Source organism: Siniperca chuatsi, linkage group LG3, assembly GCF_020085105.1.
Source record: "Siniperca chuatsi isolate FFG_IHB_CAS linkage group LG3, ASM2008510v1, whole genome shotgun sequence".
Lineage (NCBI taxonomy): Eukaryota > Metazoa > Chordata > Actinopteri > Centrarchiformes > Sinipercidae > Siniperca > Siniperca chuatsi.
This window is the reverse complement of record NC_058044.1, coordinates 20932565-21076743: the sequence shown is the minus strand read 5'-3', so window position 1 is coordinate 21076743 and position 144179 is coordinate 20932565. Positions and strand designations below refer to the sequence as shown.

At 39.7% G+C, this 144179-nt stretch overlaps 5 protein-coding genes across 9 annotated transcripts in view; 2 read left to right on the top strand and 3 right to left on the bottom strand.

Annotated features, from left to right (window-relative positions):
- LOC122873480 (cytoplasmic phosphatidylinositol transfer protein 1-like) overlaps positions 1 to 35926 on the bottom strand; it is a 73269-nt gene extending 37343 nt beyond the window's left edge. For 2 of the 4 annotated variants that reach the window (XM_044190227.1, XM_044190224.1), the window contains exon 1: positions 35626 to 35924. In XM_044190227.1, coding sequence (XP_044046162.1) covers positions 35626 to 35673 — 48 coding nt within the window. In that variant the 5' untranslated portion in view covers positions 35674 to 35924. Of the gene's footprint in view, positions 1 to 13861; positions 14079 to 35625 lie in introns of those variants that run through there. The other 2 variants (XM_044190225.1, XM_044190226.1) reach the window with 2 other exon arrangements.
- Positions 35927 to 42292: 6366 nt separating this feature from the next.
- psmd12 (proteasome 26S subunit, non-ATPase 12) lies at positions 42293 to 48374 on the top strand. The gene is made up of 11 exons (XM_044190223.1): positions 42293 to 42518; positions 42921 to 42980; positions 43618 to 43746; positions 44156 to 44263; positions 44683 to 44787; positions 44966 to 45115; positions 45318 to 45452; positions 46136 to 46248; positions 46613 to 46787; positions 47434 to 47511; positions 47935 to 48374. Exons 1-11 carry the CDS (start codon positions 42411 to 42413, stop codon positions 48142 to 48144), a joined length of 1371 nt encoding a protein of 456 aa, XP_044046158.1. The 5' UTR covers positions 42293 to 42410; the 3' UTR covers positions 48145 to 48374.
- Positions 48375 to 51028: 2654 nt separating this feature from the next.
- On the top strand, positions 51029 to 107943 carry helz (helicase with zinc finger). The gene is made up of 33 exons (XM_044190220.1): positions 51029 to 51150; positions 58293 to 58538; positions 59167 to 59203; positions 59772 to 59896; positions 61757 to 61813; positions 62133 to 62181; positions 62394 to 62469; positions 62802 to 63000; positions 63458 to 63565; positions 63769 to 63910; positions 64481 to 64636; positions 64829 to 65099; positions 69961 to 70087; positions 70245 to 70457; positions 72064 to 72194; positions 74325 to 74504; positions 76848 to 76949; positions 79013 to 79191; positions 83912 to 84030; positions 85978 to 86123; positions 86808 to 86955; positions 89683 to 89866; positions 90996 to 91224; positions 92611 to 92902; positions 97182 to 97227; positions 98020 to 98207; positions 98885 to 99089; positions 99190 to 99272; positions 99408 to 99921; positions 101041 to 101296; positions 101653 to 102310; positions 103167 to 103461; positions 103613 to 107943. Exons 2-33 carry the CDS (start codon positions 58311 to 58313, stop codon positions 104038 to 104040), a joined length of 6171 nt encoding a protein of 2056 aa, XP_044046155.1. The 5' UTR covers positions 51029 to 51150; positions 58293 to 58310; the 3' UTR covers positions 104041 to 107943.
- A 337-nt stretch (positions 107944 to 108280) lies between these two features.
- On the bottom strand, positions 108281 to 121893 carry cacng1a (calcium channel, voltage-dependent, gamma subunit 1a). Its single transcript, XM_044190229.1, has 4 exons — positions 121265 to 121893; positions 114853 to 114927; positions 111200 to 111346; positions 108281 to 111029 (listed from the first exon to the last, which is right to left on the bottom strand). Exons 1-4 carry the CDS (start codon positions 121500 to 121502, stop codon positions 110797 to 110799), a joined length of 693 nt encoding a protein of 230 aa, XP_044046164.1. The 5' UTR covers positions 121503 to 121893; the 3' UTR covers positions 108281 to 110796.
- Positions 114857 to 143457, bottom strand: LOC122873482 (voltage-dependent calcium channel gamma-4 subunit-like). 2 transcript variants are annotated; one of them, XR_006377460.1, is made up of 6 exons: positions 142822 to 143457; positions 141150 to 142613; positions 133367 to 133450; positions 131572 to 131712; positions 130175 to 130853; positions 114857 to 114927 (listed from the first exon to the last, which is right to left on the bottom strand). XR_006377460.1 is itself a non-coding variant. In XM_044190228.1 (6 exons), the coding sequence occupies exons 2-5, from the start codon at positions 141367 to 141369 to the stop codon at positions 130294 to 130296; spliced, it is 1005 nt and encodes a 334-aa protein (XP_044046163.1). In that variant the 5' UTR covers positions 141370 to 142613; positions 142822 to 143455; the 3' UTR covers positions 114963 to 116131; position 130293. The 2 variants fall into 2 exon arrangements, 1 of the variants encoding a protein (XP_044046163.1); XM_044190228.1 differs by lacking the exon at positions 114857 to 114927 and adding an exon at positions 114963 to 116131 and having other exon boundaries at positions 130293 to 130853; positions 142822 to 143455.
- Positions 143458 to 144179: the final 722 nt, after the last annotated feature.

The following is a 144179-nucleotide window of genomic DNA, read 5'->3' as shown; positions in this document are numbered from 1 at the left end:
TCTACATTAGCAGGAGTGGGAGCAGTGTGTGTGTATGTGTGTGTGTGTGTGTGTGTGTGTGTGTGTGTGTGTGTGTGTGTGTGTGTGTGCGCGCGCATACGTGTGTAAAATAAAGGCACAACTCCTCTCTGAAGTCATGTTTGATAGCTGAATGTGACACTTTGTGATAAATAGCAGTCAGGGCAGTTCAAAGGCGTACCCAAAGTGCACTGCATGTAAGCCGAGTTACAAGCTTCAAGGTCTCCGAACATATACACAGTGGGGCTTGATTTACAGACAGAGTACACACAAATGCACATGTAGCTGGACGCACATACTCACACAGATATTAGGCCTGATAAAACAACAAGATGTTCAATTAAGCCGCATTTCCACTAAGCAATCCAGTTCAGTTCATTACACATTAGAACAGTTATTTTTGAGTTTCCATTGGCAAAAGTTGTGGATGGTACCAATAGAATCACTCCATACTGTCCCGTTTTTTACATTACGCCTCAGTTGAGATTCCAAGCAAGCTGAGCCGATACTAAAACGTGGAGTTAAAAGACCACAGACCACTGATTGGTCAGAGAGAATTTGAGCAACCAGAGTCGTCTAATGTAGGACTTCACACACTCTCCTGTTTTCTTCAGCAGTCTTTTGTCATACTGCCTGCAGCCTTTTCTCACACAAAGCTTGTCTCCTTATTGTAAGCTAATAAACAAACATATATGTGCGTAGAGAGAGAGAGAGAGAGAGAGAGAGAGAGAGAGAGAGAGAGAGAGAGAGAGAGAGAGAGAGGGGCGAGTGTGAGAGAGCGAGCGGCAGAAAAGTGATGGTGAATGGAGCAGAGCAGTACGTTACAGTGTGTCAGTTAATAAACACTGAAGCTTCTCAAGACCAAGAAAAGTCTCGTCTGTTGTTTCCCAACTGCTGGAAAAGTGAAAGGGGGTTAGCCCCGAATCCCTGGTAACAACCCCACGTGGAAACGCAAAACAGATCTAGGGTTTAGGTACATGTAGGTATGAGTTAGGTACGGGTTTCAAGGGTACTATACCAAAAGTGTTTGGTGAAAACGCGGCTTTACAGACACTGTCACCTTCATAACATCTAAATACTGTATAATAAATTATTAATATTATTAAAGTGCTGAAAAAATGGGAATCTACAATTCCATGACAACTTCTCTGTTGTTTCCTTGGCTGCACATCACGCAGTTTGCTGTGTGCTCACACAATGCAATGTATGTCCTTCACTTAATTGCTCAGTTGTTGCACTACACTGCATGTTAAGGAAATTCATGGGAATGTCGCTCATCTAAATTTTCAGCTCCGCTGCGCAACACAGTAAATCATAGGCTACTGGTATAAAGATAGGCGTGGGTGTGATCTGTACTGAATGTGTGTGGGAAATGAAGATGAATAGAAGAGTAACAGAGTCTGTGTGTGTGAATCTAACGGTTCAGTGTAGGAGTGCAGGTGAATGGTTTATATCGCACAGGGAGGTTGTGAATGGCAGAGTGAGAGAGTGAGCAAACATAACTTAAAAGAAACATCAGGATGGGTGAAGGCGGCTTTGATGGGAATCCCCACTGGGGTTGTGTGTGTGTGTGTGTGTGTGTGTGTGTGTGTGTGTGTGTGTGTGTGTGGTAGCAGCAGGGCCACTACTGTGCTATTTTTAGCCGTGCTGGTTGAAGTTTGACTTCATCATCAGGGACTAAGGACAGTCAATTTCCCTGCCTCCTCCTACTCTTTCCTTTCTCTTTGTCTTCCTCTGCTCTCCATGTGTCTTCATGTCCTTGTTCTCCTTTAACAGCCTCTCTTTGTTTCCTTCCCTCCATCTCTTTCTCTTACTTTTGTGGTGACTCAAATGTTTGAAAATCACCCTCATTTGAGGTGTATCAAGACAGGGGGAGTCAGGGTGTTTTAAAACATTCTCTAGAGAAGTCAGCAGGCTGGATAAAAAGTATAGCTTAAGGAGGGGACACACATAATGGCTATTATCTATATCTATGATTTGGAAACCATAACCGATCATATTAAGATGGTGCCAGTTCATTCTACACTGGGCCAGTTGCTACTGACAGTCAGGTGACCACATCATAAGATGTTCCTCCCAATCTAGCCATTACCAACTGAACCTGATAAGATTACTTGTTTGACATTTATGAATGACATCAATCAATAGCTATAATAACAAGAAATAATAATAATCAGAATAGGCCTTTTTCACAGCAGACGTGTTATGTGTCGCAACAGGAAAGACAACGGTGTGATTAATAACATTAATGATGGATTTGTTCCATTTAGTTGTCCCAGTAAGCAATGCCAGTGAGGCAACATACACAATACCAGAGCCCTGAAACTAGTAAACCTAAATGGAATGCAGCCATCATTACTATTGTTAATTATATCTGCTGTTTCTGCTCTTTGCGATTACCTTGTATTTTCAAAGTATTTACACACGCCTTCTACACATGCTCTTCCACACAAGTCTAAACTGTAACAGCAGGGTGAACACAGCTCTAATAAATGTTATTAATGATGGGCAAGATTTAGGTATAGCAAGCACAAACAATAATATTAACCATTGTACTGATTAACACACCCATAATTAATTTTATTAGCGGCAGCTGTGTGTTCCATGCTATGCCAACTCTGTGAAAAGGTCTTGGTGAAAAGCTGTACTGTTATGTTTGTACAGTTTTTGCTTTTACAGTGCAGTTCATCCTTTCATTTTTCATGAGATGTCACAATCGTGCCCCAGGTCTCACCAGTGTCCTAATGTTCATGAACGAAAATCCAAATCTGGGTATAGCAATTAACTGCTTACTACACCAACTGAGGACCAGTTTGAGACACACTCTGTTCAGTGCCTAACTGCTATGCAAACACCTGCAGGACAGGGTTATTTTGAGACTTAGCTGGAGACCACTGCAGTGGCTGACTGTGCTCAGCCCCAGGGAGGTGAAAAACAAGACTGTCCATCCCTTTAGAAACAAACTATTATATTGCATTTACATCCTGTTGGATTGAAGGTTACGATGGAAAGATTCACATTCACAACTTCATTTGCGCCTTCAGACAACTCAAGATGGGGATTTCCACTGTTACTGATATAGTAACAGAATATAGATTACAGGTGTACAGAAAAAACACTAAGGAGTCCCAACAACTAATCTCTATGGACATAAGCATCACTCAGCTGATTATGCATCCTTATCACAGCAAGCAGCAGTTGCAGCTAAGTCTAAATTAATTCAGCTGCTCTCCATCACTGGCGTTTTTCCATAAACAGGACAGCGTTAGGTGGGCGCAGGTGTACTGAAGTTGCTTCACAAATGGTAAGCTGTTAGGTTGTTAAGTTAGGAACGCAAAGAATAGTTGAGCATCAGTCCAGAGTGCAGTTTACCCTCAATTTTATTGTGCTAAGGAACTGCTGGCTGCTGCTCATGATTCAACATTGGTCTTGTAACACCCATAAAACCCTGCGTTTTGGATTGGATTAGGTTTTACTCTAAATGAATTCATTGTGGTTCTTTGGAAGTTGCATTTTGATGTGCTGTGTTGCCATGAAACGCCACCTGAGTTTAAATGACACCCGCTAGCTAGTTTAAAAGCACTTACTGCTCCAGAGTTCAAATAAACTGCTACAAAGATTACTGATGTGAACACAGTCTGTCAGTTTTACTATTGCTGATTTAGCTCTTGGAAACAACTGCTGGAAACTATTCTCTTTGGATATATTCAATCTAATTTTGTGCATCTGCTGTTGTTCAAATGAGCGATGTGTGCTGATCTAAGAGCAGCCATCCATGAATTTTAATGCTTGTGTAACTTTGTCTAAATGTGTCCCTGATGCCACATCTATTGCAGCTATACAGTTGACCGATAAGGGAAAAATGCCACTGCGCACTTGTTAAGGCAAATTCACTCACACATTCGCGCACACACACACACACACACACACACACACAGCCATAAGGACTTTGTGGCGCTACCAAGGCAACCAAAACACAAGAGCTAATTATAGTTCTATCTGTAGACTCTGAGACACAAACTCATACTCAGGCACACTCACATGGACAAACACACTGAGCAGCCGGGCAATTTATCTTCAGTGAGCTGGATTCATGAGCTGTCCACGTCCTTGCGGGTTTTGTCTTAACGGACATCATGCTTAGGTAACAATTAACCCTCTTTTCATTAAGAGCACTGATGAGATGAATCCAGGTAAAAATTGTTCATGCTTAATATGAATTGAATTACCTGTCAAACAGGAGATGTGAATCAGAGTCAGAACGCATTCAGGTGGACTTTAGCCCTGCGTGAAAAAAAAGCAGCCCCCTAATGCAGAAAGAGCCAGTCTGGTGACACAGCAAGGGTCCCAACACAGACGGGTCCGGCAAAAAAAATAGCAACGTCACTGGTTGTGGTGGCCAATCAAATGCATGCAAGCGCACATTCCTGGTAGATTACTTTGTAATGTGAACGCTGCATTTCTACTGTTTTACCAAACCTGTTTTTACTAACGCAGCCCTTTCGTAACGCAGAGCTGTTTTTGGTCTGAACGCCTGCTTGGAGAACATTTTGGACCTATTAGACAACTTAGATGTGGGTTGCCAAACTAAAGTGTTTTTTAATGTTGTGGAACCCACTTTTATACAATACCACCACAAAATACTATCAAGACAGTGCCTTTTCTATTAAAAGGCTGAATAGTGTAAACATACGTTGAGGCTTTCTGCAGATTTCAGTGTGTGAAGATGCTGATGTCAAAATATGCTGGAAGATATACAACGCACATTAAACCCCCTAACTGACAGAACAAACAGTACGCGCAGTATCTTACAACAGGCCAGAAACTATTTCAATAATCAGGCTTCTGCTGCTGAATGAAGTATTCTCTTGGGTCATGCACCAACAATCATACTGTTCTGTACATTGCGGTCTGAAATTCACCACAGAGAGGATGGTAAAGAAGCTGAAAGCGATGATTAAATATATAATCAGCTATTCTGTTGAAAGAAAAAAAAACAATCCTGCATCTTTTATCAGCTGCAAATTCCTGCGTTCTGCCTCAATACAGTTACTTGGTCTTTTAAAAGATTTGCTCACATGTATCTATAAATAAACTGTCTTTATTTTCTGCAACTGCAGCTCTTTCATTATCTCATCTCTCTAAAATCTAAATCCATAGATTGACCTTTTCTAGGTACCTCTATTAACTTGTTCTTTATCCATTTTCATCCCTTTATCTTGAGGAATTCTTCCCTTTTTTTACTTTTTAAACCCTAAGCAGCAACATACACTGTAAAACATCCACCTGACACTAAAGACACAATATGCAACTTTTTTGCCTTAAGGCAGGATGTATACTGTTTGTACTCCTCTACCTCAGTTGGTCAGGTATGCACCCCAGCACTTGTCATTCATCTTGATAAGTTGTCTACCTTGAAACAGTTCCTAGCCTGAGGCTGAGGTAAATGGCATCTATAAATCCACCACAGGCAATGAAGAAGCGGAAAGCAAAACGCTGCCAAACTGTGATTCCCACCTCCAACATTACTAAAAAAATATGTACACTTACATCATTAACAGTCTACAGTGCATCTCTTATTTAAATTAGCATAATATATGCTATGGGTAAACAGGTTTCATCTGGATAAAGCCCAAAACTTCAAAACATATTCATACATATTCTACAGTGGATGCATCAGCTAGGTCATAGGGTCTGTAAGCAAGACGAGTACTGCCAACATATCATAAAGGTCAAGGGTTAAGACTTTACATGGATATGACTGATGTAGATCAGTAGAATTACACTTTTGGTATCCTGCTGTTGGAGAAATCTACAATAACCATTTTAGTGTGATCACATAATGATACAAGTTGTGCATGCTGGTAGATATTGCTGGTTAAAAATACTTTAGGCATATACAATCCTGTATACACACACACACACACACACACAAGCAAACTGCACATTGTCTCTCTCTCCCTCACACACACACACACACACACACACACACGTCAGTGCTTACAGTAATGAGCCGCTGCATCATGTGGCCTGCAGATGCTTTCCACTAAATAGAAAATAAGGGGTAGCAGCAAGGAATGTGAAAGTCTCTCTCACATGTACACACACGCGCGCACAGACACACATGCGCTCACAGACACACACACACACACACACACACACACACACACACACACACACACACACCATTAACCTCTGGCTTCAGTAAGGGGAAAAAAAAATCATCTGGAAGAAAAAAAGGAATGACGTACTTCACATTTGGTTGGCTGGAGGCTCAATGAAACGTAGATGTCAGCATTTCCTACAAGGAAGTAAGTAAGTGTGTGTGCCAGTGCATGTGCGTGCATGCATGGGTGCGTGCGTGCGTGCGTGTGTGTGTGCGCGCGTGTATAACACACTTCAGTACCGTGGACAGCTACAGTTTCCTCACAGGGGGAAAGTGGGTGCAGTCATTAAAAACCTGTGTTGACACTGCATTAACTTCTTCTTACCTGTATATGAACCACTAATCACATAGTCCTCTAACCCAATCCGTTTTGCATGTTTAAATGCTTTGTGTGCTGTGCCAGACTTATAGTAGTAACTACAAAACATGCACATTATCAACAATTACTTATGAGAGGCAAATCTACAGTATTCCAATATGCTTAAATCTCAAAACATTACAGCCTACACTTTCATGTATACACACATGCTGCTGGCAGAATACGCTGCCCACCGTAAATACAACACATTTCTGCATTACAGAGTCAGTTTGATTGCACTGCTATTATCAGATGACCTCTGAGTTGACTGAAAACCAGCAGGTAATTTGCTCTAGATTTGACAGGGCAGATGCATAGTGGATTACTAAGTGTGGATGGATTGATAATAATTAGCATTACAGAGCTTGCCACTGTGAATATAATCCTGTTTAAATTGGACTCAAGCCTGTTAGTCTCCTGATAGGTGCAGAGTGCAGCTAAACAGCTGCTGCAAAAAAATAGAAACGTGAATCCTCTGGCTGCAGAATGATTGCACATGTGCTGGGTGAAGTGCAGTTATGCAGTTTGAGTAACAGATTAAATGAGTAAATTGATTGTAAACTAGAATATGAGCATGCATAAATGGATATCTTATATTCCCCATTAAATGTATTGATTTTCAGAATCCTCAAGAGACCAGGATGCATTGTGGCCATAAGATTAGTGGTGTTCTCACTTATCACTTGTAAAAAGCCTTTCCTCTTGTGATATGCTGCTGTTATTTCTCCTTCCATCTACCTATATTACCCACTGCTGAATGCAACAGGTTCAGACATTTGAACAGGGTGCTATCTAAAAAATGTAAGAGTATCTGTGGGAAATCATACTCGGGTGTCTCTGTGTGATCCCAGCATACACAATTGTAAAAATATGCTTCCATTCTGTGCATCTTTGTGAATGTGGGCACAGAAACTGCTTTGTGTGTAAAGAGCAGGAGGTTGTTTAAAAATAGGTAGGTATGTATGATAACACAGGCCATCTTTCTTTAACTACACGCTCTTACGCTTTGATGTCCGCCGTGGAATTTAACAAGGAAATGTCAGCAGTCATCGGCATTGAGAGAGGGAAAAAGTGTCTTAAAAATATGGGACGGTGGGCTCAGGGAGGCAGTGGGTCAAATGGAGATAAAGTTCACGCAGACAGCAACACTCAGGCATACGGCAGCACAGTATGGACCCACACAGGAATGGCACAATCATGCTCATACATACATACATAAATACAATTTGTTAAACCACAGAAGGCGTTTTAATCAAAACCATTTCTTCCCTAATCCTCACTTATCTGTGAATTTATGATGAATTAATACACGAACAATAACACCCCAGCAGACGTACAGTCTTATCCCAGCACTGCAGTATTAAAATTCTTAAACCATGGTTATTATATTAACAGGTTATTATATTTACCAGGGTAAACAGTTTCTAATTAATTAAAACAATATCCAAAAACAAAATTAGAGCTGTTTCTGCTCTAAATAAAACTATATGTGCCAATGCCAATCCCCAACATTATTAAACTAGATACTGCAGCCATTTGACATGTAAAAGGAAAACAACCAATCCTGGATAAATAAGAAAGCCTCTTCCATTTATAAATCTTCAACCATAAGTTCAGTGCCATTAGTGCCAAAATCAGTCAAATAAAGGAATCTGTTTTGTGTTCAAACTTGAATAAATCTTTACTGCATCATTACTGAGCATATTACAAAATATCATTAGCTGTCCATCGACAACTGAAACAGGACCACTCTGTTTTGTGCCTCTTTCTGTGAGGCCATTGGGCAATGCTGCAAATCATGAGGACTGCTTTATGACAGTACTGATTTTTTTAATATGATTCTTGCATGTATGTGATGAAGTACCTTGGTAATTTGCTGGATTAGTCAAAAACAGACATTCCTGTTTGGTTATTTTATCCATTAACAATTTGTCACCTGATATTGACATATATCAAGATACAAAATTACATATGTGATCCATATCGCACAGCCCAATTATTGATGTGGTGTGCGATATTGGTGATGTATTAATTTGTTCTTATTATGGTAACCCCATATGGGAGAGTGAAGTGGTCATCCAAATGTCTGTAGAATCACTAAAAACAATCCAAACATTAATTCCTAAGACTCAGGAGGGTTATTAATATTCTACACCAGCCATTGATTTCTTTTGTGGCTTGAGTAAACCGCCAAATTGCAAATAAAATGCTTGACAATGTGAAAATGAAAAATGTGAATACATTTTCTAAGCTACTAAAAATGAGAGAGGCAGACCACACAGCAAGAAGCACAGAGAAAAAGGAGCAGAAAATGATCCAACTCAGGAGTTCTTTCTGGAATTTCTCCACACGGACCCATTAGAAACTTTTGAGCTACAGACCCTCTGACCGCTGCCTGGGTAACAGAGCCACAAACATATTAGCCAGCACAAACAAATCAACCAAAGAGTAAGGGGAAAAAAGGCCTGAAGACCCAGGAACAGTGGAAGCATAGAAATGAGCTCAGTTGGCACTGTATCAATATGGGAACCAAAGCGTTTCCAAATCGCCCCTCTTTCTTTCTTTTGGAACACCACAGAGCTTTCTGGGAAGCAAAGAATGGACTTGATTTTCCAGGAACTGGCTAATTGGAGGTTGATGGTGATTGCCATGGTAATGGTGAAGGGTAAAGGTCAGAGGTGAGGAGAGGTGCCGTAAAGCATGTCAGTACAAGTGAGGATGCAGACAAACAGTAACAAACAGTAGCTTTTTTTTTTTTTCATAAACATTTGGACCTTGAACAGTAATCATCAGAAATAAAACACAAAAGTATGCACACTACTGCAGGCACACATACACACAAAGACCTTTCAGCAACTAAATTAATGACAGTCAGCAGGGTTACAGTATTTCAGGAATGTTGAGCAACAAGCTAATTTTGTCACGTTAACACACCCTTCTCTTTCCTGTTTTCCAGATTTCTCAGTTCTGACTGGGCTCATTGTGAGTGGCCTCTACCCTTATAGGCTGCATATAGGTAAGTGTTTTTAGCCTGTATTGTGGTTTGGGTTAAACTACATGAATCCCATGATCCTTATTATTTCCAAATCCTCTAGTCTAAGCGATTTAATCTGGGATTTCCATGAACATTTCCATCAACTGTCACATTATGATACTGTGAAAAACCACAACACAGCAGTGGTCATGACTCCCAGAGTATTCATTCAGTTTCAGATTCCAAGTTAATATTTTAAAGCACTGCACCAAAAATCAGCTGAAAACAGCACTGATCATCCATCATCCATGACCAATCACCTGTCATCCATTAGCAGTAGAGAAACATTTAATGGAACCGAGTGCACGAAGTAAACTACGTCACACAAACTGTGTCTCCGTTAAAACAACTGACATTTGAAATGTCATTGAAAAATAAAAGACTTTGTGAATGTCGAAAGCAACATTAAGAATAAAAACTTTTTGTATTTGGCAAGTTGATACTGATCTCTATTGTGTCAGCTCATTGCAGCCATTTTCACGCCTAGACAATAACACAGACAAAGACTTGGCAATAGTCCTTCCAACCTTGGGTCACATTGACATTATGCAGCAAATTGTCAAAAATATTCTGTGCCAGTCTCTCATCACCTCTGGGTGTGACCTAAAGACAACTGAGCCTTTGGAGAGTTTTAAGCGAGCAAATTTTGCGGAGAAAGAGAAAAAAAAAAACTTGAATTAAACCCCATTAAACTGGCTTGAGGCTTTCTTGGAACGTAGTAACATGCCACGCAGGCCATGTGACAGGACAGGCTGAGGGCTGCAGAGTCCGCATGGCAGGCTGACACAGGGGAAAGTGTGTTATTAAAGCAGTAATGGGCTCTCCTTTACCTCGCCACCTGCAGGTAGATCAATAGAGCTCTCCTTATTGAGTGTCCATTGCAGTGGCTCCCTAAGGGGAGGTGACTGTGTGAACGTGTGTGAGCGAGAATGAGACAGCAAGACTTTGTGTGTGTGTGTGTGTGTGTGTGTGTGCGCCTGTGATTTGGATGTTTTGTACCCATTTCTCTCAGCTGTCTTGGAGTAAAAACTGATGCAACAAGAATCTCAGACATTTCCTTCAAGGCACAGCGAGACATTGCTGAGTACAGAGCCCCTCTGACATACTGCTGAGTAACAAAAAAAAGTAAAAATCACAAGTCTGCTTCTATCCCCTGTTGCCCAGTGTTTCCTCACTGATTCACAGAGGCCCCAGAGCCACTGAAACTGCACTAAGACTGTGTAACTCTGACATTCTCCAAACACAGGTTATTCATGAAAGAAATCTGACTGGAAATGGAATTTCATCCCATCTGTTAATAAAAAATACTATGCTACAACAAAAAGGAAATTATTCACACTGGAGACATATTCACATTTGAGTATAAACCAATGGACAAACTCCTTAAACCTATATATTTTTCATATCAACATCAAATCGACTGTGTAATGTGAAAGATGTCGCTCAAAGTGCCTTAGTCATGGAGAATTATCACACAACTTTCCAGCTTGACAGAACTTTTTTGCCTTTTTTTAGCCTTTTAGTTAATTGTTGTTATTCATCGTATTGTTCAGTTGCTTTAATCAGTCCCTTCACCCAGCAAAAAAGCTTGATACACCAACTGTATGCTATCTCCCAGCAACAACCAGCAGACTGACAAAGTTAAGCTAACACCAAACAAAGATAAACGGCAAACAATGTTGTAAAAGAGGAGTTAAAAGGGGTTAAAAAGGACAGTGAATATTGGACTTACATTCCTCATGAATGAAACACTCAAAATAAATGCTCATGTTCCATTGCTTCTGGATGTAAAAATAGGGAAATGTGTGCTATTAGCATTAGCCATTAAAACTTTATAAAGGCAGTAGGATGGTAGCAGTGTATTGGTCAGCTTGTGTTGATGTTTTGCTGCCCCCTATTGGACAAAAATCAATTACTTCTGACAACTTTGCTCTCACACGCTAAGGGCAGACGTCTGCTGTTGTGTAATCCACCACAAAGAGTGACATTTCATCCACTGAAGGTATGAAGAGCTAACAGTCCTGCTGCGATATGGCCCATATATAGGCTGGCAGACAGCGCAAGAGAGAAAGAAAGAAAAGGGACACTGCCACCAAGCAGACATCTACTGGAATAAATGGATTAAAATGGACTGCAATGGACTTACGCAGCTAAACAGAACTGCATTACAGGTTTGCAGAGGTCGGGGGGGGTTCTGAAGAAGTGTAAGCTGGTGCCTGTGAACCATTTGTCTTTGTGTGTGGAAAGAAAGAGAGGAAAAGAGAGAGCAGCAGAGAGAGATGGAGGCACAAGGTGGTGTGGCCAGAAAGGCCGCCAAGACAAGACATTTCAGTCCTTGTAAATCACTTGAGAGACATTTATTACTTAATGGCTGGCTGTCTTCAAAGCCAGCAGTAGCCTGGGATCACTTCTACAAAAGGAAACGTTGATTTAGCTCATCCCAGGTGGAGACATTTTTTGAAAAACAATATCTTTGGAGACGTGAAGCTCTGTTTATGACCAGTTTAAATAAGTATGAGCCCAGTAAAAAAAACTCAATGAGCGACTGCATTAAGATTGCTAATCTAGCAGTTAGCCTGGATGTTATGCAGCTCCAACACCGGTGGCCAAATGTTGCATTGAAGAAGTAGGAGTTTTTTCCCTCAGAAGCAAGGACAGTGGAGGGCAATAAAAGAATATCTTTCCAGTCTACATTCACAGTAACTAGTAAAAACTGCAGGAACATACCTGCATCAGCCAGTACCTTGGGATTTTCAGCTGTCTCTCTTTTGTTTGGTCAACAGACATAAAGAAGCTGACTCATCAAGCCATTTTGATTCTTCAGCAGCCAAAATGTCAAACAAACAGCAGCTGGTACAGTATGCTGATTGACTAAAAAGGCTTCTTTCTGAATGTCCTTGACCTTCTGTCTGTCTGTGTTTCTGAGGCTAAAGGAAAACGAACCGTGTTTCCATAACAGTGTCGCCAACAGGCACCACTGAGCCAAGGCCAAACACATACAGCAGAAAGAAGGCAGAACATAAGGTGAGTAGACAAAACAGTATTAAAAAGCGAATAGAACAGACTGAGCCCATGGAATATGGACACTCATACACACTTTGCATTAGTGAATTTTGTGTCACAAAGCATAGATAATGTTCAATTTTGAAAATACCTGGTGATGATTTTCACAGCAAGCTCACAGTTTCAAACCAAATGTATGAACTGTGGCCAACAAACTGTATATCTACAAACCCCCTGCAAAATACAGTATAAGCATGGCATGCCGTCTCTGTTTGAGCTAAAACAAAAGGCAGTGATGTGAAAGGAGAAGATTTTTTACCACAAACACAGAGTGCAGTTTCCCTCATTTCGCCTCAAACTTTCCTGGATGGTAAACAACCTAACAGACACCAAGACTCCAGTGTGTATACATAAATGTTTTACAGTGAGATTTCTTGTGGCTTGAGGAAAAAGGTTTGTTGCAGGATGTAGAATGCAAGAATGATGTTTATATGAGGTTTCGAACAAGACTGGTTCAAGCCCAAATTTAGCAATGCATACTACAATATTTAGTGGTGTCATCATGAGGTCTACGATCACACACCATTTTCTTAACTCTGGAGAGAGTTAATTTCATCTGTGCAAATACAAATACAAATTTAGAATTCTATCCCAATCATTCATATCATACATAATAATCTTGGTCTTGATTTAATAAGTCTGTCATTTAGGTCACATTAATAGTTGATATCCTCCAAATGTTGAATAAATAAAAACAAAATGGTGCTCCCTCTCTCTCTCTCTCACACATACACACACACACACACACACACACACACACACAGAAAGACTTTTCACCACTAAAGACAGCTACATGAAAGTGCCCATACCCATGTGTGCACACAAGTGATTTTCCATGACGTTGAACCAATTTGTGGTTTCATAAATCTGATCGTAAATTTAAACAAAGACTCATGGCCACTATTTTAGTTTTACGTTGTACGACTGCAGCCTGATGACCACAAACAAGCCACACGTAAACAATTCCTGCTGGAGGAATGTACCTTATGTCTCCAATGTGAGGAATAATAACTTTTGAGTCAACAGGCATGAAAAAAGAAGCATATCAGAAGGAGAAAACGATGTTGGTCTTGACATACCGACATACCAACTGTCTGGATTTAGTGCTTGGAAAACGGTTAAGACCTTAAAAAGTAGAGGAGTTGGTACTTTTTTCACAAAAAACAACAAAACAATATACTGGATATTTTATCCAACTGCTTTTCTGGCTTTCTGTACATACCAACATCCTAGGGTAGAAACGTACTCCACATGTACTGTGTTATATACTGTATTTGAAGCCAACTTGGCACCACCTCTGCTTTCTACAATTACTTCCACCCAGCTGTCAACGTTGTCAGAACGGCTGTAACTCATTTCTTGCGCCACCCCCCCACCCATCTTTTTTCCTCCTCCCGAATTCCTCTCTTCATCCTCTCTTCCTTCTTTCTTTCCTTCTCCACATGTCTTCACTCGGAGCAGTGAAGCCACCCAGCAAAGGAAGGGGGAAGGTAAACAAACAGAGAAGGGAACTTGACGTTCAGCCTCAGCATACGGTTCAGCCCTCTGGACCGGTTCCCACTTCCCTGACCAGCTGCTTGCGTCATCCATCTGCAAACATGCTGCAAATGTGCTTTTCACACACACATACTCACAAACACACACGATTAGGGTCAATCCCAGAAGCAGATATAGTAAATTTATGCACAATGAGAGCCACAAGGTTAATGCTAATCCATCTAGCTGATACATAATGTTATCTAGGCATGCAAGTTGTTCAGAAAACACCAACTGCTCAATGAGTGCAGCATACACACAAAGCAAAGAAAAAACAATTACCATTATTATATAATGGTATTCAACATCATAATATTTTTATAAATAAATCAATGTAAAATGATCAACTGACATGAAAGTAAACAATAAAAGTTAAGGATTTTTTTTTGAATGTTTTCAACAGATTAAAGAAAGAAAGGTTCACTGCATCACCCCACTGATAACAATGTTTGTAAAAGAAAATGACCTCCGTACACACAAGCGTTTTAGCACCGTTTCAGAAATAATTTCTGTCCATACTAACATGCCTGAAAACGCATATCACATGACCATTCACATATACTGGCCAGTGTAAACAGGAAGCAGATTGTCTACTCTGCAGTTGGTTGCTTAGTTGCACAAAATACTACGAACGAAGACGGCAGTAGTTGCTTGAAAAATGCTGAATTTAACTGCACAACAGCTGCTAGCATAGACAACAAGGTCAGCAACGCCTGTAAGTCGTTATCCATGTTGAATAAACCACTGGTAGTCAAGGTTTTCTTCCGGAAAAGGGTCACGTGATGGGGCGTGGCAAATCAGGGAAGGACACGTCGTGGTAAGACCCAATCAGGAAGCGTACGTGGGTGTCTGTGTCGTCATTTTCAAAAGTCTCTGTTTCCGCCCGTCCAGACTAAAATGCAATTCCGGAGTTTTCAAACTAAAACGGGGTCAGCAACGTTTTCAAAAGTCTCCATTTTAGGAGTTCGAAAACACCGGAGTGGTGTGGACGCTAGGCGTAAATGTAGCAAAAGTTATGCGTTTTAAAACAAAAACGTATTAGTGTAGATGCAGATGGAGGGCCAAGTGTCATCAGCTTCACAGTAACAGCAAAATGAGGGAATGCAAAAGGTCCTCTATTAAGGCCTCTTGAGTGAAGCTTTCAGAAATATGCACCTCAGTCCAGTTTAGCCTCCCACTGACGTCAAAGCCCTATTAAGGCCAAATCAGCCCAGCAGCGACGCCTCTCTTCCCCCTTTTTTTCGAGGAAATCACTCAGCTTTTTCCAAAATATCTGCACTGCTGATTCTTGGCCAGCGTGTGTAAGCTTGTGGACCGGAAAGTATGTGTGTAGCTGTGTGAGATGACATCACTAGGAGTGCAGAGGGGAAGGAAGTTGGGAAGAGAAAATGTTTGGAGTTAGACAGAGACAAGACAGAGCCATATCTTATTAATTACCCAGCAAAACATTCCTGCCTCGGAGAAAGGTTAAATGCTGGCTTGGCTCAGTTTTACTACCGTCGCCTTCTTTCTTTCCATTTCTCTGTCAAACTGATAGAGGCGCTACTGTACATGTATTACTTTAACCTCAACATAACTACATTCAATTCAGAACATCAGTAACATTAGTCTTTACCATAAACAAAAGAATGCTAATCTTCAAATCTAATCAGATGATTAGCAGCCTATAAAGTATGTTGAATTTTACACTGTGGTCCAGGAGGTCAGATTCAGTAGAAAATTGGCTGCATTGCTGTCACCACAGCACAAGGTAAATTGCTTTAAAAAAACAAAAAAACAAACCAGCTGTTCCTCTAGTACAAATACAGCTAAAACAAGCTTCTCACAATTACATACGACAGAGCAAAGGGAAAAGCCTTAGGAAAAATTGCTTCCAACTTGTTCGACATCTTCAGGAAAACTGCAGACACCAGGGAGCCCGAGGCAGTGCGCGTATCAGCAACCTCTTTTAAAACAATAAGGGCACTGACGACAGCTAGACTTCACACTAAATTAAATGCATCTGTATGAAGTCATCACGATCAATGGATTCAGTTCAACTTATTCTGGATCTCAATCCAAATAAAAAAAAGCTGTTTTGACTTTGTTGACCTATAATATGACAGAATGGCTGGTCATATACATACCAGAAGCAGTCCATTTAGCTTGTTAAGTTTATTCTGTGGTAGAATAAAAATTGCAATGCAAGCTAGCTCATTAGCTAGTGAAGTACTGTACTACTAGTTAACAAGATAGCTTGCTAGTTTCTGGTAGTGGAGCTATGAGACTTATGTAACTTTTCCTGAAGAGCAGCCACTCAATTACAGGATAATGTTAAATGGTAACACAACACAAGTAGAGAAAAGTGATAAAGTCAGCAAATAGACTCAGTAATGTCAGTTGCACAGCAACATCTATCTAAAGTTTGTTAACATTAGCTACCATAAGCTACTGGTCTGAGTGTAGTGAGTGTAGTGTGTTTTATTGCTTGAATGAATTCTACTTTTTGTTTGTAGAGAAAGAATGTGTTATTTCCTCTTTCACACGCTCGCTTTAACAACATCAACATGTGCAAGAACCATGCTTTGCCAATTTCAGCTGTGACCAGGCCTAAGCGGCAGGTTTATTGGATGTAGTCTTTTATTTTTTTAAATCATACAGAGTCCTTCAGGCAAATCTTTATCAGACGGAGTCCTTCTTTCTTAAATGGAAAGCATGTGCACACATATGCCCATAAAAACACACACAGAGGAAGGCCTATGCAATTCAGAGGTCAAGATTAGAGGAAAGGCTAATTAATGAACAGGGAGAGGATGTACCTTTTATTTTCTACACTTGTCTGTGTGTATGTGTCTCTGTAAATCAATATTGTACGCATGTAGACATTTATGCCTACTGGTATTTGTGAGTATGTATACAGTAGTTTCGATGCAACACTTTTCATAAAAAGGCACTATACACAATAGAAAAGGATTCAACACCACCTTCCATCCCTCCCCCCAGCGAATTCTGGGATTGTGGAACAGGGCTTTGAAAAGGGTCGTCCTCAGGAGAGAAGGATGTGGGATGAAAGTGATTCATACGCACACAAAAACACACAAGCATGCACACCGAGAAAAGAAATATGTGTGGGAAGTGATCAGCAGTGTCTTAGCACTAAACAAACAGTACATTTTTGGGTCAGAAAGCAACAAGCAAGAGAGTAAAAAATAAGCACAGGGTGATCAATACGGGATGAATCATGTCAGTGACTCCATGCAGCCCGTAGAAGCTACAGAGTTTAAATCACAGATACTTCAATCACCAAGAACAGGGATTTCTGTGTCCACACAAGTAGGGATGTGAACCCTTACCTATAATTCCAATTCTGCTTCAGTACTAGTTTTGTCCGATTCAGCAGCAGTTCTAAAGCAGACAAATAACAGATCTAACAGAAATAAAAGAAGAAATAAAATATAAAATGAAAATAAAACAAACGGAGAATGCATTTCAGTAATTGTAACTGTAATAGTAATTGCGATTTCTGGAATTTCTGAGGGGCTGTGAGGGGCAGCCGGCCTTTAGCTAGAGCTTAGCAGGCTGCTTGTTAAGACTTCTTTAGGTCTATTTAAAGAGACGGCACATCTGCCCCCTGTTTGCCTTTCCAGGGCTGTAAAACCTGAAAAGTGAAAGGAAGGTGGACCGTGATGAAAGAGAGGGGAGATAGTCTTTATGAGATGCACACTTAGATTGTTTGCACCGCAGACTTCAAATGAACAGAATGGGACTTATACATACAAATCAACCTTCTCAAGTGTTTTTTTTTCCCCTTTCCACTAGCTGGTACACTTAAGATGGCTGTCAAGAAACATTACACTGTTGTTATGGAAACTCTATGAAACAGAAGCACACACAGTAAGCACCTTAAAGCTTTGCAGGACTTTGATACCTAGAAATCTTCTAAAACACAACACGAGTCGACTGCACACAGAACACGCATGTTCACTAACCAAGGTACTGGTACTTGAATCTTTATAAAGAAGGATACTAAAGAGAGAAAAAGAACTAATAATTTCTACAAAATATAGAAATATCTACTTTTCAATGAACTTGATACCTACATGTTTCTTTTTAAGAGGCAGATAAAATAAACATTTTTTTATTTTGATTACTCACCTGTCCTGTTCATTATGACATGAGCTCATATGGTCAGGCCCACAATATTTCGACTGAAAATATAGCAATATTCTTTACTGAAAATATATGGACAAAAAAAATCACTCGGCACAGATTCACAACCAGAAACTGGTCTCTAACATGAACTGACACTGCTGAAGTGAAACCACCTCAACATGTGTGTTGTGTATTGCTGCTTACTATATTGATTCTGCTTCTTATCAAATCCTAGTTCCGATTCTTGGCATATTATTTGAGTAAGAGCATGGTATTGCTAGTCAAGGTATTTTGTGATTGTTTCTGGTTAAAAGTTAAAATAGAAATACGATCTATGGCATAAACATGTTGAATATTCACAGTTTCTGGTCTGGGGGGCGCATAGTACTTTTAATGAGTGACAGGCAGGAACTAATAACTCCACCACAAGAATGTAACAAGAATCCCTCTGTAGTTGGCAGTCTGTCATCAACACAGCACTCCACTTTGTAGTGACAATTAAAATTCGTGTTGCCTCATGTCATATCACAGTGTCTGCTGAAGTATTTCATAAGCTCTTCTACTTGTTAACTTTTAATACTTTGGCATCAAATCCCAAGGTCGTGGCTTTGATCACAACTCAAATGCTCTCTTTCTCTAGTAGACTGGCCTCTGCCCTCCAGAGGTCAATGAGTGCCAAGAAGTCAAGAGTTGAACTCTCTCACCAGTGTGTTGTCGTCACAAGTCTGTCCTAAAGCTGCCATAACTTCTTTGCAGGCTCTTGCCCCTGTGAAAAACAACCCCTATTGGAGGACTGTTGTCTGTCCAACACACACACAAATTCTAATTTAACTGGGAGAAGAAATTTTGATAGCAAAGTATCATCCTTAACTGTACAAATAAATAGCGGGAAAAGTGGAACAAACTGTTCAAAATAGTACTTAGTAGTAGTACTTCATTTCTTTTAGCACTTAAATGCATCAAAGCTCATGCCTCAAAATATTAATTATCATTATTGTTGGTATCAATTTCTTATCAACATTTTTTTACAAAACTGCACAGAGAGGCAATGTGCTTATTGTCTGATTAAAAAAACATGGATTTTTCTTTAATCCTTTCACATAAACTGACTGCCTGAAACCTTCAGTGTGATTAACTCTCCTGTTATCTAAGTGAATAGATAAGAACATGTTCTTGTTCCTCTAAACATTCTTCCTCTCGTCACCTCTGTTTCCCTGTACACCATGTACAGCCTGCGCGCGCACACACACGCACACGCACACGCACTCACACACACCCACACACACTCACACTCACACACACACACACACACACACACCCGCCAGTCAATACATCTTAGCAGGCATTTTCGCTCCCTAATCCTCTAAATCACACTACAAATCAGCCATGGTCAGGGCTGACTCAGTTGTAGAGGACACTAAAACAGGGGAAACTATACACACACACGCCACACACACACACACATCCAGGTTACCACACACATGCATCAGTGAGGGGGGGGGGAATCAATCCTCACTCTTATTTTTCAGAGAAAGGTTGAGAACGTGACCTACCTTTACTTTACAATCATGTGAGACAGTAATTCTGTCCTGACATCCTCCATCTCTCTCTCTCACTCTCACACACACACACACGCACACGCACACGCATGCACACACACACGCTCTGCCTCGTCCTATCGCTCTCCCGTCAGCTGCTGAGACTGACTGAACATCAACCTTCAACGTGAAGCCATTAAGATAAGACGTGGAGTTTATTAGCTTCTCATTTTAGCAGGCATTCAGTGACTTGATGATCTCGGTGTTCCTTCATCACAATTCCCTCGTGTAGAAGTGACAGAGGAAATATTGACCTTGCATCTCTCCCAGGCTTGTAGAACACTGCAGTCCCTTGAAAACCTTGTACCTACAAAGAACTCAACCTACTAGGAACTGAGACAAACTGGCTCATTTTCCAGTTGACACCAGCGCAGTTCTGAAATCTGTGCTAGAATGGCCATCATGGGAGTTACTCTGTATTTGTATGGTAGACAGTTCTACCTGAAAAAAAAACAAAAAAACTCCAGCTGCTACTTTTAGCAAACACAGGATGCACAGATGATGCAAAATATCAAACCTGTCATCATGATCACTTGAAGGCCGTGTAGTATTTCATGTCAAAGATCTTAACGTCTGAGTGACAATAGCAGAACAGTGACTAGAAAGCTCATATACTGCAGCTTTTGTGATGGAAAACTTTTCATGCTTACCAGTTTAATAAAGCAACAAATACACCTGGTATAAAACATCAAGGGCTACTGAGGTCAGACTATGAGGTCTATCAGATGAAATATTTCAAATCAAAATAACCTTGTTCAAATATCTTGCGTAAGATGTGTGCAGCACGACCCATGGACGTCTTTGTTCCCCTGACTTAAATCTAATTGCTACACAGTGGGGTGAGGGCCATCAAGGGATTAAAACAACATGATTTTTCCTTGCTTTTCAATAGGAATCTTGGGAGAAAAACATACAGTACTACCTTACATGACTTTTAATGAGGTGGCAATGTCCGTCTGTTCACCGCTTTGGTCCATATCTCAACAACTATTGGATGCATTGGTATGAAATTTTGTATGACTGGTCATACTGACTTTTCCCAGACTTTTCCTTTAGCGTCACCAGCAGGTCATAGTTTTCACTTATCCTGTGAAATATATCAACATCTATTGGATGGATTGGCAAAAAAAAATGGTACAGACATTCATGGTTCCCAGATGATGTATCCTAATGACTTTGGTGAAGCCTGACTTTTCCTCTGGCGCCACGATGAGGTTCATATTTGTGGTTTTGAGTGAAATGTCTCAACAACTATTTTTATGGATTGCCATGAAATGTGGTGCAGACATTCATGTTCCACTCAAGATTAATTGAAATAACTATGGTGATTCCCCATCAACCTGCACTGTACTTTGTGTTTAGTGCTAATTAGAAAATGTTAGCACGCTAACACGCCAAACTAAGTTGTTAAGCATGGTAAACATTATACCTGCTTAACATCAGCATGTTAGCGTCGTTATTGTGTGCATGCTGACGCATTTAGCTCAAAGCACTGCCGTGCCTAAGTACAGCCTCACTGAGCCACTAGTCTAAGTCTTGTGTAGTTAGTTAAAACTACACAAAACATAATCTATAATCTTATATTGCTGAAACACAAAGGGAAGGCTAATTTCTTGCTGCGTTGGGGCGCAATAATTTCCAACATTGTCCATTAAAAGACAATATAGGATTTTAAAAGCTCTGAGAAACATTCAACCACCTGAGAGCAACAGATTAGTAACTTTGTTTACCTGGAATATCAGCACAGCCTATTTACCCTGACATTACTGTGTCTAAGCTGAATAGAAAACACACTGCAAGAAAGTGTTTGGTGCTAAATACCAGGCTTGAGGGAAGGTAAAACTCCATCATCTGCCTCATTTTTGGACAGTTATCCTAGGGATGGTCTTACACTATAATCACTATAATCCACTCCGCTATGGGGGTAATGGTAGGGATGGATGGCACTGGTTACCATAGAAACGAGAGATGATAATGAAGTGTGTCAGCATATAGCTATCTATAGCCTGTCTAATTTGTGTGCATGTGTATATGTGTTTGTGTGTGCAAGTGTGTGCGTGTGTGGGCTGAGCTGATAGTTCTTCCAAAGATGCACTGCACCTGTGCGTGGGCTGGAAGTATAGCAGAACAGCATGATGACCAGTGTGCGCAAGTGTATTCTTATCCTGGGTGTAAAAGTATCCTCCTTAACACACAGTGGAGAGCAAGCCTTTCGAAACTTTCCAACAGCAAGTACAAAATGGATGCACTTATGAATCACAATCACCAACTGCACTGTGTGCACTGACACAGCTAAGGAATTAAGCCTGACCTGCTTCGATTCAAGAGCCTAAGCAATTAAAAGAGCACTGGTATACAAACATGCAAAAACCTACACATGTACATTTATTCTCATAAGATCTATTAAAGCTGTTGGAATTACAGTGGCAACTGGTAAACATCATTTTAATGTGTCTGTAAGCAAGCTACAGTCTTCCTGACACAATATTAAAGAGCTACTCAGAAACCACTGGCTGCATCAGACCACATAGGAATTCCTTCTCAACTCTTCAACCCGACTTCCATGCGAAGTTTCTCTCCACCTCTGTCTACCTCTTTTCTTTCTCTCCCTCTTTCCATTTACATGTATTTTACAGCAAGTGCCTCCGTAGAAAGCATCTGCCGAACCTCCTCTCACCATCTCCATGTGTCTACTCTCATCCTGTCTTGGTAAATCTGTCTCATCTCTCTACAGACTAATCAGAAAGAAAAGAAGCAGGAAAAGATGGGAGAAAAAAAACACAAATGTTCATGTTCTCCATTTCTCTGCTCTGCCTCCTCTTCTGCTGCACATGTACCATCTCTGAGTCTCCCTGTGGGGTTAGAGCAGGGACTAGCAGCTACTGTACAAGTACAGGTTGTAAAAAGACATCAGCTCTGTGCCTGTGAACACGTACACATACACAAATACACACACACTACGCAAGTGAAACTACAGCGGTTGCGAAAGGATCACCAGAACATTAAATTAAATTTGATCAGATGACAACTCACGCTTCATAGCCTGCAGTGGTAAACCCTAGTCAGAAACAGTTAACAATACAGCCAAAGCCCTAATCAGTGTCAGAGTACACAGTACATGGTACATGGCTGGCAGCTGATAGTGTAGCCAAATAAACACAAGGCCACTTTAAAGCCATTTTCACGCTCAAGTGATAGCATTATCAATGCAACATTTGCTGAAGTAATGGAGATATTACAAGCCTAAATCATGCTTTGAGCACCACAATGTGTTTATGTGGACCTTGTGATAATGTTTCTCCTCAGCCTCTTCAAAAGAAGGTCACATTCAGGGCTGACCAGAGGATTACAGTCCAATAGGAAGTGTTTGATAAAAGAGAAAAATGGACTTGTGCATTATTTTCATGGTGTGTTGTATTAAAGCTTTATTTGTTGTCAAATGCCGGTGTCTGCTGTGTTTCACCACTTTTGAACATTGAAGCAACAGGAGAAACAAAAGCACATGTAACTGTCAAGAGCAACCAGCTATCTTTAGTCTAGGTAGGCTTTTTATTCCCCAGGTCAAAGTAAAATTACAAAGCCTATATTTGGGTTGGTGGAATGTGTTTTATATTCAGATGACCTTAAACAAATTAAAAGCCAAAAGTGGAGGCAAAAAGTCCTGGTTAACCTACCCAGTTAGAAAGTCGGCTAACAGCCTAAGGCAAACAGACAAGAACATTGTACCAACAAAATTATGATGGCACATTACTATTTTAAGCAATCAACGAAACTTGACTGAACTATCTTTCATTTCAGAAAGATAGGTATGTGGCTCACTATGTGGCTCTGAAAGATAGTTGCATTGTATTCACTCAGGCAACATTTGTTGTAGGATACAGTAAATTCTCTGTTCTCAGTCTATTGCTAGATCAGCATTCTGATATTGATACAGGGCTTTATGGCACCATGTCAACAGTGTTTAGTGCCATGCAGCGCTAAAAATACGTTCAGTGACTACCTACAGAGGATAACGAAACACCCTACAAATCCTAATAGTGTTCATAATCCCTCTTTCTAAACCATTTCTCTGCATCACAGCCAGAATCCAAATTCACTTACTTGTATGTTGGTTGCAATGTAATCTCCACCACTTTATTCTGACAGCAAAGTGATGTGTTTACTCTGTTTATCCTGTTAAACCCCCCTCTGCTTTTGGATGGGATCTGTTCAATAATTCATAAAACACAAAAGGGGTTGTGGAAATTTGGCAGGACAAATAATAATGTGTGCATGAGCCTGTTAAAGCTAAAACTGGGAAATGCAGGAGTTGTTGTGGAGGGCAGAACCCCACCGATAAGTCATTTGTGAGTAATGTGACTCCAGCAATGTAACACTACTATTAATCAATTTAAATCATTCAATCATTCATTCATTAATTTTGCCTTTAACATGCAGTCACACTGTGAGCAACAGAGTTGAGGGTTGTAGATGGTGCAAGAGGCTCCAATTCATAAACTGTGGAAACACGTGGGTGTAGCATATGAGACGTCACCCACATGCATATACACTGCTTTCTTAAGGGTCTTTTTGAAGTCTGGATTTGGGTTTAGCAAATTCGGGCAAATTGATTAAATGTACTGACATGGCTGACTGTGATAGGCTATGACCCTTGGTGATTAAGCAAACTAAACATTTAAGCCATAATATCTCCTCAGTTTCACACTCAACAAGATACAAGATAAATAACTGTTAATCCTAACCCTAATTTTGTGTACAAACAAAATTTACTGTCTATAATGTCTATCTAACCAAACTAGCCGCTCTTTGAGGTGCTCATGTAACACTATAGCATTACACACTAGAAAACAAAATTGTTGGCTGGATGAAAAATTAAATCAGCTTTATATACTTACCACTACTGGGATAAAATGTACAGTTTGGCCTGATGGTGACACCATAAGAAAACCCATAGTCACTTTGTGTGCTGAACTCTGCAATGTCAAAATTAGATCAACTTATATCAGTCTAAGCTTTATGTTTTCAGCCTCAGCTGCAGCCTACTACTGCAGCTGCACTACGTTACCTATTCCATGTAATTCCTGTCATCTTTCCTGTCAGAGTTGCTCAACCACAGCCTGCGAAATCTCCTCTGGCAAACAACAAAGAAATGTGCGCAAATCCACTTGTAGGTGCTTGGCTGAGTGCAGCAAATGAATGTCTGTAATGTCAAGTACTGTAAAGAGGCTGTGGAGCTTCATCTCTCACATCATTCCATTAACTCACCCTCATCTTCTATCCAGCCTCTCAGCCTTTTACCATATTTGTACATATTTGGTAGCCTGGTATCACCAGACTTAATCGCCAATGCATATTAGTCTGGAACCTCTCTGTTCATTTTCAATTTCCAAGGGGTGTGTGTTATCACGGGGTGCAGACCAAAATGCATCTGGACGCAACTGGATAAACCTATAACCAATCAGAGCAACGAAATGAGTGCTGTAGCGCTGAGCGACACATGCAAGTTGGGGCGGTGCTTGATCCATTTTTTCAACAAGAAAAAAATGGCAGCCTGGTAACAAACTTTCTCAAATTACAACTCAACACCACACTAAAATGTGTTTCTGGAAACATTTGCCAGGAAATAGGCAATGCAGTAACAGAATCTTGATTCATATTTGATCAGCACTGCCTAGTTTGACAGTTTGATCTGAGTTCCGTGAGGCTGGTGCATTGCGCTGGACGGACATGCAGACTGGACGCAGGTCCAGCCCTACAACCAATCAGAGCAGCGAAATGTGTGACATTTCAAATCTGGACCGGTGACGCTCCTCTGAGAGTCATCATATCAAACCCACCACATATTAGATAAATGGTTGTGATTGGCTCGACCATATCTAGGATGGTTGGAAATCTGTCTGAATGGGAGGGGGCCCAGACGTATCTGCCAGAGCAAATGAAACATGAGCTCAGAAGATTCGTCTGCTTCCCAGGCTACATAATTGGGTGGCATACTTTTATACAAAGGTCCATTCACAATTATACTAAAGAGCAAATATACATGTCATGTTGATGCACCACAGTCAAGTGAAAAGTTTACATTTTATTCTATTCTCAGCATGCTGTTTCAGCCATTCCTAAGATACAGTGTAAGCAAGTTAACCCACAGTAGCAACAGTAAGCAGTTTCAGTAAAGATGTCCACATTGAACAGAGCAAGAAGAGTGGCTTTGGTCTAAAGAATCAGCTGCTTTGTCTCTATTTTCAGCCACACGTTACAGATTTAGCAGCCGTCTTCAGACTGTGGCTGCTGGTAGAAAACGTCTTATCCCTCCTGTGATTGAAGAAATCCTCTTTTTCTTCGTTGTGACACAAGGCAGTCTCATACAAAAACTTGAACAAAACAGGCTGCAGCAAACACAGTTTAAATAATATTAACTATGATAATTAACTTGAAGAATGGTGCTATTATCCACAATGGATAAACCTGGGTAAAGTGGTTGTCAAGTTGAGAGATATTTTACAAGTAGGCCAATGCCCCAAAACAATTAGCCTAATGTTGCAGATAAGGTTATACATACTGTAGTTGGCAGAATTCATGTATTATTTTTAAAGTGATAGGCTAAATATGATAAGAAAAACAGTTATAGCAAATCAGTGCAATTCAGGAGAAAACACGCAGAACAGAGCACAGCAATCAAGCAACACTTCCAACGAACTCTGACTGGTTTCCATTTCTTGCCAAGTTATTTTCCAAAAAGCCATCATCAGGCTTTTACTCTCTTTCAGTGTTAGGAAACAGTGTTACACTTCACCAGCACACTGAGCTCATCATTGGCCTCATCTGAGCGTCTTGGGACTTGAGTGGTGGATGCTGCCATCGGGTGCAGGTCGCTGAACAACTTACGAGATGGAGACAATGACAATGTGCCCCTGTGATGTGTGTATGCGTGTGTTACTGTTAAATAATAGAAACAATCACACTTCTACTCAATGTGTGGGTCTGTACAAGAGAGAGAGACAAACAGAATTTGTTCCACAAATAACTAAGACAAGCCTCTCTCCAGAGTGTAACTGTCAGAAAGGCGTGACGATCTCATGTGGCCCTTGTGTTATCAAACAGCCTTTCTGGTGATACAATACACACACACACACACACACACAAAGCCATCTAGGAAATGAGAAGGGGCCTCATCCGTGGATAATGGTCCATCACAACCCATGATGGTTTCCTCTAGAAGAGTAAATGGCAGTAAATGGGATGTTGATTGAATCACAGCATTGTCATGTATACCAGATGGCAAAAGGCCTTACACCTTACCATGACATCAAAAAAAAAAAAAAAAAAAAAAAACAGTGTCTAACAGGCCCCATTTAACAAACAAACCATGAAGTCCTGTAGTGGATTTGGTGTGTGTGTGGGGGGGGGGCTGCAAAATGGTGTAAAAAGTAGGGAGCTAGCTCAAAGTCCAAGGGTGAACTCCTGTGTTGGCAAACATCCACCTAATTGACCATAACCCCTGATCTCCCTCTGTGAACGGGGACAAGGGGGAAGAAAGTCCCTACAGGGATCAATAAAGTCTCACTTTACACAACTTTGTATTACATTTCATTACATCACCCATCCTTAATACAGGAACACCCAGCCCTCCAAGGACACGGTCTTCTTTAATTACCTTGCCTAAAAAATAAAAAAAATAAACAGTTTGATTTGTCTAGAAAGAAGCCTCGCTGTCCTCACTGAGCTATAGCACGTTTGTTCTCACTGCTTTTCTGCTCTGCTCTGTGGATACATGAAATTAACTGCTGGCGTCATGGAAACATGCTCCAGGATTGAACAATGGCAACCAATCTTGTTAAAAAGCCTTTATTAAAAAGGGGGTTTTAACAAACCAGCAATCACTGAGAAGTTTTTTTTTTCCCTCCAACATGAATGAAGTAACCAGGGGAAATAGAAACTATTGCCAACACTGATGAAACCCTCAACGGCGTTCTGTGAAAATTTAACACAAATAAAAAACTGTTTTCATCCACTTACTGCTGCCTCAAGCCAAGGAAGGTAGTGTTGCGTGAAATGGTTCAAATTGTCACTCTCTAACAGGCTTTGCTATTGGTTTACCCCCCACCTTGGCACCCTGAAAAAAAAAAAAAAAAAGAAGATCTTTCCACCACCTACTACCCCACCAATTGGCCTGTTTGCCTTGGCTGTGAGGAGGATGGCGATCCCCTTGCCACCCCAATCTTCCCGCTCCTCCTGGGCCCCAGACAAGGATTTCACTACGGGCCTCCGCGCCCAACTCCATGGGAAGCCCCGCTCGCACACTGTGTGCCCAAAAATGGCACCAACTTTTGCTTTTGCCCAACGTGAGTGGGCCAAGCCGCTAGCTGCCAAACCTCCAGCAGTGGCTTACGCCGCCTACTCCGTGATCAGTCCTCAACACCCCCCTCTCCACCGAGTCGCTGTTCGGTCTGAACATCAGGGCCATGTAGTGGTATTGTGTTGTAGTGCACCCATGAAGTACTGTAACAGGATTAGAAATAGCAGTTACCTGGATGTAACTCCAGTTCTATGAGTACGTGCATGGAGCCTTCTAACTACAAGCCCAGTTCCTGGTGGCTGTGTCCAAAGGGAGACAAGCTGTGCGGGAGCAGGGGGTTATATAGGGGCAGGGCACCCTTGGGTGCCTACTACCCCTCAATTGGGCAATGAGTGGAAAAATCTTTTTTCAGGGCGCCGAGACGGTGCCTTGGGGGGTAAACCAATAGCAAAGCCCGTTAGAGGGCTCCGCACGTACTCATAGAACTGGAGTTACATCCAGGAAACTGCTATTTCTAATCCTATTACAGTACTTCATGGTTGCACTACAACACAATACCACAACATGAGGTGTTGACTGCACTTCTGTGCCAGCTGCTTTTAGACAAATGGTTTTCTGTGGTGTGTGTATGTGTGTTTTCATATCTCAACACCGCCAGCTGTGCAGATGCAGGTGTGCAACTTGCACCACACAGTGTGAGCCCAAATGAGGCTTTAGTAAGGTGAATAAACTGTATGGGGTTTTTGGCAAATGTGGGGTGCACCACATTATAAGATATTTATTCTCTTAATGAATTCTGGCGAGATTGTTACTTGAGCTGCTTATTGCTTGAAAAATGCCAGCGTGAGCCAGCAACCCAGATGTCCTCCCAGCCATTCATTCAAGCAGCCGGCCCCACATCCTCCCATTTATACAGTCATCCATCCTTGAGTCAAACCATCTATTTTCTCAGCCTGCCAGCAGCACCAAAACAAGCAACTTCCCTCTGCAAAAGTCATTACAGGATCTCAAAGGCGATTTAACACACCCACATGATACCTGTTTAGCATTCATTCAAAAACTACACACACACACACACACTCATAAATATGCAAAGTGGAAACAGAGGAGCTATGTTTAAATCTAGAACCAACAGTTCTGAGGTCTGCTAAAAACAGCCACATTGTTATCAAGTACGTCACTGATTTGAATAGTAAGCATGGTAGTCAAAAATGGTTACACCTTTGGGTTTACTGTACATACGACAGCCTATGCCAAAAAAGACATTCCCCCAGTACGGGTCTCAGAGCAGATTACAGTCTTATACAATCAGATGGTGCCATAATCCTTCAGTTATTGCCAGCGCTAACACCCCATCAAACAGCCATTCAGCCAATGGGAATGACTGTCTATCGACTTCATCAAATAAACTCAAAACACATGGATGTTCAGTTAATTCAGCTTTGAATGGGTCTTTTTCACTGGCCTTCACTGAATGTCACTGTGCTCTGAGTCACTACATTCAATGAAAAAATAAAAATGAAGAGGCCGACCTTCTGCAATGAGGACCTGCTTCAGTTCTGTTTTCCACTTAAAGTAAACATGCTCCTGTGAAAACCTTATTCAGCTGATACCTTCTGGGTCTTTGTAACTCTGAGCGCAATTCTAAGCCGTCTCCGGTGCTCTTTTCCCCTCGCAGATGAAGCTATTAGAGTGTGAAGCCGAAGTTGGGATGACAATTTCAGATTCATCAACCTAGGCCACGTTAAGAGTGAATACATGTTCTGAAACCAGGCGTGCTGCACAGTGACTCAGGACAGCCAAAGGATGGCCGATGTCAGCATTTTTCTCGTGAGCTTGAAAAAGGGCATGACAGCCAAAGACAGGGAGGTGCAAGGGAGAGCGCCTGCAGCAGAGAAAGACATAATGGCAGACAAATATACAGAGCAGGAGAAGTAACACATCTATCTGTGTCTCCTGTGATGCATCACCTCTCTATCCTTTCCAGGAAAAAATGGGCGCAGTGGCTGATGAATGGGCGCCCTCACAGGAGAAGAATAGAGCAGAGTTACCTGTGAGGGGCTGAAAAGGGAAAATGATTATATCTTGGCTAAGTGGTTCTGGTTAGAGTTACATCTAAATCTTGTTTGAGATGGAACTTTAAACCAAGACTCAAACACAGAAGCTACACTGTGACTGAACTCCTTCAAAGTTACAGACTTTATCCAGACCTGAATTTCTTGATTTGGTTATACCGAGTCATCCTGGCCCTTCTTATTACACAACGAACATTAAACTTAATAGCAGCAAATGTTTTCATGTGAGATGCGTCCCAATTAGTTTTGCAATATCAAAACCTATCTAGAACGGCAGATGCCTATTTTTCAGGATTTCAGATGTTTGACGGAGGACAAAATTCTTTTGGTAAAATGTGAACATTTATTTGTATATGTCATGAAAAGTTACCAAAAAAAAAATGAATGATTGAGTCGGCAACCTTGTCAGAAACAATCAGCGATCTATAGTCTGTGGCTTGAAAGTCATGGATAATTTCCCACCCTGCCTTTGAATACATGGGTTTAAAGGGTCAGTTCACCCCAATCACAAAAAAAACAGTTCTTCCATTTACCACTACAGTGATGTCTATCCATGCTGTCCACACGCCTCACTGTGAGCAGCTTTCATTGGGACTATTTCTTTGGTAGAAAGTGTCCCTTATGCAAAGCAAGAGCTGAAACGATTTATTAATCGGTTAGTCATTTGATAGAAGAAAATTTATCTGAAACAATTTTGATCATTGATGAATCATTTAAGTCTTTTTTTAAACCAAAACACGCCAAACATTTGGTGCTCCCAGACTCTCAAATGTGAACATTAGCTTGTTTTCCTAGAGGTAAACTGTTTTGGTTTTGGACAGTTGATCGGAGAAAACAAGGTCAACAGGGAAATTGTGATGTGCATTTTTCACTATTTTCTGACATTTCATAGACCAAAAAATTAATAGATTAATTTAAAAAAGAATAATCAGCAGGCTAATCAATAATGAAAATAATTGTTAGTTGTAGCCCTATTCTATTCACCTCATACCAATAGTGGTGAGAGGAAAATAAATATTTTTGCAATTTAGGGTTCACACCTCAAGGTCCGGTTGCTGAATCGAACCAATGCAAGGATAATAAATTGTTTCAAACTGGTCCAGCTTGAGTTCACAAAGGCAAAACTCAAACGGTCCAGAAGCTGTAAACAAAAGCCATGTGGTGGAAATGTCTTTCGATTATTGGTCATACAGTCTGCGGATAAAAAGACAGCAAACCTGTCCAAAGATCTACCTGGATATGGTACATCATGGAGCAGGTTCTGTTCATATTGATCAGGAGCACATATCAGCAGACTTTAGAGGACCGCGCATATGAACGTCTCGTAAGACAGCTGGGTATTAAATAATTTAATAATGCAGGCATTTCAAGGAAGACATGCCGCTATCAGAGGGTCTTATCACTTCGTCGTGAGTCCAGGTATTTCCCCTGCCAGTTGACATTTTGGTAGCAAACACGCTACTAGTACACCAGTCACCAAAACAGGAAGAGCAAACGTTTTTTACAGTGATAACTAATTAAAAAGGGAGTCCAGAATTTCCTTTAAAGGAATAGTTTAACATTTTGGAAAATACTCTTATTCACTTTCTTGTCAAGAGTTAGATGACAAGATCGATACCACTCTCATATGTGTCCTTTAAATATGAAGTTGCAGCTGGCGGCAGGTGAGCTTATTTTGGCATAAAGTCTGAAAACAGGAGGAAACAGCTATTGTGGTAATTTCCAGGACCATTTCCTGGCCAGGAGCAGTGAATTCCCAGATGGCTTGCCTGGCAACCTCACGGTGACAACAAGACTCCAGATGACAATTTCCCCTCGTAGAACTAAAACTTGTTGTTTTTACAATTTGGCTTTTGGATTGTTTAAACAATGAGATATAACATGTTAATTAGTGAGCTTTAAAAAGGTGCTGGAAGGTGGATTTTTTTTTTTTTTACCCAGTTTCCCTGTGTTTCCAGTCCAATTGTTAATCTAAGCAAAATGTTGAACTATCCCTTTAACAACAAAACTGCTGGTGAATATGTATTTTTAAAAGGTTTCACCCAAAGGCTCAACAGAGACAAGGAAAGTCATTAGTTCTAATTCTTTGTTGGACGTATAAATGAAGAATGAAGAAAAAGGAAAATGGAGGGAAAAAGGCAGGAGTAATGTGTCAGGCACACACCCAGACCAGCGGGAGATGATTAAGAGGGCAGAGAATAAAGGCTCGGAAAACAACTCATACGCTCTGGTATTGCTAAATGATTTCTTCAGTGTGTATGTATGTTGTTTGTTAAACTTGTATAAACACTAGTAAGCCTGCGATGACGCAACACAGTCAAGCAGCAGACAGTAATCTCTTCCCAGAGACAATACACAGAGAGACATGACCTTGCATGTCCCCATGACTCCAAATCTAAGTGCACACACACATTGTATAAGTGCATGACCCTGGGGTATTTCAAAGAAGAAGAAAAAAAACTCCCAGAACTTCCCGCATTATCCTCACTGCTCCCCTCTGTTCTTTCCGTCCTCTCTGCCATCCTTTTCCTCCTTCTGTCCCTTCCCCTAAACCCCCTCAGCAGTTGGCACAAAGTAGTTTATCCGCACTCATCATCCATCCACCCTTCCTTCTTTCATGCCATTCTTCCTCTCCCTTTGGACAGACGGGAAACTTGACTCAACTTTTCGGAGACAAGGGATGACACTCAGCTCAATGTGTGCAGCCATGATAAGAACAAACAGAACAAACAACCACCTCCTCTACGTCCGTCCCCCCGTCCCCCCCGGAACACTAAGGATAACATTAAGTTAGGACTGTCAACAAACGACGACGTCCAGCTTCCTGGGATTCATTCAAATAGGGCTATATCTTTGCAAAAATACAAATGGAAGCAAAGTGCAGTGCCTATCTGAGCCATTATGGATGGCCACTCTCCTTCTTGTTTGCTAAAATGTGTAAGACTAATGCATCCATCTCCTTTTTAAATGTTACAATCGGAGTACAGTGTAAAAGCTTGTGGCTGTTTTTTAAATCATGATCTGCTGCACCCAATTTTTTCCAGTCCCACAGATGTACAGTATGCACCTCACTTCTTGTATTTCAAAAGGACTTCGAAGGAGTATCCTGTTTTGCTTCATTATAAATGTCCCTATGAGCCGTCATCATGGCGTTACAGCTTGACAATAACTAGTTGAACATCTACACCAGCTGATAAACAGAAGTACTGCCGACTTGAACTGGTTGTTTAGCTTAAATCGTAAGTTGGACGTGCACATCACTGTTTAGGTTTGGCCTGCATTGAGAAGGAAGTGTTTTTCTCTGTAGCAATCTATAGTGACAGGAAGTTGCGTACATACAGCAGGTGGTGATGAGGCAAATTGTAATGTTGGTGCAATCCATTATTTTTTGGCCATATGAATGTGAAGTGTATTTAGAAGTATAATTGAATAGATTGACTGGTAATTTTTTATTTATTTATTTTTTTTCCCATTTTGTCTAAAGCCACTGCTTTCGAACATTGCTGATATAAACAAACCATTGTCGTCATCATCAGAAACTATAACAACTGAGATTTAATTGTTATCAGGTGTTAATCCATATATTAGCAGACCTGTCACTTTTGGAATAATAGTGGAATTCAATCCTGTATTTTGGGTTTTGGTGGTGGGATAACCCTTTTTTTCAAATTTGATCAAAGATTGAGCCTTTAATTACACTGTTCTTGCTTCTCATAACAACCATCTGTTCACACGTATTAGAAGATGACGTTTCCCTTTTGACCACAGGTTTCGGCATGAGTCCGTGATGCCTTTTTCACTGTTTGTGAATTGAAAATATAGCACTGGCAGCCTAGTGGTGGCCAGAAGGAAAAACCAAACTTATTGTTCTTCTTTACACCTGCGCTTGGAAAGAGTTTTCATGTAAATGTGCAGTCATTCCTGCAGCCAATAACACAAAGCAGGGATGCATCTCATGCTCTCCTCAATTCCTGGAAATGCCTTTTAACAGTGCTTAGAAAAATGGGCATAAACTTGATGCAGTTAGCTGCAGGTTAGACATGTTGGTGGAGACCAATAGTCAGAGCATCATAAGAGCAAGAGATCGAAGGGAAGGAAATGTGAAAAGATGTGTAAAAGATTTGAAAGCAAGCAGCCTTTTATCTGCTTTCATCTCTCCGTTTTCTTCCCTAAAAATAACTTTGTTTAAATGAAAAGTGCCCTAATTATTTGGCCACAGCAGTGCTTGTTTAAGCTTGATGATGTTTCTTCAGAGAAGATTAAATCTCATCTGCGTTTTCATGTCAACATCTGAGCTGACACTTTGTCAGTGGAGACACTGTGCTGCAGCCAGACCATTATTCCACCTGACTACAAGCCCTCAGCTATAAGCAAAGCAGCAACACCCACGCATCACAACAACACAAGCGATGGAGAGGAGTACGAAAACAATGACATGGGTGATAATTGGATAAGGTGCTGTCTTGCCATATAGCATGCATGCCAGGACAAGAGAACAATCATCTTCACCTTCTAATTTTAGAGTCGTGAGACCATATAGACAAATAGGCTTGTATACAGACAATGGCCCTGTCTTTCTGATATCAATAAGTGCAGCACAAGTGCAACTGTGCGTAAAAAACACCACGAAGTGCAGAGACCCCTGCTCTGCGTTGCGTTAGTGCCATCATGTATCATCATAGGGCAGCATGAATTTAATACAATGCAATTTACATGTAATTGTGTGTGTGTGTGTGTGTGTGTGTGTGTGTGTGTGTGTGTGTGTGTGTCTGAGCAAGGGAGAATGTGTCTGAAAAGGGAAACAGTGCTGAAATCACAACATTTCTAGGGTCTTATAGTGTGTCTTCTTTGTGGTGCTGATCAGTGAGGTCAGTATATTCTACCAATAAATCATACAAAGTATCGAATCTGTAATAGATTTATATTTGGTGAAAGTGTTTCATGGTGTCACAGTGTAAAGTGTACTGTTTGTACAGTATCTTCCTGTAGGCTATATTTAGGTTTACTTTTGTTCTTTTTCCTGAAGCGGTGTGTGTGATCAAACAAAAAGTAGTGATTACACGTCAATTCAGGCTCAGCAGAATGCTTTAAAAAGGCACACCAAGACTCTGTAGTGACAGGAAGAGAAAGCCAGAAACAGGGGGACGCTCTACGAATCTTCAACTAAGTTTTGCTTCAAGTTCATCTTAAATTGTTTTAAACGTAACGTTATTTCTCACACTTGGTGTGACCTCCTGCCACACGTCAGGGACAGCTAACGGTTTAGCTGTCACAGTTGTCTGAACTCTACTGAACCTCAGGCGCGGTGAAAGTGACACAAACGAGTGTAAGAAATGAGTAGACAACTCACCTCCTCCACCGTGAGGGGCATGCATATCCTGTACTCCTTCAGCAACATCTTCCCTCTCCGCGCGTCTCGTGTTCGAACTCGCAATGTGTCAAACCAGCCAAGTGAATGTTCCCCCCGCCGCCCGAAGGGATGTGTGTAATATCTGGAGACGTGTCAGCGCATGTGGAGAGATGGTTAGCCCGGGTTATGAAATACACCCCGAGTTACAACTGAGTTCATCGGAACCTGCAGACACTCACTCCGGCGGAACGTCAGAGCAGAAATGAGCTCGGTTAAGGATTGTCCCCTCCTATCACACAGATGAGTCAAGCTACGAGCAAACAGCGCCGAGCACGACCGGAACACGTATGATTTCGGGCTTCAAAATAAGAGGGTGAAATTTATCACGTCCGGGAAACAAATACACTGCAGATATCGCTGTTGTCTGTTGTTTTTGCCTGTTACAGTCTTAACAATCTTTTTTTTTTTCTAAAAACACGTAATAAAAATATTTCACCTGAAGCTAGCCTGTATCCAACAGGGGGCCCAAAGCCTACATGTGAGTTGTTTTTCGAGAATTTGCAGGAGTCACGTACAATATCAACGAAGGCAGGTCCTGCATCATTAGCATTTTTTTTTCTTGTAGAGGATCCCTGTGTCAAAATCAAATGTTAGGAGCTTTATTATTTTGGTTTATATCATGGCGTATGTTAAATTAATTAAATTAAGTTGGGTTTAATCACATTACCACAAACTAAACAAATTAATTTGGAAAGTGAGTATTATTCCACAGCAGAGGAGTACTGCTGCTGGCAATGGACTTTCTTGGAATTTGGAGGCAACAGGGTACAGAGGGCAGTATGTGTGGGGTTAGTAGGGGCTCAACAGTAAATCTTTGCCAAGGGGTCCCCTAGTAGGATAATGCAGCCATTGCTGTATCCAAGAGTTTTTTTGAATCAAGTGGCATCCTCCTTAATGATACTGCCCTTATTTAGTCTTATTTCAAGATACAGTACTGAGACTATAAACTAAATGATTTCTATTAGAAACAAATAATCTCATCCCACAGCTTTCATCCCTTGTTGAAATTGGGTTTTAGGACTGAATAACAGACAAAAGAACTCACTTCATCAAGAGTTTTTACAAAGTAGATTGTGAATTATATTTAATGTAGGCCTATTTGCTGTAATTGAGTGGCTCAGTGAATTTCCCATCAGTTTATAAATGGTGTCTTCTCAGGCGTGATAAACTAACCAAGCATACAGTAGGCTACATTGCATTTTAATCAGATCTGCTACACTTGACTTGACAGTACTCATTATTGCACTATTACTTATTACTTATATTATTACATTGTATTATACTGTACATACTTATCAACCTGTAAATCCACTTTTGTACTTACATTTATTTTAGCTTTTATACTTTATATCCACTTTGTACTTAATTTATCTTAGCTGTATTATAGTGTATTATATTTTGATTTGCTTAGTACTTCTATTCCTGTGTGCACTGACGTGATAGTGAGCAGCTGTAACGAAAGAGTTTCCCGCGGGGATCAATAAAGTATTTCTGATTCTGATTATTGCTGTTAGGCATGTCTACATTTTGTGGCCTGCCTATAGTTGGACATATGTAAATTGCACTTTTACTGTTAAGTAAAGTGCATTTTCTCTATCTTAGTCCTTGTATAATTACTGACTGACTTTTTCAGTCATTCTTCAATAAGACGAATAGTTTGAAAATATTTGACCGGATGTGACATTGCCTTATGTCGGCTGGCTACACGCGGGTCTGTTCTGGATTCCGCTAGAAGTAAATGTCCTAATTACTGTTCAAGAAAATGTGTGCTTTTCAAAGCGGTGTTCCGTGAAACCGCCCTCCCGTATAGAGTCACATTTAAAGGTTGTTGTCTTCAAAGCTATACGGACGAAACAAGTCCTTGAGTCAGAGGAAAAGGAGACCCTCTTGCTTTCTCCGGTTCTTCTACTTGTGAAAGCAGTTTGCAGAGGCATCGGAAAATGTAAGCGGTTAACAGCAGCCCCCAGCCCTCCTTTCCTCCCTGTGCGAGGTACTTGGTGGAAACATCGGCTATCACAACCACAGCTCAGGAAACAACAGTTCACTGCTGCACCCCCTACATCTGTCTCATCTCTCTTTATTTCGCTCTCACGCATACACACACGTGCACTGCTCAGGGCGCTTGCTATAGAAGTAAAGAGCAATGCTTTCTTGCCTGCCGGTGTGACATTAGCAGGCCAAAGTGCAGACAGTATATCGGATCATTTGGACAGTGACATATGTGTTGTTCTTTTGGCTCCACGCCAGCACATCGGATTTGAAAAGAAACACTGATGAGGTTAAAGTGCTGACTTTCAGCTTTGAAGGTGTTCGAGGGTGAACTGTGTTCTTTACATACACTACTACTGTAGTCCTCCCCCAGTTTAAAAACAATGCAGCATCCCAGACATACATGAAAACATGTTTTGTTTTGTGGCCAAACTGTCAAATCGGTCTAGCCAAGTCAGTCACCTGACCTCAGTCCAACTAGGCATTGGGGATGAATCCAGTACAGGCCTGGTAGAGACACGCCAAGGAAGATACTAACTGCTGACATCCGTTGATGTCTAGTTTGCATTCAGCTCATCGTGGAATGCAAAGGTTCTGCAAGCAAATATTAAATATAATGACTTTTTGTTTGTAATTGGGCCTTTAGAATGGGGCGACAATGTAAACAGGGTGACGATTCATGGTTAAGGTGCATTTTAATGGAATATGTTTCATGTCAAATCCAGTAAGCCATGCAATGTGGAGTACAGAGGAACTGCAACAGAAACCTGTATAACTATGTATGCTCCTGCACATTATTTACTACTGTTAGTCATTCACTTCCAGGTGAATGGTGACATATCAGTAATTTACTTGCAGACGCAGACAAATGAAAATGACATCTACTGAGATTTTTTGCAAATGTCCTGGTCTGAAGTAACACGCTATAGTTTGGACTTGAGTGGGTGACACTGATATTACTGTCCAAGCATAAAACAAAATACTTGCCCGCTGGGCCAAACACATTACAGTTAAAAGTAGCCTACATCTGAGTGACAAGTGAGATAAGCCTGTATCTGTGATGACGGGATTCTTATGAATAAAACGAGTCACATTTGCACCTTTCAAGTCCTGCATGTCTTGACACAAATAAAGAGAACAATGTAAACGCATTCATACACACTTTTCACTTTTAATTAAAGTAGGAGTTGTATTGCTGGCCTCATTGGCACCTGTGATTTATTTGGGTCTGCTCAGCAAAATCTACGCTCATAATTCTGTATTGAAGATGCTGACAAACACTATTTTGCGCTGTCAGCAAGCATTCAGCGTTTCCCCCAGAAATATATTCACGCAGGGTGGCAAACCCTCTGAAACAGCATTTAAATTTAAACTCTCCACTTAATCCCCAAACTAATGTGTGAGCAGCTCCTTAAAGCAGGGTCACCATCAGAATTTACTGAGACTGAGGGATATATTACTGCCTTTACAGGTAGAAATAATTCACAGTAATTCAATGAATAGAATGTGCCACAGAAAAATATATCCCTGCAGATTTGACTAGTTGTTCATGTTTGTCTGTAACCTCTTTAATATTAGTGGCGGACCACATGACTGAATGTGTGTGTGTGTGTGTGTGTGTGTGTGTGGTTTATAAAGGGAGAGACAATAAAGTTATCAGTTAAATTTGAGATTAAAGTTGTTCTGGGTGTGTCTTCAACAAAGATACAGCATTGACTTCATGCATTTCCTCAGGCAAAAAACTGTTTTACAGCCCTGACCGATTAGTCCCATTAACAGCACATCAGTCTTATATTAAAGTTTTCCCATTTGTGTTCTTGAAGATGACTAACATTGTGTGGCAGCCCATTAAACGGGCATCATGAATGAAATGAGTCATATTCACAATGAAATCATTTCAAAACACACTTCAAAACAATTAAGGCATGGTTTATGGAAACAATAAACAGGTGCAATATAACTGTATTATTGCGTTTTCTTGTCATATACAGTACTATGTACAACATATGTTACACATAGTACACATCAAATTACTCCTGTTATTGTACAGTAAAGGGTTTCTGTAGAATATTGTGCACACTGCACATTTCAGTGACGTTTGTGTGGTACATTTTTCATTTTAATAATCATTTTTCATTTTGATCAAATCAGTACTCAATACTTCCATTTTTTTCATTATAAAAGGTTGAACTACACTGCAGATTTTTAAAATAGCAAATAAACAATTTGGATGAAGGGACAAAAAGGGGAAAAAAACTACGCAGCTGTGAGGTCCTTGGACAGCATCAGTATTACAAAGACATCTTATGATGTCTTACAACTGTCTATGAGTTTTATAGACATGTCTTGGATAAATAAGACGTTCCTCAAGATGCCTCAAGACATCTTGATAAGAGATGTCTTAAGACACGTCCAAAGATATCTCAAGACGTGATGATAGCTGGGTGTGCAATCAAACAAAGTTTTCATTCACAAGGATACAGCTTTTCAAAATACCAGGCCTGTATTTCATTTCTGACAGTCCATGTTTATCTTAACCTAAAACCCTGAAGCTTAAGGACCATGGGACAGGCTTTCATGTGAGTGGTATCTCAGAACCGGTTAGCCATGACCTAATGATGACCTAACTATTTGAATAAGGCCTGTGTTGATTAGAGAGGAGATTAGGTCTTGATGCTGTGTCGCGTCAATAATACCAAACAAGTCTGTAAGCTCTGAAATAGCCGAAAAAGCCTACCTCTGTCCCACTTTTTTAGCAGAGAACCACTGCATTTAAATAGGGAAAACATTAGCAGGGGAAACATTCAGTTCTTATTTGTCTTCAGTGCGAGCTGTGTCAGGAATGATGGTCTGTCTACATCGACTGAGCTTCTAAATTAAGGCTTAATCCGAATCTCAAATACATGTTTGAACTTGGCCCCTGATCCTGCACAGCCTGTTATTGTTATCAATGGTATTGAGGAAGATAATATTGATGATGATGAAGGCCATTTTGAGGCTTCAATTAGTCCTCTTCAGCTGAGCTCTTCCTGATGTTTGAAGTCTGAAAAGTGTCCTCAAAGCACTGAGAATATTTTTATGCCTCTGCGACCAGAGTTCTTGTCTCATATTGGATCTTTCTCTCAGTGGATCCGAGTCATGTTCAGTTTATAAGGCCTCCGAGGTCTATGCTGAGCCTGCATTGGGATAAAACTGATTTTAGCTCAGGGCTTAGGGGCTTTCTCTGCCACGAGCAGGAAAATCACTGACCCACATTAGCTTTAATTATGGGGGCACTGGAGCCTTTCAAAGCAGTGAAATGTGTGAAGACAGGAATGCACAATACATACATTAAGAGGACACCTACTGGTGGACCATGGTCATTGCACTCTGTGTTCATTCACATGTTCATGTCCATTCACAAAGTTCTTCATTCACCCTGACCATTCGATTGATGAGTGCAGGACAAGTGTTACACTTTCAAAATTTGCTTGTGTAGTTATTGTCATTGTCCTGTTTTTATTGTCCTTTGTCATCATCACTAGCATCATTGCTAGCATGACTCTAACAGTTGGGTTTTGATTCCATTGGAGCTATAAAAGCTATCAACTCAATTTGACAAAGAGCATCCACCAAATGACATATGAACATCATCCTCTGCCTCATCATCACTAAGATGAAATTAAAATGGAATGTAAAACTGCCATTCATTCAGGACAGTCCCTCCAAATCAAGTGAATTCCTGTTCCTTAGCTGGTACCACAGCCCCCTATGTCAGTGCTATTAGGAGCACAGAATCTTCAGGGTTTGTTTTTATTTTGCCTTTTTTTGTATTTTTCTCATTTATTCATCCAAACCTTTCACCGCTTTCGTCATTTTATATGCTTGCAAACACAACAGTTATGTCAAAGAGAATAGTGTGTCCCTCTTGAAGAACAAAAAAGGTACATCTTGTGATTTTCAGCTAAATATAGACTCATTTAGTTTGACACTGAATAAAAAAAGAAAGCCTGATTTTAAGCTAGCACTCCTCCAAATTAAAATGACTGCCTGAGTAGATGGATTAAAGTAGCCTGGAGAGGGGTGCCAGTCGTTATTAAGTCCAGTTGTGATGACTTAGAGATGACATGAAACTGCATGTCTAAAAATGGAAATCCACTTGTGCAAACAAATTCAAGCTGTACAGTGTCTTCAACCGTCATTGCGTGTCATCATTATAGGGCATTCATTACATACATGTAATACAACCTATATAACTATGGTAAAAATAGAACAGAAATATCACCATTCATCTCCATCTTAAAGTCATAGAAAATAAGGTGATTTTGTCCCATTGAATATGCTACCAAAGAGGAACGCATATTGTATCTATATCAGTCCCATATTACCATTCACTTCAGAATATGAAGTTTATTTATTTATAGTACAGGTTTCATGGAACGACATTAGTTGTGTGGTTTTCAGTGGTGTACATAGAGATGTATTTGATTATGAAAAATATAGCCTACATAATGTATAACTAGCAGAGTCACAGCAAACCTTTGATCACAGCAAAAAGTAGGCTTTTTTAACGCCTGCCTGAAATATTCGGGGGTCCTCACTGGGTCCTTTACGCGCCTCGGACAGCTCTTTAACTCTCTCCTCTGATTGGTCAACTACCCGTTTCGTTCATTTGACAAGCAAAAATAGTGCTAGGCTGAGTTTGGTTGCAAGAAAAGAAAAGCACCGTACATTATCTTACCGTGTACACCGCAAAGATGTCTGACGACCGAACTGAAAGATCCGATGGGAAGATTGTGAAGATGGAGGTCGACTACAGTTCAACTGTAGACCAGCGTCTCCCGGAATGCGAAAAAATGGCTAAAGTAAGCAGAGTCTGAAAGAGGCCAGCGCCGGCTGAGTCATGGTGCACCAGGATCAGTGTGTTAGCATCCAAGCTAACATCGACTTGGTTTAGCACCACCCGGAAACCTCCTATAATCAATAGATTGAGCGTAAATTACTCTGAACTTTCAAACATTTCTGTTAACGTTATTGTTTCATTCTCACATACACGTTTGTGTTTGATTTTAAGCTTACTAACATGGTAGCAGTCTTAGTAGTAACAGTTATAACGTTAGTCAGTGGCAACATCTTTAGCTAACGCCAACTTGGTAGCTAGGCAAAGTGCCTTTTTAATACTGTGTAAGTCCAAATACAGAAGTTAACATTTGTCGATTTAGAAATAAGTGTAACTAACGCTATGTATGTGTATTTTTCTGCTGCAGGAGGGGAAGTTGCAGGAGGCCATTGAGAGCTTGTTGTCATTGGAGAAGCAAACTAGAACGGTAAGTGTGTCTGTACAGTATTAGTACAACTTGTTTACTTTCCTTTCATTTAGCTGGGGAAGGTCCTAACGTACACCTGGGAAGTTCAGCCCAAATGTGAATCTCAAAATACATCTAATACACATCGAAATACATTGACGGTTCGTGATATGATTTGGCATTGTTTCTCAGCCCACTCCAAAACACAATAAATGGCAAAACCTACCTCATTGTCATTGTCAGTCTGATCAAAAATATCCACTTCAGAGCAGATCATAAACTGTAGTATAGTATATGCCGGAAATGATCTAAGCAGAGTAAATTATCTTAAACTAGAAAAAAAAATGAAGCAGCAAAAGTTGGCTAAAAACCTGTAATTCTGCTTTTCTGTCATGAAAAATGGACCAAATGAACCAAAATGTCCTGGAAAACAAGTCTACCTGGAACCCTGAAACATGTTATTGCCTATCAACCTATAATAGTAGAATTTCCCTGGATAAATTAAAGAGGATGGGTCCTCAACATCAAAGATTTACAAATAGGGAAAACTTTACAGAGTAGTTGTGTTAATGAAATAAGTAATGGATTTATTGAGATACGTGTATGTTTATGTATATTTTCTAATTGTTTTCCTTATCTGCCTTCGACCCCTGCTCAGGCATCAGACATGTTGTCCACCTCCAGAATCCTCGTGGCTGTGGTCCAGATGTGTTATGAAGCCAAGGACTGGGATGCCCTGAATGAAAACATCATGTTGCTCACCAAAAGGAGGAGTCAGCTGAAACAGGTCAGATACTTCTTTTTCCCCGATGGCCCATTTCTACCAGTTGTGTCCAAACATTCTTATAAGTCCCACATTTCGAAAATACATTGTCTTGTGCCCCAAAAGTAATTCTGCAAATTGTACTACAAACACTAACTAACCAACACTGTTGTTTTTAGTCAAGATATAGTGAGCACTTTGTACACTCTACAATGTTCAGACCGTCATATATTTTGAAGCCTTAGATTCCGCTTTTGAAATGATCTCTCCTGAATTGCAAATAAACTTTTTACCTATGAGCAGAAATTAGAACATAAGCTAAATTTACAGGACCTTAAACAAACATGATTAACTTAATACCTTGCAGCTGTTCTTTGTCAAGCTCTTATAAAGACTTAAATGTATGTTTTTGTTTTGCTTTCTGTCTTATCAGGCTGTTGCCAAGATGGTGCAAGAATGTTACAAGTATGTGGATGCTGTGACTGATCTGACCATCAAGCTGAGACTCATCGACACACTTCGCACTGTGACTGCTGGCAAGGTCTAGAATGTGTTATTTAAATGTGTGTTTAAAAAGAGCTGTATACTAGAGACAAAAGGAAAGTTGTGTAGATTTGAATAGCTGTCAAGTTAAGTACTGCATGCCAGATGGGGGGAGCTTGAAAGTCACAGGTTAACGAAGGAGGAGGCACCCAGAGATTTGTCTTATCAGGTGGGCCAGACAAGAGGCGTTTTTTGTTTGACTGATTATCTGAGGCACTCTTTATGTGTAATCACTGAAATGTTTGTTTTACACAATTTGTGAGGGTCTGATTTACATGGAATATTCTCTTCCTCTGATGAGCGGCTGCAAATGTGGTCAGGTATATGAAGGGTAGGTTGTGCTGATGAATAGATGACCATTCCACTCAAGACATAAGCCCCCTCCTTGCTAATACACTAAACATGTCCTCCTTACAGATCTATGTAGAGATTGAGCGTGCCAGGCTGACGAAGACCTTGGCCAATATCAAGGAGCAGAGCGGAGAGGTTAAAGAGGCAGCTTCCATTCTTCAGGAGCTGCAGGTGAGAGACTGATAGCCTTTATTTTCTTTGTTTTTAGGATGAAAAAAGTTGTTGTGGGTCAAATGGAGATATGTCCACCACATTTTATATAGGGGAAAAATATGCAGACTAAGCAAATGGAGAAATGTCATGGCCTCCTGTTTGGTAAGTGCTTAGAATATGTTTGTTTCCTGCTCAGGTGGAGACATATGGCTCCATGGAGAAAAAGGAGAAGGTGGAGTTTATCTTGGAACAGATGAGGCTTTGCATTGCTGTCAAGGATTACATTCGCACCCAGATCATCAGCAAGAAGATAAACACCAAATTCTTCCAGGAGGAGGGCAACGAGGTAAGAGACAGGAATTGAGCGTTTATACAATACCGCAACATTTCCTCAAGTTGGCTTGACAACCACTGATGATGAAAAGCATTTGGTGACTGGCCTGTGTGTTCGCTTTACAGCACGGTTTTGGAAGCTGTTGCATAATTCTTTGGAGTATGTTGGTGTAACTGAACACTAACTTTTCCCTTTTGTGTAATGAACAACTCAGGAATCGAAGCTGAAGTACTACAACCTAATGATTCAGGTGGACCAGCACGAGGGCTCATACCTGTCTATCTGCAAACACTACCGGGCCATCTATGACACCCCCTGCATCTTGGAGGACAGCAGCAAGTGGCAACAGGTACGTGGGCTTTCTCTCAAGACCACAGTTTATATTTAACATATCATGAATGCAGAATACAGTTAATTACATAGGCAATTTTGACAGCCAAATGTTTTCTCTTGAATCCACTGCTGTACATGTAAGTTTATTTTGCATTATTTTGGGCACAGCAAATGCATCATTCTCCATGGTTTATTAAACATATAAAATTTATGTTTTTTCCTGTAGATGTTTGGAAGGTCTTTCCATTTCACTGCTAAAATTCCCCTTTTGATTTGATTTTTGATAAATAGTTATGATGTAATGCAGTAACAAAAGGAATTGTGCTTTTTTTATATGTTTTCCTGCCCCAGTGCTGGAGCACAGTACCATGGCTGCAGAAGAAACAATATGTTTGGAAATACAGTAGCTCACTGAGCGTAAACACTTGTGGGGAGAGTATTTTTAGTATTGGTACTGAAATCTAGACTTTTGCAGAAACAATGCGTATGATGGGATTTTTAATCAGAACATTACTCTGAGCACATACCCAGGATGTGAACATCCTTTTCCTCAATGCTCTTTTCTGTGAACAATGATGATCCCAGCAGTATTTGCAATAATAACAATAAAAACAACACTATATATCTGTTCCAAAACTTTACTTTGCTCGTTGCCATTTGAGTGTTGCTAGAAAAGCCATGAATGCATGTGTATTTCAGGCCCTGAAGAGTGTGGTGCTGTACGTGATCCTTTCCCCTTACGACAACGAGCAGTCAGACCTTGTGCACAGAATTAGTGCGGACAAGAAACTGGAAGAAATCCCTAAATACAAGTAAGACATACTTTGCGTTCCTGTGCCTGTTGGCTTCACCATTAATACAAGTAAAGGCCATCTGAATCAACAATAAACTGTACAACACACCAGATGAAAATATGGCCAGCAGCTGAATTTCCTGACACATATATACAGTATATGTAGCTAGACAACCTTTAGCTAAATTCTGTGTGAATCTGTGTTCAGTCTGTTGCTGAGTATTGAATGTTTTTTAATGCAAGATGGCAGAGGCTGTTGTGTGTTTGCCACTCAGGGGGAATGATCGGAGCAACTTTGACGTATACTGACATCACGTGCATAATACTATCCTGCAAGGTGTGAACATGGGGGAATTTTCACTATGTACCTCCTCCATTCCTAGGGACCTTCTGAAACAGTTCACCACTATGGAGCTGATGCGCTGGGCCTCCCTGGTGGAGGATTATGGGAAGGAGCTGAGAGAGGGCTCGCCTGACAGCCCTGCCACAGACGTCTTCTCTTGTTCAGAGGAGGGGGAGAAAAGGTGGAAAGACCTGAAGAACAGAGTGGTGGAGCATGTAAGTCCCACAGTCAAGTGTAGGCTCTTCTCATTTGGACCTGATACGTACATGTTCAGATAGGTTTAATGAAAATTTGTTGGTGCCTGGCAGCAGGGAGGTATCTAAACGAATACGTCTCAACTGCCTTTTAGCTTTCCCAAACTAGGCTGGCACATTCAAACCAATAAAGAAGTTTCTTATGGTGACAAATATTGGCCATGGAAGTTGCACTGGATGTGTTTAAAATAGTCATTTTTTTTAATTTGGGTGGGTAAATATGTAGGTACATTAGAGTGGTGAGCGTTACTGCTGCATTTTTTGATATGTCTAACATATCATTTGTAGATGTAAATGCAAAGACCATGCAGAGAATAAGGGTTATCGAGCTCAAAATGCATATCCATTGAAGTGGATATAAGAGAGCAGTAGAAATGTAATGCAAGCAACATGGCTAAACTGGCTAAGAGACTAAGTGACTGTTATGTGCGATATTAAAGTACATTGAAATTAGATTGTTAATGGATGGTTGGATTTCACTCATGAATTTTTTTTTCAGCTCTAAGTGTTGATGTGACCTGAAAGCTCCCCATTTCTAACATTCAATAATTTATGCAAATATTCTGCAGCAGCTGTGTATTTGAATGCATTTTTCCCTTTTCCCCAGAACATCAGAATAATGGCCAAATATTACACCAGAATCACAATGAAGAGGATGGCCGGACTCCTTGACCTGTCTATTGACGTAAGCAACAGTTTTACTAATTAGCTCATGCAAGCTGAAGCTCACGTTTACGGCACAGAAAAAACACATTTGCTGTTAGATCAAATGCTTTGTCAGTCTGTGTTTTTTCCAGCAATGTTGGAATTTTGAGTTCAAGATATACATAAAGAGAGTGTAGTAGTTGTGGCAGGTAGAGGATAATGAGGTACAACTAAAAGTGAATTCCAAAAATACATATTATAAGAGAACTCACAGATTGATATGCTGCAATGTGAGTTTTTGTGGGTGCTTTTTTTTCCCCTTTGAAAACTATCTTAATTCAGCCAGTATGACTTACAGAGTTGTTTGTGTATAGTGAGGAAACTAATTATCAGGATTTGGTCTCACTGTAGAACATTTTGAAAGACACTAACATGATGTCTGTCTACTCAAATATTTCATCAGGAATCCGAGGAGTTCCTCTCCAGCCTAGTTGTAAGCAAGACCATCTATGCCAAGGTCGACCGGCTTGCTGGCATCATCAACTTTCAGAGGCCTAAAGACCCCAACGACCTGCTCAACGACTGGTCGCACAAACTCAACTCTCTCATGTCTCTGGTCAACAAGACCACGCATCTCATTGCCAAGGAGGAGATGATCCACAACCTGCAGTGAAGCAAGAACAGTGCATTATTGTATGTTTTGATTCATATTTGTTTTTTGTTTTGTTTTTTTCCTTCTGTGGGAATGTTTTTGAATATACGGTATATTGGCAGACTGTGAATGCAGTGTTATTCCAATGTCATATAATTGGAGATAAATCTGCAGCACATGCACTGCACCCCAACTTTGTTCATTTTTTTACTGTCCAGTAAAACATTGACAATAAACACATGAGCACCTCCCCTCTTTGCATCCCTCTGTCAGTGTCATGAAAGATGTTTCCCATTGCCATTTCCATTTAATGGATTATATACAGTAGTTTAGCATTTATTGCTGTATGAAAACTCTTTTAAATGTATACTTAGCAATGTAAACAATAAACTCCTCACATTTGGTTAACAGTTATATGTAGGTTTTATACAGTATTTGACCTGACTGGTGTACATTTTAATATGACAAGTGTTATGAAACATGACTGCAGCACATCACCCATGTGTATTCTGTGTAAAGGTTTATAAAAGTAAAGGCAGTAATGTCAAACTTGCTTTGAATCGAAGAAATGGTTCAGAATGGTACTGCTGTGGCGTCAGTATATCTCATTACTGTTAAGTGACATAACAAGAGACCTGATGAAGAGAAAAAAAATCTTTCCCTTTCAGTTTTATTCAACTGAAATTGTCATGGTGAATCAAGATTTGTCAAGTCCATGCAAGATTTTTTGCAAGGTGTAATCCAAAACAATTTAGTTCAAGAATATTGATAACCAGATTTTAGTTAACAGAACTAAATTGAAGCTTCTTGTATTCTGTTACTGATCTTGGTCTATGTTACCCGTCTGGTTATGTTAGTGTAATTTTCATGATATGACATTTTGGTTTATGTTGAAGTGTTTTACTCCAATTTTGGTGACAGGACAACAGTCCATCCATCCATCCATTTTCTACATGTCTTTGGTCCCCGTTAGACTCCACCCAGAGATTGTGGACAACAGTCAAACAACGATATTGTGAATCCCAACTAAGCACCTTGAGGGCCTTAAACTCACATTGATTGAATCTGCCTCTAATTGCTATCCAAATTACTGGTCAAAGTTTAAACAAAGGTTATAACACTGCAACAACAATTAAAGTCTACTGCAGGTTTACAGTAACAAAGCAAGACACTACAACTGTCTTTGTCTGCAGCTAAACTATTCTACAATTTCAAATTGTCTGGTAATCTTGGTGTAATGGATTGTAGCTCAGCCACAGTGTTAACGATTTTCAAGATCTCAGCCCCCTCTCCCTTCTATGACAGTTAATTAGGTATTAAGGAGCGCTTACTGTAACTGACTTTTTTTTTACAGTGTACAGGGTTACATTACATAATGTTGTAATCTAGAATAGGTAACCTAGGTTGAGGCTACAAACTAAACACAGTGGTGGTATACTGTGTTTGGCTACATTTATATATACTGTATATCACATTTAAATGAAACAACAAAAAATCAGATAATCGATAATGTGTCAATTTAACATGCAGCTTGAATCTTTATCATTTTGTCAGTCTTTATCATTTGGACATATCTAATTCCTCCTTTCTTAGTATTTTAGCTGTTAATATAATATTTTGGTACTTTTAAAATGTCTAAGTTATTCTTGACGCTGTCAGTTCTCATACTCAATTAGCTAATAAGCTATGCATTTTGGCTTTTTTGCTGTTCTTTATGAAAATGCATGGAGCATTTGGGACAATGTCAGCCTCAGAACTTGAGTGGCTACCTGAAACTCTCCAGTTTATTTTTTTTATTAACAATTTGCTTTATGTACAAACAATAAGGCAAACGTGTCTTGAAATACAGTATTGAAATACTGAGGATATAACAGATACAAATTAAATTCAAATAAATAAAAAACAAATATAACAAATAAGTTAGTGGAGGTCTTTAAGTCTGAGGTCCCTTGTAAAAGTCTTACTGCGTTTTTCGTCGAAGTTCAAAGCAGCGAAGAAGGTAAAGAGTGCTCTTTGAAAGATGGTTTGGAGTTGTCCTGAGGAATCTTGTTTTATGAATGAAACATTTTCAGCATCTTTATCATTGAGTACAGAGCCAAAAATGATCTCATCACATGAAAAGGTCACTAAGCCAAATATTTTAGTTTCTAACCAATCATGTAAGTCATCCCAAACTGTTTTGTGTATGTGCAGGAGAAGAATAAGTGGTCTGCCGTTTCTATATCACTTTTACAGGAAGTGCAAAAATTCTTTTAAAAATTAAATATAATATGAAGAAATTCATTGCAGGGGTAAATAGCACTGATCAATTTGAAATGCACTTCCTTCACTCTTGGAGGAACGGGATGTCGTATGTAGTTTGCACGCCAGAAACTCTCCAGTTGTGCTAAGAGACTGCTGATGGCATCCCACCAAGTTTAATATGCTTGATAATGATTGGATGGATGAGAATCCCCTGATAACAAAAGCAAAGACAGTGAACAGTATCATTCCCTTTGGTTGTTCAACGTGTTTTAAAAAGTAAAAACAAAAACACGGTTTGGCTCCAAGATGTGTTGCCACAAAGTTCTCATGCCAACAGCCAAAGCAGCTGCGTGGCAAAGGTGGGTTCATAGCGCATTTGTGCTTTTCATGCCTTTTATATAGATAAACAAGTTAATAAGTACAAATTAATTGACTTTTTTTTACTGCCCCTATTGTAGATAATATAGGCAATTCTAAAATGTCACATTTTAACTTTTCACAAATTCAAAAGCATTTTTATTGGAATGTGCAGTAAATAGTAATCCCTAAGTTATATGTTTGAAAGGAATAAAATCAACAGCATTTTAAGACAAACGCTTTTTGACAAGGAAGAACCCTGCCATCAGAGGCCAAACACAGACACACACACACAGATATATATTAACACGCGCGCACACGCACATGCACACACACCAGTCCTCTCAACCTTCAGATCAGTACATCCCACTATGCTTTGCGATGGTCTGACAAGTGGATCCAAGATGGCGTAGAAAGTAAAGCTAGGTAAGTGTTGACTTCCCATTTTCAGCCCTTTCAGTTGTCTTTTTAATCGCAAAGCCACTGACAGGAATCCCCTCCATAAATCAGTATGATAATGACGAATGCTTTGAGTTCATGCATTGATAATAACACAATGTCATATCAATTATATGCGCCTGAACACCGTGGCAAAATTACAGGCCCGAACCCGTTTTGTTTCGGCGAACCTAGCTAGCTAGCTTGCTTGCTAACATTAACACACCAGCCAGCTATTCTTGTTGTGAGCTTGCCAGTTTGGTGCCAAGAAAGGCCGTGTTTTGGCTAGCAAGCTAACTGTTAGCTACGCATACTCTGGTTAGTGGCAACATTGTTGACCCAGTGCAAACCTGACGGTAAGTTAACCAACGCTGTGGGGACATTTTTCAGGGCTTTGTAACGCTGCCGTCATCGCTCTGACTTGCAACAGTCATGACAAGTTTACCAGACAAACAACAGCTTTAACTACCTCCTGAAAGACGAAACAACTCATTCCCAACGTTTGTGTTTATTAGTGTATGCTCTCTTGATATCTACTAATTGGGCTCAGAGAAATTTGCAAGTTTCATAGCCGTGTTTTCTACACACTGCTGCTAACGAAACTGTCAAGCCAAATAACGTTATGTCAGTATGAAAGCAGTCGATGTTATTTTCTCCCTCTATCCTCAGCTATAAAATTAGCTTTCTCCTGCACTGTACTGCAGTCGAAGCTGTGGCCTCTGTAGTAGGATCCCACGGCTGGACTCTAAAAACAAGGCTGGTTTCCATCCACTGTAGCCCGCCAAACTATTTGTTGTTGGCCTTATGAAGGGGCTGGCTTGCTAACATTAGGTAACAGCTATTCCTAGTGTTACAAATAGGAGTGTAAAGCGCTGCATAAGTTTTAAAGTAACCTCTCTTATTTGGAGTAAGTAACGTTACTGCGTTAAGATCCGTCCTATCTTTGACCCTATTTTCCATTTCCCAGCAGCAAACCTTGTCTGCCAGCTCAAGCCACTTTCAACCCTAATTTTGCATGTCACATATTTTGTACAACATTTGCTAACTAGATTATGATAATGATATGTATATGTATGTCTTAGTTGCCACTATGGCAAAAATGTTATAAATACACTTCCCTTAATGTACTTGAACCTGTCTTGTGGGAACAGGGGCTGGACCAGTGTTTCTTTTTTATAAGCTATACAGTTTTACAGTATGGTGGGTGCTGCAACATTATTTGTCATAACTGGCTAGTTGCCAAATGTGCATACTATACAAGCATACATTATAATACACCTACTCATAAGATATGGTATTGTTCCTCATCTGAATGTTTGTTTGAATTTTTAGAGGAAATTAACTCAGCAGTAGTTTTTTTTTTCTTGTGGAAAAAATGAGATTATGGAGAACAACAGAGCTGTAATATTCTGTCAGATACTGTACATGAAACGCCAGAGTGTTAACTACTTAAGACATGCACCATGCCCTCACCACAGCTGGATTCCAGGCTGTAGAGAGGGCTATGATGGAAATTCAGCATCAGCTAATTTTTGTGGAATTTTAATTAGCAACCAAAAGCCAGCCATCTTTGCATATAATAACTATAATGGGGCTTTTGGGGCAGCATTTTTGTGATGAAATGGGTTTTTCTGCCAGCCTGAGCTGCAATGCCAATGGTGAAACCAGTAAGGTGGAAATAGGACCAAAAGTTACTAGGCTATTGGCCAAGGTTGAGCATTTGTTGGCCTGGTGTTCTCCAGGAGTTCATGCTGTACCATCCCTATCCTGATTTGTGCTGGTCTCAGACTCAGGTTAGATTCTCATTCTGTAGCCCTGTTGCTTTTTTGTTGTTTGGCAAGGCATTAATGAAATGTTGCTGCTGTACTGTGTACAAGCTCAGTATTTAGGAAAAAGGGAAAGCATCCCCTTTCAAACCAAAGCTGCAAAAGTATTTTGACGGTTTAAAAACCAGAGACAATCACATGGTTTTCTAGGAATTAAATGTAGTCCCTTGTACTAGTTATACCCTAATGTGCGGAAAAGTAGCTGGATGTTGTATCCTCCCTCCCACCACCCTCAGCCACACACAGCCTCCTCCTCCACAAGAACCAAACACTATTCCTTCTTACACTTGAATATGACTCTGTGTGTGTGTGTGTGTGTGTGTGTGTGTGGATGTAAATTTATTAGTGACACACAGTCTTTTGGGAAAAAAAGCACTCACACACAGCTGTAATCAGGGTCCAAAATTAACTTTTTGGCTCATCTGCCAATGTCATGTAAACTGAGAAAATTTAGCCTACCAGCCAAAAATATTTTTTACCGGCCAACAAACTGCATCATGCATTATATAATCTCTATAAACAGATATCTGCATATGAATCCCAAATCTGTATGCAAGGGACAAGATTTTGGTATCAGAAGCATTCTGGTTTCCGTTTGTAGTCCGAGTAGTATTGACCAATCACATTTGAGCGGGCTTTGGTTGCATGCAGGTAAACAGTCAGTGTGGAGAGCAAAAGAGGCGGCACACACTGGCCGAAATGCAATCTCGGAGACCTCAAGTTTTTAGTATGCAAATTCATCTTTAGCATCACTTTTAAAGAGATAATTATGAATAGATAACATTGGTTTTCCAACTTTTATTCTGAACTTTTTCAATAAAAAACACTATAAATTAATTGATGCACTTTAACTTATACTGTTCCTACTCATTATCATGTCTTTGTCACCCCTGTTCTCAAAACCGGAGCACAGATCACACATTTTGGGGTTTTAGGGTTTTATCATGGCTAGGAAGCTACACAGTAGCACATGGCAATATACTACCAAATGCAACATCACTTTAAAGAGTAACTACACACCCAAACTCTGCTAGCTCCCTTCATCCCAGCATATTTAAAAGATGCAGCAGAGGACTGAAGACAACCACTGTAGGGGGCATGGCCTTATGGCTACGTAGTGTGTGATGTGGGAGGTAAAGAGACACCAATCTTAAAAACAATCTTAAATAAGGTAATCATAAGGTCCCCCTGCATAAATATAAGATACATAAATAATAAAAAAAGGAGCATTGTGTGAGTCTGTTCTTTCTTACATGATAATTCCTGTATTTTTTTAAATTAGGCTCTATTTTTAACTTCTCTACCATGAAGTCAGATGGTACAGACAGTTTCATCAATTGCATCAATATATATAATTTACCCCTGACTTTAAGAAATAAAGGATTTGCTTAACTGGCATTGGGCTTTTCAAGTCACTCATGTGATGATATTCACGATTATCCTGATAATGTAAATTCAACATGATCAACTTAGCTTGAGTGTTTTTTATCCTGATTCGTGATTAAAATTGTATATCGTCCCATCCCTAGTTCAGTGTAGCAGGAACAGCCATATAGAGCTGGTAGTCAGAGCTAACCAGCCATGAGCAGCTACTGTCAGACTCTCCGTGTCCACACTGGAAACACAGCTGGAGCTTGTCAGTAGAAGCGCATTCATGGCCCATAGTAAAAGTTTCTGTGTGGTACCTGTGTTGTAGCTGAGGTGTGTGTGTGTGTGTGTGTGTGCACGTGTGTGTGTGCGCACGTGTGTGTGTGCGCACGTGTGTGTGTGCGCACGTGTGTGTGTGCGCACGTGTGTGTTTGCGCACATGTGTGTTTGTGCACATGTGTGTTTGTGCATATGTGTGTGCGCGCACATGTGTGTTTGTGCGTATGTGTGTGTGTCTTGGAGTGTCAGTACGTAGCTGTAGGCCTGCTGTTTATTATGTAAATGTTACAGGTTACAGTTAGCTGGTGTTCTGATTTTTAGGCTATACTTGGTGGCAGCTGATATGAAATATAGCCTACCTCGGACTCACGTTTTGAGGATGTGTTTCCAAGTTATTTACCGGTCATCTGTCCGGTGACCTCAATTTATTTTTCCGCCAACCCAAAATTTACCTGTATTTGGTGCTTGGCGGGTGTTAATTTTGGACCCTGGCTGTAATTAAAAGAAGATGACAGCAGGTGCACTCCAGAGGAGTCCAACATGCTGTTGGCTCTGCAAACATTTATTGTCAAAACACGTCATGATTAACTACCCGCTAAGCTGAGTATATGTGTCTGATGTCTTTAGCCAAGCCTTTACAAGTCCTGTCATTGCTCTGTTTTTTGACAGTAGTTGACTGTATATCTCATTACATGACCCACTGAGTTTACCCACATTTATACTCTTAGATTGCGCACATTGTGTCGGATACATAAAACTTAGTAGACAATTTAAGAGGAAAGCATTAAGAAATACTACTGATGACAGTAATATACAAACCTTTGTGTGGATCCACATTTAAAAAAGTCAAATTCATTAGGTCACACACAATGTATTGAACTGTTTGCATAAAAATATTTTGTCTAAATATACCAGTGTGATTACTGCATGTGAGGACAATGCATTATCTAAACGATAGAGGCAGTATAGAGCCTAAAGTAGATGCTCTGAATTACAGTCCACAATAGAGATTCAGTATTTGGCACTTATTCCCATTGGCACATAGTTGGTGTTGACAATTTGGCTCTGTAGCTATGAAGTGTCACAATAGACCCATTTCCTTCTGCATACTGTCCAGCACGTCATACTGTCTAGTCTCAATAAAGTCCTCATATTCTGCATTATCAACTCTGATAACACCCTTAGTCTAAGCAGTCAGATGATGCCAGACAGTTGACTCCACTGTTGTTGGCTGGAGCTGGAGATGATAAAAAAGTATGTCTTACATAATGCTTTAGGCTTCTCATATGACCGCTGCTTTCCCAGCTAGTTGCAAATGTATTTTAATATACACTGTACATTACAGGCCAGAGTATAAGGTATGTAGGAACCACTCTGAGGAGCCTCATCCTCTCTTCCTGTTGATTTATGACACAGAAAAACCACATGAGGACATGACTCTTGGTGAGCAGAAATCCACATTGCATGCTACCACCCACAAAACACCGTTTCTTTAGGGTAGGAATAAGGGCTGTTTCACAGAGCTCAAATTGAAGTTTTCAGATTGCTTGTTTTGTCCCACCAACAGTCCTAAAATCTAAAGATATTTAATTTACATTGATATAAGACAAATAAATGCTGCACATGTTCACATTGGAGAAGCTGGAACAATCAGATGTTCTGACTTGGTTCCGGCCGACTCATGTAGTGACTTTCGTTTGACATCGTTTTCGAGTGACATTTGCACTAAAGTGACTGATGGCATTTTGGATGGCAATTAGGTTTGTGTATGACATTAAAACCTTGGGATATACGAAAATCATACGTGTACTGATATAACATGAAAGATTCCATTTTGAGTTGTATACATTTGAACCCGTTAGTTTTGGTTTTACACTGCAATCTCATTTTGTTTTGTAGCGATTTTTATTCTTTTTTTCTGGTCCTGACGATAGCCTGCCAGAGCTTCCTGTAATTGGTCCGAAAGTCTGAACCATCCAAAAAATGTTTTCACACTAGAAAAAACTGAACCACGGTTCAATTTGACTCGGAGCAAGACCACCTCTTTTCGTCGGACCAAGGTTCAGCCGTTTGGTTCCAGGGTTTCACACTAATTTTGGTTCAAATTAAACTTGAAAGTCCGGACCACACGAGGTAGGTGTGAAAGGGCCCTAAGTAATTTATTGCCCTTGCAAGAATTGAAGTATGTCTTGCTGTACCTCCATGGCCCTGACATGTTCCATATATGATTTTACTTTTATCCATTTGTATTATTTTCTATAGTGGATGAATGGAGTTTGGCTGTCAGCTGTACAACTTTGTGACATTTAAATCTTGTAGAGCAAGTGTCAACAAATGATCCACTATTCACAAGATAGAAAAAGAGTGAAGTCCTCTCTCTCTTTCTCTGATCTTCTCACACCATTTCACTCTCTCCGCTGGGGAACAATGTGGAAATTAGAAAGTTAATTTCCTGTAAATAAAAAAAAACAGACTAAGGCATTAAAATTGTCAGTAAAATGCAAAAATGATGGCAGAAACATGGCCATTACATGTCAAGGTTGCATTGGAAAGTGAAGCAAACAAATAGGTGTGTGTGGGAGTATTGTTGGTTATTTTCTCAGATTGTATAATCTGATATGTACTTACAAATAGTCAGTATGATGATCACTAACATACAGCCAGTGAGCATGCTTGAGGTAACAAGAAACAAACTATCTTTAAACTGCCCAATGCCATGGAGAGAGGAAAGGATTTTTAGATTCATTTAGTTTTGATATTAGATTTGATATATCACATGTAAATACTTTTTCTGTGCCTAGGTTGACGGTTGTGTTATCTACAACATTTCAGTGTCTGTGGAAAGAACAATATTTCTTATAGGCTAGTGTTGTGTTTTCTGTAGTGCAGTCCTAGAGTTTTGTGTACAATCTATGGTGAGAGAAGTGTCAGTCTTGAACTGTTGCAGGGAGTTGGGAAAAATTCTCTTAATTTTCAGAATAAAGAAAATGTTTTTTAGATTTTAACCCGTATTTAAGAGGCATGGAGCACCTGCAAAATGTTGCTGTACTGGAGGTAAAATGACAGATTTTTCAACACAAAACAGCTCTATATTAAAGTTCATATCTTTAGACTGGTGGCTGCTATGTTTTTGTGCGACCACTTTCTTGCAACACTGCATGTTAGGAATAAGCACTGGATAAGTGTTGGACAGGATTAAAATATGTACACTGTTCTTTTATTCAACAAGTTCTCATTTCCTTAAACTGCTAATTAGTTCTGTCAGAACATTCTTGGTGTCTACGTTTCACAAACTTCACAGTTCAGTTTGACATGTTATGGTAGTGTTCCATTTTAATATACTTTTAATGCAGTCAAATTAAAAATTGTCTTAAGAATTTCAGTTTTCAGTCTATTACAACAATCATTGTTATTAAAGGGTATCATGGATATAGCTTCCATTAGCATTTCTAATCTAGTGCTATACTGCAACTTTGTTGACATGACAAGCACCCCCTTCCTTCACCCAATACATCGGTTATAGCCAAATATTGTCACTTTAATTGGGGTGGCAGTGGCCAATAGATAAAAATGAAGAAATTTTTCTCCTATTGCCCAACTCTGCTTCAGAAAAAATGTTCATACTATGTGTTTCCTCTTGTCTTTTTGTGCATCCAGACGTTTTGTCCCTGAGTCATGGCGGACAGGAGAGCGGAGAAATCATGTGAAGAAGCCAGCAGATCGTTAGCCAGACGGGACTACGAGGCGGCAGTCAGCCACAGCACGGACGCCTTGGTGGTCCTTGCACCCCAAGCCCCATCTTCCAGTGCCCCAGTCCCGCCGAGCCCTCCATCCCTTGTCGCCGCCGCCGGACCACTCCGCAGCCGTGTCCTGCTCTACCGAATTGCTGCCTTCCTGCAGTTGGTGAGGACAGTGACTGTTTAAGCATTGTTGCTGCCCTAACAAGCGTGCAAGCTATAGTCTAAGATGATCACTCTTTTCCCCTGTTTTTTTTTTTTTTGTGGCCCCCAAAGTCATTCCATTTTTCATTATACCGGTCAATCAGTTATGCATTGGGAAGGTAGGGATACCTTTCTTGTAGAATTTAAAATAAATAAATAAATAATCATAATTTTGAGACAGAACTCTGAACCGTCATGTCACCAAATAGAATATAATTTTCTCCTATCCCTAAATGAATACGTCACACTGAAATGACGTAGGCTGATCATTGTGCATCAAATCCGCTGTTGTACTTCTAATCACTGGGTAAATTACCATGAAGAGAACGTTAGAAATGAGAACAATAAACCCTACTTTCTTCCTCCATGGCACTGTTATGTTATCTTTCCAGAGCACTAAAATTACACCAGTTACTTAAGCCCTAAGATTATGGAAACTACTTAAGTCCTATAATGATAGTCTGAGGGACTCCGCTGAGAGGCAAAGATAGCCATTCTTGGAGCTTATGTGAAGCTCTGACCCTCAAACACAAAGTATTCCCATTTGTTATGACTACCACTTTTCTACTTTTTTCTCCGTCTGTCGACAGAAAAACTATGATGAAGCAGATGAAGACTGCAAACATGGTGAGTAGAAATTCAAATTCGAACCATCTGCTGATACTATATACAGTAGTCTGTATTTTTTTACCTAGTGGCAGACAAAATGTGCTGCCAGGGTTAGGGAAACACCAAGATCTAACATGGGCTAATTTCTTTGCAGAATCCAACATGTTTACTTTGTGTCTATTGGCTTAATGTCATTCCTTAAAGTCAGAGTTGAAAATAAATGTTTGGGTCTGTAATTTGCCTCAGTTTTTGGTCAAAAGGCATGGTAATGTCTAGGGTCAAAGTTTATGCCCCAGTGAAGGTAAATGTTAGTCATTGACATGGTTAGCTAACTGGGGTAAGCCTGATTTAATAGTGCACTAGGGTCGTAGCCTGTTTTGTTGAATGGGGTGTGCTACAATATACTGACTTTCAGCTTGAATAAAATATATACATTTTCATTGAATTGTTCACACATTTTTAAACTACACTGTTCTAGAGAGCAGCCTTGGAAACAACTCCTTACATATATTGGATGAAACCTAACTGAATATACTGACTTAATTTTCTTCTACCTGTTCACTCTGTATTCTTCATCCTGTCCTAGTCCTGGCAGAAGAGATTGCCAGGGGAGACGGTTCGCTACAGGCCAGCGTGCGCTCCATGTTGTTGGATGGCAGCCTGCAGGAGGTGGTCAGCATCCTTTCTAAAGCCTTGTATGGAGAGCCAATGGTATGATTAATGAACAATGTATACACGCCTACACATTGACTGTAATTTGAATGTTATGCCAAAGTGCATATAAGTCATAGATATGATGCCTGTTGAGGTCAGATTTCCCTTCCCAAAAAGAGAGAAAACCTCACTGGACATTTTCAGGGCATGGTTTAAATATTGAATTTTAATGAACATGACTGACTTTCAGAGTGATCTGAGATGCAATATCAGCTGCAGTGTGCTTGAAGATTAAGATAGTCATGTTGGTCAACGCCATACATAAAATGCCATCAAAGTTTAGAAGATTCTTTGCAGTAGCTACGTATATCTGTCATCAAAATGTGTTTGTAAAGTTATGGTGGTTTTGGCACAAAAACAAATTCAAAACTGTTTTCAGGCTCGTCTAAATAGTTTATGTACCACATTTGGTGAACAGTGGAGTAAATTAGTATTGATAAGAAGTTCCAACCTAATGTTGGAATGATGAACTGCTTACTTCTGGATTGAAAAAGGGCAAGATGAAAATAAATGTCTAAGATGAAGTGAGGTGTAGTGCTCTACCTGTTACTTTCTGGGTGTAACAGACAGATGGTCACTCTTTATATGTTATGCTTTTTTCCACTCTTTCTCCTGTCTGACATATTCCTCCCTTTGCTAATCCTAACTGCTGTCTTCATACATCAACATGCATATTGCTGCCAAGGTGCCTCCTCCAGCTCCACGCTTCTCCTGTTTGCAACCACTTCCTGCCCACTGCAACACACACACACACACACACGCTGACTCAAACACAGACACTAGTACATATTCAAAGGTTGAGCTTGGCCCCAAGGTCATCCAACATTTTATGCAAGTGGGGACAATCCTGTTTGCTAGGTAGGTCTCTCTCTGTCTCTCTCAAACAAACATTATTCTGTCACAGCTTGGGCTGATTATCTTTCCTTCTCTGGCGACATCCTGTTAGGATGTTGCCAACTGTTTTTCTTAGGTTTCATTCAATCAATGAGTGACGCTTCATTAAATTTTTTTCTTTTAGCTTGTTCCAAACGTGCTTCCAAAAACCAGACTAGAGAAGCTCCACTGGTATTGTAATGTAAGAGCTGACACAGGTGCTCATTAGAGTAGGATTAGTAATAAATGAACAATAGGCCCTATTGGAGACTTCTTGTTGCTTAAAAAATATTCATAAGTGTAAAAATCAAAAATCAGACAGCCAGTCAGCTGGGACTAAAAAGTTTTTATTGACATGCCTACGCTACATATTTGAATGCCTTCAGACTATCATTCAGATTCAGAAAGGACAGGGGGGAAATGAACCTCTTTATTATGGCTTTTTGTTAATTAAAACCGTGGTCTTTTAAAGAAAAATACACTATCAATTTTAATATAGCACCTGCATCTGAAAATGCCTTACTGATCACCACAGAGACCCTGACCATATTTTGCAAGATTTATTTCTGGTGTCAGGTACAGTTACTGACAGGAAATCCACCCGCAGAAGTGACAAATTGAAAGAGCAACATATAAACTGTAAGCACTCCATTTCGATAATGCAGGACCCAAAAGGTTAGACGTTTTTATCACTTGTGTCCCTTTGGGATTCTTTGATTCATAGCAGCTGCACACTGTCTGCGACTTTTCAGTTGACATCTCTCAGGTGCGAATATTCATACTTGTGTAATGCAGGTTTAAAATATTGGGATGGTGATAGATTTAAATCTTAACTGTAGATATCTGGAAATTACATGATAAATATGATTACACCAAGCAAAATCCTCCTGTTTATTCCAAAGCGGTGGGCTTTATAGTTATCATGAAAGCACTATTTGCAGGATGTTGTTGTAATGAAGATCCTTTTTTCCCCTTCTTTCACAGAATGGCATTGTCACAAAAGACCTCACCAGATTAAAAATGCTCTTCTCAGAAATAGAGGTAAGTGCTTCTGGTTGCAGGGCTGCAAACCTTACTGTTGTGCTTTCTGTCCTTTTTTCATGCCTTTTGGTGCTTGTTGGTTTTACAGATGATGGTTTAATGCTTGCAGGCGGGTGTCATAAAGAAGACTAATGGCCTGATTCCAACACTGACTTAATTATTTTGTGCTCCTCTGCCTAGACTTGTAGCTGTTGTGGATTTATTACTCGTTTGTCTGTAATAAGTCCAGTGGTCCAACTGCTTGTATGGCTATCTTAATAGTTGACATAATAGTAATCATCTTTCTTCACCCTCCCTGCCCGATCTTTGACTCTGTCAGGCTATAAATAGGGAGATGGCACCAGAATACACAGATGATCAGGAGGAAGGTGAGCAAATCTGTAGCATGAGTCGTTTTCAATATTTCCCTCAACTTGAAAAAATGTAATGACAAAAATTCACATGTATTAAAGTGCAATAGATGTTATTTATGTTTAGTGAATCTTTACTCAGCCAGTTGGCAGCTTGAGCACATTCTAAACTGGTTTTTGAAGGCTTTGGCTCAGTGCCGTATTGACCACTTGGTTGTGTGTGTTGACAGAGGTCCAAGATGGCTGGCAGTTTCGTCCTCCTCCCCGAGGAGTCACCAGCAGTGAGGAGTACACCCTCTGTAAAAGGTAATGCAAACTGTTTGGTAATTTGCACACAGGTATGACTAATGAAGAATTTATTGTGGAGGAAAATGAATATGCCACTGTTCTAGACTGTGTGAAAGACATTTGATTGTAAAGTTACTAAAATAGCATTCAGGAAGTAATGATGGTATTTGGTTACACTGAAGGCTATGAAATTATGATTCACTGTAGTTTACTGCATTCAATTTTAATTTGTTCTCTCTTCACACTGAAGGAATCCTTTTACATTAGATTTTTTTTTTTTTAATTAAATAAGTGATTAATTGACTACTTGTTTTAGCAACAGTTCAACACACAGTTGGTCTTTGCTGTAGGTACTTGGAGCAGGGTCTGTGTCGGTACGGGGCCCAGTGTACATCAGCCCACTCGCAGGAGGAGCTGATGGAGTGGCAGAAGCGCTATGCGTCACGCCTCATCCGCCTCAAACAGCAGCAGGAGAGCAAACACTTCACCGAGAACTACATGGAGACCCTGATAGAGAAGTGGATGAACTCCCTGTCCCCAGAGAAAGTGGTGAGTGCATGCAAGCTCAAAAATGGCTCAATTGATAGAAAATAGCCAAAACACCATGCAGAGGTGAGGGTTTACTTCCTAGAAGATGTCTCCACACACAAACATGTGTATGGGACTGTGTTGTGATTTTATTAAAAGCCTCTCCAAACTTTCATAACCCCCCACACCTTGTAAATCTAATGGGGTCAGTACCAACACCCTTATACAACCAAACAACTTTTGTATATGCACACCAAACATTGACTACCCTAGTTGAATTGTAGTTTTAAAATGTTGTGTAGCAAATAGTATGCGACACAGATTAACTTTTCCAAATGTGGCATTCATTTATATATTGTGTAACAGTGAACTTATCTTTCACCAGTTTTTGACTGACAGACAACTTCTTGTAAATGAATACATTTCTGAATACATTTGCAATGATAGATTCTGTCATGTGTGTTTTTTTCCCCCGTAGCTAAGTGACTATTTAGAAGGAGTGAATGTAGAAACCAGCTCCAGCCTCTCTGTTACCGTCACCACCAAAAAGTCCTCTCACTCCTGGACCTTCTCTTTGTTGTGCAAGGTAGGATGAAATGTTGAATACCAAGCATGTGTACATATTCCAATGTTTTCTATATCTAACCAGATCAGTTTTCAGTATTTTTCAGACACTGGAAAAATAAGGCAGTATTCTGCACTGCACACCTGCCAGTGCTAGTTGCTCCTAATTATCTTTTGATTACATGAATTTTCTGATAATCTTCCTATCTCTGTCTCCTTGACTAGCCGGCTAGAAAGCTGTACCGCATCGCCCTGCTCTATGATGCCCACCGACCACACTTCTTCATCACCGGTGTGTCAGCTGGGGAGCGGCTACAAGCCGTCCCCAAAAGCTGCCAAGAGTGGACTCCAGGAGAGGAAACAGCAGGTATGTTGTAAATCCATATTTCGTAACCAGGAATGGGATTTTTGGGGATTCCACTTTTTTTCTTTCTTAAATTTTTTAAAGATGTGCTTTTCCTCCCTCCATTATTTCCTGTTTTCACACATATGTCATCACACATCATTAAGCTGGTACTGAATCCTGTGACAGTGCTACTGGATAGCTACAAGTGTTTTAAAGTTCAAATTATTTCACGGGGAATTGTATGACCTGAATAGGTTTTGTGATTCTGTTTTGAGTTCTTTCTTTTTGTGCTGGACAGACTTGTTTTACTTTGGCCGTAATTTGTCCTGTTCAAAGTAACTACAGACACCAGACAAGGCTGTAAAATGTCTTAAATTATATAAATTTGAGGTAATAAAATGTCTTGTTTATAGCACATTTTAATCTATACATCCCACTTGTTTGCTGTTGTTTGTTAAATTTGCAAGCAAGTGGAAATTGCAACCTATGTTGTTCCATAGTTTCCTTTCATCTTAGTTGCATCTCTTTTGTTTCATCCACAATAGATTACAAGTTTAACTGCATTTACACTAAACTTTGCTGTTCTGACAGTGGTAGCAGACAATGGCCTGGACCACTGTGTCTACAAGGTAGCAGTGGGCTTCAGCACAGAAATCTTTGGTACCTTCCGACAGACCATTGTTTTTGACTTCGGCTCAGAGCCTGTGCTGATGCAGCGGATCATGGTGGATGCTGCCTCTATTGAAGGTATACTATACTATATTTTTCTAATCCTGTTTGGATGGGTAAAATATGACATGCAAAAGCATGTCGTATTTTGTAGTGTTAAGTTTTAAAATCTTCTAAGAAGATGCTTTATTTTTTATGTATATCACAATTGGTTAAAAAGCACTTAAAGTAATAAATGCTTTCAACCACCCTCTCGTCCTTTGTTCTCAGACCTAGAACACCTGATGGCAGCCAGGCAGCAGCTCTTGATGACTGCAAAGCGCTGGGACTCTTCTTGTAAAACCATTGTAGAATTCATTCCTAACGAAACGATGGCTGAACTGGAGCGCAGCCTCCTCTCACGCTATCAGATCCCTCTGTCGGCCGACCAGCTCTTCACCCAGTCAGTCCTGGACAAGACTCTGACCAAAGACAACTACCAGGCCCGACTGCATGACCTGCTCTACATAGAAGAGATTGCACAATATAAGGAAGTTAGCAAGTGAGTATACAAGTTTTCATGGTTTCTTCTTACTGGGATAGTGAAATAGATTTTTCCAAGGAAAATAAGGCTGAAATATACATAGAAATGCAGCCTTTATTTACTGCAATCTTTTTGCATATTAGCCAACATATAAGCTTATCAGTGAGTCGGTGTTCAGGCTCTATGACATAAAGAATATATGGCAAAAAATTAGTTGCGATTGCAAGTGAACAAGGTGAACAATGGTATAACAGTGGTATAGGATGTAAATAATTCGAGCTAAGGTGTTTGCAAGCGGTGTGCTACTGTTTCAATAAAATGACAAAAGTTTGATGCAGACTAGAATTATTATAAACTTACTGTGCACTGCTAAAGTTGATAAGCACATTTGTCTTGGTCAACAGTGCAGACTCAGTAATAACCTGCTTGGTGATGTTAAGTGTTATCAATTAGGTAAGCCTACCAGATCCTAATTCTCCACTGATGGAAACCAGGTCAGGACTTAATTGTTCCATCCCTGACAAAGTATGTCAATATGTTTGTTTTTGTATTTTTCAACAAATTAGAATATTGTAAATTTGATTGTGCTGTACCTCAAGAAGAAATCTAAATGTACTGTCACATCTGATTTGTGTATATCTGCATATGTCCTATGTACAGTGGTGTGAAAAAGTGTTTGCCCCCTTCCTGATTTCTTTGATATTTTGGCATGTTTGTCACACTTAAATGTTTCGGATCATCAAACAAATTTAAATATTAGTCAAAGATAACACAAGTAAACACAAAATGCAGTTTTAAATGAAGGTTGTTATTATTAAGGGAAAACAAAATTCAAACCTACATGGCCCTGTGTGAAATAATGATTGCCCCCTAAACCTTAATAACTGGTTGGGCCACCCTTAGCATCAACAACTGCAATCAAGCGTTTGCGATAACTTGCAATGAGTCTTTTACAGCACTGTGGAGGAATTTTGGCCCACTCATCTTTGCAGAATTGTTGTAATTCAGCCACACTGGAGGGTTTTTGAGCATCAACTGCCTTTTTAAGGTCATGCCACAGCATCTCAATAGGATTCAGGTCAGGACTTTGACTAGGCCACTCCAAAGTCTTCATTTTGTTCTTCTTCAGCCATTCAGAGGTGGACTTGCTGGTGTGTTTTGGATCATTGTCCTGCTGCAGAACCCAAGTTCGCTTCAGCTTGAGGTCACGAACAGATGGCCGGACCTTCTCCTTCAGGAGTTTTTAATAGACAGCAGAATTCATGGTTCCATCTATCACAGCAAGTCTTCCAGGTCCTGAAGCAGCAAAACAGCCCCAGACCATCACACTGCCACCACCATATTTTACTGTTGGTATGATGTTCTTTTTCTGAAATGCGGTGTTACTTTGACGGCAGATGTAATGGGACACACCCCTCCAAAAAGTTCAACTTTTGTCTCGTCAGTCCACAAATTTTTTTCCCAAAAGTCTTGGGGATCATCAAGATGGCAAAAATGAGATGAGCCTTAATGTTCTTTTTGCTCAGCAGTGGTTTTCGTCTTGGATCTCTGCCATGCAGGCCATTTTTGCCCAGTCTCTTTCTTATGGTGGAGTCATGAACACTGACCTTAACTGAGGCAAGTGAGGCCTGCAGTTCTTTGGATGTTGTTGTAGGGTCTTTTGTGACCTCTTGGATGAGTCGTCACTGCGCTCTTGGGGTAATTTTGGTCAGCCGGCCACTCCTGGGAAGGTTCACCACTGTTCCATGTTTTCGCTATTTGTAGATAATGGCTCTCACTGTGGTTCGCTGGAGTCCCAAAGCTTTAGAAATGGCTTTAACCTTTTCCAGTCTGATAGATCTCAATTACTTTCTTTCTCATTTGTTCCTGAATTTCTTTGGTTCTCGGCATGATGTCTAGCTTTTGAAGATCTTTTGGTCTACTTCACTTTGTCAGGCAGGTTCTATTTAAGTGATTTCTTGATTGAGAACAGGTGTGGCAGTAATCAGGCCTGGGTGTGGCTAGAGAAATTGAACTCAGGTGTGATAAACCACAGTTAAGTTATGTTTTAATAGGAGGGGCAATCAGTTTTTCACACAGGTCCATGTAGGTTTGGATTTTGTTTTCCCTTAATAATAACAACCTTCATTTAAAAACTGCATTTTGTGTTTACTTGTTATCTTTGACTAATATTTAAATTTGTTTGATGGTCTGAAACATTTAAGTGTGACAAACATGCCAAAATATCAAAGAAATCAGGAAGGGGGCAAACACTTTTTCACACCACTGTATGATGCTAATTTAAAACCATAGCCTTGCTGTCTTATCATTCTGAGGTGTTGACAGCAAGAACTAATGTTAGGTCCAAATGCCCACATGACTCTGGCAGTGTTGACCAACACTGAAAAGTATTATTTTGCAAGCTATTGATAATATGGAACTTTGAGTTGGAACTATTGCAAAACAACCTTCAGCTTGGAAAACTACATTTCAAGTGCATCAGTCAAAATAAAAAAGATAATATATAAAATTTCTATATTATAGTTTGACAAATTAATAACTCAAGGTCCACTTACTAGCCTTTCCTGAAGCTTTCAACCGGAGCTTTTGAAATTGCAATGCAATTGTGCATTCTTAACAACTGAACAGTCAAGAAAACACTTCAGTGACTTGTCAGACCAGTCTACATAATGGGCCTCTTTTCTTGTCAGTAATTTAGCTACAAATAACAAACTTTGCTTTCAAGAATGCAGTTTAACAACTGCTTATTGTCTTACCTTACTTGACAAGACAGCTACTAAACAGTCGGTGATGGATGGTTTTCATGTAGTTTTTTTACATTAATATGTAATAATTTACTAATGTGTATTAATATTTTAATATATTTTATTTATTAATTGATTATTTGTAATGGACTACTTGTAACAATGACTATTTATTCTAATACCTATACCAAGATGGACCCTGTCTGAGGTTGAGTGGTTTGGTTTAAATATTTTGTGTTATGAGATGTCATCCCACCACAAGGTGTCAGACTTGACCTTCATTGTGAAATTGCTGTGTGAGATAGTGTGTATCTCACACACGGCTTGACTCACAGTTCCAGTGCCATAGGTGAGGAAAATAGTGTTTTCTTCCTCTCGAATGGACACTGATTTTTGCCTCTTTTTTTTTTTTTTTTTTTTTTTTTTTTTTTTTTTTTTTTTATTCCTTGCCTGCTGCTCCACACTAAGTGTGATGCTGATTACAGGTGAAATCACAGTAACTGCTTATTAGTACAGTTGACCCTCCCCCACCACTTAAATGGCTCAGCTTTCCTCTTTGCTCTTAGTTTGATCTGTTATTTGACTTTTTAAGGAATTTAATTATGGATCCCTTTCCGTCATTATCTGCAGTAAGAAATGTTCTTTCAATCTGCTGCATTTCCAGTGTGCATATGAATAATCCCTCTGCCTATTAAACCATAGATTATGGATCTATGGATTATGGCACGTTTTAATGCTTTTCATGGCTGATTGAGTTTCAGTGTGGATTTCCTCCATGGTATCTGCAAATGGCATACAGTTGTTAAGCTAAATCCAACCTATAATTTAAAGAAATATCTCCATTAGAATAATCTCACACTAGATTTATTTCTTGCTTGATGAGATGATTTCCCATTTGGCAGTCTGGTAGTCCAGTATCAGCATGTCAAGAGGCATCACCTGATTATCTAAAGTGAACATGGAGTGAGTCATGGAGAACCAAGAATGCCTTGCTGTCTGTTTTTGTCTAAATGTTTCCCTCTCAATTTAGCCAGAAGGCTGACACAAAACCTTAACAAGAAACCTCAGGAGTCTCTTTGGTTGTGTAACCACAGGTTTGCAAATAAATATAGAATGTGTTAACTTATCTGCATATGTCAATCATCCATCAGAGTTCATCACCAAAATTACTTCCTATTTCATCATTTCAGATCCAGCAGAGACTAGAGAAGCAGTCTTAAACAATCTGGAATTGAAGCGAATATTTTCCCAAAAGTGCTTTTTACCCAAAATATGTGCTTGGATAAGCTTTGTGCCAATGGTTGTTTTTCACTGAAGGACCAACAAATTAAAAATAATTTGGCTGCTTTTTAGGTCCCTCACTGACAATGTTTTATTTTGGTGACCTTACATTTTGAAGAATTTGTAAGGCTTTTACAAAATGACAGTAAATAAGTATTTTTTTTAACCATATATTTGACTTTAGACCTTGTGAAAAAATGCTTGCGCAGGTTTCACCTTTGTCTTCTCAGTGGCAAATGCACAAACCTGCCAACAAGTGATGCCCAGCTTCAAAGTGATCATCTCTTAGAATCACCAATCTATGCTCACCTTAAGAGTAGTAGTAATAGCTGATTTTTAATGTGCTGCCAATATCAGTAAATGGTATGGAGGTCATTATGTGGCCACTATATTGAATCGAATGTGGTAGGACTAAGGGAAACCTGGTATCATACATATTCAGTGGGTGTGTCTGGGGCTAGATTCGCTCATGGGCAATCACATCGACCCCTCTTATCCGTTTTAAAGGCTAAACGCTTTTGCTACTTGGATGCACTGACAGTTTGGTTATTAAATGGAGAGTCCAGCTTCTCTTAAGAGCAAATGTATGATTTTGTCTGGAGTGTGAATATACAGCAACCTAAGTATGAAAATGTGGCAAAAGGCTGAACTGCCAGAAAGCAGAACACTTCCAGGGTTAAAATATCTGCAGTAAAGAAAGGATGCACATAAGCCTCAGTCACAAGAGAACATATTGTTACTGGTGCTAGTTTATCGATAACACATCACAAAACATTATTGTGATTGTGATCATTTTTGACATTGATTTATCTGCAGTCTGTAACATAATCAAATGTACATGTTTGTCCCCCCAGGTTCAACATCAAAGTGAATCTGCAGCTAGTCACCAGCTTTATGCTGACCGGCATTTCTGTTGGAGCCAAGTATGCCCAGAATGGACAGCTCTTTGCACGCTTCAAACTCACTGAAACACTTTCTGAGGTAACTGGATTGGTTGCATTGGCAATTGCAATAAACTTGCGACATTAGTTTCTGCCTTTTTACTCTGAAGTAGAGTAACTACTTACTGAAGTAACTACTTATTGGTGGCATTTGGAGTCCAAAGGCTCTCCTGAACATTTTGTTTTTCTTACCTCAGGACACATTGGCTGGGCGGCTAGTGATGACCAAGGTGAATTCAGTCCTGCTGCTGCCACTGGGCCGTGAGGGGGTCAGCAGCCAGCCACCTCCTGGGGTCAAAGAGCGAGTTTACGAGGCTGTGATCGAGGAGAAGACCAAGGACTACATCTTCCTAAGGATCTGCAAGGACTGCTGTCTGGAGTTGGGGCTACAGCCTGACAGAGAAATACAGGTATGGTCTGCATCACAGGACAAGGAGAGACTTCTGTGCTTAAACATGAGATGTCTCTGTCCTGCTGTGACCACCAGATATTAATTAGGATTGGTGGATTGGCAGTAGTGGAAAGGGCAGGTGAATTATCTTTTAACACATGCCATTTTTTTTTTGTACACCCTAAGAGATTTTAGTTAGCATCCAGCTCATGATTTTTTTCCACACTTTTTTGCCCTTGAAACAACTTTTTGGGTTAAAGATTCACATTGATTGGCATTTTAACAAAAGGTTACAAAACAGAAGAAGACTTCTTTCCAGGAAAACCTGTGTGTGCGCTAGTGCGTCTCTGTGAGAATTGACTGCACTGTTTTGTCTCTGCTTCTGAGAAATCTCCCTTTTATTGAATGACTCAACCTTCGGCAGCCTCAGCTTGATATTTTTCTCCCCTCCAGCCTGAACGTCAGCAGGTGAAGCACAGCGCTGTGTTAACAGTTATCAAAACAACCACTGTGGGAGCATAATCTTATTCTTCTGCATACACTGCTCCTGCTTGCTTACGTGCTACAATTTCATTTCCCAATCTCCTCTGTGGGTTCTTACAATATTCCGCACAGCCTTGAAGTTTCATGCTCTTCTCGCTCTCGCATATCTCAGACTTTTCTGCTCTTGTATTTGTTGATTTCTCTTTCTTGCTTTGTCTTTCGTGCCCACTTTCCTCCTCACTGTGTTCATGCTTCTTTTTATCTCTCTAATTTTCACACTTCCTATCCTAAAGGCATTGCATATTTTACAGTATACCTGTTAAGAGCCTGTCTCTGTCTGTATGATGATGAGGCCCTCCAGCAGTGGAAACAAAATCTTAGTGATTACATACAAACAGTTTAAGCCAAGGGATTAAACAGAAATGTAAATGGACCAAGGTTCCACAAGACATCAAGGTAAAACTAGACCACTGTTCTACCTGTTTCAGCTGTGGCAGGGCCAGTGCTAACTAAACATTGCACAATATTGTGCAACAGACACTTTGATGGGGGCGTTGCATGTGTTACTGTCCTGCTCAGTGTCCCAGACCCTCTCACTGGGAAGAATCTCCATACCGTGATGCTAGTTTTGCCGAATGTGGCAATTGTTTTGGGATTGTTGTATTCTTAATTTTTTGTAGATGCACTTTGATTTCTGTGATATTGACAGGTGGACACGCATGTATTTATGTCTTTCCAAGGCAGGTCTATGCAATTAAATTAGCTGTAGGTGGGCTTCATTCAAGGTCTAGAGACATCTCAAAAAAGAGATTTAAAGAAAAGAGAGTTAAAAATGGAATGCATCAAATCTTCATTTAGCTCTAGGCAATATTGTGTTCTTAATTGGTTGGTTTAGAAAAAAAATGTATTTGAGCACTTGTACTTACTAACATTGCATGTATTACTTTTAATAAATGTGGGTTCTCTATAAATCATGAGCTCACCAAAAATGAATGATTCCTATTTGATCCAGTATTATGCAACCCTAACAACTATTGGATTGAATTACATTGTATTGCTTATAATCCTTGCCCTATAGATGGATATAGACGAGTTTGTTGGATTGACTGCTTAGTAAGCTCTCTGTATTGCCTCTGTGTCAGGTGGAGCTCCAGTTCCAGCTGAACAGACTGCCACTCTGTGAGATGCACTATGCCCTGGATCGCATCAAAGATAATACCATCCTTTTTCCTGACATTGGCCTTGTCCCCACCATCCCCTGGAGCCCCAACAGGTGTGTATTACACTATGTACACAGTCATACACACATTTCACTGTTGAAGGCTGATTCAGAAATGTGTTTTACATTAAAGGTAGCCATCAATATTTTATTCTGATTATGGTTTCCACTTCCTTTCGGCATTGTGTCTCATTGATTCAATGGGAACTCTGGGATACATTACTACATTATACAAATAAATTAAGTCAAGGAAAATGAAATTTCACTTTGCACACATTGTTTCGTGTTGCTGTGTGGAAGAGGGAACCTTCTTTCATGTTGCAGATGAACAGTGTTGATTGGCAGATATCTGATATTTAGTAAAGGCTACAACTTCCATTTATATTATTTTAAATGTGAGGGAAGATGTTTGCACACAGCATGTACACACATCCATGCATAGTAAATAATGCTCATTTTAAACACAGTTATTATACAGAAATTAATTTAATACCTGCACATCATATTAGCTTGACAATACCCAGACAGAGGGGACACCACATCAAATGGAGAGTTGACTGAAAATCCTTTGCCTTGCTGACTTGGTGGCCATTCTGAAATGCTGGCAGCTCCTTGCAGCTTTAGATATCTCTCTCTGAATTTGGACAGGTGAGGGGAGTGAGGCAGTAATCTTTATTGAATAGAGCCAAATGTAATCCCCTGTGATTTTCAAGGCTGCTGCTTTGTCTAGGCTCCAGAATATGATTGAGGTAGACTTTTAATTGGAATTTGGATAAGTGAGGGTGTTTCATTACATGTGGGCCAAGAAGTGAATTTAGCTGAAGATTAGGTGCACAGTTTCTTTATGGTGGTTGAGTTTTAACATCAGTGTACAGGAGGATACATCCCAAGTAGTAGTGAGACAAAGCTGTATTTTTATTTATTTATTTATTTTATTTTTATGTAAACACACTTTAGTACTTTAACCATACAGTATTCTGATGTATTCCAGTGAATAAAAGCATTACACCGTGGTTTTGTTTTTGAGGTTGCACCGTACCAGTATGTGTTGTATTCAGGGTTGAATTGATTAACCTTTGATCAATATAATAAAATCATTTTGCTTCAAATTTTGTTCTGGCCTCTTTAAGTTTGCATTCAACATAATACCTTATTATCTCAATGAAATTTACTGAAACAAATGTATATGTGACACAAAAAGGAAATGTATTATTTTGGCCGGTAGAAAATATGCTTGGCTGGTGGATTTTTTTTCATCTACCAGTCCACTTGGCCGGTGAGTCAAACAGTTAATTTTGGACACTGTACTGCAACCTGAACTTATCAACACACTTTATGGTTGACAAAAGTAATGTAACTACCTCTCAGCTGTGACCAGCGGAGACACTAAAAAACTTGAAAATGACGATATGGTCATCTGCTATATAGCATATAATTAATATTCGAATATATCAAATATATTCGAGATATTGCCCAGCCCTACCCCTGTGTATTAGTTACTATGGACTGCTCCTCTTCACGGTATTTTTTGTCTGTTCAGTGATCCCTTTTTTTTATATTTGCGATGGGAAGATACTCATGCCTGTTGCACATTAATGTGGAAATGCTTTGGCATTCTTTCTGTATCTCCTCTGCCATTGATGTTTGTTAACGAAAACAAAAGTGGGAGTTTGTTACCTGTTAACTGTTTCTGACTTATCAGGCTATTGAGCAGAATGTATACTCTTAAGGACAGACTTGACTAATATGACTTTTGTTCAACCTCCCTCACTTCTTACCCAGTTTCTACCCTTTGTTGTTTCCTTCTCGATTCAGCCTCTCGCCTTTCTTTCTCCTGCTTCCTTCAACCCCACATCTTTTACACATCTTTGCCTTTTCCCTCTCTCCTATTCCAACCACCCACATCTTTTTCCCAGACACCACCCACCACACCTTCTCCCTGGTGACACACTCTGTTGTCATTTTGTGTCTGTATGTGTGTGCATACATTTCCTGTCATTCTGTGCAAGAATCTTTCTTCCTCACTTTCTTTGTGTCTCATTTTCAAAGCTATTACTTGTTTATAAGGCAATATCTGACCTAAATGCTCGGAAACAGCTACTTTGAGACCCTAATTCTGTATGTTCATTAAAAGTTGATCTAATGATTCCTCTAATCATTTCCCCATCCTCCCTCCGCCCTCAGGCAGTGGGACGAGCAGCTGGATCCCCGTCTGAATGCCAAGCAGAAAGAGGCCATCCTAGCCATCACCACACCCGTCTCTATTCCCCTGCCCCCAATCCTCATCATTGGGCCCTACGGCACCGGCAAGACCTTCACCTTGGCACAGGCTGTCAAACACATCCTCCGCCAGGACCACAGCAGGTCTGTTTGTTTTTTCTTGTTTTGTTTTTTTGTTTAAAACATTTGTTGCATATTTTTTTACATCTGAATTGATGAGACAATACATTAAAGTAATACTCTAAATTGTCGTACCTGTTTTGTGTTTCTCATCTTCAAAAAGTCTTTATCCAAAAGAAGGCGTGGCAGATGGTGGGGGTTTTCTTATAATCAGGATCGTCTTATATTTGGGCCGACACAGTAATGTATCCCAAAGCAAAGCCCTGTCATAAAACACCGCTTTGGGATTTGCATTTGTTTTTGAGAATGACTGTTTTATTCTTTTAGAAATTAAATGTTGGAGCACTGTCCTCTTTCCAACCAGTGCTTGAACGGTGTCGGATGTAAAGATGGAAAGAATGTGTCTTGACATGTTAATGGGTGTCAGCAGAAGTGCCTCAGTACCCGTGAAGTAAATGTTCTGTCTCTGGTATATATCAACAAACCTGTCAATTTTCTGCTATATGGCAGTAAAAATATTACTCATAAACTCATAAATCTACACTCAGTTGCCAGTTTATTACTGTAGGTACACATAGCTAAAAGTAATGCAGTCTAATACAACAATTTTTAAATGCTACCATCATGAAGGTTATGATGTACATATGGGTTACGATTTATTGTAATAATTCATTATATAATGTGGGATGGTGTTTTTTTGTGATGCTGTTGAATAGTATTGTGTTATTATGCGGGGGGTTTGTAATGAGTGTACCCTCATTGATAAAAATGGGGTGGACAAAATATATGAAACACCTCTCAGTACAATTCAACAGCATCACAGCCTTGCATGTTTTAAACATTACTAAAACATTACTGAGATGTTCTTATATATTAACCAGCCATGCCATCTTGGGAATTAATCAACAACCTTGATGTCACAAGCCTCCCTCTTTTAACTTGTAGCATACTATCTGTCCCAGTGTTATTGAGTGTAAGTGATGGATTGTTTTTAGGGAAGGAAAGGGGAACGTAGATGTGAGCAGGTGTGTGTTTGCATAAAGTTGGCATCAATCGTAAAAGCTTCAGATGGCAAGGGAGGTCAGTCAAAGGGCGCGATCGAGGTGGCAGGGTGTGCTGGGCTGTGCATTGGCCTTGGTTTTAGCTCCAGGGCAGTGTCCGCTTTGGGTTTGACATTAAAAGTTTAAGAAAACACTGAGCTGTGAAGTGTCAAGCTGTGGTGTGTGTGTGTGTGTGTGTGTGTGTGTGTGTGTACTTAGCATTGTGCATGTACTCTCTCACTCTCAGAAGAACGTTGGTCATTTGGATGAATTTGTGTCATTTGTGGTCAATGCACATGGTTAGTGTTATTATCAATGCATTTCCTGGGCCAGAATGGATGTTCATGCAAACCATAATCTGATCAATCAAGGTATGTCACTTCAATGGACCACACAGTGTTGTGTAAGAATTAAACATTGCAAGATTTTGTTTCACTAGCATTTTTCATCATTACTTACATTCCCTCACTGTGTGCAGATACCCACAGGAAATTCTGCAATTTCTTGTGTTAGAAGCAAAGCGATGTAGCATAAATGGTTCTCTGGTCTTTATGAAAAATGAATGCAATACCTTGGAAAGTGTCCCCTGAACAGAAGCTTAACATTTTGTGTTTTAATAAGAAACGGGGGTTGTATTTATGTAATGTAAAAGAAAAAAATGTCCTTTGAAAAATGTGTAGCAATGTAATATTCATTCTTTATTTCTTTATTTTATTTTTGAATACATGTAATATTCTTTCTTTAGGATGAATTATAGATATTTTAAAAGCCAAGACAAGGGGACGTGACCCCTCTTATTGTACATATTCAATGCTGAAAGCTCTGCGTATCTGTCCCTCTGATGTTTCACCAATGCTTAAATGGTTAACTATAAAAGACAGTTTTGCACAGCTTTCGATTTTAATAAATATACAAACTGACTTTGCTGTCCCTCTATTATTGTTATTGCTGTTAAAGTGCCTGCTGTAAATCTACATGGTGTGGAATGAATGTAAAGATAATTTGTGTTTATAGCATATTGAGCAATGGAGCATTCTTTGTAAATACACTTTGATCAGTGCAATAAGAGATTAATATTAGATTCAAAGCTTTTAGCACAATAAAACGCATTGATGGGCTGATAGCCCTTATCTCTCACATGATTTGTCCAAGTCATTTTTTATTTAAAAAGTACAGCTTGCCTGTATTCCAGTCATACATATGAAAGGGAATCAGCCCATAAAGGCAGGTTAAAGGCTCAGATCATCCCAAATAGAGATCTTAAAACCATGTCATGAACCATGTATCATTCTTCGTGCCTGACATTGTTTGTTTTTTGTCTCTACAGGGTCCTGATCTGCACCCACTCCAACAGTGCGGCTGACCTTTACATTAAGGACTACCTTCATCCTTACGTTGAAGCAGGCAATCCACATGCCAGACCTCTCAGGTATGGAAGAACACTTACTTAAAGAAGACGCTAAGGGTAGAAACATGCTTTATGTGCTTTGTGCATGTGCGTGTAATGTGCTAAACAGTTAAAATACGCAGTAGTGCTCTAAAAGAAACATTATACTATATACTATATAGTGTGTGTGTGTGTATGTATGTGTGTATATATATATATATATATATATATATATATCTCTCTCAAGATGTATAACATCTGTTTGCATTTGTATGTCCTATTTGCAGGCTGCAGTTCATTCAAATTTTGAGAGGCACTTTGCGTCCTCGGGTTCATGTGGTAGATGCAGTAGTGTCATTACAGACCCACAATGAGCCATGTTCTGATAGTATATAATGTAATGGCACGAAGACCCCAACTTGTCTCCAGTTGACAAAATATGAAAACTTGCCACATCCTGTGAAAAATGTTTGTTTTTGTTTACATATTTTAGGTCTACAGCCTACCCAAAGCACACTCTTGTCTTGGAATTAAACACATTCATGCCTTAAAGCAGTCATAGTTTGTCTACTGTGAGCCACTTAAAGCCCCTTATTTGGTCAGTTTGCTGATTTTTAAAGTACATTTTTACAGATTGAGTTAATATAGCCAAAGAGGGCATATTTCATATCAGTTTTGGCTTGTACTTTGAATGAGAAGAAGAAATGTTACATTTTAAATTTCTGATATTAAACATTAATTTCAATTCAGTTAATTATTTTGTAGTTAGTGGCTGTGGCCTGTCTGTCAGCTGAGACCATCTTAGCTAGAGAGCATCTGTATGGCACTCACTTATCTATATATCAACTGGATTACCATTATTGGAAAACCTGCAGTCAGAATAATACATCCATATTTTACAGAGATGGCTGTGCTGTTTTTGCCCCACAGCAGTGACATGCAGATATTTGCTGACTTTTGAGATGTGGCCTCAAGAACTCTCCTGTGCTTTTAGAACTCCACCTGGAAGCAACAAACACACACACTCACGGATACACACAACTTCCTTACACTGCATCAGTGACTTCTAATCACATTTCAGCAAACCCAGAGGTCACAAAAGATAGGAAGGCAATGTCTGCCTTGACCAGCCAGGGCCTAATGTGACAGCTGTGTGTTAGGGACCATATGGGCAAACAAATTACTTGTTTCACATGAGTGGGCAGTTTGATTTCAATGAATTCCAGTGTGAAATCCTCCATAACAACTGGAGTAACCTCTTCTCTCCTTTGGGATGAGTGGACAAAAATAAAGACCTTGTGTGAATATTTAGGGCCCTAATGTGGAAAGGGACTGACCAACATCCCAAGGAGGCATTCTGTAAGGGCTTCCCTTTGCTGCAGTCTTGAGGTGTACACATAATGTCATGAGCAGCCATTCATATTTTTTCTCTTCACTCCTTAAAAGAAGAAGAATTTACCTTTTTAGAGAAATTGTACATTTATTCACTTTTAAACTTTTTATACTTTCTGTGACCTTTTTGACGTTTTGTTCTCCCTGCAAAACATTCAATACTTAGTAGTTTGCCTCATGTGTAGTGAAACAGAAAGCCATAAATGATCTTTATGCCAGAATATGTCTTAAAAATGACTTTTAGCCAGTCATGAAGCAATTTATTGCATCACCTAATCTAAAGTTGTCACATGTTTCATCTGTACGCATAATGGAACATAGTTGTATTCACCATAGGATTGATCTCGATGTGAGTTATTGATGGACCATAATGTCATGCAGCTACAAGTCCTGTTGTGCTTTTAATAAATGAAAGTCATTCTTGAAAATGTAGGAAATCGGTAAGTGAACTAAAAGTAGATAAAGCAGGTTCAGGGAGGCTGATCACATCAAACAAGTAGTTTTACTCTTTAACGCAATAACCTCATGGATTTAATTAATTTAACAAGGTATGTGAATCAAAAGTACCCACTGTTCATTTCATTCACAATGCAGATACATACACCTGCAAGATACAAAGGGGGACAAACATCAGACTCATGAAGTAATTGCACTTGTCCTCCTTGGATTGTATCTATCTCTCCTGATGTTTCTCCCCTTGTCTCTATCTCCAGGGTATACTTCAGGAACCGCTGGGTGAAGACGGTTCACCCAGTGGTCCAGCAGTACTGTCTCATCTCCAGCACACATGTCACTTTCCAGATGCCCACAAGGGAGGACATCCTCAGGCACCGTGTGGTGGTGGTCACCCTCAGCACCTCCCAATACCTCTGCCAGCTTGACTTGGAGCCCGGTGAGACATATGAAAAGATATTTAGTCATCTCAAGTTTAGTAAGGCTGCCTAGTGACCCCATTGCCCTCAGCAGCTTTCTTTTTCTTTGCCAATTCAACTCTGAACCTGAACCTGGAACCTGCAAGGAAGTTGGCGGCCACGTGGGTGGTTGTCACGTACAAAGCCAAATTGCAGGCAGACCTACAAATCTGAAACAGAGGGACAGAGCTAAAACGGGGGGACAAGCTCTATTTGTCCTCAAAATAACGTTAGCTGGCTAAGCTACCACGTTATCTGGGCTGTTTGAGATGTGTATAAGCGTGTAAATGTACGTGTGAAGGTGTGTGGGTTAGTGGAGAGAGAGAGAAGAGAGGAAATCACACAGAGTAAGGCACAAGGAATCTCAAATGTCGTGGCAAAGCATAACAGCTGTCCTTTTATCACACAGTAATCCGGCAGATCTTGCTCTCTTTAAAGGGAACGGTCAGTCCGTGTCTCTTCTTTCTGCAGGTACAGGATTGTTATGGGGAGTAAACGATCATGATCCAAAAAGTGTTCAGCAAACACAAAACAGTTTCTCGTCCAACGAGTTACTTGGGAAATTAAAGCTCACGTGAAAAGCGTTGTCTTGTGGTAACGGCAATTACCGTGGAGAGAGACGTGATGCGCCTCCTTTTGTAAACGGGTTACTGTGGATGGCAGCGGGCTGTGTGGAGCGCCAGGCTTTATAGAGTTGGTGTCATCATAGCTGCGCTGAGGTTTTATGCGCTGTCTTGCGCGTATCGTCCATTAGTCTGTTGTTTAGATTCAACTGTGATCTGACATGGGTTCAAATGAGATCTTGTCTCAATTTCATGTTCAGGTGTGAATTAACGGCTGTGTCGGCTTGGCGCTTTCTTATTGTCTGTTCTTTGTTTCTTAGTCAAGCCTCTTAGTAAAGGCTTGGCCTTTCCAGGTAGGCCTGTCTTTTGTCCCCTCACACGTGGCGAGTCTAGGCGAGACCCAACAACATAAACAAAGGAAATGGTAGTCTCAACAAAAGGTGAACAATTTAAGGAAGGTAGTATTTATTATAGGTCTATGATATTGCACTGCAATCCATTATATTTTTTCTCAATATAAAAATGTAAATTTACACACTGTTATATGCAGACACAGCTCAGTGCATTCAGTCTCCTGTTCTTTGGTCATCCCCAGTGATTTTGATATCTGGTGTTGGCAGGAGCCCACCATTTAGAGGAGGATGGAACACATTTAAGTTGTGTAAAAGACATGGAAAACAAACCAGTTTGTCATTGCAGGCTAATAACCGACTCTAATGTGTCAGCAGAGGGGGCTTTGTGTGTTGCTTGGGAACACCATCTGCCTGTTTCTAATGTATTTTACATCATTAGCTCTCCTCCCCACGTTTCATCTCTCCAGCTCTCCTGGTGTTCGACGGTGATGAAAATCTCCAGGAAACGAGGCATTTGGGAGCCAGTGAGCGTACTAAGTAGTGATAACAAATCTCCCACCCAAACACACAGATGCCCCAAAAAAGATGGTTAAGCTCTCTATCATATGTTTGTTTTTTGATTTTCCTCTTTCTTTATGGCCTAGATATGGGATCTGGCATGTGGAAACTACATGTGTGGTTTGGTGTACCTGTTTATGAGTTTTGCAAAAGACTAATTCCATCTTCAAGAGCGAGACCCACAAATCTTATGGTCTGCTCATATATGTGGTGTGTGTCCTCCTGTATTTAAACATGCAAGGTAGGTGGACTTCCTATAGGTGTGCCCTGGGACGAATTCAGCTGTGTTAGCCCCTGACAAAGAATAACTTCCACTAAACATCAATACATGATCTGCATCCATTCATTGCAGAAAGCTGTTTACTGGCTAATTCAACCCAACTAATGGAGAGTAAAGCGTTGCACACCACATCAGGTATTTCTTCTGGATTTCACAAGTTAATACAGCCTCACATTCAGTCCATGATGTTTACACATCAACTCCAAAACTGTCATACATTATAATGTTTCTGGGCACAGTCTCGATTTTCTGCCTTTTTTTAACTGACAAAGCACAGAAGAGGCAAACTCTCTATTCATGAATGAACTTCAGCTGTCGGGGGCACATGAGCATTTTTTTTTTTTTAAAGATGATGTTTTCTTTGGGTGACAAGTAGTGTAGTTCTGTGTATTTGTCTACCAAGTCCACCAGCTGTGGATTGGGCAGTCATATGACAGTAATACAATTATTTATAATGAATGTCTCGTTATTATTATTTCTTAAGCACAAGGAAACTTAAATTTGTTAAATAAAGTACTCTAGAAACACAATGCTGTAAATGAGCCAATTTGAAGGTATAGAAGAGATGTGTGCACTTTAAGGATGGTATTGGATGGGGCTCAGGTGAATATTGATCTGTCTGGAGGCTACTGGATCCTGGCTACTTGCAGCCTGGTGATAAAGGTTCAAGACTATAGCTCATACTGTAGTTCGTAAGGGAATGTTGTTATCTGAAATTAACTTGGCTCCACACATTGTGTGGCAGGCACCAGAACACATCCTACAACAATGTTAAAAATGTTGTTACTGCTCAGAGCAGTCAATTATTGTGTGAGAATTTGACAGAGTTTGACAAAGCATTCAAACCTGATCATAAGAAAGCTTGTTTTATGGGGTAGAGTTATCTGCACAGATCCTTTCACACTCACAGATCACAGATTTTCCAAGTCACTTTTACAGTGTGAAAAGGGTAGAAAGAAGCTGTGAAAGGGAGGATGTGAGAGACTGGGTGTGTGAGGTGAAGGAGCTGCCATTCATTATTAAGCAGTCAGCTTTCCCCCAAATCACTTCTGCAACATTGTAGCTCTGATCTCTTTCACCTCTGCTTATTATCCCTCCCTCCCTCTTTCCCAATGACAGATAGTGGCTACTGAAATGTAATTTGGACCTCTGGTTTAGAGAGAGGTTCCCCAAGGCGGGCAGCTATGTCCCAGGTGAAACATTCAGCAACATTTTCTTTCATGTCTGCTTCTCTGTCTACTTGGTGCTCATAAAGACCATCTCTGCCTCCCTCTTGCCTTCCTACTTATCTCTACCTGCCTGCCTGGGGAAACATTCACATTTGTAATGACTCACGTACATCATTTGTGAGTGTTATTTGGCCGTTACGTATTCATGTGGATAGAAGTAAAAGAGCAAGTAGGCAGGATGCAGTAGGACTCCTGTTGACTACAATTTATAGGAGGGGTCAACAAAAGTGCCTGGCCTCAATAATTAACTATATGATATAAGGGGTAGCACATCTACATGACTTCAAGTCCCTTTGGCTGCATTGTTGAGCAAGTAATATTCTGTGCAGTGATGAAAAAATAAAAAGCTCAAACCAGGCTTTGACAGCACTGTTTGAAATGATGTTCCCACCAACATTTCATTGCTCTGCTGTGCAGCTTGGATGTTCATTCATCCTATATATAAACCATTCGGAGATTACTCAAGTGCATGATTTTAAGTGTATGCCTATTATCCAGAGATTAGTCACGTGCATAATTTTATGCATGTTACACCCCGCCTTTGGAATAAGTGTAACGTCTAGCAATCTTTCTTTCTGCCATCTAACAAATCATACTGTTGGAAGAGATGATAACATCATGGAAAAGGAGGGAATCTAACAATGCTTTATTCCATATTTAGTTTTTTAGTACAAGTTTTTCCATACATTTATTTTTTCCACCTGTACATCTCCTTTGAGTACGCTTTTTTTGATACATCACTTTACAACTCTGAGGGGACATATATTAATATGTTTTGCTGGCATTTGTTCAACGGCAGATAGTAAAGAATAAATGTTGCCTCAAATTATACTGCCCCACCTCTTTTCTTGCCAGCCCATGTTTCTGTTGTTTGTTTATTTTTTGACAGTCCCGGAGTTTATTTTTTATTTTCAACCGCCACATTTCATATCTGCATATACTTTCCTGTGGAAATGGTGTTCGGGCTTCAGAGACTCTTTTCTGGTTGTTATTCAGCCTCTCTCTTCCCCGTTCCCTGCTCCAGCATTCATTTGCCATGCCGTTTCATCCCCTCCCCTCATACTGCCGAGAACCATTTGAGCTTTTTAAATCACGGTTAAGCTACTGTTCAATCCCTTTCAAAACGTCCACAAAACCCAGCCTTTGGTTTGCAGGGATGGCTGAAAGGAGAGGAAAAAGTGACTCAGAGGGTGGCACATTAGTGAGAGTTACAGGGTTTTAATGCTCCTGGTGAACAAAATTATTGTTCATTAATGTGCCAATGTAACAATGGTAAAAATCATGACGTCTGGGCATTGGTAAGAATCACCTGATTCAACTAGATTCAGTGAGCTTTGATTGTAATTAATTTTGCCACTTATACTCAACATAGCAATGTTTTATATACAAATTTCCAAGGAAATTCTTTCAAAATCATAGCCATAATGTGCACTGCATAAGTTACATCTAAGCAGTATCTTGTCAAATGATTTCTGAGGTTTGTGCTGTTGTCTCTAACACTAAAAGCTATGACGAAGTGAAATATGGAGATTCTTCAGTGTAGGTCCATGATAGATAGATAGATAGATAGATAGATAGCTAATGTAGACATATCTACTAAAAAGAAAGCCACTGATTAAAAAAACTCTCTATCTATCTATCAATCAATCAATCAGTACTATTGTACTGTACTATAGTACTAAGGTAAATTGATGTTGGTGTCCTATCTGTTTTGGCAGGGTTGTTCACTCATATCCTATTGGATGAAGCGGCCCAGGCCATGGAGTGTGAAACCATCATGCCTTTTGCTCTAGCTAGCAAGACCACCCGCATTGTGCTTGCTGGAGACCATATGCAGGTAAGTACGAAGACCCAACAAGGGCAGTTACAAAATGTCTAATTCGATTCAGTTTTGCCTTTGTTTAAGGTGCAAGTTTCTCCAGTGAAGAGAAAAAAAAGCTCAGCATTTATTTACTTAATCACAAATTACCAGATAATATACTGTAAATGAACATTATAGGTTTTGGGTTTGTTCTCTCAGATGTTTTGAAGACTTTTCTTTATATCCTAAAATAAATACTTTGAAGGACGGATGCAATCCAGCCGCAGATAGAATCTGTGACATTAAGTAGAAGTAATAACTCCATTTGCATTTTGCTGTGAATTAGACTCCACTCTTGCCTACTTCAAATGCAAAAGAACAGACAGCAGCCACTGTAGTGCTGTGGTTGTGGAGACCACTTTAGCCACAGATAAAACAAATATAAACTCACATCATTCAAGCTTTCTAAGCCAACACAAGGAATTAAAACCTTATTTCCTCTTCTCCTGGTTTTAGACAGTGCACAGGATTACCAGTATGCAGTGGATGAAGATGAGGCAGGAGTTTAATTACTTGATCTCTCTCCCTGCTATTTCTTGGAGCAAAGCAAAAACGGATTTAAAACACAGTGTCCACCTGTGTATTCATCTCGTCTCTTTCTCAATCACTTTGTCTCACGCTTTTTCTCCTCCTGTTATATATGACAGAGGGGTGCTGTCATATATAACAGCTTAGTCACTCCAAGGAAGGAAGGTGGTGTAAAGAAGGATGTTGCCCTTTACATTTCTCTGTCTCTTCACTCTCAGCCGTCTGCTTTCACTACAACAGTTTACCTCCTCCATTCAGCAGTGGAAGAGCCGGCTGAATTGTCAATGAAGGCTAAGGCTTCTATTGATTGTTTGCTTTCTTATTTACTGTGTGGGGCCTCATTAAAGCTAGCTAGCTCACTGTAAGGCTTAAATTAAGATTCAAACTAAAGATAAATTGCTGTCTTGGTCATGGCAGTGGTCTAAAGGGAAAAGGTAAGTGAGTCTGTGTGTTTGTGCGCAGTTTTGCAAATGTGTAACCTTATTTGAATCAAAGCACATTGGGATGATAGTCACAAATCCTGCTCACTACTGTCAGACCAGAGGAAAATACACATTGAAATTGTTTAGACTCTTTCAGGTCCTTTCAGGTCCTATACTTGATTTATTCAGTTACTTGATTTATTGCTTGCAAGATAAGAGGAATCAAATGCAGATCTGTAACTAAGACTGGCTACTGCATATGTACTCCAAACAAAATTGAATTTGGCATGTTCTCAAACTGCTGTCAAATCTCTGAGAAAATTCCGCTATAATCACTGCGACTCAAGGTCTGTTCGTTTAATGGCAAACATGCCAGATGGAAGAGCTTGCAAGTCACAATGGGAGAAACAGCTCGCTCATCTGAAGTTCCTCAAAACAAGAATAGTTCTCAAAGGAGTAAGTAGTTCTCAAAGCACTTAAAGAAAAATGCTACCAGGCTAAATTTGATAACATTTGGAGTATCATCGCTAACTAATAGCCCTTTTTGAATGGAACCAAAGGAACCAGACTCAGAAACTAAATTAGTAACTAAAAAGTCTGTTTTGTATATTCCTGTTAGCATTTGACTGCTGTACACAAGTTGAAGAAGTGGTTGTATTCTACCATCCTGTCAAAGCAGTTGACGTGCCTGGGAAATTTAGTTCAAATACAAACACATGGCATTCTTGTAGACCTGACTTGCCAAGCTATGCCATGGAGTGCCAAATGCCTAAACCATGTATACATGGTTTGACACTGCTTTGTTGGACTTGGAACAGATACATTAGACCAAATGAAATTCATAGTTGAATAGAAAGTAATGATGTGAGAGAATGGAAAAACTGTATTTGTCATGCTTTGAAACTAACTTTGCTTTCCATCTCGCCCTCCCCACCTCTTTCTCTCTCTCCATTCTGTGTCCCTCGATTTGCAGCTCAGTCCATTTGTGTACAGCGAGTTTGCGCGGGAGCGTAACCTGCATGTGTCACTGCTGGACCGACTGTATGAGCACTACCCTCCTGAATACCCCTGTCGCATCCTCCTGTGTGAGAACTATCGCTCCCATGAAGCTATCATCAAGTAGGTGTGAGCCAAAACACTGCCTTGTGTCGAAGCTGTGGGAGGAGAGTCTGAAGAGGTGGAGGAAAGATGAGATAAGCAAGAGAAGAGGGGGTGGGAGGAATGGGTCAGGAGGAAAAGGGGAAACAGAGGTGAAGAATTGACAGACTTGGGTTGTCTAGAGAGGAAAGTGGAGTCATTAAGGCAGTGTTTGAGCTGACAATAGCTCTATGACAACACGAGGTCTACTACTAGTCAAGTGCATTTGACTAGTCAATGCAGTGCGTTACTGGGTCTCATTGCATTGTGATGCAGCAAAAGAAGCGCACGCGCTCACACGCACACACGCGCGAACACACATTAACACAAAATCCTCAATCATTCTGACATCACAGATCTTTAGACAGGTCTGTTATTATAAACTCATGCTTTGTAAACAAGTGCTGTTCATACCTACAGTCAAATTTTGGTCAAGATTCCAAACTTTCCCAAAATCTCAAAAATGCCAGGTTGTATTACACAGAAATGTGTATAAAATGATGTAGAGGACATAGAATTTCCCAAACCTAAAGCTTTATCAGTTTTCTTTGGCTTAAATGTCATTTCTGATAAATATCCTTGCACAAACATACACCATTCTCATAGTCCCCTCTTTTTACTTTGTTTTCTTTTCTCTTACCCCTTATTCTTCTCCTCTTCCTACAGCTACACATCAGAATTATTTTATGATGGGAAGTTAATGGCAAGTGGGAAGCAGCCCTCCCACAAGGACTTCTACCCTCTGACCTTCTTCACAGCCAGAGGAGAAGATGTCCAGGAGAAGAACAGCACTGCCTATTACAACAACGCTGAGGTATGGGTTAGAAGAATATTGCAAATATTGGAAAAAACAAACAGCTTGCCAAGGTAGTTTGAGGTAGTTGTAGAAGTATAAGTTTAATGATTATAGAATGGAAGTTGTAATTGGTTTTGTGATTTTGCTGTGTCACATCTGATGGCGTTTGCATATAAACTATGAACCAGTCAATCAGTCATAAAACTCACGTTTTTGGGTGATTGTTATTAGGGCAATCAAGAGGTCTGCCAATTAGGAATGTGTGTTAATATGTACTCCCCTTGCTTCAAAGTATTTTAAATAAAATAAAAAAAATAAATGAATGTATATAAAATTCATAATTTATAAGAAGTGCAATTACAAGCATCATAAAATGTAAAACAATTGGTAAAATTGATACTACTAGATGATAACACCAATATCTTAAATTAGTTTAGCACCTGTGTTGCTTTAATACAACAGTTTCCAGTCCTGTGTCAAAATCTCAATCAGTCCACTGTGGTAATTCACTGCTAACTTCCTAAATACATGCTTGACATTTAGAACTAAACTACAATACAAAATAGCTCTGCTCCCTCCCGCTGGGAAGGGGAAGGCTATCAAAGGCTAGAAACATTATCAATGTGACGTTGATCAGCGTGAGCTACTCCCGCAAATTGATTCAGTTTAGTTGATTGATGGTGACGCGTGCACTATATCTAATCTGAAATAAACAAAAGCTTCACTCTTTGGACTGTGAGGGAAATTAACATTATGAAAGTGTTCAAATTCTGATTGTAAAATAACACTTAGCTGGTAATTATGTTGTTACTTCATCATCTAATGAAGCCTATCAGGGCTGCCATAGTTACACCTCCTGTTTCTCACACATCGAGATGTTGATATCGGATTTTTTCAGTTTAATCCACCCAAGAACACACTGTCATCTTCAGGCTGCATTGTAGTCTCTCTCCATTGCTCTAATGCACCACAGATGCGTCTCCCTAACAAAGAGGCAGCTGAGCTGTGATAGTGCCAGTATTTGCGATTTACAGTGACAATAGGACAATCTGAAAATAATGACGATGGCCTAATCCAAATTGCATCCCCACCTTTTCAGCAACTATGTGTTTAATATTGAAATTATCTGAAAACATAACATTTTTCAGAGCACAAGTGAACACTGCAGAACTCTTAGAAACACAGGTAATTACATTTGAGTAGAATTTGAGTTAAATGAATTAAATATATGTGTCAGTTTGATTTTTAACAAGTTGTATTAATATATGTGTGAAATAGATTATTTTTGTAAGCCTTTGAACTTTCAACTGATGCATGGTTGTTAAGATGTAGACCCCAGTTTGACATAAATAATTCAGCGATTTGATTATAATGACATGAAATTTAATTTGGATTATTCAGTTGAGTTTGGTTGACTGAAGTCAAAATCAGAATGATTATCCAAAACTAATCAGCACTGTATATTTCGCCTCATCACCATAAATTGAAACACCCACTGTCTTAATAATCATCATAATCATAATTGAAGATGAAAGCCATAAACTTAATTAGGAGACCAACCAAGAGCTACATTTGACACCCATGATGCATGATTCACTGACAGTCATAGCTTTTGATTGGTTCCTCTGTAGACTCACTTCGTTTTAGTCATTGGCTGTGTCTGACCCCTGACCCTTTGCTGACATATTCCAGCCAATTAAACCATGGATGCTACTTGATTTTACTCCCAAAATGTGAGCAATGCCAAATGAATTACTTCCTGTGTTGTTGATACAGCACCCATGTCAAACCATAAACATTATCGTCATTGTCCAAAATCAAAATGCATTGATAAGTGTGTCCATTTGTCTTGTGCAAGTGTCTTTGATGGGCTTAGCTTTAAGTGGAAGACAAAATATCCATGACAGTTCCAAGCCTCCGGCAGTATGCCAAAGCTCTGATCAGGAATTGAAAAACAAAAGGGATCTAAAATACCAACTCTTGCTTTAATAACAAGGCTAATTTTAATACTTGCTAACATGAGACTCAAAAGTTACTCCCATGTGAAGCTCACCTATAGGAACTAAGTGAAACCTTCTCATTGTACTACATTTGGCCTTAACTGAAGGCGATAGCATCCGTGACTTGTTTTACTAGGATTTAATGAGGCTGGTGTACTATTTTTGTTATTTGTTCAGTTTCAAAGAATGCATTGAATTGGACACTAAATCATAATCACCGGTACAGTGAAGCTTATAATGTTCAAAATGTTTCAGTTCAACTCTTAAAAATATTTAAAATCTCTTCAGACATCTCAATCAGTCCAGCCATAAAGCCAGCCTGGCAGGTTTTTTAAACTGAAATCGAACTGCAGGTGTGATATTAATAAGTCTATTGTTGAGTAAACCAAAAATGTGATTTTTCAATTAGCAATGCATGATGATATTGCGCTGGTCATGAATACAATTGCTTTTCTGGAAAACTTGAAGCCTTTTTTCTTCTGAGGTTTGACAACACATCCACTTTCATCAAGCTATAGCTTCCTATTTTATTGACTTGGATGCCTCAGTGCCATAAAGCCTCCTTTGTTCTTCAAATATGTTGTCCCCCACTGTTGCCTTTTTACCTGGGTGAAATATCCCTTAGTTCCTGACTTCCCACAGTTCTTTTTCAGGTCAGGCGTGTATGTTGGAATGGTGTGAAGAGAGCATGGATGTGATCCTTGTTGTTGCCTCTTTTTCTCATGTTGCTCCTCCATCTCCTCAGGTATTTGAGATCGTGGAGCGGGTGGAGGAGTTACGCAAGAAGTGGCCAGTGGCCTGGGGCAAGCTGGACGATGGCAGCATTGGAGTGGTGTCACCATACGCTGACCAGGTGTTCCGCATTCGTGCTGAGCTCCGAAAGAAGAGAATGCATGAGGTCAGCGTGGAAAGAGTGCTCAATGTCCAAGGTGAGAAAATGTATTAACCCACATGCTCATGCTTTGTATCAGTAATAAAGAATTGCATGTGTGTAGTTACTGCCTCAAACACTAATCTAGTGCTATATTAATGTACCAATATATTAATCATTCTAAATTGCCTTGTTGGTATCCTGCATACACAAAACATAAATTATTTAAGGCCTTAGTATTTTAATTTGATGGTGTTTATCATAATTATTCAGAGAATGGTACATTGAAAATTGGAATAAAGCTGCTATGGTCAGGCAATCAGAAACACAGTAGTTACAGACAAACAAATCCAAAATTTTAATCCTCAAGTGTTAATATTTCTCCTTATCTAATATCTGAGATATTAGTTTCTATCTTCAGTCAAAGTGATGCTTAAAATGAGAGCTACATTACCCTAAAGACAAATCCTTACTATTTTCCACTGCAGTTATCAGTGGTCATATTGCCCTTCATATCATCCAGTCCCACCGTAAGGAGAATATGAGTTATGGGTTTCTTCCCTCAATCTCTGCTCGGCAGTGTCATGCTGTTCCCACTTGGATTGCATCCAGCTGCTTTCCACAGGTCATTAACTTCCTCATTAATCACACATAAAACGTGTGGAGACACACACACTGGAAAGCTGTTAGTGCTTAGAATTTGAATTTAACACACATGTAGATGATGTTTGTTCTATCAACAGCCTCTGGAGTCATAAGAAGATTCAATTATTACTAGGCCTAATTTTTTCTATTTAGTAGGTTCTATTGATTTGGCTCCTCCCTTTTATTTGTATCAACACCAAAGACAGTAACACACAATTAGCTTAAGAAAACAGCATGCAAATAGTTTCAGTTTCCACTGATATCAAATGTCATAGTAGGTAATGGAGAAATTAAGTTTGTCACAGAGTTTAGTTTTCATTCATTGCAATTTTGTTGCTTGTGCTTTGTAATGGGAGCCATGTGCTTCAAAATGTGTCAACCATGAGCTAACCCCTATCTTCCCTGTGTTATCGGTGAAATAGAAAAGTTAAATAGAAAATTTCTAAGATCTAATGTCTTTTTTTTGTCTTCTAATAATAGGTTTTACTTGTCTAGCACTTCGCAGAGTACTTAGAAACTTCATAATAAGAAAATGTTTGCAGGTAAACAGTTCCGGGTGCTGTTCCTCAGCACGGTGCGGACGCGGCATACCTGCAAGCACAAGCAGACGGCCATCAAACGTAAAGAGCAGCTAGTTGAGGACTCAACGGAGGACCTTGACTATGGATTCCTCTCCAACTACAAGCTACTCAACACGGCCATCACCAGAGCCCAGTCCCTGGTTGCAGTTGTCGGAGACCCAATAGCACTGTGCTCTGTTGGGCGCTGCAGGTAAATATGGGCACTTTTGACTAAAGCCTTTAATGCCGTATCATAGCAGATCTTTATGTAAAGTGCCGTTATTGTGAATGACTGTTCTTGTAATGTGGGGAAGCTATGGAATCACTCAAAAGGAACACCAAATTTCACTAATGACCTTTTGTTATTTGTACAGTTGGCTATACTATGGCCAGTTGGGTGACATGACATGACATGACATGACATGGACATCACATATCCCAGGGATTCCGTTAAATCAGCTATTGAAGTTTTGACCAGTTTATTCAGGTCACCTGTTTATTTTCCTCCATTTATTGAGCTTTGGGTTGTCATCATAGTTTCATATAGCTACGAGGGGAAACGCCATTGGCTGTCACCCCTGATCTCTATTTGAATCTCTTTAACTCATTCACTCTTACACCCTCTTCCCTACCTTCCATCTCCATAGCAACTGTCTGTTTTGCTTCCGCTTGTAACATGTCAGGTCTTTTGCTATTGTGGTTGTTAGCAAATGTCAGCCTGCAGAGTCAGAGCAATTAAACTGATGTGTCCAAAAATGGATGGATGACCGTTATAGCCTCCTCCCAGGAATGAAAGATCTTGGTCAGTGAAGCAGCTACAGGAAGTGTTAAGATACAGTCAGTAGGGGGTAGCTTAGGTGAGTTGTAACTAAAGATCAATGCAAAATCAAAAATGTTTTTGCTGATTTCTGTGTTGTGGATCAGTTTTACAAAGTGAACTGGTAATGTGATAAGCTACAGTTACTACTTTACCATAATGTTGAAACAGCAAATACCCTGGACAGTGTGCTGTTGAAATGCGCAAGACCTTTATCTCCACATGTTAATGATTTACGTTTTGCAACGATTTTCCGTCCACTCTGGTATGACTGCTCCTGTATGAGGACCAATATAAGGCTCAAGAAAAAAATAATTATTCCTTTAAACATGAGTTTCCATTGTTCCATAAATTTTAGGTTTAGATGAGAATTATTTGGTTGTTCTCATGATTGTATTCGCCAAAGCTGACAGCTTATTTGTAGACAGTCTACTGAGAGATTATTGTTGTGCTCTTTGTTCTTTTCATTCTTGCGTTCCGGCTGCTCCTGTTTTGCCTGCTAGCTCTAATTTTCTTTCCCTTTAGTGTGCTTCATGTTTTTGCTGTCCTTTCTTCATTTTCCCTCTCCTCTTTACAAGTGTTTTACACATGCTTTTTCAATGTTTGTTTTAGACTTGATCTTTTCTATTCAGCCCCCATGGAGTGATTTGTTACACTGCCAGCAGGAAAAAAAACCAACAAGATGATCCATGAAACACTTAATCTAAACAAGGAGAGATAAAGGAGAAGAGAAGTTAAACTTCTCTCCTTCTGTTGTTTTCTCTTTTTGCACCTTTCCAGAAAATTCTGGGAGCACTTTGTCTCCATCTGCCACGAGAACTCGAGCCTACATGGCATCACCTTTGAGCAGATCAAGGCTCAGCTGGAGGCCCTGGAGCTGAAGAAGACCTATGTCCTGAACCCATTGGCCCCAGAGTTCATCCCCCGTGCCCTCAGGCCCATGCAAGGGCACCACTCTTCTTCGCAGACCCTCCATCCCCACCATCATCCACATCCTCAGCACGTGCAGCCCGCCTCCAACAAGCTGGGTCCACAGCAGCAGCAGCAACAGCAGCAACAGTCACCCCCTAAAGTAAGGTGTTTCTGATAAGGGAGCACACTGTGGCTTTTTAAATATGAGCGTTAAAAATACTGACACACAACTGTAGAAATTAGAAGGGGGGAAAAAAGTAATGATGCAAGAAGGTGATCTAAATAGATTGTCAAACAATGACATTACTGGATATGCAACTGCTATTTTTCATCTGTAAATACTGAAAATAACAATGTAGAGTTTGCACATGCTGGGAGAGGGAGAGAGGGGGAGAGAGAGAAGGAAGACAGTGGGGAGGCAGATATGAATGAAAAAGAGGTGGGGTAGAGGATGTTTTGATAAGCTCAAATGTTGTAGGGTTTTCTATTTTAATGTATGTGCTAGGTAACCATGAATTGGTTTGTAGAAATAGTAAACAAATGATCCAGAATAAATTGAGTGCTTCTTGTTTTTAGAGAGGAAAATGATAAAAGCTTTGCACATGTGGGCGCAAAGCACATATCTATTAAAACAACTCCATTTAATTTTCACCACAGGAAATTACTTTATGGGCGTTTATTTTAGCCCCAGAAAAACAACACAGATAGGAAATTAGCATCACAGGTTTGGCAAAAGGACGTGTTGTTTGATTGTTTAGCTCGGGTTGAAATGTGTTTGTGTGTCTGTCTGTCGTCCCTGCCTGCCCTGAGGTAAAGGTTAACGAAATCACCACAGCTGCCAACCTGCTGCCATCACCCACTGGGCCTAATGAGCTGCAGCTCCACTGCATCAGCCGGCTTTAGAGTCGTCGTCCCCCACACACACACACACACACTGAGTCATACTATGTAGCTCACAACCATGCGGCACACACAGACACGGTTCTACCAGTATACAGTATGTAATAAATTGTTCCCTTCAGCATATACAGCATGTTGCTAATTTAAAGGTCAGACCATTCTTGGTGCCTCTGTACATGGTTGATGCGCACCCACTGTTGTATACAGCCAAAATAATCAAATAATCCATACAAATGCCATTTAATATTAGATAAATTCCTGAGCTACTCACTATAGCTCCTGATAAAACCTGCGTTGTTGGGTTGAATGTGGTTGCTTTAGTGCAACATTTTCCCATCTGTCGCTGATAATCAATATTGCACTAATACCTCACCTTGTGAGTACTGTATGATTACAAATAATTAGCTTCTGTTGTCTGAGTTATTGTAGTGTTTCACAGCATAACTGTGAGCACAAAATAATTGGTTAATAAATCAATTTGTAGAGATTTATCATTGTGTAAAAATCTTTAATAAAATCCACTATGATTCAATGTGATAAACAATCAAAACATTAATTTGTCCAAGGGCTGAGAAGACTGTATACAATTTGTAGTTGCAGCATGTTCATTGTTGGTCATCGATTTTACCAGAAATATATGCTTCATTTGACTTCACATTGTAAAGTATTCAAAACTGTGATACTTGTGGTAAAATGTGTCTCATTTTAAAAAGCTTTTTGTAGTTTCAGCTCTAGCTTTGTAGCACAATTACTGTAATTTTAATTGGGGAAAGAGGATTTGCAAGTACAATTGCCACTTTTTAAACAATTATTTATTACTTATTTTCTTAATGTATCATTTATTTGTAAATCAGAACTGATACTTTGGGTACTGGGAACAAATTAAATTTTTGGTATTAAGTCACACTTGGCTTACTTCCTCTTAGCACATATTCTTGAGTTTCACACAGACAAACTGGAGCCATTTTCTCCTTTTTCTTTTTGTTTGCCTTTTAGTTTAGCTGGAAAAACTTTAGGGTATAATACAACATTACAAGCAACCAAGAGCCCTGTATGACAGCTAGTCTACAGTCATCTAGTATTTGTAAGATCCAGTAAGCAGAGCTTTTCATTCTCAGCAGACCCCTGCTGTTTGAGAAAATTGATGAAATGAGACAAATGTTCAGCAGCATCCTTGTTGGTCTTTGCCACTATTCAACTCTGCAGCAGCGCATCTATAACTAGATCACATAACCACAGTGCTAGACTATCGGCAGCATTTTCAGTCTGCTGTGTCTGGCATTGCTCAGTTAACGTTATGGCCTAAAATAGCAGCCAGGCAAAACTGCAACAAAATATCTAAGACCTCAGTCAGTTTTAAGATGGGGATCCTACTCGCACTAAACACTACATGTTACACTGTTGCACGTTTATTACAAAATTATTGCATAATGCAGAGACTGACTTTTACATTCGGCAGTTTTAAATTTGGTTGCTATGTCATGCCAATACTAAAGGTGCCATATTAATTTATATGTGGAACTAAAATATTTATATCTTCGTTGTTCTTTATGACATTATAGTTTGGCCGCTCCTCAGCTCAAGCTGGATGCAGCCTCACAAGTATAAACATATTTTAAGGACCAATTTTCTATGCTGTGTGTGATCCTGGCAGGAAAGGAGGCCCTGGCAGATTTGACTTTGTTTACTGAACTTGCCCTTTAGTTGCTACCTGGGCTCTAACATAGTCAGGTTGTCTTTCAGAATTTGCAGTTACATAATAATGCATTCACAGCTATAAATGTCTATTTTGCAGAGTTAGTCTCATGTTGCTCAACAAATGGCCTTTGCCTTTACTTTCAAACATGTTCTGTCTGGGTTTGTAATGGATTTGCAAAATACCAGGAACATATTACAGCATTGCCACAACAAGTCAGTCCCATTATATTCAGTTTTTGTTTAGGTGCTGTGATAATTTTTCAGGGCATAGTTTATGGTGGTGGTGTTCTGGATTGCATTGTCATGTCAAGTGTTACAGTTAATTGTTTTACATCTTTTGTTCATAACTACTTGAAAATGTGGTCCTAGTGTCAAAGACTGCAGTAGTAGTATAGTAATAACGTAATTAATGAAAAAACTTTAGTTTGTGGACTAATATATGTATAATATAATAATAATTCAATGGAATGACTGTTTTCCTACTAATATGACTAGTGTTCCTTACCTGAAAGGTAAATAATACCAGCTTTATATAATATCAGTATAGCAACATAGTGGATCACATGGAATGGATTATGTCTTAAATATCTGCCTCCTTCAAGGAAGCATACTCGCTGTCCTAGACTGACTGTCCCAGTTGACTGTTAACACCACTGAGAGACTGCGTACTCCAAAACCAGCCACTGAAAGAGCTCAAAGTAGATTGTTGTGTATGCTTGCCTGTAATGATTAATAATACACCAGATAGGGTCCACCTAAACTCTGGTATGGGGGGATCTCGTGAGGCCAATGTGTGTCTGTGTTTGTGCGCACCTATATGTATAGGTTAGTGTGTACACGCCCCCCACATGAGTTATTTTTCTTATGTGTACTTTCCTACATACATGTTTGTCAACACTGATCAGGATTCAGTTCAAAACCTCTGTGTACACATACAATAGATGGAGCTGTATTGTGAAGACATTGTCATCTAATAGTAGAAAAAATTGATCTTTCTTGTCAGACATGTTATAGCATGAAAAACAAAGATGCAGTCGCAAAGTTGATCCAGAATTAACTATACTGACCACGTTTGTTATTAAGGAATATGTCTCCCAGTGCAGTGGTATGGCTCTTGCGTGTTTCTATTTGATTTTGGACAACAGTGGAGTTCTCTAGGACAGAGGTATACTGTAAGCTGTATCAGGCTGTATCAGGCTGTGGCTGTTGATAGCATAAATCTCTTTAGGAGATTTATTGATAAAATTCTTTAATTATGGTTCTTCCATATAAGTGCTATTATTAATGTTACTAAATACATATGTGGTTTACAAGTGAAACAATTAACAGTTATTAACCTGTCTACACTATATTAGGTGTCAGCATGTGTATTTGTGAATGAGTTTTGGACATAAGTAAAATACCCGGGAGGCCATACATTAATGTAACTATGGGACAGTAAAGAGATCATATGGGATTGCGTTACAGGGACCACAGTACAAGACAGTATATAGTCAGTTGTAGACAAGGAAGATTTCTAACACAGTCGAGTTGGCATGGTACCCAGTTCTAATGATTATCATTCTGTGACTAAACATGGGGTTTAAATCACATTTGACCAGTCAGATTCATGGCTAAATCTTTCTCCATGAAGTCCCATGGCTAACTTTATGAGGACGGTGCAACCATTTCTGATATGTTATCAATTAAATGTAGCATTAAAATTGTAATCCTTAACGGCAGCAAATGTTGCATGTTGTGGAAGGTTGTGCGTCTATCATATATTTAAATCTGTAAAAAAATAAGTCAAGTGTGATGCTAATAAATTTCTTCGACTTTCTAATGATTCTTTTGTCTTACAGGGGAAACATGCAAACCACACAGAGCACCTTCCACCTGATGGATATGGTGAGTGTATCCCACTGCCCATGTTTACCCCCGTTGATTATCTAAATATTAAAGAGTACCATAGTGTATGGTATTTATAAATACCTTATTTCTCTTTATAATGTAGGTAAATGAAAAATGCAGGTAAAATTTAAGACTTATCTCAGAAAGGTATATATTACTAAGGTATAATCCACCAGAGATATAACAATGACAATGTTTACACACACAAGCATGTAAATAAATAACTTCCACGTAGCATTTCTGTCAATCACTATATGTTTTGTATATTATGGTCAGGTTTTACAACAGAACAATAGTAGAAGGGTTTCCATAGTTTCTTTTTACTCTGTCTTCCTACACACAAACAAGCACACATCTCGACAGCTTGATATGAGCCAGTCTAATGCAGTGGCCCAGATGGATGCATGAAGGCCTGAGGCTATTAAAGCCATCAGAGTGATGCAGCCAACACAGCAAGGAGTTGTTAATAGGATGCTTACTAGGGGAAGACAATCAGGTTGTTTCAGCCGCTTGCAACTGCAGATTGTCAAGCAGCTACATCATTAAAAAAATAAAATTAAATCTGTCTAAATCACTTCTTTCTGCCCTCCATGTCAATATTGATACAGGGTTGCTGTCAGCCATTTATATTTTGCCCTCCTCTCTTATAGAATTATACAGTGTATTATCTTACGTTTTTCAAACTATGAATAATTAGATATGTCTTGCCTACTATTAATGTGTCATCAAATTAAGGTTAAGAACCATTTGCATTTTGTTGTATTACCTTGCCACCTTCTCTAATTGCAGTCCAACCCAACCCAGCCGTGTTGATGGGAAACCCTATTCGGGCATTCACACCACCTTTGGGTGGCACACCAGCTGGGATGGGCAAGTCACCCAGTCCTGTTCAGAGGATAGATCCTCATACGGGTGCCAGTATCCTCTATGTTCCAGCCGTATATGGTGGAAACATGGTCATGTCCATGCCCCTGCCTGTAAGTTTTCTGCTTCTTGTAACAAGCTCTAAGAATGTGTGTATGCATATGTTTTTGTTTTTTGTTTAGTTTTTGTTTTACTGTATTTGCTTCAGTTATTATTATGTTCAGTTATTATTGGTTGATGTACTATACTTTCATCTGTGGGAACGAAAGACAAGTAGTGGCATACAAAATAATATCTCATAGGTTTGCTCTCATAGAACATATATATATAATTTTTTTTAATTTATTTTTTTTAATAGCGCCTCTTCTGTGTGGATATTTGATTTTCCTTAAGTCATATTACCCAAATGCATTGCTGCTTACTGTAGATTAGTCCTCTGTTATTATGTAGCTCACTTCTGTTTAGAATGTTTACTTGTGTGGTATTCCTTATTGTATGAACAATGAAGCTCCACATGGTTTCTAGTACAAATAAAGCAACATAAGCTTGTATAGGCATTACCATTCAACCATTAATGTCATATTTCATACTCCCTAGAGGGAGATGTGTGTGTGATCATGTGATCAAGATTGAAATGAAAAGACTAACACTTATACACACATATACACTGTATATAATCACCATTATCGGTAATGTGATGTCCATAATCCACAGTATGAATTTACCTCCCTATCCTCTGTTATGGTGTGTTGATCAATAATCTGTCAATCTGTGTGTTAATTTTCCCAAGTTGCCTTGGCCGGGTTACCAGAATCGCTTTGCTGTGGACCCTCGCATCATGAGCCACCCGGCAGCCATGGCCTACAACTTTAATCTGTTGCAGGCCCAGAATCGAGGCTCCCCCATCCCTTACAGTGGGGTGACCCACCCCTCTCCTCTAGGAATGGGCCAGCCCAGCCCTGACAAGGAGCTACAGGCAGACCCCATCAGAAATGGTGTGCTTTGAAATTTATGCCATCAAATAGAAAGAAGTAACTGTATAGAATAGCCAAGCATATGGTAGTAAATTTGTTTTTGGTTATGACTTCTTCTTAGGTAAATTAGAAGGATGTCCAAAGTCTGAACAGAGCCGTCTTCAGACACCAGAGAGGAAAACTGCAGACATGAAGGAAAAACAGGCAAGTTTTGACATTTATGTTTTATTTTACATTTTTTAACCAGAAGTCCCCTGTCTATTTTATGTAGACCCACATCACCAAAGCTGGTAAGTCTTTTCTTATGTTGTTTGGATTGGTGTTTATTTTTTGGTCCAGGGAGATTTGGACACAGGCCAAAGTCGAAGTCTAGACTCGCAGTCAGATGGGCTAGTTGGATTTCCCAATGCGCTGCTCCATCGAAAAGATCCCTCAGCTGCCCAAAGACCCCTCAGCTACCACCTGGCACCACCCAACCAAGCTTTTCCTCCACATGCAGCCAGTGGAAGAGCCTTCCCCCCACAGTATCCAGTCTCCAGGCTTCCTTATCGGGTCAGCCAGCCTCAACACCCAGGAATGGCCCAACAGAGTCAACAGCAGCAGCAACAGCTCAGCCCTGCCTACACTGGTGGTAGCCACAATGCCTCCTTCTTCAGTGGCCCCATACCCCCTCACAGGGCTGTCCAGTCGCCCACTTTGGATGGGCCAGAGCCTGGAGGGGTGGAGGAGATGAGTAGCTCCATTAGGACTCCAATGGGCCACCCAGGGGGCCACCACCCAGGCCTGTCACAGCATAACAGGGTCAACAGCTTTGGGGAGGACGGACAGGATGGAAGCCTGGGAGATAGTCTGGGTAAGTAGAACATCATATTTTTCCCTTTGTTAGGCAAAGGGAACTTGTGATTTGTTTGATTTGTGTGATTATTTTAATTAATTAATCAGCTGACTTTTATGTTGTGTTATGAAGTTATACCAAGGAAAACCAAAGGGAAATAAGATGCAGAAGATCTCATGTTGGTTGTTATACCAGCCTTTTCTAGAAGTGCTCATTGATCTTTAGTCTAGACTTGCACAAAGTAATGAAAAATATCTATCCTGATAATCTGACTTATTTTGCAAGATCCTTTATTTTCTGGGATGCTAGTCACTAGCTGCCTTCGCCCAGTCTTAAAAGTTAGTCCGGCTGCATTGTCTCTTTGATGTTCATATTATCACTTGATATTTGGTTTATTGGAATAAAGCTGGTGTTGTTTATTACACTGCTCAAGCAATGTTTTCTTTCCCAGTGATTATTTTCTATGATAAGGATGTTAGTAGATTGATAGCACATTATATCAACTTAAAAGGCAATAATGAAAGTCAAAGCAATGCTTCTAAATTAGAGTGCCTTTTTAAATTGTTCTGTGTTTTGATTTTAATTCTCAGAATAGGAGTGATACTCTTCATAATAAATTTGTAAATAAATTCTGGTTAGCTGAAGCTGAATTGAGTTAATGATGAATCATCTTCATATTGAATTAAATTGCGACAGAATTTGGGCATGTCAAGACAGTGTCCATGTTGAGGTTAACACATCAACAAAGATGCACGTAAACATCTTTTCCTATAGGGTTGCAAAGGATTGAATGTGCATACCTCCACAATCTTGAATATATATTTTTTGTGCATCTCCAGTTCTGTAAGTCAAACTGGTCTTGATTGGCTGAGCAGTGAACAATTTCTAGTAGCACTGAGGATTGGCCAACACAAACACGCAACACTGAACTAAAACAAACTCTGCATTGCTTATGATGGCATCGAATCAAATGGTTTTCTATTATATATAACAAATTAATAAAATTATATTTAATTCTTTGGCACCTTTCTTGTATTGAAACAGTCAATAGATATTAATCCATAATGAATCAGTTTAAAGAGATCCTAGCCTGCAACACCAGTGACTCTAAAACTAATCATGTGGTTGCCCTTTCAGACCTCCAGGGTCCCTTAGCTCTAGAGGCCCTCAGCCAGCAGCAGCAGGCAGCCAGGCTTGGCCAGTGGGGGGAGGCAGCAGGCCCTTTCCTCCAGGGCAGCGTTGCCTTCCCTCTACCCCAACAGCTCGCCCACCTTGCTCAGCCCGGCATGGCTCGCTTCCCCCATCAGCTGCTCCGGGCAGCTAGTTGGGGCCTTAGTGCCAATATGGAGGATGAAGCTATTACTTCTGCCCCCACTGGGCCACCCTTCACCAGGTTAGACTAAGCACCAGTTTGTATTTGTTATTTTTAATGGTCTGGTAACTTGATACAAAAGAAATATTACAGTTTTATTATTAAACATTGAAAATATTGTGTACGTTTTACACTATTGTGTAAAGTAGATTTAGATATAAATATCTAGATCTTTATCTAGAAATAAACTTGATTTGAGAAAAAACAAGATAACTGCTTGAAATTGGACTTAGACCGTAACTGTGGTTACGGTTACTGTGTGTTGCCCCTTGTTAACCTTTCTTATTGTCCTTCCCAAATAGTTTTTTCCCTCCTTGCCTCTGCTTACAAACATGATACCAAGTTCAGGTGTAAAGAAATACATTTTCAATTCCCAGGTACCCAGGCCTCTTGAGAGAGATGCCCCCACAGGAACAGCCTGAAGCCAGGGAAGCAGCTGAGATGCAGCCCCCACCTCAATCTCGTCTCCTCCAGTACCGCCAGTCCCAGTCCCGTGCCTCAGGTGACCCTTCATCCTCTTTAGCCACCCCCTCCAATCATGCTGGCCCTTTCCCATCAGGACCTTACTCCCATGACACCGGCCGCGATCTCCTTAAAGACAGCCTTCTCAACAACCCAGCTCTGCAGCAGCAGCACCCGGGGAACCCCCTGTATAATACTGGTAGCTACCCACATCAGCCACAAGCCCACTCTGCCAGCCCCCCTCCCTCCCAGGTCAAATACCTTCTGCAAGAGGCCCAGTGGTCTCATGCTGGAGCTGCATCAGTGAGCCCACCACAGCAGAACCACCTGTTAGGGAACCAGGGCCACGGCCTTCCTTATGGACTGCCCATCATGGCTCACCCCAGCAGGCAGGAGCAAGTCCACCTGATGCAACTTCACCATCACCATCAGCACCAGCAGCAGCAGCAACAACAACAACAACAGCAACAGCAACAGCAACAACACCAACAGAGTCAAGGTCCAGACCAGGAGTCCTACCACCCACTGTCCCCCAGAACATCAGCAGCCGCAGCCCTTCACAATGTAGATGAGGTAATGGTTTTTCATTTATTTGGATTATTATCTGCGATTTAATAAATAAATGAAATTAGCAGTGAGCCTTATCAGGATCTAAAACCTCTATACCAAAATAAAATGTCTAAACTAGTGGAGTTAAAGGGACACAGGCTTCACTACAGGCTATAACTACTTCACAAAGATCCTGTAGTAACTATTTATGTTAATCAGTTTTTACATTGTGCTTGAAGGAACAAACCCGTATATGCCTATAGTTCTTATAACATTCTGGTTAGCGTTTTGTGGTTTATATAGGAATGACTTAAGTGCAAGCTCTGTGTCTGCCTTAATATGGTTAGCTTATTCAACAAACACTCAAGAAAGGTGCATGTAGAATTAACTGCAAAAGTGAGGGGGAATTGTGGACTTGTTGGGCATTGCTTGTCTTAAATATACCTGAATATGGATGCATATATGTATGCATGTGAATATGTATGTGTAGCTCAAATGCTGTACTACAAGGTGAAGATGGATTACATGTTATTCGTTCGTACGTATCCTTACTATAAGATAAACAGGTGTTTGCTTGGCTCAATCTCATCTCTTTTTTTATTAGTGGCAAGTAAGGTCTGATAAATGGGTAAGACCTGCATTATAGGGGCTGGTTATATTGATTCTATGGTGCTCTGTGCGCAGCAATGGTGCAGTTTGTAAAAGTTTAAAACAGTTATTTTAATACTTGCACAGGAGTGTTTTGCATGTATGTCTCTATAATTGAGTGCTGTGAAAAGGTGACAACTGCTTTTATTTTTAAGGTAATTTTGCCCACAGTTCTTAATATATCGTTCTCACCTTTTTTTTCCTTCCTTATCCATCTTTACTGTCTGTACAGTATGAACCCAGAGGTCCAGGCCGGCCCCTCTATCAACGCCGCATCTCCTCCAGCTACCCAGATGAATCGTCTCCAGCCAACACCCACAATGCCCTGTCCCAGCATTCCCAGCCCTGTCCGTCAGACCCCCAGGACCACCCTCATCCGCACATACAGCATCATCAGCATCCACACACCCCCTACAGTTACCCCTCTGGCCATGACCTCTGGCCCAGTAATGGTGGGGGTCCCGGTCCGTTCCAGAACATTCCATGTAACGGAGCCGGCACACTCGCTCAGCACCGGGACCTTCTAGGTAGGTATCGCCAAATATGCTGTTGTCAGGCATTATGTTCTTTTACACAGAGTTGTTTATATTATGTTCTATCCAAGTCTAACTTACCTCTCCTTTCTTTTTGGGGCACCTTTTCATTCCTCTACTCGTATCTTCCCCCTGGGTCTGGCAGCTTCCAAGGCCCTTCGTCAGACGGAGGAGCAGGTGAAGGTCGAGGCCACAGCAGCACAGCAGGCGCACCCACACTCCCTCAACTCCCTTCAGCATCTTGGACAGTTTCCTCCTCTCATGTCCAATAACAAGCAGCAGCAGCAGCAGCAACAACAACAACAACAACAACAACAACAACAACAGCAACAGCAGCAGCAGCAGCCACCGCCGCCACCGCCGCCACAGGCTCCCACAGAGGCCAGCCAGGGGGCTCCAAATTTAAGCAAACCACCCACCATGTCCTATGCCAGCGCCCTCCGCGCTCCACCCAAACCCCGAGCTGTTCGCCCTGAACAGGTCAAAAAGAACAGCGACCCCCTCTCCCTCCTACAAGAGCTGAGTATAGGAAGTTCAAATGGTAGCAATGGGTACTATTCCTACTTTAAATGAGTCACCTGACCTACATAATACATAAGTAATGAAATATAAAACTAAACAAAAAAGGCAAAACTGTTTCTAAAAACACAAAAAAATAGTGCAAAGTGCATTTACAAATAATTTCTATCAGTAGGTTTGTTTTCTGCATTTTGTTTCATTTTAACTTTTTATTTGTAACAGTCATCTTTTCTCCTGTTTCACATATCTGTGAAGAAAATAAGTATATATAATGAATGCATTACTGGTATATATACATACTCATTATGTATATATGAATATATACTTATATTATCTGCACTTGTATATGTACGTAATGCTAAAAAATTTAGAAAAAAATAAAAAAAATAAATAAAAAAGGCAAGATTTGGTTGACCACTTAGCTACCTGCATATTTTTCCTTATTGAAGTTGGTTTTGTTGGTTACTAAATAAGTATGTTGAAGTTTTTATCATTTTGTATTCCTCAGTTTTGAGTGGACGTTACGTCTTGATTTTCATACTACTGTAGTTGTGGTAGCGGACAAAAGCTAAGTGGTCAACTGACACAGAAACTACATGGAACAGTGTATAGAAGTAGATACATTTTCCTCTAATCTGTACATATAAAGAAAATAAAAGACTGAATTGTATGCCACAGACATGTCCTTAAATTCCTGTATCATGCAAGCATTTGCATTATGAATTCTTTTCCGTTTGTCGGCTTCTGATCCTTAATTCTTAGACATCCTTACCTGGGAGTCATCTTCAGTGATTTAGTAGTAAATGCGATTATTTACTGAAAAATAACAATACAAATATTGATTGCGCATCTTCACTAATGTCTCATCAGCAACAATAGATACGGTGTGAAAATTTCAAAGTATCAACAACCATGTCATTCCTCCTTTGTTTTGAGGATCAGAGAACACCAGACATCGCTTTCTGTGATAAGATTATCCCCAACTGCTTGGCTTGTGGCTGATGCTCAGTCATTTTATTTGATTTTATTTCTTTTGTTTGTGTCGACAAAATCTTTACCAGGGAAATTGTTTCAATAACTACTGGGGATATGAAATGTGTTTGTTTTTTTGTCGCTAATGGACATTGAGCTTTTTTTTTTTTTTAAAGGTTGCAGTACTCTGAAGGTTTGTGAAAGTGAAGAGAGAGTGGTGAGGTCAGAGTGGTGTGTCATGATAGGTAAGTTGAAACTGAGGGTGTGATCAACACTGCCAGTCAGATGTTTTTGAACATGCTCAATGTTAACATTTTTGGTTAAATCTAAAGTATATTGAAACTGTAGATTTATAGTAAATATCCTGAAATTTGAAAATACACATTAATAATATAATATAATAATGATGTAATAATAATGTCTGTGGCTTTTTATTTTATTGGAAATGGCCTAGATCTTGGTCACTGTGGCAAACAGCATACTGTGTAGCATTCGGATGTTGATGCCGTCAATGTGTTTAACACACTGTTGCTTTCACAGATGTTTAGCAGTCAGAGTTTCCCAGTTTCTAGATGACTTTTCATAGTGTAAACCAGATTGTTCAAAGATCCTCTGCCATTTTCTCTGTAAGACAATCTTTTAATCCCTGAGTAATATGAAGCTTATAATAAACAATAATCGCTTCTCTCTCTCTCGTAAGCTGATATTTTCTCCCAATTCCACCAAAACCAAAAAATAAAGTCAAAAGCATTTCCCTATCCCTAATAATATTTTCTAATTTCAGGGCATTCAAAGCAAACAGTTCCCCCACCCCTTTCAACACTCTGCTTGAGATTTAACCAAAAAAGTAACGCCATAAAAGTGACTATACAATAAGCTGTTCAAAGACATATGACTGTTAATGTGTCTCTTTTTAGACTGTGCATAATAAGAATGAATTGGTAATGTCATGGAAGTTGTTCCTGGTCATTCATAGAAATACATTATTCACTTTGTCATCTGATCTTTAGTATATTAATATTAAAGCAGTAGATGAATTTAATTCCCTTTCATTTCAGTTGAAAAAGTTCTGACCATGCTTTACATTTGCTACATCCCCATTACTGTTTTTCTCTTACAAACTGAAACTCATGATGAACATAACACAGGAACGTTCATGTTTAAATTCCAGTGAGTGAGTTGCTTGTCATTAGTTGACACACAAGGAGGCCACACAGCTACACGCACATGAATTTCACTGCTAACGTACTGATGCCCTGATGATTTAAGTCCCTTGCAGGTGAAATATAAAAAGATGCTGATACACTATATCTGCCAAGGTTTTTCCTTTATGATAAAAGCAATACTGGAAACAGTCATCCAGTGCTCGATCCTGTTATATGTAATCCATTAATTGTTAAAACACCACTGCCCCGTCTGAAAAACGGTGAAATTGTTATAAAATCACCCCACTCTTTCATAGTTTTCAAATGGCAGTTAGTCACTGTTAAATCTCTTGAAATGTCACTTCCTCAGAAAGCTTCTACCCTACGGTTAATAACTTAGATGTGTTTTGAACAGTCAGCGGAGAGCTTCATAAAGCTATGGTTTTATTTTTCAGTTTTGACATTGTAATTCAAAGGTCCAGACTTTTTGACTTAGTGGAGAACAACACATTCTTGTAAATATGCATTTTCTAGGTATTTACAAACAAGAACTTTGGGAGCGCCTCAATTTTGTAGAAGCTGTTCAAAGAAGAGGTATGCCCTTTTTAATTATGCAAATTCACAAAAAATAATGATAATTCTAGAAATGGACAACAGACCAGTTGGCAGTTACATCTTCTTGTAACTTTTTAGATTTTTTTTTTTTTTTTAAGATGGTGTCTGGCTGATTTGACAAAGAGGAGAATTTATGTTGCAGCTGTTATAAGACAACTTATTTCACTGTAAAATACATAATTTTAAATATGTTGCTGGATTTGTCCTGTTCTGTTTTCTCACCACTTCACAGCTGTACAACAATCAACATGGATTATTTTAATTTTTTTTTATGTGAAGTCTTTACTTTTCATGCATGTTGAGATGACCTGGCTGGTTTTTATCCCTGTTTTTATCAGTTTGTATTGATTTGTTGATGGGGAAAAAAAGGAGGGGGAAAAAAAGCTTTTGTTAAACCTACAGAGTCAAATTTTGGTTTTTTATTTGATGTGTACAATAACTTGTGACATTATCAACAAAACTATTATAGTATTTTACTAACATGTCGATCAAATATGTAATGGTCATGTAAGTTCTTTTTTTTTCTGCAGTTACTTAGCAGGGCTAAAGCTGAGGTTGCTCCCTGGTGTGTGTCATATTTATCTTCAGTTTGTGTGGCAAAGCAGTCGTTGGCTAATCTCTGAAGTTGTGCAATACTAATATTTCACCACTTCTTCAACTACACTTTTATTTATTTTTGAAGAAGAAGAGATTGAGCCAAAGACATTTTAAAGGGATTTTATTTACACATTTTCATCATTGCTTATTTGTTTTTAAGGCTTAATTTTTGTCCTGTCAAAATCAGTTTCTCAGTGTTTTTGCTATGAAACTAAGGGTTTTAACTCTTGCAATGAAGTTGGATTTGAAATATTTTCACCACCCGATATTGCACCATACGTCATCCTATGAATAAAACATTCATTGTGTGTGTGGCACACGGAAAGGGAGCAACCTTTTGCCCAGCCAGTAGAGAGCACTGTGTTCAGCCTTCTATAAATGCCACATCTCTTCCTGTTCTCTGTTTGCTCTCCTCTGTTCTTCCCTCGCTGCAGTGAATCAATGGCACACCTGTTCTCCCAGCCTCCCAGTCCCATTGGTTCCTCCCTCGTGGGTACAAAATAATGAATAGATCTGTTTTACTCTTCTTCATTTCAATTGGTGGTGGTTATAATAAAGGATTTAGACTGTGTTTCAAAGGTTTATTTTCTTTTTTATTTGTTTCTCTATTAAAGTGTTTTTATTGAAATTGCTCGAGTTCTGTCTTTGTTTTTATCATCCTCTGCGTTACACTGCGGTACTATAGAAAAGCCTTTCTGCCTAAGTTAAATATATGAGCCGGGTCACTGTCTACAGGATTTATTAGGGCAGGGTTTTGCAGCAGTTTGAAGTGGCGAGTCTGGAACATCTGGGATCCTCAGCACTTGTGGTACAGTCTAATACATTCTCTGCCTACCAGGAACTGAAGGGAGACACAAAACGCAACACGTAGAGCCAGAAGGCTGTCACACCTTTCATCAACACCTTTTTCTTTGGTTCATGAAAGTAAAGGAAAAAACAAAACACAAAGCAATCTCAGACAGAAGTTTTCCAAAGCTGATCAAGATTTTATTTTAATTACAAAGTTATAGCACATAAGCACGTAACAAGCACACGCACACAGAATCTACTACATTCAAAAACTTGTTGCATGCCATATTCATTGAAAAAGACAAAAACATAAAGACTAAGAATATAGAAATTCATGTCAGCAGTTGCCCTGCTATTAGTATTCCTGTTTGGTTTTTTTATTAGATTTTTTTATTTCACTTCTTAGTCAAATACACAGTATCAGTAACAGTCAGTCAAAAAACATCCAAGTCAAAAGAAATGTAAATAGAAATAAACTAAATGGACTTTTGCCCAGAACAAACTCATAACATGGATGGTTGCAGCTCTCACGGAACAGCTGCAGGTTTTGCTAAAAAATTCAAATATATTAACTGATAAACCTCTACATGCACGGGATAGCCGCTATTTCATATGTCATGCCAAACTAAGTAAAAACACGTCTGGTTGAGACATTCAGTGTGTCTCAGAATACCCACAGTTACAGTACAACTTCAAGATCATACATAGGTTATTAGCTTTACAACAGCTTTTTGCACATTTTTTATTATTCCAATTTTGATGTAGTAGAAGTATTTATACACATTAGCCTCATTCTACCCTACCTGAATAATTCTTTCATACTTTCTTTGTTGTTATGATGAAACTTTATTGATCCTGGAGTAAAATAACAAGCTACCCAGCAGTACAGTATATAAAGTAATTCAAATTAGCCCCCGCCTTTAACAACTATAACATTAAAGTGATTTACATATTACTGCATCAATAATTATAATCCAATAATATAATATATGTAATTCTGAAGTGAGCCATTCTACCTAATGAGTACCTTTGCTTTTTGTACTTTAAGTATATCTTAATGCTAATACTTTTGTACTTTACTAAAATTTTACTTTTAACAGAGTTTTCTACACTGTGGTATTGCTTACTTTAGTAAGAGATCTGAGTACTTCCACCACTGGCTCTACCTTGGAAACGGTGTGTAGTATGGTATATGGTGTGAATGCCCTGTAAACAGCTCATAGAGGTTTTTCTACAACACCAGCCCATATTTCCTCTTTGCTCATTGTTTTTTAATCTCATATGTTCTTTAAGACTTAGCGTTCGCAGGGCTATAACTGACTGACAGCATTGTCATTCATACTGTTGACAGTTACAGGTGAAATGCATTCTCCAACTGCAAGTCAAAGTGTATACTGTAAGTGACTTGATGTGCAGAACGGTGTCATATTATCTTTTTGCACTGTGTTTGCATGTTTCGGCTAGCTAATGACCATTCTAAAACAAAACAGCATGTTATTTTTTACATTTGAAATAAAAGTCAGTGACAGCTGAGCTGACACTGAGTCTGCAGCTGTCTGCATGGGAGTAAAGTGTGGGTTTCTATGATCTCTACATTTGTTCTACACAGAGAAAATGCAGTAACATGGACGGATGCAAATACCAATTCGCCGCATGTTTCAAATGGGTCATGATGACGCATGGAAATGAACAGAGAATTTTTTGTATCAGTTTGGTTTGGAAGCTGTCAACAAAAAGTAATGGCCTAGTGTGTGCACCTGCTGGAACTGAACCTTTTCCAGCACGATCAGTGCTGCAGACTGTGTGGGTGTTTAGCATTCAGCCTGCCACACACACACACAAACCTGCTCTGTGCTACTGCTTTGCTTGAAATCAGTCATTTATTCTTAAAGTTCCTATTTTAATGGGACATTCTCCATATGTAAAGGTTCTTTATAAATCTTAATGTAATGTACAACTTAACATTTGAATACATGTCTCGACTTCTCTTACTTATTCGTTATTTCTTGTAAGAAAGTGATTCCTTGAGCGATCCCATACAAAAATCAACAGACGAACATTAGATATGTACAAGATATCATACATAAAATCACATAAAGTCACTTGCTGATGTCAGGCCATAACTGTGTGCACTCAAAATGTAAATGAAAAAAAACACCTTTGACCATGACACCTTTTTAACTAAGGTGTCATGGTCACATAACAGTGATGTGTGATAAAACATTTTTAACATTTCCTTTTGATATATGCCGGCAGTAAAAGATTAGAGTTGTAGAGAAAAATGGAAGCATACTAAAAGCGTTATAAAATAATTGCTATTGGTATTTGGCCCAGGTTGGCTCTTACTGAGAAGTATGGTGGTTTTTAGGCCTCAGGGTCAGATTAGAGCTCATGAACCATATCTAAGGAGGTGTTGGAGAAGACTGCTTTGTTTTACATTCTGGGTGGGCGTACAGGATAAGGCAAACATTTGAAACTCAAAACTCAAATGACAAAAGACCCATAGTCAAGTTTCTGTATAATTGCAGGGAGGTAAATTTCCCGTCATGGCTATGGTCCATCCACACCCAAACCAGTTTCTGTCATCGTGACTGTACCATTTTATGGCCAGCTCTTGTTCTTGAAATGAATCTAACATCTGTACTCAAAACGAAAGACACTGTCATCCTGTATTCACCTGTCTGTCTAACTGTCACTCTACTTGCTCCGGCTCGGCATCCATGCAAGTCTCCCATGGATTCCTGGGCATCTGGGGCATGGAGAGGATCAGGAGGGCGATGCCAGTGAGAAAGAGGAGGACAAAGCCGGTGCAGGCGCACGCGAAGGACCAGGCGTAGTAGTATTCAATCCAGATTGTGTCCTCGCTCTCGATCATGCGTTTGACTGATTGACGCATCACCTCCAGTGAGATAAAGGAACAGAGACCTGGGGGGGGTGGGAGGGGGAGATGTGTAAACATGAGTGGCAACTGCAGATTCCCACGTTCTCGTCACATGACACGTGATGTGACCATAAAGTAGCAAAGTGAGGATTTTTGCATTCCAAACTGTAAATGCTGCAGGGAAACTGAAATTTTGTTGGTTAACTGAACCCACCTGCAAATGCAAAAAACATGCCAGCAGGTTTGAGGAGGTAGTCTCTTCCTTTGCCTTTACCGGTGCATGATCCCATCAAACAGAGAGACCCCAGGATCATGAAGGCCAGACTGAAGATGGAGATGGCTGCAGCGGAGATGTTGTACTCTGGAAAGAAAGAGACCAAGAGACATGATGGTGGTTCGTAAATGTCCTTTTCAAACCAATGACATCAAATATTTCAAGCTCCACAATGTTACATGTTATGTTTTGTTCAAACTGTCATCATATTATGTCATTACACATCGTTCACATTACATATGTATATATTGGAATAAAATTACCTTGGATTTGTGTGTGATTGTTTCAGTAAAGCCACAAACCCTCTCTTTAGGAATGCTTTAATCAGGCAAAAAAACACAAAAAATTCTAAAATCCAATAATGTGATTCATAAATCAGAAGAAGTCACCTAGTGGTTAGGGCGGCACATGAGATGCATCACATTTTCTACAATCAATAGGAAGTGTGTTTTGTCACACACTAATTATGTTATCCTGGATTTAGAAATTAGCTGGTTTTGCTTTTGGAGATGTTCTAAACCAGTCATTAGTGTCAGGTTAGGCTTAAAGGACACGGCTTGCTTTATTCTAGATTTTTCTTATTGTCAACAAATCCCATGAAACATCAATTATGCATTAGTTCATCTCTTAAGACTTTCTGACTACCCTCTCTGTTGCACCCCAAGTTCCCGGTGAAAAACACAACTCTTTAAAAATGGGCCGCAAATGTATAGTTTAAATTTTTAAAGTGCTCAGTTATTTCCTAAAACTGCTGGGCATTGTAGTTTTCAGACAATATAATACAATAAATCACAATAAAACACATTTGGTGAGTTTTAACAGCATGTGTGCTGTGGGATCAACTCAAAGTAAACTGTGTGCCTGTGTTCATGGTAATGAAGGAACATGTCACCCAGTACAACAGTGTTTTAATTAGTTTTTAATACTTTTTGAACAATAGAGCTCTATGACACAGGCAAAGCCTTAAATTACCAGACTTATCTGTTAATGCTTTGTGCTATAAAGACAATAATCTTTATATTCAACTTACAAATATACTATATGAGTGTAATTTGGTCCTTGTGTTTACAGATACAGTGTGTCTGTGTAATAGGAACAGCAGCTGGCTTGTTTTTCCAGGCAGAGAGGTGGATAAGATGCAAGGCCTTTGATGTGCCGCCTGTTCGCCTGTGAACCATGCCCAGAGGAGAAGCACTCCTCTGGGAGGAGCGAGCCTTCATCTCCTACTGGCAGGGGAGGATGGGCCACACCCTGAACACTCTGTGGTCTCTGAGATACTGTCTCAGATACTGGCTAGCTCAGTCTGAAACACCAAGAGCAAGGTAGACATCAAAAGATACCAGCGTTTCAGTTGTACGGGATTACTTCACTTGTCCTCAGAAACATGAGACTGACATGTAAAAAAGTCAACTGTACCGCAGTTAAGGGAAATAAAAAAGGCTTTCATGTTTGGGCTTGAATGTATATGAATATATATATGTCAATATGTCTGTGAGACAGTATTATATAGCTTTGCTCTTCATGTGCATGTATGTAGATGTGTGGCATACTCTATGTGTACATATTGCATATTTATGTGTGCATAAGTAGGCATGTTCATATTTTGCTTTCCTTTATGTTTGTACGAGAGATCTGAAAAATGGTAAATGGACTGTATAGCGCCTTTCTAGTCTTCCAACCACTCAAAGTGCTTCACATATCACATTCACACAACTGCTGCCAACTGCTCATCAGTTCAAAGAAACTAATTAAGCATTCACACACTCACACATCGAAGGCCTTTGGGAGCAATTTGGGGTTCAGTATCTTTCCCGAGGACACTTCGACATGTGGGCTGGGGGAAGCCGGGATCGAATCGTCAACCTCCCAATTGGTGGACGACCCACTCTACCAATAAGCCACAAAAAAGTTTCAGAGTTTGAGATTTGTTTTAGTCCCCTCTCTTGACCAGATCTGGCACGTGCTAACCCTTACACATCATCTAGTATATCTATCGTTATGCCTTAAAGAGGAATTGTTTTTCCCTTTCTGTACACACACACACACACACAAAACACACACACACACACTGTATGTGTGGCCATTGTATACATATGGGTTGTGAGGTTTTTTTTTTCATGTTTTGTATTCCAGAGGAAGAAGACAGTCCTCCAAAATAAGATGGCACAATAAAGACATTTTGCATAGTTTACTTATGTTTGTAAAAGATACGAAGAACCTCCAAAGGCCCAGATCCATTCCTGTAGTGTCCGCGACCATTCTCAACTTGCACGATTTTTATTACACTTCATTTATTCTTTAATGGCGGACTCCCTACAGCAGATAAGAGTATTAATATATGGATGGATGTGCCTGTGGTGACATGTGTCTACTATGTTCACTCAACCTTATGCACTATTATGGTATAACCAAATGGCTCAGTCTAGAGTGAAAAACACTACAGGGAACTTGTCAGTGCTGTTATCATTCCAGCAAACTTGAAGTGTGTCTCTCAAAGGCATGCCATCAGCACTGGGATGCTGCATGTGTGAGTGTGTGTGTGTGTGTGTGTGTGTGTGTGTGTGTGTGTGTAGAGAATGGGGGAGGGATACCCATGAATGCTTGCATTAGCATCTGTGAGTTTAGGTTGTGGGGGTGTGCACGACTTCATGCACAAGACTTATTCGCATTTACACCCCAATAATTGAGTCTGACAGTGCTCCATGTGTGCTGGGCTCTCTAATGCACATTACATGGGAGGGCTGTCATACAACATGCGCTGGCTGGGCTTAGTGTGGTCACAGCTGTAAGCGGGTCACTGGAGAAAGGATGGAAGGAATGGAAGATGGGGGCTGGAACAAACACACACAGCTATGAAATGTTGACTGAATTGTACGTACAATACATATCTTGCATCTATGTTCCTAAGGCACCTAAGGCAACGTATGTGAAACACTGTCAGCCTCGTGTCAGCACACACTGTGAATTCTGTGACTCAGTGAGTGAACTATGACCCCCAGGTGGCGACCATCATAGGGGAAACAAACTCCAACAAAAAACAGTTACATTTTTAAAAAGCAGTAGAACATGCATCAAAATCTTCCAGTATAATTTGTGGAAAAAAAATGTCTGACATACACTATCACATTATAGAAATAAAAATCTATCACATACTATGTATGGGCTCTGTTTTTGCAAAGAGACATAAAGTGTTGACCTGCGTAGGCACATTGACTTTTAGCCAGTTTGACAAAAGTTTGGGAAAAGATAAAGGAAAATCCAGTTGTCTTTCCCCCAGGAATTCTTCATGTCCTATGAAGGGTTTTGTCACTGACAGCCGGTCGAATACCTGCTGTGGCATCGATAACTGTGCTGCGGTCAGAAGTGAAACATGAATGAAACTCTGAATCCACAGAGAGCAGAGCAGCAGCAGCAGGTGAGGTCAGTTGGGAAGCTGTGATGCAGCCAGTTTGATGTTCAACTTCACAGAGACTGGGACGTCCAAGGAACATATTAACACAATGAATTTGCAAATGAATCTCTCCTTTTTTGTTCTTTTTAGACAGGATGGAATGAAAGTAACCGCCATAGAGGAACCAAAAACAGAAACCTACCTTTTTGTGTTTTATATTCAAATATCTCAGCATCTTGCCCTGGAGTGAAGTGTCTGAAGTACGTGCAGTTTTCCTCTGTGAAAGGAAAGAAAATAGGATTTAGCTCAAAGTTAAAACTACATTAACTGATTTTTTGGCCAGCACAACAAGCTGTAAACACAACACTGACATACTGTATTATCGCCTTATAAAGTTAACGTGCTAATGTGTGAACATAGTAATGGGATCTGATATCATATGAATTCACAATTCACAATAATAATGTAAAAATTAAAACTTTGATAGATAGGAAATGTTCGGCCTTGTCTTATGAAATTTCACGACAATAAATTGAATGTCTTCATATCCAAATACATGCTCTATGCATAAAAAATGAGGGAACCACCAAGAGAGGGTCATGTAGCGGAGACATGACTATAATAGTTAATTAGTTCATTAAAATGGCACTGTGGTGGAAGCCTTTAACTACTTTCAACTCTGATGAAAGGAGTTTTTGCTGTGTGTTCATTCTTTGATTCTCTTGCTTTGTTGACCAAAATCTTTCTTTAATTTAAATCGGATTCAACCAAATTTTAGTTGCTGACAAACAAACCAAATCTTTTTTAAGGTTGTTTCACCTTATCATGTAATAAACAGCTTTCCTTTCGCTTTTGTTGTAAACTTGACACCTAGTCTGTGTTTTAGAATTCATTTTTATTTCATATAATAATCTGAAGTTGTGTCTTCTTTCTTTGCTCAACCACTGAACGCTTCTATTCAAGCTTTGCTCCACATACATTTGCACCACTGGCTGTACGCCACCTGCTGTGATATACCCTGTGAATATGATACTTTTATTAAACACAGATCTATCTCACATTGTTTTTCCAAAAGCATCTCACAGACTGACACCACCAGAATAATATTACCACTAAAATGCTTGCATGGTGCAGTGCAGACCCTGGTCTGCTTTGTGTGGTTTGTCTGTCAAAGTAAAAATGGTTGCAGCAGACATCATATTCAATTTTTCTCGAGCAGGTGAGGTGTTAAACCTTGGGGATTTGCACATATAAAGCCAGGCTGCTTTATGTGATCACAGGGTATTTTGGTAAAGTAAATATTCTTTGATGCTATGCCAAGTGTAAAAAAAGAGAAAGAATTCAAGCCAGTTTAGATAGAGGCTTCGATTCCTGTCAAATCTTGATTACATTTGAGTCATACCACACATAGTTGCTGATCAAGTGCAGACAGGGCGGCTCACACTTAACATCTGAGGCTTCACTTCATGTAACATGTGTTTCTGAAAACAGAAGAATGTCTTGGCGATAAAAAGATGATCATGTTTGGCTAGAGAGTGAGAACGTTTATGTACAGTATGTAACACCAGACAACTGCTGTATGTCACTTAATCTCATGCAGAGTCAAGTGCACACCAATGATCTTGGTTATGCTGTGAGGTTTCCACTCACACACATGTTCCTGATCCCCTTTTCCATTCAGTCTTATCATAGGACATCAGCGAAATGCTTTCATGTGGAAATATGTCATACTACATGGTATCATATCACGGTTAGAGCTCCATGACCCATGCTGGGATGGTAGTTAATTTTCCTATGTGTGTCAGGTGGCCCTATCAGAAAATATATGATATAATATTTGATATAATAGGCATAAACAATATCTCTGGATCCTATTTGTTTCCATACCATGTCAACATTGCAATGTTTACAAAAACCTCCTTTTGAAATTACAAGCTTTTAATGCTGTGTGTCATATTGTGTTGACCCACATACGAAAAGATGGTTTTATGAATGAGGACAGGGACTGGCCATCAAATAACAAAAACAAAACAGAGGTTGTTACTAAGCAACAAGCTCCGCTGTTTTTACTGTAGAAGGCACATATGAGGGTGTGATAGAGGCTCGTCAACTAGTTGTACTTCTGAGCCAAACCTTGCATTCACAATGGAACCTGAAAAATATCCTTTCACTTCACTCAATTTCCCAAAACTGTGATTATTCATGTTTTTAAGGAAATGCAAATCCACCTCTCAGTCTACTTCATCCCTTTGCTGCAACACCAGACAATTTGTTCAATAGCAGGAAACATGATCTCACCTCTGAGATTTCTTTTTAGGTCCCAGGTTAGAAAGTGTTACTACCAGCAGGCCAAGTGGCTCTTCATTCACTAAACGCTCATATCTGGTTTGTTATGTTTAAGTGGAGCCACTCAGCATTTATTAGGCCTTGGAGTAGATGCTTCGAGCTCATTATCTGTATCAAGCAGCTTTATTCCCATATGTGGGTGTGCGTTGCCTAATTACACCTATTTGTACCATCTTTAGAGTGCAAGCTTTAACAAAAATATGAGGACGAGCTGGTGGTCATAAATTAATCTGTATTCATCTGTGGAAGCATCCTGCCACAGGCAAACACACACACATACACACACACATACACTAACACACACTACTGCACCACTTGTTGGTCCTCATCCTGCTAGTCTCTGTTGACAAGCGTCGTAAAGCCTCACTTCTTCCTAATAGGGCAATCCGTCATCTTTCTAAAGATCAGGCGAGGACATCGGATTAGCAGCATATCTGCACCTCTTAGCTTTGATGTGCACTGTCTACTCAGTTTGTCTGCAGCAGGAGCTAAGATTGGCCCAGACCTCTGAGCCCGTGTTTTTGTTTTGTCGGCTCTATTTGGCCATCGTAGCCTTCCTCGTTGTTATTCTTCGTCTGCTAACACAAGTGAAGACAACTTCAATTATGTTGTTGCAGGGTCAACACAAGTTTACATGCCACCACAATTACATTCACTGTAGGTACGTCAGTGTCTTTTGCTACAGAGCCCGTCAGGTTTTAAAGCTAAACTTTTTTCATAAATCATGGGCAAAATGTATTCATTCAAGGATATTATTTACATTTACATTTACTTTACATTTGACCTCTGATACCAGTCTCAGTGTAAATTAGAGCACACTACACTCCACATAAAGAAAGTGGAGCTTTGATTCAGCTGTAAACTGACAGAAGCATATGGACACATGTCTATATAAGTGTTACAGACATGACTGGCAATTCCCCATCCACATATACGATGATGCCTATCCTTGGATTGGTATGTCATTTGAGTGCCTATAAAGGCAAAATACCAGTGGTTCCACTTGCTTTTTGGACTATGCGTCCCATCCCCGGGGGAGTGTAGAGTAATTTGAGTGGCTGTGTGGGTTGCACGGAGACATGAAGCTGCAGGAAGGTCTCGTGGGAACAGTTTGGTGGGACAGCAGGCCTTAGAGCTATGCCTGACTCTTCCAGGTGGCCCCGTCACTCAAAGGAACGCTGGACTTGCCGTGAACACTTGACTCTCCACCAAAGACAGCTGAGTATTTACGTGGCTTATATTTATAACCACAACGACTGCTTGCTGAGCAGTTTGCACCATATTATTTTAAAAATCACACCTTTTCTATAGCTGGAACCATGGTGAACACATTTTCATAATTGTCTGTCTTTGTATGCTGTGGCCACTGAAACTGCCAAAAGGTCATTAGAGCACAAAATTCCAAGTGTTTGCAATTCCTTTGAAAATAAAACAGGGTGAGGAGCATTGTATCTGATGTTGCTTATTTACAGCTCACAGCAGCTCAGAAAGCCAGTATAAAAAGAGATCCCAATATGAAAAGAAAGCAGGACAACTCAGCCCATATTTTGTGTGTCTCACAGTGAACAAGACCTCACACACTGTTTAAGTCCTGCTTTGAATTAGAGGGTGACACCTCTCTGAAGACATGTGGCTATAATAAACAATAATGTTCCTGTCCAAATACAGCTATTGGGCCGGGAGAAGCCCCTGGAGACTAACGCAACATCTCCCAGACTTACTTACTACTAATGAAGGCTGCCAAAGTGGCCCGTCACAAATCACATGTATTGTTGTGTAGACATGAAAGCCATTTGTTAGGAACAAGTGGCTAGTGAAAAGGTTCTGCAATGCATATAATATATAATATAATATAATATATGAAACTTACTTTCCAATTGTTTATAGACCACCGCTTTCAATATGTATGTGCTAACAAAAAATTGCAGATAGATGCTCCAGAAGCATTTGCCACTCGTCATTGCAATCTGAAAATTCCTTGCATGTCTGGGTGGGCCGAGCTGATTTAATATATTCAGCACATGCCTGCCATGCCTGCACAATCAGCCACCCTCAGGCATTTCATCTGCTCCTGGAATGGCCCTGCAGTGCAGACAGTGTCCGGGATTCCCCAAAGTCTAACAGCCACCATCAGTTAGGACATATTTTGGGAGTGTCTTTCAGCTTTGTGAGTTGGACAAATTTGGTGGGACATTCCAGGCAAATTTACATAAAGTGACATGCAGGGTCAGATAACAATCAGCAGTCCGTTAATGGTTTCTCATGTAACGGTCAATGTGCCAGCAGGGTCTCCACCACTCTACCGATGAGCGACTCTCACCGCAAGTCATTGAGATGTGAATCACTGCTAGTCAGCAACTGCTCAACACTGTTTACATCCATTTTATTCAATTGCAGTCTTCTTTTTATTCAAGCAGCCGTAAGAGCATCTGTTATCGTAGAAAGTTTTTTTTTTTAGTTCTTGTGAGGACATCGGGATACACATGACCCGTTAGCTGACCACATTATCTCAGCATCATGAAGGGCTGTGGTGGAAGAGGTATTTAGATCCTTTACTCAAGTACAAGTATTAATACCATAGTGTAAACATACTCCTTTATAAGTAAAATTCTTGCAGTCCAAAGTAGTATTATCAGCAGCAAAATGGCCCCTTTTAGAGTGTTGTATTATACAGTTTGTTACATTAAATTATTGGACTTCTGTTGCTGAATAAGTAACATGTATGCAGCACTTTAATGTTGTAGCAAATCTGCAAAGTAGCAAGTAAATATTGTACTTTAAATGTATAGTGGACTACGAAGAAGAAGGCACTCTACAATATTTCCCTCTGAAGTCTAGCGGAGTAGAGGCATAAAGTAACATAAAATGGAAGGGTAGCGCTTTATTTTAAAGGTCCTGAGACCCATCTCCTTGGAAGTGTTCTAGAAAGAGCTACGTATGTCATTTGGGGGTAATTATAAAGAAAATCGAGACAATTTTCTGAGACAGAATCCATTCATTAATTGGAGTTTTATGAGGAGAAGATGGGTAGAGTTTATAAACTTATTGATTTCAAGAGAAATTAAGCTTAAAGTCTTAATGACTGGAGAACCTGACTGATTCATTTACTCCAAAGTAAACATTCATTTATGTGTTGGAAATCTGATTCTTCATATTTGGTGAATTGTATGCGGCCTGTAATTTACAGCTACACAGAAAGACACATTTTAATTTTAAGATGGTTACTTTGGTAAAAGTTAACACCAATTAAGTGGAATTCTTTGAAAGTGTATCAGTGTCTCCCTGTAATTAGTACCTAATTATCTTGTTCTTCTGAATTAACTATACTTACATTTCAGTTTTTTTCTCAGACATCATTAGGAAACTATGGGACTTCTAAAATAATGTGTTACCAAATATTAAAGTAAAGTACAAGTAGCTCAAAATTGTATTTAAATGCTGTATGTTCTTAGTTACTTTACAGTGAGTGTCTAAATGTCAGTGGTCTGCAGGCTCTACGCTAGCTGGTTTTACTAATAAACACCACTTAAAATAGAAAGGAGGCACCAAACTGTGAAATCAGCTGGTGTGGTTTTCGGTGTTTGCTTAGTGAAAGCCTGCAGCCTGTTGGGACTCCATGGCTCATGTTTGACCATCTCTGGTTGATGTCAAATATCTACTGTGGTCTGGTTAAGTCTTTACAGCTGACTGATAGCTAAGGTATCCTCTCAAGGCCTTGTCACGGGGTCTGGTCTGCCTGGATGCTGTTTCCACCCTCACCCTCGGGTTTATTCAAAGGAGGGGCAGAGGGGATCATCACCCAGCTGACTGAGGCTCAGTGGCGGACTTGCAAACCACCACCTAAACATGATCTAAGCTCAGAGACTAATGCATGTGGTAGATTGAGGCATTTTCAACACCACTGAAGACAAAAAAAATCAAATTAGTTTCTTCAAGTATGTTTCAAACGAAAATGAACTATGTTCTCACAGTCAATAAAAATATTTATTACATTATGGAATGTTATTATTGTGTCACTCAGAATAGGGTCTGTCTTCTGTTTCAGAAGGAAGTTTATGTCATATGACATGTCTAGTGACCCTGCAGCAGGACCTCTATTCTTAGAAGCATCATACCTCAGAGCTCTGGGCTGGATTGCATTGAGGCACCTCACAGTCACAGACAAACAATATTCATACAGTATAGAACCACGCCTTTGGTCTAAATGGTACAGCAACCAAGACAAAACGTTAACGTTAAAGAGGGTTTTTGCTCAGATGTTCTCTTACCTCCAGGCAGGCTGATGGGTCCGCAGCCGTGCCCCTCCACGTAGTTTTCCGAGCTGATGTAGATGTGCTTCTTGCACAGCCTCCACAGGCCGAAGTGGGCTGCCTCGCAGGTCTGATTGATTTTATCCACCCGCGGGCTGAGCACTGCCCAGTGGTCCGTTACCACTGCTGTGAACATGCAAGCCATACCCACCAGCAGCACAAAGATGGCTATCTTTATCTTTGTGCGCCTGTGCATGTTTCCAGGTAGTGAAATTTCTGTTCAGTGAATATTCTTCCTTTGATATAATTAAAAAAAAAATCTCTAAAAACTGGATGTTCTGCTATGTGGACACACTGGTCTGTGTCCCAGGAGCTTATTTCCTTCTTTCCTGACTGCAGCAAGCTTCCCACAGAGTCTCTTCTCCTTTTCTCTCTCCACCTAAGACTAGTGTCTTCTCTTCCCCTGTCGCAAATCTGTGCCTCTGGTTCTTAGGGAAAGGGGCCAGACTGCTCTGTCCTAGTTTCAAGTCCCCTTTTCCCTACTCACTATGAGTTGCTGTACAACTGAGGGGCTGCAAGTTTAGACTTACAGCTGTTGAGGTAGATCAGGAAAGTTGATGACCAAACCAACTGTCTGCCATGGTGGGCAATGGGTGTGGGGGCTGCTACATGTGTTGGTAGGTGTTTTGCTAGGGGAGGGTGGGTTGGATGCTATAAATGTGACCTGTGAGTCAAGTTGTCAGGCTGTCTGCTTATCCGGTTACAGTGCCAGACAGATAGATAGATAGCGATGTGTAACGTGCCATAATAAGTGGACTCACTTTCAAAATGGACGTTCCAGCATTGTGAGAATAGTTTTCCCCACTTCTAGTTTCCATCCATCTGCAGTGTTTTCACTCTCTGCCTCAAGACCGCCTCTGTATGGATTTGTATCTGTAAACTATTTATGAGGAGAAAGTAGATGTGTTTATATAGAGCTGCAGCAAGGCTCCAGCTGACACCCTGATGGAACAATACTGCTTTTAGTCATTCCTGTCAGGATGCCCACTTAACACTATGTCTTATAGTCCAGATAAAGTTTAAAATGATCCTAACTGCAAACTGCATTGTTCCTAAATAATTACAGGGTACATTTGTGTTTTTACTTTGGAACAAACAGATGAAGAGAGAAAAAGGAGTATTACCAGGAACATACTGTAGACTCATAGCCTATACGTTACTGTATAGTTCAACATTACTTACAGGGGACTTCAGAAGCCAGAGGTGGTACAGGTTTATGTGGACTGACACTGTTGTTACACACAGTGCTGTGGATTGTTGATTTGGAGTACAGGAAGTTGAAAAGCTTTTTTATGATGAGGCAGTTGCAGAAGATGATCGATTTTATGTCCTCACAGTGTAACTGGCATGAACAGTAAAGTATACGAATACTACAGTCAATGAAAAACTAAAATTAAAACATGATATGACGAGCTATGAGTCATTTCATAACTTTCAAACTCAGCATGTCTCCTCTAAAAGTAAACTAATTTCAAACATTTTCAACTTGCATCCAAGACTGAGCAGACCTGATGCCAAAACATCTCTATAGTGTCCCTCAACAACAGCTCCATGGAAGACAGTATCAGCTACCACACAACTGTGACCTGTGTGCCGTTCTCAAGGACATTCATGCTCATATTAGGATGGATACCCGGTAGTTAAAAATATATACATATAAAACAAGTTTATTTTGTGGTACTAAGGAATATGAGTGGATAACTCACCCTAAAGGCCATGTAGAAGTAGCAATACCTATACCTATCTCTTGAAAAACAAAAACATGGGCTTTCATAAGTGTTATGCTATGTAAAGTTCACCAAGTTTCCTGCAAATAAGGCTACATGTAACATGGAAGTTACAGACAGGCACAGTGGTGGCAATGAGTGCACTGCTGTTTCACAGATAAGATATGATGTGAGGGTACTTTCAATTTTCTGCTCAGGAACCTCTGCCATTAAAGACAAGAATTCACATTAAGATATTGTTATAACTCATCTTCCTGTAAACTTCAATGTCTGCCTACCTTGTTTTCCTCTGCTTCAGCAATTTCCCAGAGAAAGTGCTTGAACCTGCTGTATTTTATACAGCAGATAACAACTTGAATTGCAATGGCCATAGCAGAGCACAATTTTCAAGGTTGGGGCAAAATGGTGAGACCTCGCTCTTTGATTCTGAGGCACTTACACCACACCCTGATGCTTACCAGAGATGTGTTAGACAGGTGAAAATGTTTCTAATATCTGACTGCTACATTGTAGGAGCACTGGACATGCCTCAGTGTAACAGCCTCTCATCTCAAATTTGGCCAGTTGAAAGAAAAAAATACCACAATTCACCAAACAACAAAGTGGTCACAGAACGCAATCACCAAATGTTGTACTTTCAAAGATTTTTCATCAGAAAGGGCTTGGATTTTTCATTTAATACTTGAAAATATACTGTGTATAATGTCCGTGTAAAAGTATAAGAACATTTTCAGGTAAAGGCTAATTTTTCTCAAGAAACAGGGCTGTAACATAAGTGGAGGAAAAAAAGGAGACATACTTAAGATTGTAAGAAAACCCCAAAAGGTGTATTAATCTCTTAGATAACTCCCCTACAATAAATCACAGTGGTACATCTCTGTTTATCCTTTTTAAGCCTTGGCCCACTTTGAGTCTCTTTAGAAGAATTGTGACCCACTTCCCCCCCGCCCCGGCATGAACACAGGCGCCAGTGAAAGTCAAAAAGTTCTCACAGCAACAAAGTAGAATTTGAGAAATCACTCAAAAACCTGCACACAAGCTAACATATGTATGAGTGTATTCTCCAGCTGAGGGATCAGTCAGTTGTAGGTTACCACCAACTATACCCACCCACTTATGTCCCAGACAGCATTGTAGTAGTTCTTCTCCACAGATCCTCAATCGAATCCTCAATGAAACAACAACATTCTACTTTAATCCACTTTTTTTCTCCCTATTGCCGTTAGCGATACTGTTTTAAACAACAACCTAGCTCCTGTTTTTGTAGCTTTGGCCACTATGGGCAATGATACAGTCTCACTCACCATTTTATAATCCACAACAGAGGCTTCCGGTGACAACCTCATGTACCAAAAGTTCAGTTTTTGCAGCATTTGAAGAAGTAGCGAAAGTGGGTAACACTTTATAATAATCATCATTAATAAATGGTAAATTGATGATTGATTGTTAATTAAACTTTAGTTAATAGTTATTTTGCTGTTAACAAAAAATTAAATGATAATTACTAATTATTAGTAATGCTATAATTTCTGTTATTTTATCATTAGTTTGTGAAATATAAAATAATGAGCTTATAAATGATATATTGTGTCATAACTCATAAGAGACAATAACAATTACATTCTGATTAATTAGTAAATTATTTATTAATAGTTTATAATGAGTTTATCACACATTATAACATTTTATATAATATATTAAATATTTGTTAATGATTACCAAATGATTTACAAACCTTTAAGAAATCGTTCTTAAAACAACAAACCAAGTTGACCAGTTATCATGGGGATAAGACAATCATATCAATAATCAAAGTGAGAGAAACTGTAAAAGTAAGTAGGCTATACTTAAGGGACTTCATAAATCATAATGAGCAAACATTATGTCCTTAAAGCAAATCAAACAGATGTTCAATTTCCATTCACTCTTCTTTATTTCAGAGTAATTTATTGGCAAAACGATACATTACAAACCTCTCCTGGAAATAATTAAAGACACTTTGTATTTACAGGCTCAGTAGTACCATATATTATACATTATCGATATATGTTATTATTTCACCTCAAGTGAAACAGACAATGCAAGTATTCCACGCAGGCCACAGAGGGTTGAGGGTTGTGCGCAAGAATTTTATGGAGCACAATTATGGATAAAAGGACTTTAAAAAATGCAACATGAAGCTCTCGGCAACAATCTCACAATTATGACTTTAATTATAATTATAAAATTCAGACTTTTTTCCAACAGTATTTTGACATGAAACACAGAACTAAAAATGGTTTCACACCTGAGGGCAATTCTCTGCTGTACCAATTCACCATTTTGAAATCTTTTATTTTATCAATTTTGTCAACTAATTAAACTGTAACCAAAACGTTCTTGCTCTCTTGCTTCTAATGCTTTTCTTGCATCACCAGTGGTTGAATATCAAAACATGTTAGGAAAAAACATCTTCCATATATCAGCCGAGGAGTTAGGCCCTCCTCTCGTCTAGTGTGTTTAAATTATTATATTAATATTAGGTAATAGTCACAGGTTGACAGTGAGGGATGTTTGCTTGTTTTCAGCTAAGCTGCATTTCTGCAGACATTGTAAAATAATTGGCTATATTACACTATAACATGATGATTTGTTGTTTTTCACGTGTCATAGCAGATGAAAAGGGTTAAGCTCCAACGGCTGCTGCCTAAATCCAGTCTTAGCACAGTCACAGATGTCATCCTAATGGATGCCTGTGGTTCCTGGATTGACAGTATGGCCCAGATATCAACAGGGAGCAAGGAATCAAGCCCCCTGCTGGGAGAAATCTCTGCCATTTTAAATTTTCAAAGAGAACTTGGGAGGAGAGAGTGCCTGTGGAGATGGGATCTCTCAGGAGGAAAGCGCATCTGGCTTTCACATTCATCCTCACACCTCTAAGTAGTTGTTGTGCAAATAAACAGTACGATAATCACATAATATTAAACTAACATGTACTACTGATGAAATAGCGATTACCTCATATAAATGACTGAAGTGGCTCTCCGTGCATCAACATTGTGTATGGTGTTGCTCTCATCACTGGCGACTTGATAACATACTAGACAGTCAGACATTGGTGGTTTTAGAAAAGAAAAATAAGCACAAATGTGATGTGTAATTTTTTCCTGTTTTCGATAACACAAATGATCCTCTCTCTGTGTGGAGATTATGTCAGCTGATGAGTCCATTTATACAAAATGTATTCCCAATTTGTATACAAATTGTAATTATATTGTTAGTCCAACAATGAGCCTTCGTCATCCTTCCAAGTCTTACAAGAGGAGACGTATAATTTCTAACTTTATATAAGTAGCTTTTACTGAGTAAAATTATAGCTGACAAATTGCTTTTTAAATAAATTATTGCTGGCTGAAAATGCTTTGTCATGGCACTGGGTGTATCAGGTTTAGTATAAAGATAGCTGAAGTATGAACTGCTCCTGAACCATTTATCACACCAGCAAATCAGGTTACAAAGACAGAACCTGATATGAGACCCCAAAGCGTTATGTTATCTGTCCTGCACAGCAAGGCACCAATGCTAACAAGCATGTTGGCTAGTTCTGTGACTGCATGGAGAGGTGACCCTGCTATTTTCCTCTCAATTACTGGAGGGGGGGGGGCTTTTATTGTGGATGAAAATATCAGTGAGGGTCCATGGCATTCAAATTCACAGGGCTTAACAGCCTGGGCGATGGACAGAGGAGAGGGGTGAAGAAGAATCGTTCAAATTCAGGGCTGGAATGGGAAACATGGTCATCAGACCAGTTTGGCATAACAAAGATATACAATACACCTGCAGAATAAAAATGTGTCTTTTCTAATTCAAGGCTTCCTCTTCTCCAGTGACTTGAATGACAACTACTGTATAGCTGGGAGAGCAGAGACTTTGCAGAGACTACATATCCTCTCATGGCGCTGAATGTTTAAATATGCATGGCAACCGCCGTGATTCTGATTCACAAACCAACAACCAAATTAAACCAGTTCCAACTGCTGCTAAAAATATTCAACTGGGAAACAAACCATGAAGCTGACATGGAACCCAGTGAATCGTGTACTTGGCAAAGAATGAGTAATTTGAACTTCTACTCGCCCTCCACACACATACAATTGATTAGTCTGTTTGACCCTAGGTCACTAAACTGGACATTGAGCATTACATCTTAATAATAATTGTGCAATATTCTGTTTACTACTCAAGTGCAATATTAGTTTTCCCTTGTTAGTTTTTCTTATTACTGTTACGGATATACCTCAATTACTCTCGACAGTACATGCACCTCCACTTTTACTATTATTTATTACATAATTAGTGACATTGTATTTATACTGTACTTCACCATCTACCAGTAAACCCACTTGGTACTCGACACTTAGTTTATCTTATACTTATACCAACATGTTACTTAATTTATTTCTGACCTGTTTATAGTGTATAATATCGTTTTCCCCTGTGTGCACTGACGTAAAGAAGAGCTACTGGAACAAAGAGTTTCCCTACGGGGATCAATAAAGTATTTCTGATTCTGATTCTGATACAACACCCCCTTTGCTCCAGCTCTTGTTTGGAGACAAGGAGACAAAGCTTTCTGAAGTCTGGATGAGCATTTGGGAGCCTGTTAGTTCAGTCAAGCATTAAGTTGGCTGATGCCGATTTCCTTTAACACCCTGTGGTTGCCCGACTGTCTGCCACGCAGTTTCACAGCAGAGCATAACGGGCCCATCAGCCCTGCATCATTAGCTAAATACTTCCTCAATAAAGAAAAGCAAATGCTATGGACCAATTCTCAGTTCATATTTTGCATTGAACAAGTGAAAGTTAACTGCAATTACAAAGTTGAGATTTGAAGAATTTGCCTCCCTAGTCACTGTTTAGAAAATATGTTCTTTAATTCTGATGCAATAAAAATCACAGTATTTGACTGAATGTATAAAGTCCATACTAAGTTTTTGGGGTTTTTTTGGGTCTTCCCAGAATGGAAGCCAGCCTGGGGCGCCTGTTGTTGCCAGTGTTGGCTTGTCCATGGCCTTTGACCAGCTGAAAGAAGCTAAAGAGAAAATAATTTCCATAATAATCCAACCCTCTATATCTTATAGTCACTGAAACCCCCAAAGACGTTATCTCATATATATATATATATGTATCAGATCTTGACAAACAAAATCCAGTTTAAATTGACACATTGACACACACAGCATTTGCAACAACATATTTTCCACTACTTGCGATTCTAAAACCCAATTAATACAATATAAAGTCCTTCATAGAGCTCATACAACAACTCACAAACTCTTCCATATGAGATAGCAAATGCCCCTACTATCCACATGCAATAGATGATTATTTTCATGCCTTCTGGGTCTGTACACTGCTTCAGTCCTTCTGCTCCGAGGGCATGGCCAAGCCATCCCAGATACTCATCCTCAGCTTCCCTTTGTGTCCAACCATGTCACTCCTGAGTGACCTCTCTGCACTTCATCACACATTTATTTTAGTAGCATTAACTGTGGCTAAGAAGATCATATTGCTCAGTTGGAAAGATAGATCTAAAGTATCCACCAGGCACTGGCTCAGTTTGTTAACATAAAATTCGAGACAGATTCACAACAACCTTACAGAACAAAATTAAACCATTCCAAACATTTTTTTCAGCACCTCGGGAGTTGACAACTCTGATCAGCAGCTTTGAACTCCACATTTTTCCCCCCGTCTCCCTTTGTTGTTTTGTGTTTCATATTGATGTTGTTCATTGTACTGTATTGTTATTGTGTCTTTTTTAAGGGTTTTGCATTAACCACTGGACCAATCAAGAGAATAACTGGATCTGCATATAAATGTAGCCAACCATTGCCATAATAGTGCATTTTTTTCAATATCCGTCATACAATAGTATAGTTGTCAAATTCAGGAAGTCACAAATCATGACACAAAATTGTTTCTTGTTGTCAATTCCTTGAAAACGATAATTTCCCAAACAATACTTATTGATATGGAGCGGTAAGAGTACAGAAATACTTTAAATATGAGTTCCGAATCGGCTACAAGTGTTTGGTACATGATCTGTACCTGTACCAGACTAAAACCCTCTGAACACAAAGGCAGTAAATGCAGAAGCAAGAGTCATGTTAATTAAAAGCAACACATACAGCGTGATCTCACCTTTGTTTTTACACACACCTTCTGTCACAGTCTGTCTGGCTTAGGTAAGGAAAACCAAACACAAATTAAACCTAAATATTTGTTCTCTCTCATGCTCTACATCTCTAAAAGTAGATAAATTTGTTCCACACATTGTCCCTGAGCGAATGGAGAGCAAACCAGACAGTCTGTACAAATAATGTCTACACTGATACATCACACAGCATACTGAAATGTACTGGCATTACTGTGTGCCTTGTCATTTTTGTTACTATACATCTACAGAAGTCCATAATCGTAGTATGAATGTGTCATAGTGTGGCAGTGTTTCAGAGCCATGACACACATTTCACGTGCTGTAACTCACATATTTATCACATGACTCACATACAAGCTTCAGAGAGGTTATTGAGATACAGTAAATGGCAGTTAAGAATGCTTAAGACCATCAAAGGTGTACAGATTAAGTTAGCACCAGTTGTGTTAAGTTAAAAACAAATACAATACAATGATACTCAAAGAATCACATAAATCACTCAGTTTTAGCAAACAATTTTGGAGACAAACATCTTTTTGTCTCAGAATAAAATAAACAAGTTACTTTCCAAAACCCTGTAAAGGCTATTTTAGAAGAAAAACATCATTACCTGAAGGTCAATATTCAGAATTATTATTATATTGAGCAAGGTAATTCTTTTATCAGGCAAAGTCTTAAGTTACTATCCTTAAAGAATACCAGAACAAGCACAACATTTTTCAGCCTTTCTGCAAGAGTAGAAGTCACTCACACATAGTGATTTTAGAATTAAACTCTTCAAATATTGCTACAAAATGTCTGCATCCCCATCAAAAAAAAAAAGATACTGAGTTATATTATTAAAATTGTTTTGATATCTCTTTTCCTCCTCCTCCAAGTGAAATACAGATTGGCACTTTTTTGTCACAGAGGGACGCAAGGAAAACAATTTTGAGCTCTGACCTTTCAACATCGCTGCTGCATGAACAGCCCCAGGGAGGAATTGTCCTTTCTCATCAGCTGTACAATATCAAATGTGTTCCATCAAGCTTATTGTTTAACACAGCAATACACTCCTGACCTCACACTGGCGTGGTCCTCCTGTTCACTCCATCTTTCAGATCTTTCTGGAAGCAGTTGTGGACTTGTAAAAACCCAGAGTCCCTCTCTGGGCTGTAGAGCCTAGCAGTCCCACTTCCGCCCTTCAGAGGGTCCCTACTGAGGGCGTACAGGGATATATCCCCCATTGGCAAACCCATCCCCAACCCTCCTCCTCCTCCACCACTTCCTCCACTGATCTTCATCCCCACTGGGGAGGGCTCGCGGGACGGGTCAGTCGACCTCGAACTGGAGCGTGAGCGCCTTCGTCGGTAGCGGTAACTTGGAATGCGAGAGTATGGCGAAGAGGAGGAGGTGGTTTTGATGAAGTCGCGTCGGGCTCGAAAGCGCGTCTCTTTGTTTTTCTCGATATATATGTTGACTGCGAGAACACCCACTGATTCAGCCACGATGAAGGAGAGGGCGCCGAAGTAAAAGGACCAGCCGTAGCTGTAGTGGTTCTTCTTGTCCTCGTCTTTCTTGTCACTGGGATCTCCGGCGTTGCTGGAGATGTAGACGATGATGCCGATGATGTTGCTCAGGCCTGAAGAGAGGAGAGAAGGATAGAATTAAGAGGGAAAATGAAAGAAAAGCATATGGATGCAAATTACCTAAAGTTTAAGCACATAAGTGGCTGATAAAGCCTACAGATTACACCGCAGTGTGCATTTTTACCAACGGTCTTTTGCCATTGCGCTGTTTTTTAATCAAGAGGCTGACTCAGTTTGGGTCCACACACCCTTTACACCAACCCTTTACACCTATAGCTTCATCACATTCACCACCTGAGAAAAGCTTCTTTACACGTTAGGTCTATTCCTTATTGAGTAAAATTATCTTAATTAAACAAAGAGGTGTTATCACGAACTGTCTACTTGAATATTCACACTTTTCCTTCAGATTTTCACTTTCTGACATTCTTCTTTGCAAATTCACAAAGAAAAATGTGTCACTGCCAATTAGAGAGAACACATGGATTTGATGGAATGGGACAATGTGCTAGAAGTGTGTAACAAATACACCATAGGGAAAAGTCACATGTATTGAATTTTTTGTTGAAATATAGGAAAGGTTAGGGTAACTTTAAAAGAAAGAGACGAAACTTAACACAGACACCAAAGGGAAACCATCTTGTATTGTGTCTTGTCTTCTCCTTCTGTCTGCTTAGGACCTTCTCTTTCTTTCTGTCTGTGGCACTGCACAGAGTCTATTTATTGTTGCACCAGTTTGTGTGTTTATCTGTTAGTGCAGTCTCGTCCTACCTGCAGCCACAAACAGGATGCCAGCACTGAGCAGGATGTTGTTCTTGGTGCTGTAGATGCGTCCAACCCCGACACACAGGCCACCCAACATCAGCAGAATGGTGCTAAGAATGGGGAACAGGCTTGATGCACGCACTATACCTGTTCATACGAGATAGAGAGAGACAGTGAAGCCTTCTTGTCAATACCAATGAAGAAATACATCACTTTAAATATATAAGATAAAGGCTGAGCTGCATGTGGCTCATTGATAATGACAATAGTGCCAATAAAGTTATGTTAATTGTAGAATTAGTCTTAGTAGTAGAAATAATGTCATTGTTAACGTTAATAAAGTAGTACTGTAGTAGTAATAGTCTTGGAAGTATTAGTAGTAGAAGAGGAAGTTTATTCATTCATTCACCATGTATTGCTATTTATCATTCATGTGGTTTTTAAATCTGCAATAATATATTTGGCCACTCTGGGGCAGCACAACAAACTGTACAAACAACATTGACATATTATCACCTTATAAAGTTGTTATGGTGAACGTGTTAGCGAACAATTGTCTATTAACACATCCAGCAAATACTGACAACATTGGTATTCATTTGGAGTCATGTTTCAGGCCAACTGGCAAAACCAACATTCAGCTGTTTTGGTTTCCACCAACTCTGAGGGAACTATCTGGATCTGTAGGTGCTAAATGCTGCTCTATGATCACCAGCTATTTGCTAATTTTGTTTGTCTGCTGTTTGGTGCTGGCCAGGTAGTGTACTGTGGTTTTATCAGAGCTTTTTCGCTCTTACAGCTGCTAAAGTTGCAGACTATAAAACCAAAACACTGAGCTTAAAGATGCTAAAATATTGATTGGAGCAGCTTTAATCATATTGTATCAAAGATTCCCTGTGGAGTTTCTGACCTCTTGTAGTGCTATGGAGCTGTTTTTCTATGAGTGGGCCTCCGTTTTGTTTGCACAAGGATGCATGTGCATGCGGGTGCTGTGATACACATTTCTGACATACAAATGCATATGTTTTCACACTATTCCACTGATCAACAGGTGGAAGTAACATGTCAACATATGCACAAAAAAAAAAAACGCAGCAAAGACAAGGAAGAAGACTGCTAGCAAACAACCATGGATGTAAACAATGCAGGATTTAAAATACTTAAAAATCAGCTTTGAAAATAATTTCTGAGGAAGGAAATGTACACATTTGTTAGACCTCAAGGATACACATAATGTGTTTTAGTGAGTATCACTGAATGTAAACAGAACTTTTCTTTGTTTACAAGAAAACTCCACATGGCACCTTTTATTAAAATGCACTGTCCATCAACATAAGAATGATGTGTCTAGCAGAAGTGTTATTCCATAAAGATTATAAAACATAGAATGTAGTTAATATTGGTTTTCTGTTTTTTTATAACATGCATCCTACTATATGTTCATGGTACTACTCACAATAGTCAATTAATGGCATTTCTGAGTAGCATGTCCTAAAAATAACAATATATGGCACGCCTGGCTCAGAATGACATGTCTTCATCAAAATACCTTGGTCAAACGTCAGATGTGCTCTTATGTGGAAAAAGTCATGTTTTAGACAAGCCCTATTACTCATCAGCACACAACACACTTCATCATCTCCATAGCTCCACTGTCATGACATCAGGCTTTTTATGGGGTAGGGATAGAGATGTCATGACACATTAAGTACCCTTGTGAAAACATCATCACCACTCGTAGAAAAAAGAAAGAGGATTAAGGGTTGGAGTGTTTGAAGATGAAGTGGTTGCAGTGACTTACGTAAGATGTACTCTGAGCTGTCTGTATCGTAGTCGTTGTCCTCTGGAAAATGATTGATCCGAAAACAGCTTCCTTTGTTGATACCTGCAAAGAAGCCAAAAGCACACTGAATGTGAATGCAGCTCATGGCAGTAACAGCCTGTGCAGGGTACAAAATGACAACAATTAAAGGAAAATACTGCTTCTTTTTAAGGGAGCTGGACATGAGAAGCTCCAATTATGACAGAATGTATGAAATGAACTACATGTTGACCGTCTGCTGAATCAACATGCAATTTTTATGATCCTAAGACAAATAATTTATAGAAAACTGGAGTGTCTTTTTGGTAAAGAATATCTAAACTAGTGTTGAGCTGTCTTGTTTTCACCTCTAACCATGTCAGAAACCATTTGAGGACAGGCTGCTGTGGATCTGAGGATCTTAAGTTCTCAAACCCTCAGGCACCTTCTATTCAAACACCCAGTCTCTTCGCTGATAAAATTTCCCCTCCACTTTTAAGAGAATAAAACATTGGGGCATTATGAATATTGAAAGGTTAGACTTTGAATTAAAAGTCCAATGCTTGATTTTGTTGCTGCATCATTCATGTCATTTCTGCCTTTGTTACTGTGTTAGTTGCTCTGGAGCTACACTAGACACCCGTAACACACCTGCAGATGTATCAATAGACATGCATCAACTGTATTAAATGATAACATATCTAAAAACATAACCTAGATTTAATGCAGCTTGGATCATACACTCTGCAATAAACTGTAAAAATGTAAATGAAGTATTAGCTCTTTGTTATTCTCGTAACTTTCCAATACTCCATGTTGTAATTTCATAATTTGGACTTTAAGATAAGGTCATGCTCCTTCACCTTAACCTTAAACTTAAAAATACTGTACAATTCACAACCATAGTTAACAGATTACTTAATCCAAACCATACCTACTTATGTTTCTTATGTATTAATAAATCAGAACTTCTAAATTGCTGATGAGAAAAAAAAGTTCAAATCAGAAGATTGCAATTGCAAAAACCCATGTTATCAAACATTTCATACCAACCAATGGTGAAACTTGTTTGAAATGTTCAGATAAACTGCTGATCACTTTCTCCGCACCAACAGTCTGGTACAAGTAGTGGCAGATAACTTTATTCAAGAGGAAATAAAATATTATTCTCAATATATACATACATGATTTAAGATGTAAGCTCTGATTTGTTTGTATGAATCAATTTAAAATGAATTCATCAGGAAATCTGAAGTCTCTCTTCTCACCTGAAAAACAACAACAAAAAAAGTTCAAAGCCATCTATCAAGCTTAAAAGCATTTGGACCACACCACTACATCACTATTTGACAAATTGGCGGCAATAACACGCTAAGAAACAAAGCGATGCGCCAGCAAAGGTAAGGAAGAAGAATGCAGAAGACTGCATGCTAGTAAAACTGGATGTAAACAATGCAGAATTTGAAATATCAAAAAAAAATCTGCTTTGCAATTTTTTTTTACAACGAAGGAAATTAATTCAACAAGTTTGTCAGGCTTCAAGAATACACACAATGCATTAACACTGGATATAAACATAGCTAGGGTATCTTTAACGCCACTGTACTGTATGTAACAGTCTATGGCTCACTGTTGACATTCAGACTCACTTAAATGTGCTGTTGCAAATACCGGTAAGTAGCTTCTCAGTGATGTCAGTGGGAACATTTGCTGATTAGCTGCAATCACTGGCTGATTCTTTCTATGCCTGAGTGGCTTTATGAATGCTGGTTAGCATAGCCTCTGGCTAAATGGCATTTTGTGCTAGACAGCGCATCTAGATGAGTTACAAATTAATTTTGTCAACAAAAATGTTGACCATAAGTATTTGTTGACGTCCTTTTATTTCATTACTAAATTGTAATGACAACGTACATGAAAAAATATTGAAAACAAAAATTAAGTTTATTATGGCTCTGTTCGGGCAGACAACCTAAGTGAGTTTACAGTAGCCCTCTCAAAGCATTGGTTGTTTTCCTTTTTAACCAATCATTTATCTGCAAGTGCAAATACAAATTGTGTCTTTGCATCTTTCTCATTAGATGATTCTTTTTCCTGCTCTGTGCATGTCCGGTGCCCGTGCAAATGCAAGCTTCCAGCTAAACTAATGTGAAAAAGCTAACATTGTCAGAGCCTACTTATAAATCTTGCTAGCTTAAAAAGTCAACAAAACCATTAGCTGCTGCTGGCAGCTGGCCTCTCAAATGATGGGTGCCTCATCTTCACCAGCAGCAATCAGGTGGGAAGAAAAAGGAGTGAAAGAAAGACTGAGTGTATTGTTTCCAATGAGGATGGAGTGCCTTGTGGATTCAAGATGGGTGGAAAAAACACAACAAAGACTCCATCCCGCAGTGACTGCCAAGGTAAATATCAATTATGTATGTTGATTGATTCGATAACATGCATGTATGTACTGGTGTGGTGTTTGTCACACTTAAATGTTTCAGATCATCAAACAAATTTAAATATTAGTCAGAAGATAACACCATTCAGCATCAGCCATTCAGAGACCCCACAACAACATCCAAAGAACTGCAGGCCTCACTTGCCTCAGTTAAGGTCAGTGTTCATGACTCCACCATAAGAAAGAGACTGGGTCTCTGAATGGCTGAAGAAGAACAAAATGAAGACTTTGGAGTGGCCTAGTCAAAGTCCTGACCTGAATCCTATTGAGATGCTGTGGCATGACCTTAAAAAAGCAGTTCATGCTCAAAAACCCTCCAATGTGGCTGAACTACAACAATTCTGCACAGATGAGTGGGCCAAAATTCCTCCACACCGCTGTAAAAGACTCATGGCAAGTTATCGCAAACGCTTGATTGCAGTTGTTGCTGCTAAGGGTGACCCAGCCAGTTATTAGGTTTAGGGGGCAATCACTATTTCACACAGGGCCATGTAGGTTTGGATTTTGTTTTCCCTTAATAATAACAACCTTGATTTAAAAACTGCATTTTGTGTTTACTTGTGTTATTTTTGACTAATATTTAAATTTGTTTGATGAGATAAGTGTGACAAACATGCAAAAAAACAAGAAATCAGGAAGGGGGCAAACACTTTTTCACACCACTGTATGTTAATTCTCTTTTAGGACTACATTTAATGTTAGAATAGTTCAAAGTTCTTTGTGGATTCAGGGAGTGTTAGCGATTAGCTTGCCTTGCTCCATTAATATATTGTTAAATTTAACAGAGCCAAGCTTACAGTAAACATCCACTCCTTAAAAGATAATTTATGATTTCATACAAAACATGATGCCGAATTTAGCAGAAGACCTCATAAGTAATATGTAATGAACATAAACATTATCAGTGTCTGATAACCAATAATGACGCACTGCTATTATTTATGGTTAGGCGTTGCGATTAGTCTACTTCTGTCATCTTTTCCCCTAAATATCTGGTGTGACAACGCTGTGGTTAAGGTCTAAAATAGTGTGTGTGTGTGTGTGTGTGTGTGTGTGTGTGCACGTGTGCGTCGGTGTGGCAATTATTGGTTATATGCAGGGGGATGCCAATATGAAACTATGTGGGGGCAAATTATGAAACCCTGTCAGTAGGCTGTACAAATAATATAAAACACTTTTTTTATCGTTCAGATTCTGGAGACTATACCTGTGTTGCAGAAAACAGGCAGTGAAAAGGAGAAACAACAACAGACAACCATTCCAAATATGCTCTCTTTGGGATCAAAGTACCATCCAGATGCAAAAGAACAACAAACTAAAGAGAGCTATCTGAGAAAATTATGACTAAAACATTGACTAAAATGAGGCTAAAATTAAAACTGAGCTTAAAATGTGACTTTAAACCAACTACAATTTTCAGTAAGCGACTAAGACTAAAACTAAATTTAAAATTCTTGTCAAAATTAGCACTGTTACAAATGTTGTGGTGGAAATGTTTTATAAGCTCAGAAAAAAGAGTTTTGGTGAGAAACGCTGAATGTAAACAAAACAGCAATTTTTTACATAGGGCACCTTTAACACGTTTCTTACTCAATATTGTGACATGATTTCATTCCAGCCATCAGCACAAACTTTCAGTGTCACATTTGTCTGCTAAATGTTTATGGTTCACATCTGAGACTGCTGGGAAAGAGAATGAAAGAAAAGCAGAGATAAAGTGATGAAACATCCTTAACAGCCCAGACTCAGTCTCTCTTCACCGACTCTACTCTCTGAACCTCACTCTTTCAGTCTCTTTCAACTCTTATCCTCTATCCTATTTTTTACAACCCTCTTCACTTCTCTCCCTCCCGTGTTCTAAAATGTTTTCCTCTTCAACCCTCTCTCAGCTTTGGGTCGATATAGAAGCACAATTACTGTGTAATGTATTCATTATACTGGGTGTGTGAGTGTATCTCAAATGTGTTTATTCATAAGATCAGTCTTTCAGTGTAATTGGATGTTATTTCCTGTTTGTGTCATCAAAAAGGTCTAGGAAACAGCAGTGATAGGTGCAGGGAAAAAATATTTTGTAAGCTCAAACAAAAAGTGAAGATGTCAAAGTAAAATAATTGTATAAATAAATAATACACAGAAGGCCAGCGAGTTAATAATCAGAGGAATGATGGTGAGAAAGAGAGAGAGGAGAGAGGAAGAAAGTGAGCTCAGTAGGGGAGGTATCTCCCCAGAGCCCATCTGTCTGAGAGACCGGAGCCCATCTTTTATTACTCAGCATAGCTTCACCATGGCAACCTCCCCCCGGCAACCCAGAATCACATTTCTAGCTTTGCTTCTCAGAGGACGCCTTTGACATCTTACTAATGCATTCACCAGGCTAACACACACACACACACACACACACACACACACACACTCACACTCAACTGCTCCACGGATACATGCAACACACACACACACACACACACACTCACAAAGCCAGGAAACCAGAAAGCAGCCTTTATGGCACAGAGAAGCTCAAACAATCACATTAAGAAAAAAACTTAATCAGCAGGATTTGTCCATTTGAAGTCGGACCAAATGTGTGTTTGATACACGTCATGTCTTTTAGTGCCACTCCGGCATGTTCAGCGATCAGGGCCGACTTGCTTAAGTGAGAGTTCCTGTTGTATTTCAGCATGACTGGCTGCAGAGCAAGACTTCACTTTGCTTCCTTTAAAAGCTCATTTGCCATCATTGCTCATCTTTAGTGAACCTCCTCCTAGTTCTACAAGACACAACACTCTACATATAGTCTCTAAATACAGACGTCTGTTTGGCACATGGCGCATAATTTCTTCTACAAGGTTAGCCAATGTGTCCCGGGGCTTACCCATTATTTATGCTGCTGATTTAACCTAATAGAACTGGTTAGACTCCATTTTGTACTTTGTTCCTGGAAGGGATTATCTCTCAACTGGACATTAAAATGAGTGGACAATTAAAGCTATGACCTTATTCATTCTTAAAAAAAACAAAAAACAAATCAACCACAAAGGGGAAATGTACACAAGGTAGGCAGGAACAGAAAGAATGACTTTAAATGTTTGACATTTAAAGAATGCATTCAGCAAAAGAGGGTGCAACTCAACTTCAGGAGGTGTATCCCAATTGCTTATATGTTTGGAAGTCACTATGATCTTTGAAGTATTTGATTGGATGTCATTAACATTTTGACTTATACAAAGTCTTGGAAAGTCCTTTGGGCTCAGCTAGCATCAGTTGTAGATACATGTGTGCCACCAGGGGCCAGTTAAATCAAATTTCACAACATTGTGGCAATAGTGCTGATGTGATGTGTGTGTGAGAGAGAGAAAGACAGAAAGAACAAGAGAAGGTGTGTTACTTGTAGTTTCAGCTCTGTATGTAACACACATCCAACAATGTAAGCGGGGAAAGAGAAGATGGTGGAAAAGACGACAGATGTTTAAGAACAGCGAAGCACTCCATCTCACTTCTGCTGATGATACTCTCAAGGGTTTGAAGCGAGAGAGAGGGAACGTGTCTTTTGATTAACTTTACAGGAAATCCATAAATAGTAACGCATTTTTACATATATAAAATCCCAGTAAGAGTAGCAACACTGCAGAGCAAAAGTGCATGGGGTGTGACTTCTGTGATGGCAGCATTCATCGGCATATGAGTCAAACCTCTGGGCAAGTCCTGCCTCTTCACTTGTCTCCCCCCCACCAACATAGGATCTCTCTACATGTCTAAGAGATGCTGCCTTCATGTCACATGGAAACATAGGAAATGCAAGCTTCATAAAGCACCTATGTCATAAATTCATCTATATGCTACATGGTTTGGGGATTAAACAAATTTCCATTGATTTACTAACTTCAGACATCCCCAACAAGAATTCTCTTGTGATAATTAAGGAAATGGTGAATGTCTGTCAAATGTCATAAAAACCATAATGATTTTCCTTATGGTATGCTATATTCTGTGATATGATTATTATTAATGTTGTGATGTGACTGGATCTATTAAAATGCAATCACAGTACACAACAAATTGCTGGATTTGTCCTCTGTTTGGCTGCAAAACATGAATGAGCATGCATAAGCATGCCAAAGTACCACCTAAGAGCTGATCGACTAAATTCTGCAGAAACCAGTAGTGTTTACAAAGAGAATACTTTACAAGTCAGCAACTCACTATTCCTAGATCACAGTGTGTCATGATTGGCCCCCTGCACGTGAGTTTGTCTTGCAAATGTAAAGTTATGTAGTTGGGTTGTTAGCTGAAAGGAACTAAATCGTTCAGAGTGGAGGTTTAAGCACCAGCAGCAGTGGACAGCGCCACAACAAGCAGGGCTGCTGGAGGACGTCACTGGTGACTACTTTGACGGATTTCACTGATCGATTTAATTGATTTGGCTTCTCTCCAATGAAGCAGTCGCGCGCAATGGTGTGCAAACGCGTCCAAACAATAACGAACTGCTCTACCAGCGCAGGAAGCCCAGCCCAAAGCTCCTCAGGCGTGTATGTTGGGGAGCATGGATACGCAGCACAACAGCTGGGAAAATGTTGACAGGATTTCATGAAGCCAGTCAGATTCTTGCTAAAACGTTACTTCTGTAGCTGAAAATGATTTCATCAGCCTAAGCAATTTTATGGAACTTGTTGCCAAGCAACTGTATGAAGTTAATGAGAAAATTAGGACGAATATTAGTGGGCAAGAAATTTCTTGCTTGTAACAAAATGTAAAACATAAAAAACAGTAGATGTGGCTCTATGCCATGATCTGCCCACTGAGTCTTCTTTTCAGTGACAAACTAAATCATTTACGAGGGAAACTGACGCAAACGTTGCATTACGCACGAACCACCGCCTTTGCGCGCAACAAGCAGCAGTTTCCCTCCAGTTTTTCTTATACAATATCATGCCCACGTAACGATTTAAATGCTGTTTAACGCATTTAACAAAAGAAAGTACTGATAATGGCGTTGCAGTTCTTGGGCGATTTCCATTTTTGGTGCGTCGTCACACCACACAAATTTGTCATTTATTTGTTGCGAATTCCCGTGTACTTTTTTTTTTTTTGCACAAATGGACAATGTCTCGGGTATTTTCTCTTGGAGTTTCCAACTGGAGCATTCATTTAAATCCAGTTTTATTTTATTGACTGAACATGTAATGACTATTTGATCAATCACACATTGTCACCTCCCCACCGTAAAACAAACAATTAGAAGAAGATCAGCTGTTGCTCAGATGCTCACCTGTGCCAATGAGCACTTGATATGTAACAAAAAAGTTTGTGGAATAACGGTTACTAACTTATTCGACTTTATTTTACCTTCAATACAGCAGATCCTCCACAGCCCAGAGTGCGTCAGGTCGCCTCTGATCTTGGTTTGCGTCTGGGTCTCGTCCGAGGTGGCATTGGTGGCGTTGCAGATGTACGCCCGGGAGTAAAGCCAGTAGTCGGTGCCGATGGCGATGGTCATGAGACTGAAGGCGATGAAGGCCCCCACAACGGCCAGCAACGTCTGAACCCCTCGGTCACACCATGCCATGGCGTCTCATAATGTGTGGATGCTCCACAGCAGCTTACGCACAGGGCGAGGAGCGCATGGTGCCCATGATCATGGTCAGAGGAAGCGCTCGCGTCTCGCGGTTTTTCCTCTCATCAAACCAAGTCTCGATCCTTAACAGCTCGATTAGTACTTCTCCTCTTCCCCCTAAACTTCAGTCGGAGTTCAATCCAAGTTTCCCAGTTTGACACGATCGCAGTTTTCGTTTAATTCCTTTGAGTTGACTGGACATATCTTCAATCCTGCTACAGGTGGAAACTTAAAAAAAAGCATTCCTTGAACAAGTAGGCTACACTTTTATGATCAATTAAACGGAAGTTCATTACATGTATATCGACCCCACACGGATTCTTTGCTGTTTACTATTCAATATTAAATTGCAGCGGTTTAACAAAGGAGGCAGCATCGTTCATCCAGACCACACCTTCCACTGCTGCAGCCAAGCCAATGTGAAACGACGGCGTGAACAGCTGCTAGAGGAAGAAAACATGAGACCTTCACTAACATGTACAGTAATGTTAGATGGCAGGAGAATTAAGTGACTTTCTGTGTGGAGAAAAAAGCGTTCAGGGTTTGCAGTTTGTCTTTCACAAACAATGAAAATATAATCAAGCAGGTCAACTCAACCCACGCATAAAGACAAAACACACACATACACGTATAGAACACACGCACACACATAAACGCGCACGCAGTTCAGAGACTGGGTTTCAAATGTTTCCCAAAGCATCTAGAAATCAAGCAAAGTATAAAAAGACCACCACTGACAGCAGAGTGGAGATTAGAAAAACTTGAGGCTGAACTACTGTAGCAGCAACTTTAAAGAAGTTGAAAGCATCACCACTGATGAAATATTTCTTTAAAAACATCCATCAAAACCACTTTGAAGCTGGAGCTGTCTGCTTTGCAAGATCACCCAGCTAATAAAAGTAGAGAAGCAAGACATACATCTTCGCCACAACCAGAAACTCAGATTCCATGTTCCTAAATGAATGCAGTCTTACACAGTCTATGTCAGGGCCGGGCCTGGCACTTTAAGCCCTGGGCTGTTTGCAGTCGGGGGTCTTTTTCTATAGAGCGACCTTCTTTTTCACACTGACAGAGAGAGAGAGGCAACCAGAGAGGGCCTGCAGGGTTTGGCCAGTGCTGCTGCTGTTTGCACTGTCTCATCTCTGGGACTGGGAGCCTCATCCTAAGATCCCAGGGTCTGAGTCACTTCCTGGTCCCTGCAAGGAGAGCAGAAAGAGTGCAAAGAGTCTGTGTCAGGGTCTGAATGTGTGTGTGTATGTGTGTGTGTGTTTGTGTGTGCAGGTGGTTTCATACCATGTATGATATGATGGCATAAAAGCTTTCTGAGCAATATTCTACAAAATTAAACTTTCTGTTTGCTGATGCAATCTAAAATATCACATCTAACTGCCTCTGACTGCTCACCTGCTGTGACTCCCCCACGCTCACCCCTTTGTTAAGATGATTGAAGTCCAGTGGACGTTTTCCAGCTCGATCCACAAACTGAGAGCTGAACCCACTCCGCTGCATCACAGCCAAAAATGTGGCACAAACACAGTCGTATCACTTGCTTTCCAGTCGTAATATGTAAGATGTGAAACTAGCGAGCTCTTTTCCATATCCTCCTCTCCCTACTCCTCCTGCATGCTCCTCCTTTTGTGTTCTACCTCATACTATCATATTCTCATTTCACCATTCCTCCCATCCCTTCCTCCACCTCTCTCTCATTTCTTCCTTTTAATCCTCACTATTCTGTCCTATTTCCAGCCTCTCTCTCCGAGGAGAGCTACACAACTGATTTTGGTTCATGACTCCACTGTATTTTTTATGTAAGTCATGGTAGTTTTCTCTTTTCAAAAGCATGGAGACAGCTCCATATGGACAATGACATATTTCATTAAAAGGGAAGGGAAGCAAGAATGAGGTTTTTACTATTACTACTACTATTTGAATTGGCCGCTACAGAGCTCCTATCAGAGAGCACAGGGTCATCGCATGTTCAACTTCTTAACACAGTAGAAAAGGACATTAACATGATTCCAGACAGTAGTTCGCCGCACAGTATATGTAAAGATACATGTAGTAGTGGTAGTTTATGAAAATAAAACACCCAGAAAAGGCACATGAGTATTGCTTCTCTTAGATCTTTTACATCTTAATTAACGCCACACGTTTCAGCAATGATAGCCTTAGCAAGAATGATGCAATTAACTTACGCAACTGGCATAACCAGTAACTATATACATTCAAAGTCAGCAGTTGCTGTGATGGGAAGAAAAATGTTACATTTATTTTCACAAAAGACAAGGAAAACCAGAGAATATTTATATTAGAGAAGCCGCAACCAGTGAATTTTTGCTTAAAAATTAAATGATTAATCGATTGTCAAAATTAGCAATATATAAAACAATTATCAGCATAAGGACATATATATCTCCCATGATCATCTAGTTGAGTTGAGTTTTGTATAGCCTAATATCACATACATTGTCACAATAGGCACACAGCAGCTACAGTTCTAGTCACAGCCTGAACTCTGGGCAAGTGCATTGTCCTTTAAGTCAAAAACGCAAATTACAAAAGATCAAGAGAAAATATGTACCGTACCATTTAGTAGAAATACAAGATGCAATAATTAGCAGTAAGTCCAAAACAAGTGTTACAAAACCCAAAAGACTTTCAAAATAAGAAAGGGTCCAATGAACAGTCCAATGAAATACTGAGAGTCCCTTAGAATAAGCCCATTAATGAGTCCAAAGCCTTTCTTCACATTGCTTAAAGTC

What these genes read in the sequence shown, in the direction of transcription:
- LOC122873482 (XM_044190228.1), bottom strand. Translation starts at nt 141,369, where the DNA reads ATGGCATGGTGTGACCGAGGGGTTCAGACGTTGCTGGCCGTTGTGGGG. An exon ending in GAGGATCTGCTGTATTGAAG is followed by an intron (nt 133,451 to 141,149) that starts GTAAAATAAAGT and finishes GCTTCTTTGCAG; the next exon opens with GTATCAACAAAGGAAGCTGT. An exon ending in CATCCTGTTTGTGGCTGCAG is followed by an intron (nt 130,854 to 131,571) that starts GTAGGACGAGAC and finishes TCCTCTCTTCAG; the next exon opens with GCCTGAGCAACATCATCGGC.
- psmd12 (XM_044190223.1), top strand. Translation starts at nt 42,411, where the DNA reads ATGTCTGACGACCGAACTGAAAGATCCGATGGGAAGATTGTGAAGATG. An exon ending in GCACTGTGACTGCTGGCAAG is followed by an intron (nt 44,264 to 44,682) that starts GTCTAGAATGTG and finishes TCCTCCTTACAG; the next exon opens with ATCTATGTAGAGATTGAGCG. An exon ending in ACAGCAGCAAGTGGCAACAG is followed by an intron (nt 45,453 to 46,135) that starts GTACGTGGGCTT and finishes TGTGTATTTCAG; the next exon opens with GCCCTGAAGAGTGTGGTGCT.
- cacng1a (XM_044190229.1), bottom strand. Translation starts at nt 121,502, where the DNA reads ATGCACAGGCGCACAAAGATAAAGATAGCCATCTTTGTGCTGCTGGTG. An exon ending in TGAATATAAAACACAAAAAG is followed by an intron (nt 111,347 to 114,852) that starts GTAGGTTTCTGT and finishes CTTTCTTTCCAG; the next exon opens with AGTACAACATCTCCGCTGCA. An exon ending in CATGTTTTTTGCATTTGCAG is followed by an intron (nt 111,030 to 111,199) that starts GTGGGTTCAGTT and finishes CACCCCCCCCAG; the next exon opens with GTCTCTGTTCCTTTATCTCA.
- helz (XM_044190220.1), top strand. Translation starts at nt 58,311, where the DNA reads ATGGCGGACAGGAGAGCGGAGAAATCATGTGAAGAAGCCAGCAGATCG. An exon ending in TCCCATGAAGCTATCATCAA is followed by an intron (nt 86,124 to 86,807) that starts GTAGGTGTGAGC and finishes CTCTTCCTACAG; the next exon opens with CTACACATCAGAATTATTTT. An exon ending in AGCAACAGTCACCCCCTAAA is followed by an intron (nt 92,903 to 97,181) that starts GTAAGGTGTTTC and finishes TTTGTCTTACAG; the next exon opens with GGGAAACATGCAAACCACAC.